This window comes from Chenopodium album, chromosome 2 (assembly GCF_948465745.1).
Source record: "Chenopodium album chromosome 2, dcCheAlbu1.1, whole genome shotgun sequence".
Lineage (NCBI taxonomy): Eukaryota > Viridiplantae > Streptophyta > Magnoliopsida > Caryophyllales > Amaranthaceae > Chenopodium > Chenopodium album.
The window spans coordinates 35,837,982-35,982,160 of record NC_137835.1 but is presented as its reverse complement, the minus strand read 5'-3'; the positions used below and the strand labels follow the sequence as shown (position 1 = coordinate 35,982,160).

At 36.7% G+C, this 144,179-nt stretch overlaps 4 protein-coding genes and 2 non-coding genes across 6 annotated transcripts; 1 reads left to right on the top strand and 5 right to left on the bottom strand.

The window, feature by feature from the left end:
- Positions 1-44,432: 44,432 nt before the first annotated feature.
- On the bottom strand, positions 44,433-44,539 carry LOC145607350 (small nucleolar RNA R71). Its single transcript, XR_014105548.1, has one exon. It is a non-coding gene; the product is annotated as a small nucleolar RNA R71 (small nucleolar RNA).
- A 9,882-nt stretch (positions 44,540-54,421) lies between these two features.
- On the bottom strand, positions 54,422-55,087 carry LOC145571508 (uncharacterized). The gene has a single exon (XM_081630545.1). It carries the CDS (start codon positions 55,085-55,087, stop codon positions 54,422-54,424), a length of 666 nt encoding a protein of 221 aa, XP_081486671.1.
- Positions 55,088-77,089: 22,002 nt separating this feature from the next.
- LOC145585191 (golgin candidate 2-like) lies at positions 77,090-113,816 on the bottom strand. Its single transcript, XM_081641924.1, has 10 exons — positions 113,664-113,816; positions 112,485-113,555; positions 110,353-110,463; positions 109,697-109,756; positions 84,112-84,169; positions 79,589-79,641; positions 79,396-79,488; positions 78,700-78,825; positions 77,651-77,698; positions 77,090-77,578 (listed from the first exon to the last, which is right to left on the bottom strand). Exons 1-10 carry the CDS (start codon positions 113,715-113,717, stop codon positions 77,207-77,209), a joined length of 2,046 nt encoding a protein of 681 aa, XP_081498050.1. The 5' UTR covers positions 113,718-113,816; the 3' UTR covers positions 77,090-77,206.
- On the bottom strand, positions 99,140-99,245 carry LOC145608183 (small nucleolar RNA R71). The gene has a single exon (XR_014105747.1). It is a non-coding gene; the product is annotated as a small nucleolar RNA R71 (small nucleolar RNA).
- Positions 113,817-121,376: 7,560 nt separating the features above from the next.
- LOC145571499 (uncharacterized) lies at positions 121,377-122,709 on the bottom strand. Its single transcript, XM_081630534.1, has 2 exons — positions 122,145-122,709; positions 121,377-122,017 (listed from the first exon to the last, which is right to left on the bottom strand). Exons 1-2 carry the CDS (start codon positions 122,707-122,709, stop codon positions 121,377-121,379), a joined length of 1,206 nt encoding a protein of 401 aa, XP_081486660.1.
- A 4,930-nt stretch (positions 122,710-127,639) lies between these two features.
- On the top strand, positions 127,640-133,189 carry LOC145571487 (protein FAR1-RELATED SEQUENCE 5-like). Its single transcript, XM_081630524.1, has 11 exons — positions 127,640-128,171; positions 128,286-128,518; positions 129,003-129,086; positions 129,163-129,231; positions 129,308-129,366; positions 129,490-129,505; positions 131,204-131,734; positions 131,846-132,246; positions 132,340-132,789; positions 132,999-133,013; positions 133,141-133,189. The coding sequence occupies exons 1-11, from the start codon at positions 127,640-127,642 to the stop codon at positions 133,187-133,189; spliced, it is 2,439 nt and encodes an 812-aa protein (XP_081486650.1).
- Positions 133,190-144,179: the final 10,990 nt, after the last annotated feature.

Here is a 144,179-nt window from a genome sequence, read left to right as displayed (position 1 = left end):
AGCTCGGGCACGGGAGCATTTTCTTCATCTTCCGCCCCGCCCAGTCGAGCGCACCTTAGGGCGAGGGCTGCCCGATTGGGCGGACTACTTAGGCATTGCTTTGGACTCTCATTTGGGCTTCAATTCATAGCCCAATCCAGATTTTCTCTATGTGGCTTGATAACTCGGTCAAATGCCTCGTTTCTTTCTAAGTTGAGCCTTTAATCACCAGTTTGATGACTCTAACCGACCTTAGGCTGAAAGATTGTCAATATCTTCTAGTGCTCGTATTGGCTCCAAATAAAATTGGGAAAATGCTCCTAATCATAGTTTTCTTACAAAATACTACCAAAACTACAAAAATACTAGAAACACATATTAGTAAAAAAAAAGTGGCTCTAAAGAGCCAAAAATGCTCCTAATTATGACAAAGGGATTAGGGTAAATTACTATATAAAATGACATAAAAATAGGTAAAATTACTGTACCAGGTGTGGATCCAAGGGTTCTGCTTGGTGAGCTAGGCCTCGTCAACAACCTACACAAGGCAACACACATAAACTTCCCTCGGGGGTGGCTTGAGGAACCCTCCTTCGATGCCTAAGTTAGAGATTGTTTAGAGAGAGAAAGTGTACTTATAGAGATGTAGAGAGTCTAATAACTTGTGTGTCTCACCTTTTTTTCCGTTGTACTTTATATTTATTGGTGTACGTTATCCTTTGTGGAGAGTTCGGCCTAGTCAGCTCTGCGGGCTGACTCTATTGGGCTGGTGAGCCCCTCACAGTTGTTCTCTCGGCAATTAGTGCGCACCCTGGGGAGCTGGGCGATAGTTCAGCGGGAGCTATCCTATACAACTAGCCCCTCAAGAGGTGGTATGAGGTAACTTATGTCGACTCTTCTTTAAATGGTGGAGCCTTCCTATCTGAGCCCAGTTAAAAGGTATAGATCAGCAGGAGCTATCCCTTACATCTAGCCCCTCAAGACATGGTATGAGGTCATTCATGCCAGCTATTCTGAGCGTTTAGCTTTATTGGTCATGACTCAATGGGTCGTCCGGCCAAATTACTGTACACACTCCTAGCCCCTCCAGTCTCGTGATTGGTGATGCGATCCAGAGACTTAAGTGGTCAAGTCGTAATCTTGGTGAGGAATCTATAGTATTATTGAGTGTTAAAGATGGCTCTATTTTTGCCTATTGGGCCGCAAACTTTGTCGTTGCTTGCTAAAATTGTAGGGAGAGATTTTGATCACTCCCGCTAAAGTCTCAGAAATGACGATTTTGCGGAGAGGAATTTCGATCACTCCCGCTGAAGTCTAAGAAATGACGATCTTGCTAAGAGGAATTTCAATCACTCACGCTGAAGTTTGAGAAATGACGATCTTGCGGAGAGGAATTTTGATCACTCTCGCTGAAGTCTGAGAAATGACGATCTTGCGGAGAGGAATTTTAATCACTCCCTCTAAAGTATGAGAAATGACGATCTTGCAGAGAGGAATTTCGATCACTCCCGCTGAAGTCTGAGAAATGACGATCTTGCGGAGTGGAATTTCGATCACTCCCGCTGAAGTTTAAGAAATGAAGATCTTGCGGAGAGGAATTTCGATCACTCTCGCTGAAGTCTTTCTTTGATAAACTATATTTTGTTATTTTTAATTTTTTTTTTTGGGCGAGAACATCATTTACATGAATGGGACACGTGTCGATCATCCAATCCTGCAGTTTTGATTTTACCGAAGTGACATGGCGGTTTGGTTTTACTTCATGCCCAACCGCCCATTAATTCTGTATTAAATTCATTGTCCCCCTTTTCTTTTTACCTTCCTCATTTTTCATCTTCCCCATCTTCTTTCTTTTATTTAAAATTCTCTTACTTTCTTATACCTATTCTCAAACGCACGTTTCCCTTCCATTGTCGTGTTAAGTTTTTGCTTCTTTCATCTTTTCTTTTGCTTCAATTTCCTGTCATATTTACTTTTCTCCTCTTTGTTCTTGCTTTCTTACTAATTTTTCCTTTCTTTTTCTCTTGGTTAAAGTTTTGAACTTCTCTTCTTTTCGAGTTCTTGTGTTCGCCATTGTTGTTGTACTCTGTTGCTTTCTGCAACTTTTGCTCTAAAGGTACTTGTTCAAGGTGCTGATCCAAGGGTTTTGATGGGTTAGCTGGGTCTCGTTGACAACCTACACAAGGAAACAAACATAAACTGCCCTCGGGGGTGGCTCGAGGAACCCCCCTCCGATGCTTAAGTTAGACAGTGTTTAGAGAGATAAAGTTTACTTAGAGAGATGTAGAAAGTATAATAACTTGAGTGTCTAACCTCTTTTCCATTGTACTTTTCCCTCTATTTATAGGTGTACAATCTCCTTCGTGGAGAGTTCAGCATGTTCAGCTCTACGAGGTGACTCCTTCGGGCTGGTGAGCCCTTCGCAGTTGGTCTTTCGGCAATGAGTGCGCACCCCGAGGAGCTGGGCAATAGTTTAGCAGGAGCTATCCTATACAACTAGCCCCTCAAGAGGTGGTATGAGGTCACTCATGCCGACTCTTCTTTTCATTGCGTAGCCTTCCAATCTTGAGCCCAGCTGGAGCCATCCCTTACAACTAGCCCCTCAAGAGGTGGTATGAGCTAATTCATGCCAGTTGTTCTGAGCGTTTAGCCTTATCGGCCATGGCTCAATGGATCGTCCAGCCAAATTACCCCACACACTCCTAGCCCCTCAAGTCTCTGGGTTGGGGACGCGATCTAGAGACTTGAGTGGTTAGGTTGGAATCTTAGACCCAAATCACATAATGCTTTCACTAGTAGAAAAATACAAATAGGTAACCCCTAAATGGCACCGATTCAGGCCAAACCAGTGGCCAAAACAAGCCAAAAAATGGCGGGATTTTAGACCAAGAGCAATGGCACCGGTTCAGCTCAAACCGGAACCAAAATGCAAAGGGCACCATTTTTGAATCGGTGCCAAAAAGGGGGGTAATTGGCACCCCCCCACATTGAAACCGGTGCCTTAGACTGGGTTTGAACCGTTGCATATTGATATTTTTCCACTAGTGTTTATCAACAAAGACATTACCAATATGACAAGGATAGAAAAACTATCAGGATCCTTTAATTTAGGAGGGGATTTATGATGAGGGCGGAACTAGGTCGTTCAAAATAATCCTCCCTCAGTCAAACAAAATTTATAAACACTTAAAAAACCTATATACTAGTATAAAGGAAAGTCAAGGGTCGAAGCCAAAGGAACGGTAATATTCAAGCACTCTCAATTATACGCCTAAGCTAGGTGGAAGTCTAAGGATAAAAGGTAAACACTATAACCAACTAACAAAATGAAGAATCAAACAAATAAAGCACTAGGAACGAAATTAACAAGCAATCATGACAATTGTAGCAACTCGAAAATACATACTAGTCAATGGTTGTGAAGATTAATGACAAGCTCAATAAAAAGAGTCAACAAGCTATCTCCTAGAGGTCAAACTAGCGCCAACTACGAGAGAATCTAACTAGGAGCTTCACTAATCAAGCTATATCAACAAATGTAAGCTACAAATCAATGGTCCGTATCAATGTAGACTCACAATGCAATCTAGCATAATTCTAAAAGCCTAATCGACTTACACACATGCAAACTTCCATTAATCACTTTAATCTCAACAATTAATCAACACAATCCCCAAATTAAGCACAATCAATCAATCATACAAGTTTCACCTAATTCCTAGCAAACAACTACTCTAACATCATCATCTAATCAACTAACAACTAAAGAAATCAAGAATCAACAATATGTGAAGAACAACTACACTAATCAACAATCAAACATGAAAATCAAACCAAACAAATATGAAATCAAACAAAACAATAAAATGAGATAGAGTTAAGAATGCACATTGATAATAGAGAAGATCTCCAACACAATTGTCACCATTGAATCTTCAATCTCTCAATCACCATTGAAATTCCTCCCTTTCTCTTTCTAAAATCTACTCCTAAACTAACCCTAGAACTAGAGAGAGAAGCTCTCAACTAAGCTAATTGAAAGGAATGGTGTCCTTCGAACAAGTGTACTATTCCGTTAGTGGGTTTAGAATTATTAGAAAGATAATATATTTAGTAAGGTCAAGTTATTAGAATGCCTGGGTGGAGGCCTCTTCCGATCAGTAATATTGATAAATAATTAATATTACAGCCAAATCTTGACTTAACCCTTCGGGTCACACCCAAGCAACTAACGAACCGAAAGGATGAATTAATTAGGAATTAATTAATAAGTCGACCGAGTAATTAATATTTAGACGTCGGGAATTCGAGCTTAGAGCGTCGAAACCGAACGTCGGAAGTCGAGTCGAAAAATAGTAAAAGACGAGACATGAAAATAATAATAAATCAACAAAGACCAAATTACCCCTAGCATCGGATTGCCCCAAGCAAACCGAGTGCTAGGGGCATACGACCTAGCATGGTGGCTAGCATGCGCACCAAGCCGAGCCTAGGATGGCTGGTGCGTGCTAGCACACCAAGGCTAGCCTCGCAAGGCTAGGCATTGCCTAGTGCATGCTAGCATGCTGGGCGCTGCCTTGTGCTCGCATTGGCTAGCAGCCATGCCGCAGCAAGCTGCAACAGCTAGCACGCTAGGCGCTCCAGCCGCAGCGTGGCTGGGCCAATGCGTATTGGCTAGCGCTGCTGGGCGTTGCAGCCACGGCAAGGCAGCCCTCCTTGGGTGCCTTGATGCCCAAGGGTGGGTGCAATGTGGCGGCATGGTAAGAGGTGTGTGAGGTGTTGTGTTGGCCGGTTTTGGGAGAGGGAGTGGGGAGCAAGTTTGGTCCCCCCCTCCTCCTCCAAATGGTCCTCACCTAACCTCTCACATGAGCTTGCCACTTGTTGATTTATTACTAGTTTGATTAATAATTTTATATTAGCTTGAAAATAAAATGGGAAAATCAAATTATCCCACATTGATGGGAGAGCTTTTCACTCTCTAGCTTTTCCCTATAAATACCCAAGTTGGGGTATTGGGAAAATCACTTGAGTAAGAGTTGAAAAATAAAGGCATCACCATTGTGAAAACCTTTGAACTCATCAATCACTCAGGTTTTGGTCGGGCCTTGCTAACCCCAAGGCAATGGACCGTTTTCGGTGGTCGAGTTGTGGGTAGACTATCGTTAGAGGTCGTCGTAATTTCGAGGCTTGCTTTCGAAGTAAGAGCCCCTTTCGTTTGGGCAAAGCACGCTTTAAAAAGGTAAATATCTTATCTTAATCTTGTGATTAATTTAATTATGTTTATGGTTTTATTTATTGCGAGTACGGTCATGTTTTTGGGTTTGTTTCCGCGATGATTCGGACTCACCAAACCCCAACAGCGGTATCGGAGCCTCGCTCGTTTAATTTTAAAATTATAATATTTTTCAAGGTGTTTTTATGGCTTAATTTTTATGGTACTAAGTAGCTAATTAGATTAGTAGCTCGTTTTATTTATTTTCACCTCGTATTAGAGCTGTCTTCAACCACGAACCCAGATTTCGACCCAAAAATAGTGAATTTTGAGTGGAAAAGGCGTTTTGGAAATTGTTTTACTCTTCTAGGGCTCTTTTTTAGCAAAAAAAAGGACAAGAAATTCACTTTTCGAGGGATTTTTTCGTTTTGACGAAAAATTTTAAGCCTTTCAAACCTTGAATATTAATTGCATATTTATGGTGGTTATGTAATTTGTTCAATACATATTTTATATGCAATTTTAAACCTCTTTAGGCATTATTACTTGGTGGTAATTTGTGTTTGAAAGGTTGGTTTTATTTTTCATATAATTGCAAAATAATTGCATTAAGTGTGAAATTGTTGTTCTTTGAGGCTTCCAAGTACTAAAGATTCAATCTTTAATTATGTTAAGTTATTGAAACTTTAAGTTACTAAATTCCATGAATTTTTGTTGAACTTTGTTGATTTAATCATTTTTTAGTTGATTAAACATTTTATTAATCAGTTCGATTATTTTGTTAATAACAATACCTTCGTTAAGTCCTTAATTGATTCTAGTCACATAGTCTAGCCACATGGTCTAACACAAGAGTCTTAACATGTCACCTACTGTAGACACCCATTTGTGTCTCCCCAAAACCAAATCCAGTGATGAGTACCTTTCACGTCGAATCATAATCGAATGAAGTGAAAGTGTGGAAAGTCTAGTGTTGCGGATAGTTTTAATTTCTTTTCTCTTCTCTTTGTTTTTGAAAACCTATTTTAAGAAAACAGCCGATCCAGTTTGGTTGGTCCATGATATGGGTCCAATAGTAGTGCAGATGGATGGGGCTTGAAAAGAGCTTTCCAACGATATATTATAAGCCCAATTCCGATGAATATTGAGGAAGTTATGGCCAAATTACTGAACTGGGCCTGGTTTGAGCCTTATAAGCGGCCCAATGATCTAGAGGAGGGCCTAATATGGATTTATCATTCCTAATGCAATTAGGAATGGTTTTAGTCTTCTAGATTCTTCTAGAAGGTTCTTTTCATTCCTAATTCGATTAGCATTGATAAACTGACTTTTGTTGACTTTTTTAGAGTTTTAATTAGAATAAAAGAACGTTTTTGAGGAAAATACGATTTTATCTTCCTGTACGGCAATTTCTATCTGATTTTAAGAAAACGCGTCGATTTCTTACTCAGCACAAAACGCCAGCTGTAGCGCCTGACGCTACTCTTGGCGCCTGGCGCTAAGGTCAGCGTTTGGCGCTAATATGGCTTTTTGCATCTGAACTATGTTTTTGATGTTTTATCTTTTTGGCTGATTTTCTCTATAAATAGTCTCCTAAAAACTCCGTTTTCATTCACCAATTTTCACTAACTCTCATCAAGATTTTCTTGATTACTCTCTCTCTCTCTCTCTCTCTCTCTCTCTTTTCTAAACTAGCTTTATCTCAAATACAAAATTCCGCATTCATTAGATTTAGAAACACCTAGCCATATTCGAAGTTGCCTTCGCCCTAGACGTGAAATGTTTAATTTCTGAGGGTTTGGTCCCAAATCTCTCTTTCAATTATTTAATTTAATTCTTTGATTTTAAATTTTCCTTGAAGTTACTAACGTGTGTTTTTTGTTATTAGAAAGAGGTACGAAGCATCCAAGTAAGTGCTTTAATGGTTTTTTATTAATGTTATGATACAGAGTTCATGCTTAGGTTGTTATTATGATATTCCTAGTATCATGTCTAGGGTAACTTTAATATTAAGTATGATTGTTAAGATGCCTTTTATGTTCTTCCTAATATTTATTCATGTTAGTATCATGTTAGGGCTATATATTTTATTTTTATTGCTTAGTGACATGCTAGGGTTTTTTATTAATCTTGTTAGTATCATGCCTAGGATCTTGCTATTATTATTATGCTTTAACATGATTATGTGAATTATGATTAATTTTATTATTTTAATTATGATTAGAATTGTTATAATTTATGATCATGTATTGTTATGATTATTAATTTATTATGATTTATTTTGTTGCTTGATATTATTATTGTTATTGCTTGATCACGCCTTTTATGCATGTTTAAAGGGAATTGGTACTTGTAATCACGCTTAATAAGATAATTAATAATCTTGTTTAGGGTTAATTTGATTATAATTCAAGTGATCGCCAATAATAGTTTATTTGTGCATTAATATTCAACCAACATAGATAATTTAGGGTTAATTCTAATGATTGCATGTTAGTCAGAAAGCGCACATGAATACAATCAGAATAAAGTAGAGGCCTATTATTAGGGCAGATTTAATCTCTTTTAGGTTGGATTTGTACCATCATCCCCGAACCCTATTTGGTTCAAGACCTATTGGAGTTAACGATCTCTTGGATCGTTAAGGGGTGTAACCTTCACCTCGTGAACGGTTTACAAGTTCCTAAAAAAAAACTTGTTGGCGACTCTTTTGCTCTGTCTTCTCTCCCTTTGGACGCCACCATGCTTAAGTGTATGATCACAGTGGGGTTAAAGCTAGGGGATTAACGCTTGAAATATTCCCTACAGTTTTTGGCGACTCCACTAGGGAGGATTTCTATTTTAATTCCTGAAATTTATTTCGGCAATGATTTAGAATGAGTGGATGAGACTCGAAACGTTCTAAGTATTTCATGTGCGTAATTTTGATTAACATTATTGTCATATGCATAAAAAAGATCTCATTGGAAAGACCATCCATAATGAGTTAAAACATAGTATTTTACACGTAGGAAATTTGAGAAATATCTTTCACAACTAGGACCAAAATAACACTGCGCGAAACTGGAAAATTTTATCGAGCACAGAAAGCTGCTAAGGCATGTAGGAATTAGCGTCAGCGAACAGAATATTAGCACCATAATTTTAACTGTAGTGCTAGACGACAGCTCTGTCGCCAGACGCTACAGCAAAACCTGGCGCCAATCTCTGTTTGCTCGCGCCAAATTCTTCCAATACCGAGCCAGAAATATGCGTACTAATTTTAACCAGTTTTTCGCATTGTTTGCTCGATCCTACTTCCTGATTGAGTTTTTCTCACTTTTCTGAAACCCATATGTGTTCTACATATGGACATAACCCTCTGGGAATTCATGCTCCATCTACCTGATTGAACGCTGTGAGACAACAAAGGGTACATCCGAGATAATTTGATTCACCAAACCATGGAAGCGAGTTTTTTCTAAAACTCGCTTTGTCCCATCCACTCGCGCCAACCCTTCACGGTTAGGCTTCCGCGTGGTGCATCCGGACAATTAACCATGGACCCTCTATTGACTAAACCATATCCCGAACTTTAGAGAACTAGAGCCATGGTTAGGTTGCAAACTCATTGCATCATATCGTGCCTACTTGACTAATTGTGCATTATTTGTTATGCATATACTATGTTTTCTTAACCGTTTGTTTGACTTGTGTTGAGAATAAATAAATTAATGACTTAAAGAAATTTGTCTAATTAATTAATTAATTAATTTGAGTTAATAATGTCTAATATCTTAACCAGAATTGACCTAGTACGACTTTAGGCATACCCCTGTTGATTAATAACGCCGAAAACAGTTTCAGATTGAAGCTCCAGTAATGGCGCCAAAGTTTGAACTGTAGCGCCACTCAGTGGAGTGTGGCGCCTGGCGACAGTTCTGTTTTCTGGCGCTACACTACAAAGAGAGGCGCCAGTCCCGTCGTTTTGACGACAGTTCGGATCATTGATCGAGTCATCACCTAGTGTCTAATTAACCAGTTTGCTAATTAATTCGGTTAAATTTCGCTGTCAATAATACCTTGTTAAGTCATTAATTGAGTATAGGCACTTAGTCCCATGGTCTTACACAAGAGTCCAAACATGACACTTTCACTCAACGCACACACCAACACACACACTTTGACCATGTCTAAGAGAGTCTTGTATGCGCGTTTTTTCCGTAATTTTTTTAGGGGGGTAAGTCGGATATTAATCCTCCAATTTAAAAACCATACTTAGTTCTAAAAAAATATATACATTATTTTTGCCAAAAATATGCACCTATTTTTTTATTTTCCCTCTTTAAAACCGTAAGGTCAAGTCGATTTGAGTCAAGTAATTAGAACGCAAAATGGTTTAAATTACAGCGCGTGGTCAATAAAGGAAGGACGGTTAATCAAAGACAACCTTTTCATACAAGTCCAACTTTTCGACAAACCCATAGCTCGTAAGAGGAAAGCTAGGACAGTAATGGCAACACAAGAAGAAGTTAATGAGTTTAGGAACCAACTGGTTACCGTGACTGAGGCACTGAAGCTCCTAACACTCAAGATCGATGATCCCGTGAAACAACAACAGATGGACCTCATGCAAGAGAGTCTAAGCAAGCTATCTAGCGACTACAAGTTTCAAGGGATTAGTTCACAAGGGGTCTCGGTGGACAAAGATCTTCTTCCGCAGAAGTTCAATGCCAACGTCATCCGGAAATTCAAAGCAACCGATAACCCTTATTTTCATTTAAGAGCCTTCGAGACAATAATGAGTATTAAGGGTATCGACAAGAAGGTGTTCCCCTCTCTGTTCTCACTATCTCTCGAGACCGTTTGCAAACAATGGTTCTTTTCTCTCGAGAAAGAAAAGTCCTCCACCTGGGAGTCCATAGCAAACGCTTTCGTTGAAAGATACAAATGCAACATTCAAGTTGAGACTGACCATAGGGAGCTTGAAATCCTCAAGCAGAAAGAGAACAAAGGCTTCACCTCTTTCTTTAACAAATGGAGAGAAACCTCTGCTAATATGATTGAGGTGCCAAGTGAAAAAGAGTTTGTAAGGTTGTTCATCAAAAACCTTCAAGAAAAATACTCCAAGCATCTCAAGTACCAAAATAATCTTCATACCTTCAAGGCCTTCTACGACATTAGAATCAATATTGAAGACGACCTGGCTAAGTTGAAATTTGCCAACAATAACTCCAACAGTGGCTGGAAAGGAAAGAAGAACGACAATCCTTCTTCTTCCAAAACCACCCACTCAAACAACGTTAGCACTTTTAACCTAGGGGAAGTCCTTGCTATGAATAATCAAGGACAAAAGAAACCATTTAGGAGGAACTTTACTCCTATTGGCATGAGTTATGACACCGCATTTGATCGATTAAATGCAAAAGGTCTTATAACTCCTATTGGACCATTTGGGGACCCACCAGTCGAAAAGAGGTCGGCTAATTGGAACCCCAATGCACACTGTAAGTATCACCAAGGTAGGGGCCATCTCACCGAAAACTGTTGGAAGCTTAAGGAAGCTATCCAAGACTTAATCGACAACAACAAGCTGCCATTGCCCCCTGCCAGTAAGAAGCCAAGTATTGATAATGCACCTCTCGCTCATGCCTTGGCTATCTCTGATGAGGAAAACGAGTTTAACCCCTCGTCTCTCATTAAACCTGTCAAAGAAATCCATGTAATCGAAGAAGAGGGGGAGATCTTCATCGACGCCATGGATAGCCTTCCAGAACCAGCAAGCAAAGAAGACATACAATCACTCACATTGTCTATGATGGAAGGATCGCATTTGCTACGTGAAACCCTCAAGGCCATAAAGGTTCCACTCCCGAAAGGTGAACCTAAGAGAGAATTCACACCCATGGGAACGACTTATGAGGCAAAGCGTTTTCCTCTACAAGTCACCAAAAAACCCGAGAAGAGTAATAGACTCTACACTCCAATTGGGATCCCATATGTACAAATGTTCGAAATGCTCTCCGAGAGTGGTGAGATCAAACCTTTCGAACCAAGGCCATTCGAATCATTGAAAAGGACAGGTAGATATTACTGTCAGTATCATCAATCAGGGGGTCACACTATCGAAAACTGTTTTAAATTCAAGGATTTAATTCAGAATATGATTGATGAAAAGAAACTAGTCCAAGTTCCACAAGAAGAGGATGCAAATATTAATGGAGTTTGGGACAATGATGAAGAAGACGTCTACTTAAGAGACATGGTAGGACCGCCACCTTTGGTGACATACGCCATGGATGACTTTTGGGCTGAAGAAGACTCATCGATAGACGTCCTCACAAGATCCGGGAGAATGTAACCTCCCGTTTCAACCCAACCCATGTCGACCACGCAACAAGTTCCCATACCTATCATTGAAGACAATGATATCGTCAAGCAGTTTAAGAAAACAAAAGTTGAAATGAACGTATGGAAACTTTTGGCGACATCCCGAGAACATAGGTTGGCTGTAATGAATGCCTTGGACAAAATAGGGATAGATTCTAACACCACTCTTGAGGGGTTGGCTAACTTCCTCACGAGTAATCTTCCTAGTCCAATCAATTTGATCACTTTTTCTGACAAGGATTTACCTCCAGAAGGTGACAAACATTACAAGGCATTAAACCTCATGGTAGTTTGCAAGAGAATGAACGTCCCTATGAATCTTGTAGACAATGGATCGGCCATCAACGTCTGTCCACTTAGAACTGCGAGGATGCTAGGCATAAGGGATGAAGATTTAACTCCGTCTACACAAGGAATAAGGGCCTACGACAACACTCGTCGTCAAGCTCTTGGTAAAATTACCATGAATGTAATGGCAGGAGCAATAGAACTTGCTACTACTTTCCAAGTAGTAGACATTAAAGCTTTATTCAATCTACTGTTGGGACGCCCTTGGCTTCATGACCTCAAGGCCGTCCCCTCATCTCTCCACCAACAAGTAAAAGCCATAGTTGGGGGAATTCCTATCACCATCGATGCTTCGCCTATGAGGATCAAGTCCATAGAAAACCCAATGATCAACGTGGAGCACGATCAGGATGATGAAGATTTATGGGGCTTTAACAAAGAGGTCTCCTTAATCCAGGAGGATGAAAGGACCCCTCTTTGCCATGACCCCCATTCCAACATGATTGTAAATGCTATTCTGAAGAAACAAGGACATTTTCCTGGGATGACCCTAGGAAAGAAGAAGGGAATAGCAAAACCGCTGGAATCACCTGGCCTCCCTAAGTTAGACACTTTCGGACTTGGCTTCGAACCGACTTGGAAAGATCTCAAATGAGCCCAGGAAAAATCAAAGGCACGTAGAGACGTTCGCACTCAAAAGAAGGCAATCCCAATGGATCAGTACCCTCTTACACTTAATGGTCAATTTATAAAAGAAGGAGAGGACAATCCATGCCATAAATTTCCCAAGCCATTTGTTGTAAACGGCGTAAGGCAACCGGGATTTGAGATTTTCTTGGATTGTTATTTCATAGATGAAATCCCAACTCCTGTCCATAAGAAGAAAGCACCCCCATTCTTTGACTTTAACGTCATGGGATTATTATTTGGGCGAGAAAAGAATGAGCCAACTTACAAAGAGGATAACTCCTTGCTCATTCAAACAGTCCTAAAAAGCGAAAGCTTCGATCCCTTGAAGCTAATCACTCCAGCGGAAGGATCACTACAAGGGTGGCGCAAGACCGTGAAGGTGACTACTCCAAGTGGAAGAAAGATATCTATCACGACAGGGCAAGGACCAATGTTTGAAGAGTTGTCCGAGTCAGAGTCAGAGTCAGAGTCAGAGTCTCTCCCTATAGAGTCATCTAGGTCTTTAGTAGTAGCACCTTCCCCCTCTATCTCTTCTCCTAGAATAGTTAGTGATCAAGTCCCTGAGGACATATCACTCTTTGATGTAATGATCTCAAAGTACAATAATATATCTTCTTCTCCTTATCTCTTGTGTTCTTCTCTGACCCAAGATGACGAGCATTACTTAACTAACAATGAAAAAGACAAAGAACTCATTAAAGCAATGGAAACACTCGAAAATAAAACACCGGTAATTGAAGAAACTGAGACGGTTGATATCTCAAATGATTCAGCCTATAAAAGAGAAGTTAAAATCGGACTAACACTTAATGAACAAGAAACAACCGATTTAATTAACTTACTTAAAGAATTTATCGATGTATTTTATTTGTCATACGAAGATATGCCAGGCATTAATAGAGAAATAGCTCAACACACTATACCACTAATTCCAGGAATGAAACCTGTAAAACAAAAGTTACGTCGAATGAAACCCGACGTAGCTCTTAAAATAAAAGAAGAGGTCCAAAAACAAATAACTGCAGGTTTCATCAAGGTATCTAAATACCCTGAATGGTTCGCCAACGTCGTCCCAATTCCGAAAAAAGATGGAAGGGTAAGAATGTGCGTCGACTATCGAGATCTAAATAAGGCAAGTCCAAAGGAGGACTTCCCTTTACCACACATCGACATTCTAATAGATAACACGGCAAATCACGCACTTCTCTCGTTCATGGACGGATACGCAGGTTACAATCAGATTCTCATGGCAGAAGAAGACATGGAGAAAACAACTTTCATAACACCATGGGGCACTTACTGCTACACGGTAATGCCATTCGGGTTGAAAAACGCGGGTGCCACTTACCAACGTGCATCAACTGCCTTACTCCATGACATGATGCATAAAGAAGTCGAAGTATATGTCGACGACATGATTGTAAAATCAAAAGACCGTCCAGGCCATCAAGTAGCCTTAAGGAAATTTTTCGAAAGGCTAAGAAAATACAATATAAGGTTGAACCCATCTAAGTGTGCTTTTGGAGTCACCTCAGGCAAGCTTTTGGGTTATGTCATAAGCTCTAGAGGAATAGAGATAGACCCAACCAAGATCAAAGCAATCATGTCAATGCCACCGCCCAAACCGAGAAACAGATTCGAGGATTCATTGGCCGGTTGCAATACATAAGTAGGTTCATATCAAAATTGACGACGATATGTGAACCAATCTTTAAGAAGCTTAAGAAGAATGTACCAGTAATATGGGACGACGAGTGTCAAAAATCCTTTGAAAAGATCAAAGCCTATCTCGCAAATCCTCCCGTATTAGCACCAGCACTTCCCGGAATACCTCTTAGGTTGTACTTAACAGTTACGAAAGACACAATGGGAGCTATGCTAGCACAAGAAGTAGAAGGCAAAGAAAACACAATCTACTATCTAAGCAAGAAAATGCTCGAATATGAAGCACGTTACACACCACTTGAGAAATTGTGCCTAGCCTTGGTGTGGGCCACGACCAAGCTAAGACATTACATGTTAGTGCATACCGTCTTTGTAGTCTCTCTATTAGATCCACTCAAGTATCTATTCGAGAAATCTACACTCAATGGACGCATATTGAGATGGATAGTCAATCTAGCCCAGTTTCATGTAAGGTTTATGCCGCAAAAAGCTATCAAAGGATCTGTGGTGTCAGACTTTCTAGCGGACTTTCCAATAGAAGACTCGACGCCAATACAAGACAATGAATTTCCAGATGAAGACTTAATGGTCACTGAAGATGATACTTGGACCTTGTACTTTAACGGAGCCTCAAACCAAAAGGGATGTGGCGTATCACCTAAAGAAGAGCATGTTCCAATCTCCATAAAGCTTGATTTCGACGTTACCTACAACGCTGCTGAATACGAAGCATGCGTGGTAGGCCTTGAAACAGCTTTGGCATTAGGAGTAAAAAAGTTACGGATATTCGGAGACTCTTCGTTAATCATTAATCAAGTATCCAAAAGGTGGAAAGTAAGGAGTGAAAGTCTAGCCCCTTACCAAACCTATCCGAAAACTCTTACTCATCAATTAGAGAAGGTAGAATACGCATATCTACCTAGAGAAGAAAATCAATTTGCTGATACCTTGGCAAGACTAGCCTCGATGGTTAGGATTCCCATGGAAATCGAGCAATTGCCTCTAACTATAGAAAAAAGGCATAAACCAACATACATCCAAGCTATAGAAGATGGCAAAGTAGTCCAAGAAGAAGAAGAAGAAGAAGAACCGTGGTACACGGATATACTCAATTATGTCACCAAAGGAGAATACCCTCCCCATGCTGACAAAAGAGCAAAACGAGCATTAAGACTCTTGGCTTCCCAATATGTACTCATAGACAACGAGCTACATAAAAGGGTACCTAAGGGTCGAGCTCTCTTATGTCTAGGAAAAAAGGATGCCCAAAGAGCAATGAGGATAGTCCACAAAGGAATTTGTGGCACTCACATAAATGGCAAAATGTTAGTTCAAAAGATAATGCGAGAAGGATATTATTGGACTACAATAAATAGGGATTGCCATCAATACGTAAAAAGATGTCTTAAGTGCCAAATCTATGCCAATTTACAACATGTTCCTCCGTCCTTGCTCTACACCTACACGTCGCCATGGCCATTCTCTACATGGGGAATCGAAATCATCGGTAAAATCACTCCCCCAGGAACAGGAGGCCACGAATATATCCTAGTAGCAATTGATTACTTCACAAAGTGGGTCGAAGCGCAATCATACACTAAACTCACTACAAAACATGTAGCACTCTTTATGGAGAGAAATATTATTTGTCGATACGGAGTCTCACATGTAATGATAAGTGACAATGGAACTCACTTTCAAGCCGAATGTGAAGAATTACTACAAAAATATGGCATTCAACACCATCATTCTTCCCCTTATAGGCCTTAAGCAAATGGAGCAGTCGAGGCAACTAATAAGAATCTAAAGACTATCATCGAGAAAATGACGGAAAATTATAAGGATTGGCCTGACAAACTTCACTTCGCATTGTGGGGTTACCGCACATCAATTCGCACATCAACAGGAAATACGTCATTTTCCTTGGTATATGGAATGGATGCCGTACAACCTGTCGAATTAGAGATTCCATCTCTACGCATTGCATTAGAGAGCAAACTCGATGAAGTTGAATGGACTAGGGCACTATATGAAGAGTTAATTCTACTCGTTGAAAAACGACTAGAAGCTCTACATCACACTGAGTGTTACCAAATTCGTATGGCTAGGCATTTTAATAAGAAGGTCAAGACAAGAAACATCAAAGTAGGAGACTTGGTGTTAAAAGCATTAAGGAAAAATGTTTTAGATCCAAGGGGAAAATTTAGACCTAATTGGTCTGGACCCTACATTGTCAAAACAATCCTGTCAGGAGGCGCAGCAAAATTAACTGATATGGATGGCAATGAGTTCTCAAACATGACAAATCTTGACCAACTTAAGAAATACTACCCATAATTACTTGAGTAGGATACTCAAGACAGCTACGTTTGGCCTGATTCCTTAAGAAAGGATAAGTAGGCAACCCTTTACGGGTGCGGCCACTTTATTTTTTAAAAAAAATCTCGCATCCCAGAAATAATTTAAAATTCGACAGCAGATCGACGGAACATCGGCGTCACATAAAACACTTTGGCGCCAGTCGACGGCATCCGTCGCCTGACGCTATACTGCCGCGGCTGGCGCCAGTCTCGAAATCGTGGCGCCAATTAACAGTTAAATTCTGGGAATATTTTGGTGTTTTTTTGGAAAATTTTCGACTTCCGTACTTGAAAAATTTTGGGAAAATTTATTTTTTTCGGTTTTCATTGCTTTAATAAAATAAATTTAAAGTAAATAATTTAATAAAAAGCTGGAATTTCATTAATAAAATAAATTACATTATTGATGGAATTTAAATAAAGCTTAAATAAATTAACTTTATAAAAAAAAATAAACTAGTCTAATAATTGGAAATTAAGCAATGCTCTTAATCTTCTTTCTCTTTCTTAGCCTTTTTCCAATTTTTGTCTGCTTCCTCCTCCTCATCCATAACTTTAGCTAGTAGGCATCCTTTAGAGGACCTACATTCAATCTTGGAGTAGATAGTTTCCCCTTCAGCTAGGACTCCATGCTTCTTTTCTACCCAAGATTTCTTTTCTATGGTGTCAGCTTTCCTTTTCCCCTTATCTTTTGTAGTGCTCTTCTTCCTAAGCATTGTAGGTGTTTTGAACTCAACTCTTTCACCTAACCGTTCCTTAACAGGAATCACCTTGTCACCTAGACGACTCTTCACATCAGTTTTGCTCTGATTTTTCTTCACGTCCTTTGAAGGTTTCTTCAGAAGCCACTTTTTTACATCATTGGGAAAGGAAAGAGGAACCTTTTGGGTAATTACCTCCCATAAAGGTCTGGCACTCCAATAAGCATCAAACTTGTCTACTTCCTGGGAGATAGGGAACTCGTAGGGAGGACGAAGATCTCCGGAAGGAATAGTCTGAAGTAGGCCGTATTGTCTTTGTACCCTGCAAGGATAATAAAAAGTCATACGGGACAAGCTTGGAAGACGGCAGAATGGTTGCTTGTTGACACCAACCATCCTTTCTATTTTCCAACAAGGGATAACCCACTTGATGGCAAAATTACGAGATTCAAAGACTTTCTTCCATTCGTGGCGCCCCATCTTAGAGAACCTTTTCTTCCTCCTCACGAAGCAATTTGGAGTGTACTTCTCAATGTTGTCTGGAGGGCTAATTAACTCCAGTCTTTCCATTAGCCACATCTATAAAAAAAATTGCAATGCAAATAAATTATTATTACAATACAAAAATATATTTTTGATTTCTGTAATTAAAAATATAATTTTTCTACAAGTAATAAAATTGGAGAGCCCCAAAAAGGTGCTTTTGGATTCCTCTTTAATTCATCGAGACTAATCATAGTCTCTCCAACTATTAAAGGCATTGGATTTCTCCCTGATTCAATTTGTTCTAATACAGTGGTTATAATTGATTTACCCTCATTATTTTTACCACTAGTAAGGAAAAATTGATTAAGCATACAAAATAAGAAAGCCCTTCTCCTATAAACATGAAAAGATTCGGAGAAAGGTTTATCAAAATAATGGCGAGCAAATTCTTTCAAATTAACTATATTACCATCTACTATTTTTGATAAATCTCTGTCTTTTAAATCCTTATAATAATATGCATCTATTCTAGGGATTACTACAAGACCTATTGCAGGGAAAGCTAAAATAGCACCAAATTCTTCCGGCAAAGGGCTAATTTCATCATACCCTATTCTAAAGCAATGAGTATCTACATCCCAATATTTTAGAGCGGTATGAATAAAATCTAAGTCAAGATCTACCCCTTTGATACCATAAATACCCCCCAAGTGAAACACATCTAATTCTTTTCTTTCTTTGGCATTAAGAGACCGACACCATTCATGGGTGTAATTGGTAAAAGTTTTGGTGACTAGAGACATGATATTATTTTTCTAAAAGCTAAGAAATATTTTATCTGCTGAAATTATGAAAAGAATCGGCTGGGAAGGGGGCTATTTATGCACGAAATCGGAGCAGTTTTAATCTGGGAAGGATTCAGAGTCAGCGCTATTTAGCGTCAGACGCTACCATTGGCGCCAGAGACTGGCGCCAAACGCTAAGTGTAGCACCTGGCGCTACAACAAAACGCGTGGCGCCAGCTAGCGCCAATTTGCCTCATTGTACGCACTTTCTAAACACCGTGTTTTTAACTTAATTTGAGTCTGCTAATGACTTTACGGTTTCCTTATCTTTTTCTAAATATTCTTTTTCTTATAATTAATATAACTATTATATTACTTATATTATTTTTTTGGATTTTATTTAGACTAATTTCCAAGTTTTTATAAATCCAATTTTTTATTTGACTTTTCCTTTTTTCATTTTTTTCTTTTGGGGGAGAAAGTCAGATACCCTCCATCAATAATAAAAATGACGGAATTTTTGCGCAAAATTATTTGTCACATTTCCTTGCACACACAAACATGCACATAATAATAATAAAAAAAATAAAAAAAACATGATAAATAAAATAAACTCATAATAGTATGTATATACAAAATATGTCTTAAAAATGAGTCTAAGGCAAAGTTCTATACAAGGTCAAATAAATAAATAAAAAGCACAGGAATAAGCTACGGCGCTGGAGGACGTAAACCCATCATCGCATAAAACTCCGCCGTACGAGGATTAACCTCTCCACCAACTCCAGCTCCAACACTAGCTTCAGTCTCCGCGGGAGGAGGAAAGCTCAACGTAGGACCTGTCCACCCGAGAACAACATGAGGCTGAGGCTGCGGAGGCTGCTACGATGACGAGCCGACCTCGTACATCCCACCACCTCTAAGAGCTGAGGTAGCCTCTCCCTGGCCTACCGGTGCATCATGTGCACCCTTAGAGGAAGAACCTGAGCCCTCTACCGCCTCAGTACGGGCAGCCTCAAAACGACCGCCCCTACCTCCCGAAGTAGTGCGGCGACGTCTCGAGCTAGACCTCGCTGGATCCCTCCGCACCTCAGGTCTCGTGCGGGTACGAAAAGGAATGGGCTGACCCTGCAAAAGAAATTAAAATCAGAAATAGGAAAAATAGAAGCGGTAATGCAAAACATATGAAGGCAAGACTACCTCCTGAACGGCGTCGTCCCGACGGCAGGTAGCCACGTTCCTCATCCGGACAAGCTGGCTCCGGAAGGCATCTATGCATCGTGCCATCGCCGAAACCACCTCGCGTGAGAACTGTCAAAGAAATATTTCAGTAAATATGCATAACGTATATGGACAATAGTTGCAAATAAAGAAGCTTACCCGAGTCTGGTGGCGAGGAATCGACCGCTCCACGAAGCGCTCGTCCTCAGGAGCCAAAGGAATCATCTCCTCAATCGGCCCATATGTCCCCTGATAATGGATAGACATACGGGGTGTCACGAACTCAACAGCATCGTCCTGACAAGGCAAAACAAAATCAGTGAAGCATCACTTGGGGGCTACTTAAGGTAAAAGCTGAAAAATCGTACCGCCACATCCTCGGCAGGTACAGGAACTGGAGCTAACAACGACAGTAGCTCCTGCGCATAGCATCGCCCAGGAATCGTGTAAGATCGCCAAGGGGTACCAGCTCCCTCTGACATGCTCAACAACCTCGTGGCGTTAAACATGTGATGTAGTGGAGGAGCAAGAACGACAAATGTATCGGAGGAATGCTGAATAACAACCCTCTCTCCAAGATACGCAACCGCTCCATAGGTCCCTAAGAAATAGCGACGCTCAACAGAATACTGCATGGCTAACCCAGGGACTGCCAGGTCGTCCCACGGTCGGTTCAACACCTCAGGCTCCTGCAAAGAACGTCAATCAGGCAAGAATCTATCTAAAGCATCTCAAAATGTCAATAAGAAAAGAATCATACCGAGATGATCCAATCTCGGACATATGCAGTGGACATCCCCACACGGCGGCTGCCCTAGGAAGCACTAACTGGAGACCTACGCGGCGACGGTATCGCCGGCGCAGCTGAGGGGAAGTACTCGTAGAACCAGATCTACAAGAAGCTAAAGTTATCAGTAAATGCTAACTAAAATGTAGAGTTAAACTTTATAGGGAATAAGGTTTACCTCTACGACCCTCCAAAAGCTGGACAAAGCAACATTCGACCCAAAGGACCGATGTCGACACGAGTCTCGCAGCACTCGAATGAAATCAGCATAGGCCAAGCTGGCCTAGTCATAAGTCCCGATCCGGTGTAGATCGCGAACGGCAGGAAGGTAGTAAAGTAGCGCCCTACTACCCTTGTCAGGGGAGAACGTCCATGACAGCAAAATAATTGCAAAGATGCGCACCCGCTGCTCTCGGGTGGTCGCACCATCATCAAGAGCCGCTGCTAGAGTCGAGCCGCGAATCCCACTAGCGCTGAACTGAGTCGACTCTACCTCAGCTCGATCCCGAATAGCAATCGGACCTAACAGCTCCTCGACCTCAGGGGAAAAGACATCGATCCCGCTGTCGAACGGCGGTGGCACGGAACTAAACTCCAGTCCTGTGATGAGACTGAAGTCGGTAGGAGTGACCATCATCTCACCCCAGGGAAAGTGGAAAGTGTTGGTGGTGTCCCAAAAGAACTCCACCAGAGCACGAACTACATGGTGACCCTCGCTGGAGGCAACCATTGTCTCGGAGGTCTCGTACAACGTAGTAAGACCGCAAGACTCCCATGGCAGTCTCGTCTGATCATCTCTAGCGATGTACATCTTGTACAGATCGCCCAAGCCGTCACAACCGGAACCATGACAGCGCGTCCTCCCAACAATGATGCCCCGTCTCACCCTCTTAGAAATGTGGTGGACGGGGGAAAAGTACAAGGTCCGCTCATCCCACTCGGGGAGTCGGCCAAGCGAAGTAGACGACTCGGCATCGTCCTCTACGGGCTCATGCTCCCGTCGAACGTCTCGGGACCGTGAACCGGAACCTCACTGTCTAGCCATGCTACATTGTGCAGAATTATCATAAATTAAGGTTCTATAGTATATAAGGTTCGCCTAGCCGCATGATACTATGTTCGCAAAAAACAGAGTACGTAGTACTAAACAGAGCACAAATTCAAATTGAGCATAACGGCATTTTTCAAGCAATCAAACAATTTCTTACAATACTATAGTAATTATTGTGACAAATTGGACAAGAATTGCTAGCAAAAACATCAAGAACTAGCCACATTGCATTCTCGACTTTAAAAGGTTCAACAATGGCAATTTGTTCATTTCTTCACCAAATTGAGTCAAACAAGTCTCAAATTACTCCCAAGGCAATATATAAACATAATCAAGCAATTTCATGGCATAAAATTTGATAAACAAAGAGAATTAAGCATTCTAAGTTTTGAATTTTCATGAAATTCAAGAATATACACATGCAAAATTCATTAAAACCGTTGTGAGTTTGAAGATAACTTACATAGATCGGGAAAATGGGTGAAATAAGCTTTGATTTGCAACAAATTTGAGCGAATTTGGTTGAGAAACGAGCAAGAACGAGTGAATTGAAGTTCTGAGATTTTTCGAAGCCGAAATGCGAAGAGCATCAGCGGAAATGAAGAAGAGAAGGGTATTTAAGGAAAACCCAACTCTAGCGCCAAACGCCAGACCTTGGCGTCAACAGATAGGCTTTAGCGCCTGGCGCTAACTCCAGCGTCTGGCGCTACAGCCAGTTAATTGGCGCTGATGTTATTTCAGTGGCGCCAGAACGTTTAGCCACTTAGTACGGTTGTTTTAACCTTTTGCAATATATTTTGGGTTCCTTGGTACGCCAGTTAGCCCCTCTAAGCAATTTGACACGATTTTTAGTAATCGGCTTGATTACACAAGTGATCGACCTGATGAAAGATTGTCTCACTTAGCTTAAAGCGCCTAAGCATTGGCTCATCGCAAAAAGCACCGACATACTGGTTCATTCGCAAAAGGCACCGACGTATTGGTTCATAATTCAGCAAAAGGCACCGACATACAGGTCAAAAGCAGCAAAGCGCCGACGTACAGGCGTAACGGAAACAAATTTCAAGCGAGCTCTTAAAGATTGACAAGTGGAGGTCTTCGGTAATTTCCTTTAGAAAATTATCGCAATAAATGAGGATAGCTTCAACCGAGGATATCTTCGACAGCGTTCCCTAGATTGTGGAGAGTTGTCAAAAACAACTGAAGGTGATTTCAAGCGAAGTTGTCTTCGATCATGTTCCCTTAGACGTGGAAGATGGTCACAAAGCGGAACAATATTGTTTCAAGCGAAGCAATCTTCGATAGTGTTCCCTGGTTTGTGGAATATTATCAAAGCGCAAGAAGGTCGTTTCAAGCGAAGCAATCTTCTATATTGGAAGCAGTTACAAGCGTAGCGGTTTTCAAGCGGGATGGCATTCTCTTGGCAGGAGGTCATCAAAACAGTAAAGCGGTAGCAAATTGGTTACTTTCAGAGACGTTTGCTCGACGGTGCAAGATACGCGTTTCTTAACTCTTTTATCTGTTTAACTAACTCTAGTTTGAAGGTATCGGCATTGCAAGAGTGATTTAGGATCGCAGAACGTTCTGAATCATTCTCCGTCCCTATCGATACTTTGACTTTTGTTTTCAAACTTGCGTTTCTCCAAACTCAGTCAAAGTGGGGGCTTCTGTAGACACCCATTTGTGTCTCCCCAAAACCAAATCCAGTGATGAGTACCTTTCATGTCGAATCATAATCGAATGAAGTGAAAGTGTGGAAAGTCTAGTGTTGCGGATAGTTTTAATTTCTTTTCTCTTCTCTGTTTTTGAAAACCTATTTTAAGAAAACAGCCAATCCAGTTTGGTTGGTCCATGATATGGGTCCAATAATAGTGTAGTTGGATGGGGCTTGAAAAGAGCTTTCCAACGATATATTATAAGCCCAATTCCGATGAATATTGAGGAAGTTATGGCCAAATTACTGAACTGGGCCTGGTTTGAGCCTTATATGCGGCCCAATGATCTAGAGGAGGGCTTAATATGGATTTATCATTCCTAATGCAATTAGGAATGGTTTTGTTCTTCTAGAAGGTTCTTTTCATTCCTAATTCGATTAGCATTGATAAATTAACTTTTGTTGACTTTTTTAGAGTTTTAATCAGAATAAAAGAACGTTTTTGAGGAAACTACATAGTATTTTTAATACATGATGTCCAACCGTCCTTCCGGACTTTGTTATAAAAGTAATTTATGAGAATTGTATTTTAGAAATGCTTTACTTTTCTATGAGAACCATTCTCAAAGATTTCCTTTACCAATCATGGAAAACAATACCATTTGATTTGGAATTCTACATATATAAGTGCAAAGTATAACCATTTATCAAGTAAATAACATAATAAGTTTGAAAATTAAAAGGTATTCATGAAAATTTTCAATCTTATTAAACGTCTTATCCACGTACGCATTAAAATTGTCCATATTTTACGAGAATAAGTCGATTCCAAGATCCAAAGAAACAAAGAGTGGTTAAGCATGCTTTGGCTCGTCTTAACACTCAATCTCCTAAGGTAAGAAACGATTTGATAATGGCTCCAAGCCACTCTTGGTTGAATAAATCGTCGCATCTAATGTTATCTCAACAATTTATTCACATTGCCACGACATGTTAGGACTCCATCACTCATATCGTTGAGTACAATCAAAACCAACTTGCATACCTGATATGCCTTACGCTCCTAGGAGAGTTAGTGATGCCTCACTTTGGCGTAGCCTACCACTACCCTCGTTTGGTTGGTAAGTTTTGTTTTGGAATGACAAGTTTTACTCAATATTTAGGGATCTAGGGTTTCTATGTTGGTTGATTTAAGTGAACTTAATTAATCATCACAACATTCAAAATCCTAAACATGCATCTAACATATAATTCATATATATAAACATATATATTTATCGAAAAACATAAATATAGATGCATTTGGCAACTAGCATGACCCCTTGAGATCTTCAAATCTTCAAAAGGTCTTGATTTGCAACTTCATGGCTACGTCTTCTAAGAACCTCCATCTTCAAGATTTGACCATAATTAAATGCAACTACTAGTATCTACGATTAGGAATAATCTAAATATTAAGGTACAAAAATACTCAACGGTTCGCAGACCGTATTTAGATTTACAAAAATACATCACGGATCGCAGTCCGTATTTTCTATCCTAATCGGGCCCCACTAGTTGCCATTTCATAAAACCTGTGAGAGAATATACATTCCATTCATCCATTCACTATATGTGAATGGCCCATGCATTTTACAACGATAAACAAGTGACAATGCATAAACCACCGGAACTAGTAACTAATCTAGGTGATTAATCAAATTAACACGCCTAATTAAAACTAGTCAAAGTTGTTTTAACCGGTTATGAAAATAAGCGCAATTAATATTTGAAGCTGCCACTAAATTCCGCATCCAACTCAATTAATCCAATTAGTTAAGTTGGTAAAACCCAAAATTTGTCAAAATAAATTTTGCCAATGCCGCTCAAAACCCGAGGCCCAGCCTCCAAAATTTTAATTAAAATAAATTAAAATAAACAAAACGACCAAAAAGCAAAATTAGACGAGAGGAAAAATGCATCGACTACCCTAGGCTAGCACCCTTGAGCACTCACACGCACGCAAGATCTGAGCGCTTTCCTAGTAGCCTCGGCTTTGCGTGTTGTGATGCTGCTGGGCACTGCTTGGCAGCGCGCCCTCGATGCGCGTCTAACTGCAGCTGCCTAGCACTGCTGCTACGCCTTGCATCTAACTCGCACGCCCCTCATGCACCAAGTTAGAACACATCTCCTTGCACACACCTATCACCACACGCACCAGGCGCAGCAGCCTCGTCCCTCGGCAGCTACATGCGGGCTGTGCGAGCAGCCCAGCTGGCCGAGGGATGCAGATGGCTATTGTGCCTTGGTTTGTGTGCTTGTGCCTCGAGATTAATTCTCGATTTTGTGTGACAGCCCTAATCAATTCTACATTAATTTTAGAATTAATTCACTAAGCAAAAATGAAAATTTAAACAAGTCTAACTTAAAATAAAATTTTCAAAGTGCATCTAACCAAAATAATTCCCAAGAATCATTATTTAATTAAATTGGTTTAACTTGGTGAAACAAAAAATAAGAGAGCAATTACTCACCATTAATTTAATTAATTTAAATTAATCTTGAGTTTTTTGACAAATTAAGAGGGAGTTGGAAAATTGAACATAAGTTCAATAAAGATTCCAACTTTAATACTTGTGAATCCTTGAAAAAGTATATCTTCCAAAGTGAAGATAAACAATTTTCTATCACAAAGTTTCAAACTTTATGATTCCAATCAACTAAAAAATTATAAAATCAACAAAGTTTAACAAAAATTCATGGAATTTAGTAGCATAAAGTTTCAATCACTTAACATAATTAAAGATTGAATCTTTAATACTTGGAAGCCTCAAAGAACAATAATTTCACACTTAATGCAATTAGTTTGCAATTATGTGAAAAATAAAACCAAGCTTTCAAGCACAAATTACCATCAAGTAATCATGCCTAAAGAGGTTTAAAATTGCATATAAAGTATGTATTGAACCAATTACATAACCACCACAAATATGCAATTAATTTTCAAGGTTAGAAAGACTTAAAAATTTTCGTAAATACAAAAAAAACCCTCAAAAAGTGCATTTCTGGTCGTTTTTTTGGGTAAAAACCCGTCTCCTAGAAGATTATAACCATTTCCTAAACACATTTTCCACCAAAAATTCACTAATTTGGGTCGAAATCTGGGTTCGGGGCTGATGATAGCTTTAATACGAGGTTAAAATGAATAAAACAAGATACTAATCTAATTAGCACTTCAAAACCAAAAAATTAAGCCATAAAACACCTTGAAAAAATATTGTGATTTTAAAAATAAACTAGGCGAGGTTCTATACCGATGTTGGGGTTTGGTAAGTCCAACTTACCGCGGAAACAACCCCGACCCAAAGAACCACTCGCAATTAATAAAACCATAAAGCATAACAAATAAACATAAAAGGATAAAATCGGAATTTCCCTTTGTAGCGTGCTTTGCCCTTAAAGACAGGCTCTTACTTGAAAACTTTATGCTCCGAAAATACGCGAGCCTCCAACGGACTTCCACCCGCAAAAACTACTAGCGACTTTAAGGTCCGTTACCTCGAGGCTAGCGAGGTCCGGCCAAAACCCTAGTATTATGTGAGTTTAAGAGTTTTTGCTAATGCAATGCTCTATTGAACTCCTACTCAAGCACTCTTCCCAAAAACCCAAGATTGGTATTTATAGGCAAGAGGGAGAGTGGGAATTTCTATCCCATCACTGTGGTATTCATGAAATTCCAAAATTTATTTTAATTCTAAATTAAAATAAATAAGAAAACTAATAATAAATCTGCAAGTGGCACTATCATATGTAAAGGATGGTGAGGACCACATGGAGAGTAGGGGACCAAACTTGCTCCCCACTCAATACTCTCCTTGTGCCACATTTCCCTCACCCAACTTGCTTTCCATATGCTCCCACTTGCTCCCCTAGTACACGGCCCTATGGCCCAGCCACAGCCCGGCCAAGAGCCCAGCCAGTGCATGCGCTGCTTGCGGCTGCTACCACTCATGCTTGCAGCTGCTAGCTGCTGCTAGCATGCGTTGCTTGCGGTTGCTAGCTATGGTGCGCTAGCACGCACCAGCCGACCATGCATGACTCGGCTTGGTGCGCTTGCTAGCCACCTATGCTAGGACATTTTTACCCCTAGCACTCGGATGCTCGGGGCACTCCGATGTTAGGGGTATTTTGGGAAATATTGGCGAATTATTATTATTTGCACGTATCGTCATTTAATATTTTTACTTGACTTCCGACGCTCGGTTTTGACGCTCTAAGCTGGATATTCCGACGTCTAAATATTTAATACTCGAGCGACGAATTAATTTCTTCCGAATTAATTCGTTGAGTCGGTTCGTTTACTACTAAGGGTGTGACCCGAAGGGTTCAGTCAAGATTAAGCTGTAATATTAATTATGCATTAATAATACTGATCGAAAGCGGCCTCCACATAGGCATTCCGATCACTTGACCTTACTGAATTTATTAGCTTTCTAATAATTAAGAACCCACTAACGGAATAGTACACTTGTTCGAAGGACACCATTCCTTTCATAAGAGACAACGGATTAAGCTCGTTCAACATGCACCTTCAAAAACTTTGCTTCTTCTTTTTGCGTCTTTCTTTTTCGGGAGAAAGTCCATACCCTCCACAAAAATGATGGAAATTTTTTTTCTGCATTTCGAGTTGTTTGGGGGTAAAAATACCCCCTATATGTGGACCAATGCCACCTCGACACGTGTCTGCAAGCTCAGCGCTCAATGGGCCAATTAGAGCATGACACGTGTCACTCAATGATACAAGGGTGGAAATGGGCTTTAATCCCACAACCCTAGAGACCGTAAAACGGTGGGAAGCCAATCTACTTAGGTTAAATAACCTAAGAGGCACATATCCCAATGCTCTATAAATACTGATCATTACCTCAGTTTTAAGGATTCCAATTCTCTCTCCAAGGGCAATGCCCCCCACATTTACTCTCTCTTCTCTCTATTTTCTCTCTCTAAAATACATTATTTCGGTCACTGACTTGATCGTCGGAGGAGGACCTCCGGCCCCCCCGGGGTCCGTTGTTTTGCAGGTGATCGGCCCGCTCGAGTGTTGCATTGCAGATCTGTCTCCCGAGGGACATACACACCCTCCATTCGGGTACGTACAAAAAACCCCAAAACATTTGGCGCTGTTTGTGAGGATCAAAATCTCTGTGGGCGGCATATGTCTAGTTCAATCATTATTATGATAATTGATGGTAGAAAGAAAATGAGGAAAGTCGCCCCACTATTCTACCCTGTTGTATATGTAAATACAATTTTGGTAAATGAAATGCATGCGGCAACATAGTGCACAGCTGCACACATTATGCATTTATACAAAATAATATTTAATATGTGCTAAGTGACAAAGCTTCAATTCGGCCTTCCACAAGCAGCTTATTATCCATTAATTTTGGGAGCAAGCTCTAGTAAGGTTGTCACTCTAAAGCAGTTCTACCATTGATTCCTTCAAGCCCAAGCTATTTGCTTGAGAATAAGTGAGGCGGTAGCCTTATGCTAAAGTGATCTAGGTGGCAATTGCCAAATGATCTTTTGAGCTTGTTAAAGAATACTCCCTCAATTCCTTGTTTAAAAGCGGTTGTTGAGTTATAAGCATCCGGCAATGGTGATTTGGTGTACCAACATGAAAATTGATATCCAGAAAGCCGACTGTGTGTACACGAGTCAAGCAATAAACTGACCGGATGGTAAGCACTATCGAGCTACTCCACTATTACATTGATATTACATACGACCATTCTCCATTTGAGGAAAGTTATGAGCTTCATGCGCACAATAACTCAAGTAAAATATCATGGTTGAGTTTTCTACTTAATGAAGCTTGCGGACATCAAGTGTTCATCAGCTCTTAACATAGCAAGATGGTAGAATTGCTGAGTATGTCTTTCAAATAAAAGCAACCAGCCGACCCAAGCTAACTCCATTACAAGCGGCGAATATGCCGACTCATATTATAGCCGGTTACTATTATCCATGGTGTTAGCCGGGTTGCGCATGATTATACTCTTGGATAAACGGCTGTGAGGAGATTTAGTAAGAGCTCGATTGTAAGCTAGTTCAAGTGGTTCTAATGCCGAGTCAATGAGTTGAATTGTGTGATCAAGGGCTGCTTAGTACGCATATCATTGTCTTCCAAAAGAGTTTATTGTAGCTTGTAAGCAATGGAAACAAGCGGCAACTATGCAGAATTAAAGCCCAGGTTCCGCAAATACAAGCGGCAAATATGTCGACTTATATAATGGAGTCAAGCGGCACTTAGAAGGTGGATGCCTGAGTGATACAGCCGGTCAGAGCTATCAATGGTGGCAGCCGGTGATCACTGTCAATGGTGTCGGCCGGCCCAACCGCCTGCTCTGTTCCACAATCAAGCACCTTGTTGCAGGGGCTGCTGTTGTTTTACTTTGTTCTCCAATTGAATCCGGCTGTGTGGCTGCCTTGTTCATAAAATAAGGAAGATTGTGGGCTGCTTTGTTCATCCTCAAAGCCGGCTGCATGGCTGCCTTTTTCACCAATTAAATTCGGTTGTGTTGTTCCTCATTATGGCAATATACATACGGCATGAAGAGCCGTCTGTATAGTCAGTGTTCAAACTCATTTTTCAAGGTCAGTTGCTTGACATCCCCAAGCCGACTAACCTTCAAGAACTTGTGTCCTAGCCCGTATGAGTAAGCATAAAGGATAACTAAATTAAAAGCAAGCGGCATAAATTGACAAATGCCGCATGGAGCTACAGCAAGGAGCTTGTAACACCTCCAGCTCCGATTATTAAGCTTTTAGAGCAGCCCAAAAGTCGATTGTGGGTGGTAAGGCATCCGGCCATGGTGTCGAGTGTCATGCCGAAAGCTCGTTTACCATGTAATCATGGCTGGAAAACTACTTGGTTGACAGGCCGCATTAGTGTTATGCAAATCAGTAATTATCATTATTATGATTCAAAAAAAAAATTATTAGTGAGCTTGAGTTCTTGGCCTCAAGCTGCTATGTCACCAGCCAGGCGACATCATATCAAAGCCTATGCTATCTTATGATTAAGCTTAAGCTCCTCCAAGTCGGAAAATGATGGTGTTGAAAGCAACAATGGAGACAGATCTTGTGTCGGGTGCCATCATCTTGTACATAAGTGCATACAGCCGGCTACTATCATCTTTTACATAAGTGCACTCAAGCTGCACGCATCCATAGTCCTACTCAACTGTAATGCAGGCAGCATGGGGCAGTTTTTCTCCAATAGTGTCAGCCGGTGGTGGTTATCAATGGTGGCAGTCGGTCGGAGCTTTGAACGGTGGCAGCAGGGGTTGTTTCCTGCCTCGGTTAACCGGTTGCTATGGCTTAAATGCTCATCAATTATATCCGGCTGTAGGGAGCTTTGCTCATCACAAAAGCCGGCTGTAGGAGTAGCTTTCCTCGCCAATTTATCCCAGTTTCCAAGGCTCAATTGCTCATCAAATATGCCCGGCTGTGGGATGCTTTGTTCTTCGTTAAGTCCAGTTGCAGTGATTGCTTTGTTCATCAATTAATTCCGGTTGAATAATGGAGGTAACAATATAATTTGATTTGATTCCTTCCAATGATATTAATGCATTAAGATAGTCATGATAGTCTTCATTATTATTGTTATTTTAATAATTGTTATTATTGATTCATTGATTGAATTTCAATATAATCTGACGAACCGTCCAAACTCCTATAATAAACTAAGTTTGAAACTTAGTAGATAAACAAACGTCCAAGTGACGTGAGGCCAATGGCCAGATAATAAACTAAGTTTGAAACTTAGTAGCTAAACTAACGTCCAAGTGACGTGAGGCCAATGGCCGGATAATAAACTAAGTTTGAAACTTAGTAGCAAATTCAACGTCCAAGTGACGTGAGGCCAATGGCCGGATAATAAACTAAGTTTGAAACTTAGTAGCTAAACTACGTCCAAGTGACGTGAGGCCAATGGCCGGATAATAAACTAAGTTTGAAACTTAGTAGCAAATTCAACGTCCGAGTGACATGCGGCCAATGGCAAGATAACTAAACTAGGTACAAAACCGCTTAGTGGCTATACAGTCGGTCTCAACCTAGACCAAAGGCCAATGGCCGGATGGTTGCTTTTTTCATAAATCGCATGTCCCAACATGGGCAATGGCGTCCAACGACACCCCTCTAGGTGCGATCATCGCAGAGAACAGCCTACTTGCTTGCTCTACGTACCTATGCAGATGGCAAAGATTGAACGACCGAATTGGTCAACTCATAGCCGTCTGACCAGAACAGTCTAAAGAACGACTAAGTTTTCGGAACACCGGATGTCCTAAGACATCAGTCGGTGACCGACCGAAGTTCTTACTCAGGCTTTTCATTCAAAAATTGCACAGACTCTCCCATTGGGGAAAAAAGAGTTGTGCAATGGCTATACAACCGTCTTGAAAAAGACATGAGGCCAATTGCCGGATGGTTACACATTTTGGTAAATTCGTCTGCTCCAATGTGAAATATGGCGTCCGGCGACACCCCTCCGGGTGCAATCGTCGCAGAAAGCACTCTATCGTTTGTTTTACGTACGCATGCAGGCGGCAAGAATTGAACGAACTCATTGGTCAACTCATAGCCGCCTGACCTGGGTAATCTAAAGAATGACCAAGTCTTTGGGAACCGGATGTCCAAAAGACATCAGTCGGTGATCGACCAAAGTTCTAACCTAGATTACCTTCCGAAATTATACAAGTCCTCCCAATGGGGTAGAAGGACATTGAAAGTATAATTGGATTATAAACACCCCAGGCGGTCATTTGCCTCCTGCCCTATGAAGAGTCAGGCGGCCATTTGCCTCCTGGCCTGTGAAGAGTCAGGCGACCATTTGCCTCCTGCCTTATCAGGCGGCCATTCGTCTCCTGCCTTATGGGATGTCAAACGTCTCAAAAATATTCTAAGTCACCCAAAGGTCATATGACCACAACAGTGGGGCTAAAAGAAATAAAAGTCGTCATTTGTCTAGTTCAGGCGGCAATCATTATTATGATTGATTAACTTAGAAAATATCATACCATTTAAGGTATCAAATTTTCCAAGTTAATAAAATCTCTCTTTTATTGAACTAGACATATGCCGCCCATAGAGCTTTTGAACAAGCGGAAAATAAAGCCTTGATTTCGAAAGGAGTAATTCCTCTTGAAAAAGAAATTACCCCTTCTGAGGGGCTAATGTTTGGGGGTAAAAATACCCCCTATATGTGGACCAATGCCACCTTGACACGTGTCTGCAAGATCAGCGCTCAATGAGCCAATTAGAGCATGACACGTGTCACTCAATGATAGAAGGGTGGAAATGGGCTTTAAGCCCACAACCCTAGAGACCGTAAAATGGTGGGAAGCCAATCTATTTAGGTTAAATAACCTAAGAGGCACATATCCCAATGCTCTATAAATACTGATCATTACCTCAGTTTTAAGGGTTCCAATTCCTTCTCCAAGGGCAATGCCCCCCACATTTACTCTCCCTTCTCTCTAATTTCTCTCTCTAAAATACATTATTTTAGTCACTGACTTGATCGTCGGAGGCGGACCTCCGGCCCCCCCGGGGTTCGTTGTTTTGCAGGTGATCGGGCCGCTCGAGTGTTGCATTGCAGATCTGTCTCCCGAGGGACGTACACACCCTCCATTCGGGTACGTACAAAAAACCCCAAAACATTACTCATCTGTTCTTTTATCTTGTCCATTGCAGCGGCAGAGACATTGTGGTGAGCGTTTGCATTATGTTAGACAACATCTCAATGGTCTTGTTAATGTTCTCAATATCCTCCTTAGTAGCCATTGGTTGAAAGTAGACTGGAGATGGACTTTGTGGCAAGATTGTGGTGGTTTCCTTGTACGCCTCTTTGGTATAAGAGGTTATTGAGGTATTGACTTGAACCATAACAATCTACCCCTGCTTCTTGACTAAGTGTTGTGACATCGAAACAAACACACCTTTAATGACTAGACTTAACCTTGACCCGTCAGGGAAAAAAAAAAAGGCAAATTTTTTTTCGAAATTTTCTTTATTTTCTACAAAAAAATATATGTATGGGAAGATACCATCCGACTTACTCCGAAAAGAAATGAAACAAAAAAAACGACACGAGACCATCCTAAGTACGGTCATAAAATGGTGCACGACTAAAGGAAAAGTGTGTGAATTTGACACGACATGTGAGTGACTAAGTGAGGTTATGGACATGTGTTATGACCGTACAGCTAGACATGACATCAAACAAGACATACGAACCACATAAGCATGCACAAAGACCAAAACATACTGACAGGACAAACCTCCTGACACTGTGTCACGGTGCTGACAGTCGTGACACGGTATAGTGCACTGTCAGACGGGACATTGCACCGTGTCACGGCATTGTACACCGTGGCGGCAGACCTGCCGTGACACGGTGCACAATTCCAGGCCTAAATTTTGCCTAATTTCCAGGTTTTAATCAATTTTAAATCCGTATTAATTACTATGTGGAAATAAAAACCCTCGGTCATAAATTAAACAAAATGAGAAAACACATGTGGGTTAGCACCAAATAAACCACGTAGCATTTAGTCACGATGATGTAAAAAGAGTTCGCAACCTAAGGTTAAGATCTATGTTCAACTATTGGTCAAGCTTTGGGTGTCAAAAGGGTACCATGGTTAAGAGTTTGGACGCGTTAGCAAGGTAGCCTCCCTTGAGGGTGTATACCAACGGGTGACTCCGGGAGTTCGTGATGAAATCGAACTCGACTCCATGGTTTGGGTGGATTTAATAATATGGATGAACCCTTATTTCCATGAGCGTTTTTGGGTTGATAGAGCTTAAATCCCCCGGGGCTAAGACGTATGTAGAACACACACGTTTTTTCAGAAAATCTGAAGGAAGTTGACTGTGAGAAGTGAAAATAAGCCACTAGACTAATTTAAGGACTGCCGTGACACGACAGAGTGTACCGTGTCACGGTGTACGGCACCGTGATACGGCAGTGTCTGCCGTGGCGCGACAGTCAGAAAATCTGATTGGTGCCCTGATTTCCTTCGTTCGCAATCAAGTTATTCAATTTTTCCTACGGGACAAACCTAAATGCGACGTTAAAACTCTTATACTTATGCAAATATGCCAAATTAATCACAGGAATATTTTTCAAGAATCTTTCAAGTCTCATCCACTCATCTTAATTAAATACCGATCACTCAAATCGATAAATAACCAAGAATCCTCCCCAGTGGAGTCCCCAAATTGTAGGCGTCGTTTGAAGTGCGCCTACGTTAAAGCATGTTGTGAATATGCTTGGCACTCATAGGAAGTGGGAATTGACATAATACGATTAGGGTCAAGGAAAGTAGGGAGCCGCCAACAAGTTTTTAAGGAACTTGTAAACCGTTCACGGATCATAAAAGGCAACCACAATAAGGGACAACAATAGGCAACAACGATTGACCTGTGAAGGTTACACCCAATTCATAATCCATGAGATTACTAACTCCATGTGGTTTGGAACTATGAAAGGAGGATCGGGGATGATGGTACAAAGTGAGTCATGGAGTCACGTTTTCCCGTATTGGCCTCTACTCGATTCTTATACTGAAAAGTGATTCCTGTGATCTTAAAGGAATGCAAACAAAGATTTGTGATAACTTGATTAAACAACAAGATTAAAGAGGAACCTAACAGTCGTCCAAATTATCTTATTAGGCGTGATTTTCAATTACATATTCCCTTTAACATGCAACATGGTGATCATAATAATAATAGAACACACATTAATATTGGAAGCAGTTTAACAATAAATCCAACAATATAAAATCGTTAGAAAAATAATAGAAATAAAAGGAACATAATTCTTACTTTGATTCTGTTTGCTTGCAACTATAAAATCATAAACGAGTTAGTAACTTCATGGATAAATAAAAAAGCAATAATTAATTTAAATTAAATTAAATAGAGTTGATTTAGGGGCCAAACCCTCAAACAGTTCTACCTTTCACGCCTTGGTTTAAGGACAGAACCTCGAGTAAAGTACGGACTCCTTGGAGTGCTTGAAGAGGCAATGTAGAAAGAAGAAGGTAGGCTAGTGTTTAGGCTAGAGCATAGAAGAGAGAAAAAGAGAGTTAATTGATGCCCCATACATCAGAAATGAGGGGGTATTTGTTGGGAAAATAAGTAGAGGGAACACACGGAACCCTAAAAAGATTATAAAAAAAACCCTAAAAAATAACACCGCGACACGGTGCCAGACACCGTCAGACGGGAAAAAACCCCGTGACACGGGGGAAAACTAAGTGACGCGGGAAATAATTAGGTTATGGGAGATAAAACGCATGAAGGGTTTACGCGGAGAGGACACGGAGCTACCCCGTGGCACAGAACTGGCACCGTGTCACGGGAATTCACACCGTGGCGCGGCATTGAGCCACGTGACGTAGTGATTTTTGCCGTGACGCAGGAATTCTACGTCCATTTTTCTGTCTAAATACATTTTTGCCCTAATTTCGTTCAGCCTTTTTAAGTGTTGATTGATAATTTCGGGCCATTTCTGATTTATTATTTATTAATTGGGCCAAAATAATAAATAAAATAAAAAAGATTTGGGCCAAAATAATAAATAAAAAAGGATTAGGCCAAAATTAAAAATAAACTATGCTTTGACTAAACATCAAGACTGATCCATGGACTATTTAATAAGTGAATTTAATTAATTACGATTTTTTAAGCACTCTCGGGATTAAATACTGAACCCGACCAATAATGGCGGTGAAAGATTGTTCATCATCGGGTTTGGTTTAGGGGAAACATTTTTAGGTGTCTACAAGCAGTTGTACCTACAAAACAAACGGAGCTCCGAATGGTCGGAGGTCCGCTTTTGAAGATTAAGTTAGTACAGATTCGAAGAAAAATGTGCGAAAAGTAGGTATCTTCTCGGATTCCGAGATCAGGTGTTCTCTATTTTCGAGAGCAATAAATGTCCTAATGTAGGGAATATTTCAAGCATTACCCCCAAACTTGAACCCCACTGTGATCATACACTTAAGCATGGGGGCGTCCAAAGGGAAAGAAGCTAGAGCAAAAGAATCGCCAATAAGTTTTAGGAACTTATAAACCGTTCACATGGTGAAGGTTACACCCCTTAACAATCCATGAGATCTTTAACTCCAGTAGGTCTGGAACTGTGACTAGTGTTCAGGGATGAAGGTACAAATCCAACCTAAAAGATATTGAACCTGCCATAATAATAGGTCTCTACTTTATTCTTCTCGTATTCATGTGCGCTTTCTGACTATCATGCAATCAATAGGTTTACCCTAAACCTGTTTAAGTATGTTGATTGAATATTAATGCACAAATAAAACTATTATTGGTGATCACTTGAATTATAATCAAATTAAACCCTAAACAAGATTATTAATTATCTTATTAAGCGTGATTACAAGTACCAATTCCCTTTAAACATGCATAAAAGGCGTGATCAAGCAATAACAATAATAAGCATCAAGCAACAATAATAAAATTATAAAAATAAAAATAATCATGTTAAAGCATAATAATAGCAAGATCCTAGGAATTAGTGGGAAACCTGTATATAACCTGTGAGAAACCTGTATATAACCTGAACAATTTCAAGAGAATTACTGGTGTGCTACCGCCACGTGTTCAAACGTTAAGGCTATCTCAGAAATTTGCAGCGGAAAACCAAAACAGTTTTAAATAAACCTCAAAACAAAGGAATTAAATCAAAATAAGTATTACAAGTTGGAACCATTAAGGCCCTTATTCAAAACCCAATAAAAGTAGTAAGTGATTAAATTTAGAGTTTAATAACTTCAAACTCAAAAGAATTAGTGTCAACTAAAAACGAATTAAAATAAATTCAAACTTTGCAAAATAAATAATATGGAAACAACCAACTCTCTACTCAAGATCCCACAACCCTGATGAATGTTGTATGTGTAAGAACCTGTGGTTATTCTGCTCCCCAATATTACAAGTGTAAAAATTGGATCGTCACAGGGTCATTGAAAGGCGAAGGCCATGACCAAAGAAAGACACACACAAAAGCACGCAGTCAGCAAAGCTGAGTACATACAAGCTGCGAAAACAAATTGAGAAAATACCTAACATGCTACTAATATTCAAGCACAAGCATCATTAAATATAGACTCAATTCACGACTCGATTATCAAATTTATTAAGACCTCACTAATTAATATTAACTGACTCGTTTATTTATTTCATTGGATTTAGCAATAGACAAGGTTGTCCAACCCATGTCCCATTTGTAACATCAATAAAGAAAAACCCCATGCCTCCTTTCGGAAACATCAATAAACATCCAACGACCACGGGCGCGACTCCGTGGCCGTAGTTAGTATGAGATCTCACCTAACTCCTAGTTTTAAAAAAATAATATTTGAAAGAAGAGACTCGTAGATCAGACGGCCTCGATAAAAGTACACGGCTAATACCCCATGTACCCCAACCCCTGATTGTCATTACTCCAGATGTGCACCATTCTAGAGTTTTATTGCTCTTCCATCTTGCACTTTACGTGATTCACAGGTTTAGACTTAGTGATGACTCTTATACATATCAATACAAACATCCCAAAAGCAATTCAATCAAACATGGCAAATTCTCAGTTTAGATTCTTAATTTATTTGTGACAAACAACATTTATGAATTATTCCATTACTACCTCGGTGTATAAACACCTTGAGTGCATAAGGCACCCCAAAACTTTAACCTCGTCTTACAAGACTTGAATTTCTCCTTTACTCATCCTGTTTACATAATCATGAACGAGTAATAATTTGATCTTTACACCAATCACATACCTTTGCCTTTAAGCGCACCTTGCATAAATAAAGCACAAATAATACTTGCATTATAAACTAGTGCACATCATTTGAAATTCACAATGTATAACCAGACAATTTAACCCAGTCAATCCTATACATGATACTAAGTTCTCGATCCGTGCTTAAACATGCACCTACAAGCAAGGTTTCGTATCTTGTACGTACCTTGTGTAAACAATCCGGTTGGCCACTTTAAAACTAGAAGTCGCCTTCTACAAAGTCCTCTCCTAAACCAAACAATTAGAATAAATCAATACCAAAGCAATTAAAATTACAGCAATACTAAACTACTTTAAAACCTCTTAAATCACCAAAATAAAGTCTTTAGGTTGTCCCCAAAAATCAAAGTTAGTAATATAACATCCCAACTTTAAGTTTACATGTTAGAATTATGAAAATATAGTGTTTTATATCAAATTACAGCAACTTTAAAGTGGGTAAATAAATCTGGAATTTTGTTTTAAATATGTAAAATAACCTCATAAGCATAATTACTTGAATTAGTCATTATATAGCAAGTTAGTGTGTTAAAAACCCAAGAATATATCAATTCAATGAAATTAGAGGCTTCAAAATAAAAGGTATGAAATCTGAAAATTATTTTTAAAGTTGGAATATAAAGTTCAAAGCTTTTTCAATCACAAAATACTCACAATGATTATTTTGTAGGTTTAGAAGCATAAAAACACAAAATTAACACTACTTGTTCATAAAAATTGAAACTTTAATAAATCTGAAAATTTATTTATGATTAAGATAATTATATTTTAATGTAATTTAAACATAGTATGATTAGATAGTTTGTTTAACACGTAATCAAGCCTTAAAACATGAAAAATCAATGTTTTAAACCCTAAAATATGCAAAATACATAATCTGAAATTTTATTTAATAATTTAGACATACAAAATCCATAAATTTATAATCTTTTGTAATTTATACATACTATTAAGGCCTAATAATAATACTTTTATAATTGAAAACAAATAAAAATTGAATCTTTAATCAAAATAACAAGAAATAAGAGGAAGAGAAATAGGGGGAAGGAGAAGGGAGGAAGGCGAACTGCAGGGAGGGAGGTCGGCTGCTGGGCGGCGCGGCGGTCAGAGGGGCGGCGACTGCTGGGCAGCGGTGCAAGGGTTTTTTTTTTTTCTTCTTGCTGAATGTCGTGAAGAGGGAGGAAGCAAGGAGTGAGTTTTCTTTTTTTTTTCTTACGTGAGAAGGAGGAGAAGTGTGGGGAAAATAAGGTGGGTATGATTAATAAGAATTGGGTTTGAGGGTATCCTAATCCAAATATAATTAGGATAACTTGTTTAGGCCCAAATATATACCAAAGCTTAAAAAAAACATGTGGTGTAAGGTTGGGCTTTGAGGTAACTTGGACTAGGCTCTTAGTTTGTATGGGTAAAAGGATTATTGTCAATAGTTAGTAGTGGCTAGATAGCTTAAAACTAATTTATTATTTTCGAAATATTTATAAAATTATACAATTATCGTAAAATAATCATATAATTAATAATAAAATATAATTATTATAATTACAAAATCATGGGGGATTACAATCTACCCCTCTTAAAAGAAGTTTCGCCCTCGAAACTTTACCCAAAATCCATAGTTCCTCAAAAGTATTCAAACCTATGCCTTTTGTATTGCTGTAAATTGCTTGCTTCTCAACAAACACACTTAACAAATAGAACTTTGTACTTAATGAACTCATATTTGGCCAGAGTTTACATACTTTTATTGTATGTAAACGCACTAATGATGCATAATGATAACCAAAACATGCAAAAACGTGCAAAATCAAGAAATAAATGGTATAATTGAGGTAAAAGCGTGCGAAATTACATCGCATTCTTCCCCCCTCAAAAGAAAAGAGTTACGCCCTCGTAACTCACCTCATCAAACAACTCGGGATATTTGTTTTTCATCTCTTCCTCGGCCTCCCAAGTAGCCTCTTCGTACTCCTAGTTTGACCAAAGGACTTTCACTATCTTCACATCTTTGTTTCTAGTACTACGCACCAAGTGGTCTAGTATCTTGACTGGTCTTTCTTCATAAGTTAGAGACTCATCTAGTTGAATAGTCTCCGGCTGAAAAACATGGGTTTCACTAGGCACATACTTTTTCAGTTGGGAAATGTGGAATACATCATGCATTTTCTCGAACTCCATTGGCAAAGCCAATTTGTAAGCCACTTTCCCCACACATTGGAGAATTTCATACGGAGCCACATATTTTGCACTAAGCTTCCCTTTCTTGCCGAATTGCATCACACCTTTTGTTGGAGAAACCTTTAGAAATACTTTGTCCCCAACATTAAACTCTTCATCTCTCCTCTTCAAGTCAGCATAACTCTTCTGTCTATCTTGTGCTGCCTTGATACGCGACTGGATTAGTCTCACCTTTCCCACCATATCCTCAATGAAATCTGTACCCAAAGTAACCCGTTCACTATAATCATTCCAGCAAACTGGGCTTCTGCACTTCCTTCCATACAATGCTTCAAAAGGTGTCATCTTGATGCTTGCATGGTAACTGTTATTTTAAGAGAATTCGATCAAGGGTAGGTGATCCTCCCAATTTCCTTGGAAATCTAAAGCACAAGCTCGCAAAATGTCCTCCATAGTTTGGTTTGTTCTCTCAGTCTGACCATCGGTTGCAGGGTGAAAGGCAGTACTCATCTTTAATGTTGTCCCAAGGTTCTCTTGCACTTTTTGCCAAAACTTTGATAGAAACCTCGAGTCTCTATCTGACACTATTTCCTTGGGAACTCCGTGCAACCGAACGACATTCTTCACATAGACGCTTGCCAGCTGCTTCTTTTTCCAGTTTTCTTTGATAGGAATGAACATCGCTGACTTAGTAAGTCTGTCTACAATCACCCAAATCGTGTCATTCCCAGTACGAGTCTTTGGTAAGCCCGTCACAAAGTCCATGGATATGGAATCCCACTTCCAACCTGGTATTTCTAATGGTTGTACCTTTCCCATGGGTCTTTTGTGGTCTATCCCCTTTCTGGCACGTCAGACATTTAGACACAAACTCAACCACTTCTCTCTTCATATTCGGCCACCAATAGAACTCCTTCAAATCCTTATACAACTTATCGCCTCCAGGGTGAACTGAATATGGTGTATTATGGCACTTCTTCATGATTTTCCTTTTGATATCCTCACACTTCTGTGGTATGCACCATCTCTCCTTGTATCTCAAGCTCCCATCCTCATGAATCTTGAATTCAGTCTCCACACCACTAGTCACACGATCTCTAATCTTCTGAAACGACTCCTCCTCCAGTTGCTTTTCTTTAATCTCCTCAAATATGGAAGGTTGGATGGTTAAAGCACCCAGTAATCCCTCTAACTCTTGTTGATAACCTCAAGGTTCAATCTTCTCATATCTTCACACAATTCATTGGCCACAATCAAAGCATTGACATTATGACTCGACTTTCTGCTAAGGGAATCTGCAACTACATTCGCCTTTCCCTCGTGATACTGGATGTGGACATGGTAGTCTGTAAGATATTCCAACCATCTACGTTGCCGCATGTTCAAGTGATCTTGGGTATAGATGTACTTTAGACTTTTATGGTCCGTGAAGATCTTACAAGAAACCCCGTAAAGGTAGTGCCTCCAAATCTTCAAAGCGAATACAACAGCTGCAAGTTCCAAGTCATGGGTAGGGTAGTTGACATCATGCTTCTTCAGTTGTCTCGATGCGTATGCAATCACCCTTCCATTCTGCTGTAGGACACATCCCAGACCATGCTTCGAGGCATCACTATACACTTCGAATCCTTCTATCCCATCAGGTAATACCAGCACTAGTGCAGTGGTAAATCGCTCTTTGAGGGTTTGAAAAGCTGACTCACAACTCTCGTTCCACTCTGATATGTCTATTTTATATAGTATTTTACCCCCGTCCCTTGGTCATAATTAGTAGTATTTTTGGCCCTTTTGGGCCACTTTTATTACTAATGTGTGTTTTCTAGTGTTTTCGTAGTTTTGGTTGAGTTTTGCAGGGAATTGCACCTTTGGAGCATTTTCCCGGGATTTTATGAAGCAACTACGAGCATTGGAAGAACACGACCACTTATGGAGCCCAAGGCCGGTTAGAGCCATCGAGCCGGTGATTAAGGGCTCGGTTATTTGGATCGCGAGGCAATTGGACCATGTATTCGAGACCCGAGAGGAAATATGGATTGGGCCGAGAAATCTAGCCCAATCGAAGTCCAAAGCCTTGAAGATAAAGACCGGGCCCGATCGGGCAAGCAATCGCCCGATCGGGCGGATGTGTGGGAGTGCCATCAAGGGAAGGCGCGCCCGATCGGGTGAGCTGCTAGCTCGATCGGGCGCGGCAACTTAGAAGGAGCACTGGCAAAAAGGCGCGCCTGATCGGGCGGCCTCTAGCCCGATCGGGCGCGTGTTTCTGGAGAGGTGTTTTTAGACGAGCAATTAGTTTCTAATTAGGAGTTGTTCTTAGTTTTGTTTAAATACGTTTTTGTACGGATTTTTAGGAATCGATCTTCTACCCCTTCTTCTTCTCTTAATCTTTTCTCTTAGACTTTCTCTCTCTACTTAGTTTTCTCTCTCTAAACTCTCTCCCTAAACCTTTGTTCTTATTTCTTTGATTAATTCCAGATTTATTTTGGTGACGATTTCTTTTCCCTTAATCTTAGTTATTTATTTTATTCCTTTGATCATGATTTATTTTATTGCTTTGCTTAGTTTATATTTAATTATGTGTGAGTAGTTTAATTTCTAGGGTTTATGGGGATCTAATAAATAATATGAAGGGGGTAAATTATTGTTGTTGATTATCAATGCTAGATTAATTTCCTATTGATTGATTTAATGCTCTGTGATTAGATTAGGCCTATCTTTTATGCATGAGTTTGACAATATTGATTCAAGAATCGAGAGATGAGAATTAATGTTTAGGTCTAGTTTTAATAGGCAAGTTAATTTATAAATGGTTAAGTCAAGATTCGAGAGATGAGATTTAATACCGGTAAATTAATTGTGTGATTGTAATAAGTAGCGAGAGCCCTTTACAATCTGGTTAATTGATGCATTGATGATTGACTATTATTGATTGTTGGTATTGCATGATGATTTCTTATTGGATTGTTTTAATGTTTTACAATTGCAGCTTGTAAAAGTATAGCAATATTAAATTGATGAATCGAGCAGATGTTAATTTGATATTAAAGGCTATTTTTAATAAGAACTTAGATCTAGTAAATTGCGAGAGCCTGTTAGGTCTATGTTGGTTAATAAATTGCGAGAGCCTGTTAATCATGTTATTTATGCAATGTCAATGATTGATTACCCTATTTTACCCCGGAGTATTATTTATTGGTGAACCTATGCCCTAGATCCTTTCATATATTATTTTCTCCCTATTCCTACTCTTTTTAGTTTAGCTTCTTATTCATTCATAAATATTGGTTACTTAAATAATTTAGATTATAATATTTAATTAGGAGTAAAAAGACTTGTTTCCCTGTGGAGTTCGACCCTACTTCCCTATCTACTGTAGTTAGTGATTTAAGTAATTATTTTTTATTAGGGGATACGACTTTACCTTGTCAAAATTTGGCGCCGTTGCCGGGGAAACGGTTTTAATTTTATTTCTGATTGTTTTTGTAGTCTAGATTATTTCCCTTTTTGTCTCAGAGAGCGTTAGTTCTCTGAGACAAATCTCATATTTGCTTCTAGTTTTTGTTTATGCCCAGGTGTTCCAAATCAGGTTATATCCCATTCGATCCTGAGATCGAACGTTCCTTCCATAGACAGAAAAACTTCTACAAGCAAATTCTGGCGGATTCTGGTGATACTAACAATAATCACCGCGATCCTCCAACTGATTCTAGCGATTTAGAGGTATCATCAGACACAGAATCAGAGATGGCGGTTCCAAAGAAGCTTAGTGATTATTCACAACCAAAGCTCACGGATTTTCCACATCTCACCCTTACTCCAGCTCTTGATGGGGTTCAATTCGAAATCAAACCCCAATTTATAACGATGATAGAGAGGAAGCAATTCAGTGGAGCCAAGGGTGAAGACCCGAATCTTCACATTGCCGACTATTGTCAATATTGCAACACCATAAGGCAAGCCGGGGTCACTCAAGACCAAATCAGGGAGATTCTCTTTCCCTTTTCTTTAACTGGAAAAGCTAAACTGTGGTTTAATGGCTTAAATAGAACTACACTTGGTATTACTGACTGGGAAACCCTTGTTTTGAATTTCTATAACAAGTATTATCCTGCAGAGAGAACAGCAGTACTACGAAGTGCGATTCAGAACTTTGCCCAGGAAGCCGATGAGCCTTTATATGAGGCTTGGGAAAGGTTCAAGGACTTACAAAGAGAATGCCCTCACCATAATTTAGCACAATGGCAGTTAATCCAAGCCTTTTATAACGGAATTGGAAATTCTTCTAGAATAATTTTAGACTCTGCAGCTAGTGGGAGATTTATGAATCTTAATGTTGATGATGCAGGTCAGGTTATTGAAGATATGGCGATACACAATTCCCAATATGGGAATCCTAGAGGATTTGCTAACAAGGGGAAACATAGTGTCGACTCTGTATCCTTTTTGCAAACTCAACTGACCTCTATTTGTCAAAAATTAGATAATCTGAGCACTGCTAGCGTAGCTAATGTTTCTGCAATTAATAATGATTCTAATGAGGCTTTCTGTGAAAATTGTGGTATTGTAGGTCATTAGGAGCAGGATTGCAGGAGTTCCGTGGAGCAAGTTAATGCCTTTCAAGCTTATAGGCAGAATAACCCATACTCCAACACTTACAATCCTGGGTATCGGAATCATCCATACCTTTCCTACCGGAGCACTAATGTTCAAAATCCACCACCACAAGAACCACAGGTGCCACAACAACAGCAGCAGAAATACTATCATCCCAACGCTAGCCAGAAGAATCAACCACAACAACCCCCCTCATCTTCAGACCCTTCTTTGGGGGAAATTAGAGCAATGTTGGTCAATATGCAAAAGCACATGGAGAGCAGAGATGCGACAATTGATCAAATTTTAGCGCATAATAAAATTGTAGATAATCAAATTGCGCAACTCTCCGCTACTCTACAAGCACGCCAACAGGGAGCCCTGCCGGCACAGCCGACTAGGCCTACGGATCAAGCATTTGCAATTACTCTAAGAAGTGGTTCAAACTATGAAGGGCCCTCTATGCCCAGAGTTGATGAACCTATTTTATTAAATAATGCTAATCTTTATTCCATTAAACCAAACAATGTAGTTGCTAGCCCTGCAGGGCTAGGGGATAATACTAACACATCCAATTCTACTTTGCAGGGTAAAACTCCAGAGAAGGTGGCTACCCCAGACAAAGATAAGAATGCTCAAAAGCCAATTATCAAACTTCCTTTCCCCAATCGTCAATTGATGACAAACTTGGATAAGCAGTTTGGTAAGTTTCTGGAGGTGGTAAAAGATTTGAAGGTAACAGTTCCTTTCACTGAATTGATCACACAAATCCCCTCATATGCAAAATTTATGAAGGAAATATTGACGAGAAAAAGGTCTATTAGTGAAGTAGAGACAGTAGCTTTCACTGCAGAGTGTAGTGTCGTACTTCAAAATAAGTCTCCACCTAAGTTAAAAGATCCGGGTAGTTTTTCTATCCCTTGTCATATTGGTAATCTTCTGATTGATAATGCATTATGTGATTTGGGTGCTAGTGTTAGCGTCATGCCATTATCTGTGTGTTCTAAGTTGAATATGGGTAAATTAAAAGCTACCAATATAACTCTACAAATGGCCGACCGTTCCTTCAAATACCCCCTAGGTGTTTTAGAGGATGTCCCCGTTAGAGTAGGTAAATTTTATATACCTGTAGATTTTGTTGTTCTTGATATGGCTGAGGATATGCAAACCCCAATTATTCTGGGTAGACCATTCCTTAACACTGCAGGAGCAATCATTGATGTTAGAAGTGATAAGTTAACGCTATCAGTAGGGGACGATAAAGTGGTTTTTAATCTGAATAATACCCCCAAAAGCTCCATGACTGAGGAGAAATGTTTCAGTGTTAACGCGGTTGTCAATTATTCTAACAAGCCCCAAGCTCTTGAAAAAGATCCCTTGGAGGCGGTATCTTGTGTTGCATCCTTTTCAGATGAGATAGACAAATGGCAGAAGGAAGTCGATGCAATAGAAGGAGCACTCTACAATGTTGGTCTTGGGTTCGAGGATGAACAAGTGGAACCGATCGAGCTAGTTGTGCGAATCGAGCCTACGGTAAGTGTTCCGCCAGATCGAGTTGCAAGTGTTGAACGCAATGACAAGTTGAAGCAACATTCGATCGAAGAAGGGTTTTTAGTGCGTAGCATTGAAGATCCCCCATCCCAAGTCAAGGAGGATCAACCAGATAAGGCAACTTGGCGTCCCACTGGTTATGTCAGGAAGCCGCATCGTAGCCTAAACATCACTAGACCGGGTGGGAAACCACCCGATCAAGCGTTAGGCAAAGGGTCCTAGGAATTGTACTTGGTAAGAAGGTCGTGCGGGACCTATATAAACCAGCGCTTTGCGGGAGGCAACCCGTATTTTATGCTTTCTAGATTAGTTCTTCTTTTCTCTCATTTTTTTATTTTTATTTTAGAGAGGTGAGGAGAGTGATATTTCACCAGTTTTAAGTGTCGTTGTACAGGTATGAATTTTACAGGTATAAAGACTTAGAAAAATTTTGAAGAAGAAAAAAATCGGAGAAACTCCAGTGCTTGGTACAGGCCCGATCAGGCTAGGCTCGCCCGATCGGGCGCGCAAGTGAGGAAAAAAAATCGGAGAAAAATTCGCCCGATCGGGCGCGCAAGCAACCCAGATTTCAACTTTTTATCCGCCCGATCGGGCGCGAGAAGATACCTGGAAACAAGGTCTATTTTCGCCCGATCGGGTGAGGTCGCCCGATTGGGCGCTCATCGAGTAAGAAGAAAAGAAATGTCGGGCGAAGCTCGCCTGATCGGGCGAGCAAAGGGCGAAAATTACGTTCGAGTTCGCGCCCGATCGGGCGGAGCACGCCCGATCGGGCGCGCATCTTACATTCTGGAATTTCGCAACTTAGCCCGATCGGGCGGAGCTCGCCCGATCGGGCGCGCTTTCAGGCCGTCCCCCTATATTTTCTTTTCTCCTCCTTCTTTCCTTATTTTCTCCTTATTTCATCTTCTTCATTCACTTTCTCTCTCTAAAAACCTCCATTTTCATACCTTCAACTCACATTTCAATCCAAGATCTCTTCCAATTCTTCCATCCAAACTTAAAAAATTCTTACATTTTCCAACTCCTCTCATCTTCCTCTACAATCTACACTAAATTTTCAACACTTTCTCTCAAATTCTTCTCAAACCCTAAGAGAGAGAAAGCTTCAATTCCTAATATTTTCACTCAAAAATGGCTTTCAAGAGGTCTAGGACTGTTCGGGGTGAAGGATCGAGGCAACAAGCACCTACCATTGACCCGGAGCTGCAAATTCCGGGGTGGGAGAGGGTGGTCATCACCACCCAAGAGCAAAGGCAAAGAATGATCAACCTCGTCACGCGGCAGGTAATTCCTACCCGTTTTATTCATCATCCTACGCTTTCTAGACTAGGAATTGATAAATATGTTGAAAAATTATTCAAGGGAATTGGCATGAGTGGGTTGTTCCAATTACATTATGACACATATGATTATTTGACTTTAGAATTCATTTCTAGTTTTAACGTCATAAAATCAAATGCTCTAATCTCTCATGTTCAATTTCGTTTGTTTAATAAAGATATTAGATTGTCTTTGAAGGATTTTGGTAAATTGTTTGAATTGAAAGCCGATAGACCAATTGAACCACCCCAAGACAACATTACTTTTGTCTACCGTGCTTTAACAGGGAATCCCAACTTGAACCTCCAACATGCCAAGGGCACGTGGATTCAACATCCCGTGCCAAAACTTTGGCAACGGTTTGTTGGCCTCACCATCTTTGGGAGGCACGAACCGGCTAATGTGAGGAGAGATGAACTAGAGTTATTAGGATCATACATGATTCCTAAGAGTGACAAGCTTAACATAGTTCATAGGATGGCCCAACACTTTCAGAGGGTGGCCAATGCGGCCGAATCGGGTAGGTCTAGGGTCCCAATTTACTTTGGTGGGTTAGTAACCCACATTGCGGTGAAATACCTTAGTTGGACCCCTAATGATGATGGTAAGGTAGTCGGACCAACCCTAATGGACGCACCCTACTTAGGAGGCCTTAACTGGATCAATGTGATAGGGGGTGAGACTTGGTGGGTAATTCATAGGGAGTCGGGTAGGAAAGACAACGCTTTCACCTTGCCTAACCCGGCCTTGACCAAATCCGAGAAGGGTCTTCCCTCCTATACCTTTGATTTAGGAGACCAAGGGGAGGCCCAAGCACACCACCAAGCACCTCCCTCACCACAACAACATTTCCACCAACCATCACCCCAGCACTACACACATAACATCCCCACTACACACATAACTTCCTCAACCAACTACAACATCGACCCTAACGCTCCAAATGACTTTTCGGCTTTTAGAAGCCAATTGGATCGGATAGAGAGTGGGCAAGGGAGGATGGAGGGTATGGTTAGGAATTTGGACTCTAGGGTAGGAGCCCTAGATGCTAGGGTTGGGGTTGTGGAGAGGAACCTAGGGCGGGGTTTATACCCCATGTATGATGATTATGCCCGTCGGGGGGCTATTCCCCCCGATTCACTTGCCCCTGATTGGTTCCAATACCCCCAAAGGGGTTACACGGACCCAAGTGCCTTCGGTACTTATGTGGACTATTCATCGGTCCATGGATATGGGACCGATGCTCCTTTTGGTGGGTTTGGGGGGAATGTAGACCCTAACTACTATGCTGGTGGTTCGGGGTATGGTGGTGGTGGCTCTAGCCATGGAGGAGCTGGCTCTAGCCGCGGTGGGGGGTACTCTAGGATGGATGAGGATGAGGAGTAGGCTACTCTCCCAAGTCAATGAGGGCATTGCTTGATTTGGCTTGGGGGGGTGTTCTTTCACTTGGAAATTCTCTTCCTTCTTTATTTCTATTTGCTTTCTAGCATAGTTTTTATTTGCTTTTCTAGTATAGTTTTTTTTATTGCTTTCTTATTTATGAAAAATACAAAAAAAAAATTTGAAAAAAATAAAAATCAAAAATACGTTCCAATGAATTGTAAATCATGCTTCCCTGTGCCCCATACTTGAGAAAATTGTTTTGATTCTTGGTATTTGATGATGAACATTGTGGATTTGTTGGTCATGATTTGAAGTCTAATTGTTTGGGTTCCTTAACTTGCGTCAATTTTGTCCAACTACTTGTGAATATAGTGCCTGACTAGTTGATTTGGTTAGGAAGTGTGTGATAGTTCCATAATTCCTGGTATGTCAATGAATTTGAGTATTGATTTGCAACTATGAGTAGTGTTTCATGACTTTACAATATGCACATGAGGAGGACGAAGGCGTTCATTCCTTAGGTAGCCTTCAGAGATATTTAGATACATTTGTTCCCTTCTTGTCACCCATGTTGTTGCTTATGCCCTTTTATTGTTCATAGCCGCATTGCAAGCCTAATTTGCCCCATTGGTTACTAGTCCCAAGCTTGGCTTGGGGGAGCTATTAGTGAGTGAGGTGAGGGAGTTTGTGGTGTGCACTTTATTTGCACAATTTGGGTGGGCTTTGAGAAGTAATTTGTTCTTGATCATTTTTTTTTTTTTTTTTTTTTTTTTGTTTTTATGAATTTGAAAGTTGTATATATTTGAAAAATAAAAATGTGATGGAAAAAAAAGAAGTTCAAGGAAAAAAAATGAGAAATATGAAAGAAAAGAAAGTGAACTTCTAAAAAAAAAAAAAAAAAAAAAAGGAGAAAAAGTGTTTGATGTTCAAATGTTCTAAGTGAAGGTTAATTCAAAGAAAAGAAAAAAAAAAGTTGAGTTTCAATGTAAATATTTCAAGTTATGAGTTCAAAGTTTGTTATTCACTCTTGTTCTACACTATCGTGTTTTTATGAGTGAATTTGTGAGTGTTGGGATTGTTTTATTGTTTGGATTATATTTGGTTGTTGTTGGAGTTGGTTATGTTGGAGATGTGTATGATCATTACTTTTGATCATGGTTCTATTAGGATTTGGCTCCCTTAATGCATAGCTTTTCCCTCACATAATCCCAAATTTATCCTACCTTTACCTTAGCCTTACATTACAAGCTTAAAAGACCTTCCGACCTTGTGCATAGAAGTTATGTGAATGTGAAAGTGTTGTTTTTCAATGCAAGTTATGACTTGACATATTTCGAGTCGACTAGTAGGATGAGCGTTCAATGTTTTTATACACACGAGAGTGTGAGTTGGGAGGGCATTGTTCACATTAAAGGGGTTGGGTGGAGAGCGATCGAGTACATTCTTTACTCGCCACATAAATGAGAGTCGAGTGTGTGAGCACTAGTCTTGTATTCTATATGCTCTTGTGGTTTGCTCTACTTGACAATTGTTGGGGAGGAAGGGTGATTAGATGAATAAGATTGATTGACGTCGAAGCATGTTTGTTTAATTTTACCTTGAATCGTTGGCTTTTGATTTGTTGATTGGGGTGAAGTATGTTTTATATGTTCATTGATGAGCTCTTTGCTTAGGGACAAGCAAAGGTTTGGCTTGGGGGAGTTTGATATGTCTATTTTATATAGTGTTTTACCCCCGTCCCTTGGTCATAATTAGTAGTGTTTTTGGCCCTTTTGGGCCACTTTTATTACTAATGTGTGTTTTCTAGTGTTTTCGTAGTTTTGGTTGAGTTTTGCAGGGAATTGCACCTTTGGAGCATTTTCCCGGGATTTTATGAAGCGACTACGAGCATTGGAAGAACACGACCACTTATGGAGCCCAAGGCCGGTTAGAGCCATCGAGCCGGTGATTAAGGGCTCGGTTATTTGGATCGCGAGGCAATTGGACCATGTATTCGAGACCCGAGAGGAAATATGGATTGGGCCGAGAAATCTAGCCCAATCGAAGTCCAAAGCCTTGAAGATAAAAACCGGGCCCGATCGGGCAAGCAATCGCCCGATCGGGCGGATGTGTGGGAGTGCCATCAAGGGAAGGCGCGCCCGATCGGGTGAGCTGCTAGCTCGATCGGGCGCGGCAACTTAGAAGGAGCACTGGCAAAAAGGCGCGCCCGATCGGGCGCGTGTTTCTGGAGAGGTGTTTTTAGACGAGCAATTAGTTTCTAATTAGGAGTTGTTCTTAGTTTTGTTTAAATACGTTTTTGTACGGATTTTTAGGAATCGATCTTCTACCCCTTCTTCTTCTCTTAATCTTTTCTCTTAGACTTTCTCTCTCTACTTAGTTTTCTCTCTCTAAACTCTCTCCCTAAACCTTTGTTCTTATTTCTTTGATTAATTCCAGATTTATTTTGGTGACGATTTCTTTTCCCTTAATCTTAGTTATTTATTTTATTCCTTTGATCATGATTTATTTTATTGCTTTGCTTAGTTTATATTTAATTATGTGTGAGTAGTTTAATTTCTAGGGTTTATGGGGATCTAATAAATAATATGAAGGGGGTAAATTATTGTTGTTGATTATCAATGCTAGATTAATTTCCTATTGATTGATTTAATGCTCTGTGATTAGATTAGGCCTATCTTTTATGCATGAGTTTGACAATATTGATTCAAGAATCGAGAGATGAGAATTAATGTTTAGGTCTAGTTTTAATAGGCAAGTTAATTTATAAATGGTTAAGTCAAGATTCGAGAGATGAGATTTAATACCGGTAAATTAATTGTGTGATTGTAATAAGTAGCGAGAGCCCTTTACAATCTGGTTAATTGATGCATTGATGATTGACTATTATTGATTGTTGGTATTGCATGATGATTTCTTATTGGATTGTTTTAATGTTTTACAATTGCAGCTTGTAAAAGTATAGCAATATTAAATTGATGAATCGAGCAGATGTTAATTTGATATTAAAGGCTATTTTTAATAAGAACTTAGATCTAGTAAATTGCGAGAGCCTGTTAGGTCTATGTTGGTTAATAAATTGCGAGAGCCTGTTAATCATGTTATTTATGCAATGTCAATGATTGATTACCCTATTTTACCCCGGAGTATTATTTATTGGTGAACCTATGCCCTAGATCCTTTCATATATTATTTTCTCCCTATTCCTACTCTTTTTAGTTTAGCTTCTTATTCATTCATAAATATTGGTTACTTAAATAATTTAGATTATAATATTTAATTAGGAGTAAAAAGACTTGTTTCCCTGTGGAGTTCGACCCTACTTCCCTATCTACTGTAGTTAGTGATTTAGGTAATTATTTTTGATTAGGGGATACGACTTTACCTTGTCACACTCAAACTTGCTCTGCTTCTTCATAAGAGTAGTCATGGGTCTGGCTATCCTCGAAAAATCCTTGACAAACCTTCTATAATATCCAGCTTATCCCAAGAAACTACGAACATCAGTCACATTCTTAGGTGTAGGCCACTCACTCACCGCCTTGATCTTCGCAGGATCTACGGATACACCCTCCTTCGAAATGTAATGCCCCAAAAATGCCACTTTCTCCAACCAGAACTCACACTTGGAAAACTTAGCATACAGTTTGTTCTTTCTAAGAGTTTCAAGGGTAGTTCTCAAGTGCTCAGCATGTTCTTCCTCTTTCTTTGAATACACCAAAATGTCATCAATAAACACAACTACAAACTTATCCAAATACTCATTAAATACTCGGTTCATCAAGTCCATAAATATGGCTGGTGCATTGGTTAACCCAAAAGGCATGACTGTAAACTCGTAATGTCCATACCGAGTTCTAAAGGCTGTTTTTGGAATGTCTTTATCTGCAACCTTCAACTGATGGTACCCCGACCTCAATTCAATCTTTGAAAACACGCTCGCCCCCTTCAGTTTGTCAAACAAGTCACCTATCCTAGGTAGAGGGTACTTATTCTTTACAGTCACATTATTCAACTCTCTATAATCAATACATAGCCTCAAACTTCCATCCTTCTTTTTCACAAATAGCACAGGTGCTCCCAAAGGTGATGCACTGGGCCTAATGAACCCCTTGTATAACAACTCCTGAAATTGAGCCTTTAGTTCACTCATCTCAGCCGGTGCCATTCTATACGGTGCTTTGGAGATAGGTGCAGCTCCTGGAACTAAGTCAATGGTAAACTCAACTTCCCTCTTAGGTGGCATTCCCGAAATCTCTTCTGGAAAGACATCTAAAAACTCATTCACAATGGGTACATCCTCCATCCGCCTATTGTCACTCATACTCAAATCTTGAACACAGCAAAAGTACAATGGACATCCCTTATTCACTAGCTTCTTCACCTTCATCGCAGAAATGATCCCAAAACCTTTAGGCTTCCCTAACCGTCTATAGGACACTTTCTTACCCAAAGGATCACTCATTTGTACCCTCTGCATCTCACAGTCTATCTTAGCCTTGTATAAACTCAGCCAATCCATCCCCAGAATTACATCTAAGTCCCCTAGGTTAAACTCAATAAGATCTGATGGAAAGATAGCTTCTCCTATTTTCAAAGGCAAGCCTTTGAATATTTTATTACAATGAACAAGTTTGCCCGTAGGCAGACTGACTGACACATCAACATGACTCGATTCAGTTAAGTTTAACTTGCGCACAATAGAAGTAGAAATGAAAGAATAAGCTGCTCCAGAGTCAAATAGAGTGTTGACAGAGATAGATTGGATAGAAAAAGTACCGGTAACTACATCCGAGGACCTCTCAGCTTCTCCCTTGCTCATCACAGACAAGCGGCCGGGAGTGTTGTTTCTTGCCTAATACAAATTGTTGTTGTTGCCTAAGTTGTTGTTGCCTGAGTTGTTGTTGTTGCCATTACCATTGCCAGACCTGTTGTTATTGTTGCTACCATTTCCAAACTTCCCATTTTGACCATTTCCCCTATTCCCCTGGTTATTGTAACTGTCAGGCCTCTGCTGGGTGTTCCCACCATTCCCACTATTTCCCTGTTGTCTCTGTTTGGTGTAACACTCATACTCCCTATGTCCCTTCTTGTTGCAGAACCTGCAGGTCACCAAATTCCCATCACAGTCTCTCCCAGGGTGGTTCCTTCTACACTTCTTACAGTGGTAGGTTCTCTCCCCATTGTTAGCATTGGAAGAACGGCTAACATTCTATTTACCCCTATCAAACGAGTTCCCATTCCTAGACCTCTTGAAATTACCCTGGTTCTCAGATTTCCCAAAATCCTTCCTTTTTTTCCCCAGCTTTAGCACTCGCACTAGCAGTCCTAGTATTCAGATGGTACAGATGGGCAGCTCTCTCATACACCTTGTCAAGGGTTTTGAAAACTTTTCCGGCTAGGTCCTTCTGTAACTCGTCAGTCAACCCCTGCTCAAACCTCTGAGCCTTCAGCTCTTCAGTTGGTACTACCTCAGGAGCAAACCTAGAAAGGGTCATAAACTTATTATAGTACTCAGAGATTGACATGTTTCCCATTGCCAGGCTTATGAACTCTTGAGCCTTCTGTTTCTTCAGGAATGGGGAGTAAAACTTGTCCCTCAAGGAGGTCTTAAACACTTCCCACCCAAAGTTAGGTTTGTCCCTAACGATCACAGCATTGTCTCTCCACCATATATTAGCCTCGTCCTTAAGGTACATAGCGGCCTGGTCCACTTTCATACCCTCAGGACAGCTGAGTGCCACGAACAACTTATCAAACTCCCGAATCCAGTTTTCTAGGAAAGTAGGGTCAGCACCCCCCCTAAAAACTGGTGGTCTAACCTGGGCCAGCTTTTTAAACATTTCAGCTTGGGGGTCGACTTGGTCTCCCCGGTTTTGGATCACAGTTTCAGCCAACAAACGAATAGCATCAGCTAAGGCAGCGTTCTCGGTCATTCTAGCTCTACGCCTGAAATAAAATAAATATGCACTCCATTTTAAACGAAATCCAAATTCTATTCACACATATTAATTGAATCACAATATTATATTTATCACATAAATTGGTTCAAAAGGGGACCTTGAGATTGCACCCCCTTGTCCCAAGCAAAACCACACAATATAAGCACGATTCATACGCAGGGTTATATGAATTTAAGAAAGAAAAGAAAAAAAATTCCCATCCCGCGACACTCTCATTAAGTTTGATTATAGACAAAGAGATTTCCCCAAAAAATATATGATTACAAAAATTAATCTTGCTCTTGCTCCCAAATAAAAGTGAAATGAAGCTCTTGAAAATAAAATATCAACTTCTTATTATAACTTATATAAAGGTCTCAATCCCAAATAAAAACTATGTAGCACTAGCTACTTATTAAAATTAATCATCCAAATCAGACTATAATGAGGTTCTAATAACTATTATCAATGGCAAATGTCTTATTCATGCTAACTCCATCCTAAAAAAAATAATCCTCAAGGTATCACATTACTGTTCTTATCTCTCTTCTCATTGTAATTATTAACATCAAAATCAAGGTCATTTTCGTCATCTGAGTCTTCAATAATAATTGACTTGTAGAGCGGATTTGGATTTCTAGTAGCTCTCTTCCCAGCATTTGGATCTTCAGGTGGTGGTTGTAACCATTCAAGCTCATCCTCATCTGGAAATTCAATAAGAGTATAATCATGGAACATTCTTTGGTAGGTTTTAATTTTATGCTTCTTATTCTTCGCTGTTTTAAACTCATGTAAGTACTGGTAGTCTTCCTCATCTAGATTGGTTGGCGTCATAATCTTTTCAAACCTTTCCGCAGTATAGTCATTTCGAGTATCACTCTCATCCTCAGACACAGCAATGGGGTTGTTCCTAATATCATTACTCACGCTTTTAGACGTGATTACTGAGTCGCTCATCCTTTTTCTACGATAACCCAACGCAACGAACATTCAAAAAGCATAACACAAGCACATCATAGAAGTAAATCAATTAGAACATAATTATAACATGTTAAATAAATAAGAAAATAACACTTCATGTGATAATTAAATGCAAGAGAGAAAAAAAAATATGTATGATGTATACATGCATTCCCTTCTTAAGTCTACCCAAAACTCACCAAGTAAAAAAAAAAATAAATTTCAAATTTGTTTAAAATAAAATGGTTTAAAACATACTTAGTTTCAAATGGATAAAAAAAAATTTGTCATTAAAATTAAAATTTTAAATCATTGAATAGGCGCCAAAGTCATACTAAGCTAATTGACTTTAGTGGTAATTAAATCTAACCTAAGCTCTGATACCATTTTGTAACACCCCCGATTTACTAGCTATTAATAACCAATAAATAAAGGGAATATAAGAAACCTTTAAAAAAAAATTGCGGAAGCATACACTTAAATCGGAGGTATTACCGCCACACTCAACAACATGTCGAGTGTTAAGGCTAACAAAATCCCAATAATTACAACCCAATAAACTAGGTGAGCTATTTATACAACTTTATAAACTCATGACGTCACATTAATCGTAACACTTGAGCTCCTTTAGCTACGACCACTTGATCAACCTACTTAGAAAATCTTGACTGCTCACCATTAAGGACAAATTCCAAAATAGATCGTCGCAGGGCCACCATAAGAAAAAGACATGGCCGCAAACACAAGTAGCACCACAAAATAACACACACACGTCAGCAAAAAGCTGAGTAATCACCACATATCAGAATACAGAGTATTATATAATAATTAACATTACTAGTTCAATTTAACAATGTAGCTCAAAACTACATTACACATTGTACTCTGAAAATAACCTTTGTCAAACTCAACCTCGAATAATAGTACGAACCTTTACTCAACTCATAACCAATAAGTGTGCCATGCTCGTTGTTCTATACCTAGCCTTGGACATGGGTAATTCGAATAAAACCAACAACTATAAAAACTTGAATACTCCCAATAACTAGAAAACACCTTGAACCAGACCACATACAGGTCAATTCCCACTGTAGGGGACCATAGAAAAATAAATATTAAAGATTGTACCTCATTCTTAACTCATGATCATTATCTCGTTACCAACATGCCAAGGACTAAGGTCTATAACGTCGAGCCTCAAACCAATAACAAAATAATAATCTCAACCTTTTGATCTCATACATCAATCAAATAACCATTCACAATTTAATTTATAATATCTCAATATTGGCACATGTTCCCAAATAATATAATAATTCGAACTCGATTCAATCGTAGTATATCTCAACTCTTATAGGGCAATGATACTAGTTACCCAAATGTAATCAAATCTCAACCCAAAAATAATACTCTGCACTAACAACCCTAAAACATCGATAAAACAATACTCCCTATAAAAATAACAACATTAAAAACCCTAGAAAAATAACACAATCAATCAATACCATAAAAATAATACGTCAATTAGAATCATATAATACCACACACTAATCATATACGTATAAATCATGATCATATATAATTCACAAATTATAAAATTTACACATAACCATACGGAGTACAATTAATACTAACAATTTATAAACAAACAAGTCAAAAAAAATTAATTAAGGTAGTGTGATTACATATGCTAGTAATACAAACATCTCCAAATAGGTTCGTGTGATTACCGATCTAATAGTAGGACGCAGTATTGCAATTGCACATGACATGATTACTCCAAACATTCTACTGCTCAATCACCAATTCACCAGTGCATGACTCAAAACTTTTGGAATAAAGGTAATTAGTTGACCAATTGATGATCATGAATCTAAAAAAATTAATAGCACATATGGCTGCTACTATAATCCCCATGAACAGAATGGAGTTAAGAGAAAGCTATGAATTTATATCAAAACGGCTGTAAAAGTTTATTTATCAAACACATGGGCTAAAATAGTTTATATATGCTTAATAATAGAGAGTCCTATTTAAAATAAAATAGGGTTTTAAACCTTTTCGAAATTTAAAATAAAAAATATGAGATTAGGAAAGTTATTTAATAAATAAAAATAAACTATTGTTTAATAAAATATATAATATAAAATCATAAAATATTCGGGTATTACAATATACCCTCCTTAAAACAAGTTTCGTCCTCGAAACTTAAAATAGAAAATTTTAGGGTATAACAATCTACCCTCCTTAAAACAAGTTTCGTCCTCGAAACTTAAAGTAGATAAATAATTTGTAAATTTTAATGAGAGTAAAAACTAAACCAAACTTTAAAACAAGTTTCGTCCTCGAAACTTAAAATAGAAAATTAGGGTATAACAATCTACCCTCCTTAAAACAAGTTTCGTCCTCGAAACTTAAAATAGATAAATAATTTGTAAATTTCAATGAGAGTAAAAACTAAACCAAACTTTTGCTTATAAAATATATAGATAGAGTACTAAAATATTAGGGGTATTACATACTATCCCCCTTAAAAAGGAGTTCGACCCCGAACTCAATCTAGTCACATAAAAAATAACACATAACAAGCACAAGCATATAAAGAGAAACACTCTTGAAACGGCTTAGCCTATGTTAATTTTAATCCTAACTCTTAATTAACAGGTTCATTCCTAAACAAACCACGCTGGGATATGAAGATCCCTGCGTAAATCCCACGAGCGTTTAGGCTCTGATACCATTTTGTAACACCCCCGATTTACTAGCTATTAATAACCAATAAATAAAGGGAATATAAACAACCTTTAAATAAAATTGCGGAAGCATACACTTAAATCGGAGGTATTACCGCCACACTCAACAACATGTCGAGTGTTAAGGCTAACAAAATCCCAATAATTACAACCCAATAAACTAGGTGAGCTATTTATACAACTTTATAAACTCATGACGTCACATTAATCGTAACACTTGAGCTCCTTTAGCTACGACCACTTGATCAACCTACTTAGAAAATCTTGACTGCTCACCATTAAGGACAAATTCCAAAATAGATCGTCGCAGGGCCACCATAAGAAAAAGACATGGCCGCAAACACAAGTAGCACCACAAAATAACACACACACGTCAGCAAAAAGCTGAGTAATCACCACATATCAGAATACAGAGTATTATATAATAATTAACATTACTAGTTCAATTAAACAATGTAGCTCAAAACTACATTACACATTGTACTCTGAAAATAACCTTTGTCAAACTCAACCTCGAATAATAGTACGAACCTTTACTCAACTCATAACCAATAAGTGTGCCATGCTCGTTGTTCTATACCTAGCCTTGGACATGGGTAATTCGAATAAAACCAACAACTATAAAAACTTGAATACTCCCAATAACTAGAAAACACCTTGAACCAGACCACATACAGGTCAATTCCCACTGTAGGGGACCATAGAAAAATAAATATTAAAGATTGTACCTCATTCTTAACTCATGATCATTATCTCGTTACCAACATGCCAAGGACTAAGGTCTATAACGTCGAGCCTCAAACCAATAACAAAATAATACTCTCAACCTTTTGATCTCATACATCAATCAAATAACCATTCACAATTTAATTTATAATATCTCAATATTGGCACATGTTCCCAAATAATATAATAATTCGAACTCGATTCAATCGTAGTATATCTCAACTCTTATAGGGCAATCATACTAGTTACCCAAATGTAATCAAATCTCAACCCAAAAATAATACTCTGCACTAACAACCCTAAAACATCGATAAAACAATACTCCCTATAAAAATAACAACATTAAAAACCCTAGAAAAATAACACAATCAATCAATACCATAAAAATAATACGTCAATTAGAATCATATAATACCACACACTAATCATATACGTATAAATCATGATCATATATAATTCACAAATTATAAAATTTACACATAACCTTACGGAGTACAATTAATACTAACAATTTATAAACAAACAAGTCAAAAAAAATTAATTAAGGTAGTGTGATTACATATGCTAGTAATACAAACATCTCCAAATAGGTTCGTGTGATTACCGATCTAATAGTAGGACGCAGTATTGCAATTGCACATGACATGATTACTCCAAACATTCTACTGCTCAATCACCAATTCACCAGTGCATGACTCAAAACTTTTGGAATAAAGGTAATTAGTTGACCAATTGATGATCATGAATCTAAAAAAATTAATAGCACATATGGCTGCTACTATAATCCCCATGAACAGAATGGAGTTAAGAGAAAGCTATGAATTTATATCAAAACGGCTGTAAAAGTTTATTTATCAAAAACTTGGGCTAAAATAGTTTATATATGCTTAATAATAGAGAGTCCTATTTAAAATAAAATAGGGTTTTAAACCTTTTCGAAATTTAAAATAAAAAATATGAGATTAGGAAAGTTATTTAATAAATAAAAATAAACTATTGTTTAATAAAATATATAATATAAAATCATAAAATATTCGGGTATTACAATATACCCTCCTTAAAACAAGTTTCGTCCTCGAAACTTAAAATAGAAAATTTTAGGGTATAACAATCTACCCTCCTTAAAACAAGTTTCGTCCTCGAAACTTAAAGTAGATAAATAATTTGTAAATTTTAATGAGAGTAAAAACTAAACCAAACTTTAAAACAAGTTTCGTCCTCGAAACTTAAAATAGAAAATTAGGGTATAACAATCTACCCTCCTTAAAACAAGTTTCGTCCTCGAAACTTAAAATAGATAAATAATTTGTAAATTTCAATGAGAGTAAAAACTAAACCAAACTTTTGCTTATAAAATATATAGATAGAGTACTAAAATATTAGGGGTATTACATACTATCCCCCTTAAAAAGGAGTTCGACCCCGAACTCAATCTAGTCACATAAAAAATAACACATAACAAGCACAAGCATATAAAGAGAAACACTCTTGAAACGGCTTAGCCTATGTTAATTTTAATCCTAACTCTTAATTAACAGGTTCATTCCTAAACAAACCACGCTGGGATATGAAGATCCCTGCGTAAATCCCACGAGCGTTTAGGCTCTGATACCATTTTGTAACACCCCCGATTTACTAGCTATTAATAACCAATAAATAAAGGGAATATAAATAACCTTTAAATAAAATTGCGGAAGCATACACTTAAATCGGAGGTATTACCGCCACACTCAACAACATGTCGAGTGTTAAGGCTAACAAAATCCCAATAATTACAACCCAATAAACTAGGCGAGCTATTTATACAACTTTATAAACTCATGACGTCACATTAATCGTAACACTTGAGCTCCTTTAGCTACGACCACTTGATCAACCTACTTAGAAAATTTTAACTGCTCACCATTAAGGACAAATTCCAAAATAGATCGTCGCAGGGCCACCATAAGAAAAAGACATGGCCGCAAACACAAGTAGCACCACAAAATAACACACACACGTCAGCAAAAAGCTGAGTAATCACCACATATCAGAATACAGAGTATTATATAATAATTAACATTACTAGTTCAATTAAACAATGTAGCTCAAAACTACATTACACATTGTACTCTGAAAATAACCTTTGTCAAACTCAACCTCGAATAATAGTACGAACCTTTACTCAACTCATAACCAATAAGTGTGCCATGCTCGTTGTTCTATACCTAGCCTTGGACATGGGTAATTCGAATAAAACCAACAACTATAAAAACTTGAATACTCCCAATAACTAGAAAACACCTTGAACCAGACCACATACAGGTCAATTCCCACTGTAGGGGACCATAGAAAAATAAATATTAAAGATTGTACCTCATTCTTAACTCATGATCATTATCTCGTTACCAACATGCCAAGGACTAAGGTCTATAACGTCGAGCCTCAAACCAATAACAAAATAATACTCTCAACCTTTTGATCTCATACATCAATCAAATAACCATTCACAATTTAATTTATAATATCTCAATATTGGCACATGTTCCCAAATAATATAATAATTCGAACTCGATTCAATCGTAGTATATCTCAACTCTTATAGGGCAATCATACTAGTTACCCAAATGTAATCAAATCTCAACCCAAAAATAATACTCTGCACTAACAACCCTAAAACATCGATAAAACAATACTCCCTATAAAAATAACAACATTAAAAACCCTAGAAAAATAACACAATCAATCAATACCATAAAAATAATACGTCAATTAGAATCATATAATACCACACACTAATCATATACGTATAAATCATGATCATATATAATTCACAAATTATAAAATTTACACATAACCATACGGAGTACAATTAATACTAACAATTTATAAACAAACAAGTCAAAAAAAATTAATTAAGGTAGTGTGATTACATATGCTAGTAATACAAACATCTCCAAATAGGTTCGTGTGATTACCGATCTAATAGTAGGACGCAGTATTGCAATTGCACATGACATGATTACTCCAAACATTCTACTGCTCAATCACCAATTCACCAGTGCATGACTCAAAACTTTTGGAATAAAGGTAATTAGTTGACCAATTGATGATCATGAATCTAAAAAAATTAATAGCACATATGGCTGCTACTATAATCCCCATGAACAGAATGGAGTTAAGAGAAAGCTATGAATTTATATCAAAACGGCTGTAAAAGTTTATTTATCAAAAACTTGGGCTAAAATAGTTTATATATGCTTAATAATAGAGAGTCCTATTTAAAATAAAATAGGGTTTTAAACCTTTTCGAAATTTAAAATAAAAAATATGAGATTAGGAAAGTTATTTAATAAATAAAAATAAACTATTGTTTAATAAAATATATAATATAAAATCATAAAATATTCGGGTATTACAATATACCCTCCTTAAAACAAGTTTCGTCCTCGAAACTTAAAATAGAAAATTTTAGGGTATAACAATCTACCCTCCTTAAAACAAGTTTCGTCCTCGAAACTTAAAGTAGATAAATAATTTGTAAATTTTAATGAGAGTAAAAACTAAACCAAACTTTAAAACAAGTTTCGTCCTCGAAACTTAAAATAGAAAATTAGGGTATAACAATCTACCCTCCTTAAAACAAGTTTCGTCCTCGAAACTTAAAATAGATAAATAATTTGTAAATTTCAATGAGAGTAAAAACTAAACCAAACTTTTGCTTATAAAATATATAGATAGAGTACTAAAATATTAGGGGTATTACATACTATCCCCCTTAAAAAGGAGTTCGACCCCGAACTCAATCTAGTCACATAAAAAATAACACATAACAAGCACAAGCATATAAAGAGAAACACTCTTGAAACGGCTTAGCCTATGTTAATTTTAATCCTAACTCTTAATTAACAGGTTCATTCCTAAACAAACCACGCTGGGATATGAAGATCCCTGCGTAAATCCCACGAGCGTTTAGGCTCTGATACCATTTTGTAACACCCCCGATTTACTAGCTATTAATAACCAATAAATAAAGGGAATATAAACAACCTTTAAATAAAATTGCGGAAGCATACACTTAAATCGGAGGTATTACCGCCACACTCAACAACATGTCGAGTGTTAAGGCTAACAAAATCCCAATAATTACAACCCAATAAACTAGGTGAGCTATTTATACAACTTTATAAACTCATGACGTCACATTAATCGTAACACTTGAGCTCCTTTAGCTACGACCACTTGATCAACCTACTTAGAAAATTTTAACTGCTCACCATTAAGGACAAATTCCAAAATAGATCGTCGCAGGGCCACCATAAGAAAAAGACATGGCCGCAAACACAAGTAGCACCACAAAATAACACACACACGTCAGCAAAAAGCTGAGTAATCACCACATATCAGAATACAGAGTATTATATAATAATTAACATTACTAGTTCAATTAAACAATGTAGCTCAAAACTACATTACACATTGTACTCTGAAAATAACCTTTGTCAAACTCAACCTCGAATAATAGTACGAACCTTTACTCAACTCATAACCAATAAGTGTGCCATGCTCGTTGTTCTATACCTAGCCTTGGACATGGGTAATTCGAATAAAACCAACAACTATAAAAACTTGAATACTCCCAATAACTAGAAAACACCTTGAACCAGACCACATACAGGTCAATTCCCACTGTAGGGGACCATAGAAAAATAAATATTAAAGATTGTACCTCATTCTTAACTCATGATCATTATCTCGTTACCAACATGCCAAGGACTAAGGTCTATAACGTCGAGCCTCAAACCAATAACAAAATAATACTCTCAACCTTTTGATCTCATACATCAATCAAATAACCATTCACAATTTAATTTATAATATCTCAATATTGGCACATGTTCCCAAATAATATAATAATTCGAACTCGATTCAATCGTAGTATATCTCAACTCTTATAGGGCAATCATACTAGTTACCCAAATGTAATCAAATCTCAACCCAAAAATAATACTCTGCACTAACAACCCTAAAACATCGATAAAACAATACTCCCTATAAAAATAACAACATTAAAAACCCTAGAAAAATAACACAATCAATCAATACCATAAAAATAATACGTCAATTAGAATCATATAATACCACACACTAATCATATACGTATAAATCATGATCATATATAATTCACAAATTATAAAATTTACACATAACCATACGGAGTACAATTAATACTAACAATTTATAAACAAACAAGTCAAAAAAAATTAATTAAGGTAGTGTGATTACATATGCTAGTAATACAAACATCTCCAAATAGGTTCGTGTGATTACCGATCTAATAGTAGGACGCAGTATTGCAATTGCACATGACATGATTACTCCAAACATTCTACTGCTCAATCACCAATTCACCAGTGCATGACTCAAAACTTTTGGAATAAAGGTAATTAGTTGACCAATTGATGATCATGAATCTAAAAAAATTAATAGCACATATGGCTGCTACTATAATCCCCATGAACAGAATGGAGTTAAGAGAAAGCTATGAATTTATATCAAAACGGCTGTAAAAGTTTATTTATCAAAAACTTGGGCTAAAATAGTTTATATATGCTTAATAATAGAGAGTCCTATTTAAAATAAAATAGGGTTTTAAACCTTTTCGAAATTTAAAATAAAAAATATGAGATTAGGAAAGTTATTTAATAAATAAAAATAAACTATTGTTTAATAAAATATATAATATAAAATCATAAAATATTCGGGTATTACAATATACCCTCCTTAAAACAAGTTTCGTCCTCGAAACTTAAAATAGAAAATTTTAGGGTATAACAATCTACCCTCCTTAAAACAAGTTTCGTCCTCGAAACTTAAAGTAGATAAATAATTTGTAAATTTTAATGAGAGTAAAAACTAAACCAAACTTTAAAACAAGTTTCGTCCTCGAAACTTAAAATAGAAAATTAGGGTATAACAATCTACCCTCCTTAAAACAAGTTTCGTCCTCGAAACTTAAAATAGATAAATAATTTGTAAATTTCAATGAGAGTAAAAACTAAACCAAACTTTTGCTTATAAAATATATAGATAGAGTACTAAAATATTAGGGGTATTACATACTATCCCCCTTAAAAAGGAGTTCGACCCCGAACTCAATCTAGTCACATAAAAAATAACACATAACAAGCACAAGCATATAAAGAGAAACACTCTTGAAACGGCTTAGCCTATGTTAATTTTAATCCTAACTCTTAATTAACAGGTTCATTCCTAAACAAACCACGCTGGGATATGAAGATCCCTGCGTAAATCCCACGAGCGTTTAGGCTCTGATACCATTTTGTAACACCCCCGATTTACTAGCTATTAATAACCAATAAATAAAGGGAATATAAACAACCTTTAAATAAAATTGCGGAAGCATACACTTAAATCGGAGGTATTACCGCCACACTCAACAACATGTCGAGTGTTAAGGCTAACAAAATCCCAATAATTACAACCCAATAAACTAGGCGAGCTATTTATACAACTTTATAAACTCATGACGTCACATTAATCGTAACACTTGAGCTCCTTTAGCTACGACCACTTGATCAACCTACTTAGAAAATTTTAACTGCTCACCATTAAGGACAAATTCCAAAATAGATCGTCGCAGGGCCACCATAAGAAAAAGACATGGCCGCAAACACAAGTAGCACCACAAAATAACACACACACGTCAGCAAAAAGCTGAGTAATCACCACATATCAGAATACAGAGTATTATATAATAATTAACATTACTAGTTCAATTAAACAATGTAGCTCAAAACTACATTACACATTGTACTCTGAAAATAACCTTTGTCAAACTCAACCTCGAATAATAGTACGAACCTTTACTCAACTCATAACCAATAAGTGTGCCATGCTCGTTGTTCTATACCTAGCCTTGGACATGGGTAATTCGAATAAAACCAACAACTATAAAAACTTGAATACTCCCAATAACTAGAAAACACCTTGAACCAGACCACATACAGGTCAATTCCCACTGTAGGGGACCATAGAAAAATAAATATTAAAGATTGTACCTCATTCTTAACTCATGATCATTATCTCGTTACCAACATGCCAAGGACTAAGGTCTATAACGTCGAGCCTCAAACCAATAACAAAATAATAATCTCAACCTTTTGATCTCATACATCAATCAAATAACCATTCACAATTTAATTTATAATATCTCAATATTGGCACATGTTCCCAAATAATATAATAATTCGAACTCGATTCAATCGTAGTATATCTCAACTCTTATAGGGCAATGATACTAGTTACCCAAATGTAATCAAATCTCAACCCAAAAATAATACTCTGCACTAACAACCCTAAAACATCGATAAAACAATACTCCCTATAAAAATAACAACATTAAAAACCCTAGAAAAATAACACAATCAATCAATACCATAAAAATAATACGTCAATTAGAATCATATAATACCACACACTAATCATATACGTATAAATCATGATCATATATAATTCACAAATTATAAAATTTACACATAACCATACGGAGTACAATTAATACTAACAATTTATAAACAAACAAGTCAAAAAAAATTAATTAAGGTAGTGTGATTACATATGCTAGTAATACAAACATCTCCAAATAGGTTCGTGTGATTACCGATCTAATAGTAGGACGCAGTATTGCAATTGCACATGACATGATTACTCCAAACATTCTACTGCTCAATCACCAATTCACCAGTGCATGACTCAAAACTTTTGGAATAAAGGTAATTAGTTGACCAATTGATGATCATGAATCTAAAAAAATTAATAGCACATATGGCTGCTACTATAATCCCCATGAACAGAATGGAGTTAAGAGAAAGCTATGAATTTATATCAAAACGGCTGTAAAAGTTTATTTATCAAAAACTTGGGCTAAAATAGTTTATATATGCTTAATAATAGAGAGTCCTATTTAAAATAAAATAGGGTTTTAAACCTTTTCGAAATTTAAAATAAAAAATATGAGATTAGGAAAGTTATTTAATAAATAAAAATAAACTATTGTTTAATAAAATATATAATATAAAATCATAAAATATTCGGGTATTACAATATACCCTCCTTAAAACAAGTTTCGTCCTCGAAACTTAAAATAGAAAATTTTAGGGTATAACAATCTACCCTCCTTAAAACAAGTTTCGTCCTCGAAACTTAAAGTAGATAAATAATTTGTAAATTTTAATGAGAGTAAAAACTAAACCAAACTTTAAAACAAGTTTCGTCCTCGAAACTTAAAATAGAAAATTAGGGTATAACAATCTACCCTCCTTAAAACAAGTTTCGTCCTCGAAACTTAAAATAGATAAATAATTTGTAAATTTCAATGAGAGTAAAAACTAAACCAAACTTTTGCTTATAAAATATATAGATAGAGTACTAAAATATTAGGGGTATTACATACTATCCCCCTTAAAAAGGAGTTCGACCCCGAACTCAATCTAGTCACATAAAAAATAACACATAACAAGCACAAGCATATAAAGAGAAACACTCTTGAAACGGCTTAGCCTATGTTAATTTTAATCCTAACTCTTAATTAACAGGTTCATTCCTAAACAAACCACGCTGGGATATGAAGATCCCTGCGTAAATCCCACGAGCGTTTAGGCTCTGATACCATTTTGTAACACCCCCGATTTACTAGCTATTAATAACCAATAAATAAAGGGAATATAAACAACCTTTAAATAAAATTGCGGAAGCATACACTTAAATCGGAGGTATTACCGCCACACTCAACAACATGTCGAGTGTTAAGGCTAACAAAATCCCAATAATTACAACCCAATAAACTAGGCGAGCTATTTATACAACTTTATAAACTCATGACGTCACATTAATCGTAACACTTGAGCTCCTTTAGCTACGACCACTTGATCAACCTACTTAGAAAATTTTAACTGCTCACCATTAAGGACAAATTCCAAAATAGATCGTCGCAGGGCCACCATAAGAAAAAGACATGGCCGCAAACACAAGTAGCACCACAAAATAACACACACACGTCAGCAAAAAGCTGAGTAATCACCACATATCAGAATACAGAGTATTATATAATAATTAACATTACTAGTTCAATTAAACAATGTAGCTCAAAACTACATTACACATTGTACTCTGAAAATAACCTTTGTCAAACTCAACCTCGAATAATAGTACGAACCTTTACTCAACTCATAACCAATAAGTGTGCCATGCTCGTTGTTCTATACCTAGCCTTGGACATGGGTAATTCGAATAAAACCAACAACTATAAAAACTTGAATACTCCCAATAACTAGAAAACACCTTGAACCAGACCACATACAGGTCAATTCCCACTGTAGGGGACCATAGAAAAATAAATATTAAAGATTGTACCTCATTCTTAACTCATGATCATTATCTCGTTACCAACATGCCAAGGACTAAGGTCTATAACGTCGAGCCTCAAACCAATAACAAAATAATACTCTCAACCTTTTGATCTCATACATCAATCAAATAACCATTCACAATTTAATTTATAATATCTCAATATTGGCACATGTTCCCAAATAATATAATAATTCGAACTCGATTCAATCGTAGTATATCTCAACTCTTATAGGGCAATCATACTAGTTACCCAAATGTAATCAAATCTCAACCCAAAAATAATACTCTGCACTAACAACCCTAAAACATCGATAAAACAATACTCCCTATAAAAATAACAACATTAAAAACCCTAGAAAAATAACACAATCAATCAATACCATAAAAATAATACGTCAATTAGAATCATATAATACCACACACTAATCATATACGTATAAATCATGATCATATATAATTCACAAATTATAAAATTTACACATAACCATACGGAGTACAATTAATACTAACAATTTATAAACAAACAAGTCAAAAAAAATTAATTAAGGTAGTGTGATTACATATGCTAGTAATACAAACATCTCCAAATAGGTTCGTGTGATTACCGATCTAATAGTAGGACGCAGTATTGCAATTGCACATGACATGATTACTCCAAACATTCTACTGCTCAATCACCAATTCACCAGTGCATGACTCAAAACTTTTGGAATAAAGGTAATTAGTTGACCAATTGATGATCATGAATCTAAAAAAATTAATAGCACATATGGCTGCTACTATAATCCCCATGAACAGAATGGAGTTAAGAGAAAGCTATGAATTTATATCAAAACGGCTGTAAAAGTTTATTTATCAAAAACTTGGGCTAAAATAGTTTATATATGCTTAATAATAGAGAGTCCTATTTAAAATAAAATAGGGTTTTAAACCTTTTCGAAATTTAAAATAAAAAATATGAGATTAGGAAAGTTATTTAATAAATAAAAATAAACTATTGTTTAATAAAATATATAATATAAAATCATAAAATATTCGGGTATTACAATATACCCTCCTTAAAACAAGTTTCGTCCTCGAAACTTAAAATAGAAAATTTTAGGGTATAACAATCTACCCTCCTTAAAACAAGTTTCGTCCTCGAAACTTAAAGTAGATAAATAATTTGTAAATTTCAATGAGAGTAAAAACTAAACCAAACTTTTGCTTATAAAATATATAGATAGAGTACTAAAATATTAGGGGTATTACATACTATCCCCCTTAAAAAGGAGTTCGACCCCGAACTCAATCTAGTCACATAAAAAATAACACATAACAAGCACAAGCATATAAAGAGAAACACTCTTGAAACGGCTTAGCCTATGTTAATTTTAATCCTAACTCTTAATTAACAGGTTCATTCCTAAACAAACCACGCTGGGATATGAAGATCCCTGCGTAAATCCCACGAGCGTTTAGGCTCTGATACCATTTTGTAACACCCCCGATTTACTAGCTATTAATAACCAATAAATAAAGGGAATATAAACAACCTTTAAATAAAATTGCGGAAGCATACACTTAAATCGGAGGTATTACCGCCACACTCAACAACATGTCGAGTGTTAAGGCTAACAAAATCCCAATAATTACAACCCAATAAACTAGGCGAGCTATTTATACAACTTTATAAACTCATGACGTCACATTAATCGTAACACTTGAGCTCCTTTAGCTACGACCACTTGATCAACCTACTTAGAAAATTTTAACTGCTCACCATTAAGGACAAATTCCAAAATAGATCGTCGCAGGGCCACCATAAGAAAAAGACATGGCCGCAAACACAAGTAGCACCACAAAATAACACACACACGTCAGCAAAAAGCTGAGTAATCACCACATATCAGAATACAGAGTATTATATAATAATTAACATTACTAGTTCAATTAAACAATGTAGCTCAAAACTACATTACACATTGTACTCTGAAAATAACCTTTGTCAAACTCAACCTCGAATAATAGTACGAACCTTTACTCAACTCATAACCAATAAGTGTGCCATGCTCGTTGTTCTATACCTAGCCTTGGACATGGGTAATTCGAATAAAACCAACAACTATAAAAACTTGAATACTCCCAATAACTAGAAAACACCTTGAACCAGACCACATACAGGTCAATTCCCACTGTAGGGGACCATAGAAAAATAAATATTAAAGATTGTACCTCATTCTTAACTCATGATCATTATCTCGTTACCAACATGCCAAGGACTAAGGTCTATAACGTCGAGCCTCAAACCAATAACAAAATAATACTCTCAACCTTTTGATCTCATACATCAATCAAATAACCATTCACAATTTAATTTATAATATCTCAATATTGGCACATGTTCCCAAATAATATAATAATTCGAACTCGATTCAATCGTAGTATATCTCAACTCTTATAGGGCAATCATACTAGTTACCCAAATGTAATCAAATCTCAACCCAAAAATAATACTCTGCACTAACAACCCTAAAACATCGATAAAACAATACTCCCTATAAAAATAACAACATTAAAAACCCTAGAAAAATAACACAATCAATCAATACCATAAAAATAATACGTCAATTAGAATCATATAATACCACACACTAATCATATACGTATAAATCATGATCATATATAATTCACAAATTATAAAATTTACACATAACCATACGGAGTACAATTAATACTAACAATTTATAAACAAACAAGTCAAAAAAAATTAATTAAGGTAGTGTGATTACATATGCTAGTAATACAAACATCTCCAAATAGGTTCGTGTGATTACCGATCTAATAGTAGGACGCAGTATTGCAATTGCACATGACATGATTACTCCAAACATTCTACTGCTCAATCACCAATTCACCAGTGCATGACTCAAAACTTTTGGAATAAAGGTAATTAGTTGACCAATTGATGATCATGAATCTAAAAAAATTAATAGCACATATGGCTGCTACTATAATCCCCATGAACAGAATGGAGTTAAGAGAAAGCTATGAATTTATATCAAAACGGCTGTAAAAGTTTATTTATCAAAAACTTGGGCTAAAATAGTTTATATATGCTTAATAATAGAGAGTCCTATTTAAAATAAAATAGGGTTTTAAACCTTTTCGAAATTTAAAATAAAAAATATGAGATTAGGAAAGTTATTTAATAAATAAAAATAAACTATTGTTTAATAAAATATATAATATAAAATCATAAAATATTCGGGTATTACAATATACCCTCCTTAAAACAAGTTTCGTCCTCGAAACTTAAAATAGAAAATTTTAGGGTATAACAATCTACCCTCCTTAAAACAAGTTTCGTCCTCGAAACTTAAAGTAGATAAATAATTTGTAAATTTTAATGAGAGTAAAAACTAAACCAAACTTTAAAACAAGTTTCGTCCTCGAAACTTAAAATAGAAAATTAGGGTATAACAATCTACCCTCCTTAAAACAAGTTTCGTCCTCGAAACTTAAAATAGATAAATAATTTGTAAATTTCAATGAGAGTAAAAACTAAACCAAACTTTTGCTTATAAAATATATAGATAGAGTACTAAAATATTAGGGGTATTACATACTATCCCCCTTAAAAAGGAGTTCGACCCCGAACTCAATCTAGTCACATAAAAAATAACACATAACAAGCACAAGCATATAAAGAGAAACACTCTTGAAACGGCTTAGCCTATGTTAATTTTAATCCTAACTCTTAATTAACAGGTTCATTCCTAAACAAACCACGCTGGGATATGAAGATCCCTGCGTAAATCCCACGAGCGTTTAGGCTCTGATACCATTTTGTAACACCCCCGATTTACTAGCTATTAATAACCAATAAATAAAGGGAATATAAACAACCTTTAAATAAAATTGCGGAAGCATACACTTAAATCGGAGGTATTACCGCCACACTCAACAACATGTCGAGTGTTAAGGCTAACAAAATCCCAATAATTACAACCCAATAAACTAGGTGAGCTATTTATACAACTTTATAAACTCATGACGTCACATTAATCGTAACACTTGAGCTCCTTTAGCTACGACCACTTGATCAACCTACTTAGAAAATTTTAACTGCTCACCATTAAGGACAAATTCCAAAATAGATCGTCGCAGGGCCACCATAAGAAAAAGACATGGCCGCAAACACAAGTAGCACCACAAAATAACACACACACGTCAGCAAAAAGCTGAGTAATCACCACATATCCGAATACAGAGTATTATATAATAATTAACATTACTAGTTCAATTAAACAATGTAGCTCAAAACTACATTACACATTGTACTCTGAAAATAACCTTTGTCAAACTCAACCTCGAATAATAGTACGAACCTTTACTCAACTCATAACCAATAAGTGTGCCATGCTCGTTGTTCTATACCTAGCCTTGGACATGGGTAATTCGAATAAAACCAACAACTATAAAAACTTGAATACTCCCAATAACTAGAAAACACCTTGAACCAAACCACATACAGGTCAATTCCCACTGTAGGGGACCATAGAAAAATAAATATTAAAGATTGTACCTCATTCTTAACTCATGATCATTATCTCGTTACCAACATGCCAAGGACTAAGGTCTATAACGTCGAGCCTCAAACCAATAACAAAATAATACTCTCAACCTTTTGATCTCATACATCAATCAAATAACCATTCACAATTTAATTTATAATATCTCAATATTGGCACATGTTCCCAAATAATATAATAATTCGAACTCGATTCAATCGTAGTATATCTCAACTCTTATAGGGAAATCATACTAGTTACCCAAATGTAATCAAATCTCAACCCAAAAATAATACTCTGCACTAACAATCCTAAAACATCGATAAAACAATACTCCCTATAAAAATAACAACATTAAAAACCCTAGAAAAATAACACAATCAATCAATACCATAAAAATAATACGTCAATTAGAATCATATAATACCACACACTAATCATATACGTATAAATCATGATCATATATAATTCACAAATTATAAAATTTACACATAACAATACGAAGTACAATTAATACTAACAATTTATAAACAAACAAGTCAAAAAAAAATTAATTAAGGTAGTGTGATTACATATGCTAGTAATACAAACATCTCCAAATAGGTTCGTGTGATTACCGATCTAATAGTAGGACGCAATATTGCAATTGCACATGACATGATTACTCCAAACATTCTACTGCTCAATCACCAATTTACCAGCGCATGACTCAAAATTTTTGGAATAAAGGTAATTAGTTGACCAATTGATGATCATGAATCTAAAAAAATTAATAGCACATATGGCTGCTACTATAATCCCCATGAACAGAATGGAGTTAAGAGAAAGCTATGAATTTATATCAAAACGGCTGTAAAAGTTTATTTATCAAAAACTTGGGCTAAAATAGTTTATATATGCTTAATAATAGAGAGTCCTATTTAAAATAAAATAGGGTTTTAAACCTTTTCGAACTTTAAAATAAAAAATATGAGATTAGGAAAGTTATTTAATAAATAAAAATAAACTATTGTTTAATAAAATATATTGTATAAAATCATAAAATATTCGAGTATTACACCCTAGCATGTCACTAAGCAACAAAAAACAAAGCTTTAGCCCTAACATGATACTAACATGAATATTAGGAAAGAAAATAGGAAGCATCATAAAAATCATATTTGATATAAGCAAATCTCCCTAAATATAATAATAGGAAGCAATAAAACATCCTAACATAATACTAGGAATCAAAGTAATAATCTAAGCATGATTTCAATATCATAATATCAATAAAACAATTAAAGCACTAACTTGGATGTCTCGTACCTCTTTCTAATAACAAAATACACACGTTAGTAACTTCAAGGAAAATAATAATTCAAGCAATGAAATAAATATTTAGCACCAAACCCTCAGAAATATCAAACCTTTCACGTGTAGAGCGAAGACAACTTCGAACTATGCTAAGTGTGTCTAGATCTTATGAATGCGGAATTTCGTTTGTGAAAGGGTGGGCTTAGAAAGAGGGAGAGAGAGAATCAGCTTTCGCTTAGAGATAGAGAAGAATTAGCGAATTCTTGATGAGAGTTGTTTTGGGTGTTTTTGTCTCTCGAGAGAGTTACGTCACAAAGATTGGTCCGGCTGAGCTGTACCTGCAAAACAACGGAGACTCCGGGTGGTTGGAGCTCCGCCTCCGAAGATCAAGTTAGTAACTTGAAAGGGAATAAAGAGTGCGGAAATTTAGGTGGGGATCTGCTTGGATTCCAAGCTCAGGTGTTTCTCTGATGAGAGAGAATGTAGGTGTAATAAATGATTGAATGTGTCCCCAAAGTGGGGAAATATCTCCCTATTTATAGGGTCATTGGAGAATGTGCCCCTATCTAGGTCACTTGACCTGTATTTTAGTGGGCTGCGTCGTTTTACGGCACTTCTTGGGATTTGGGCCCTTGAAGGCCGCCATTTCATAGATTTATCCAAGGGGGCCATGTGTCAAGGGGATATTAGGCCACGTGGGCCATCCTGAACTCGACATGTGGCCTCCTCTCATTTTTCCACGTGTCTAGGGTATTTTTACCCTAAACAAGAGTTTTTTAAAAAACGGAGGTCTAATGACACTATTTATAGTGAAAATAGTCCAGATTTGATAAAAAAAAAGAATCGGAGTTTGAAGAGGAATAAAACACGATTCTGTCGTTGTGTGACAGAGTCTGTCGCAGCGCGACATGCCTGTTGTCTGGCGTTGCAAGACAGTTTTTTGCGTATTTTGTTTTTATCATATCCTTTGATCCAAAAGTCCAAATAAGGCATATAATATGTCGTTGGAATGCTCTTGAAGTCTACTTTTCATCCCAATTAGAATCAGATTAAAATTTTTTGTATATAAAAAGATATGGCAGAAATAGTGAAAAGGTGTCAATTTTGGATAGAGTTTCATATTTCATTCATATCTTTTTCGTTATAGCTCGGAATTAATATTATAATATATTATTATAAAGATAATTCAAGATCTATCCAACCATATAAGATTTAGATAAAGATTATGAGGCACGAAAATAATATATGAACATATTCCATCTCGTACAAAACAAGAATTCTTTAAAGGAGTTGTTTTATTCAATTTCAAACTCTTTGAAACTTAATTTATCAATCCTAACTCCATTAGGATTTAAGAGAACCTTCTAGAGTATTCTAGAAGACTATAATCAATCTTAGGAATGATAATTAATAATAGGCCCTCCTCTAGATCATTGGGCCGCTTATAAGAACCAAACCGAGCCTAGTTTAGTATTTTGGCCATAACTTCCTCATTATTCATCAAAATTGGGCTTATAATATATTGTTGGAAAGGTCTTTTGCCCTATCCAACTACACTATTATTGGACCCTTATCATGGACCAAACTAAACTGAAATGCACGTTTTTCATAAATAGGGTAAGAAAAGAAATATTTTCAAAAATAGAAAGGGATATTTTAATAAAAACATCCTCATCACTAGACTTTTTTCACACTTTCACCTCGTTTGATAATCAAATGATATGGAAGATATTCATCACTGGGTTTGGTTTTGGGGAGTCACAAATAGGTGTCTACACCTAATGATTAAGAAGTAAAGTTCAAAAGTGCCCCAATTATTGGGGGAATCTCCCTATTTATAAGGTCTTAGGAAAACGTGCCTTGTCCTAGGGTTTGATGACCTAGGAATTAGGGCAGCGTTGTTTTGCGGCTCACCTTGGGATTTAGGCCTTGAAGGCCGCCATTCCCAGGGGGCATATCTGAGCGACACGTGTCGTCATCTTGGAGTCTATTTGGACACCTCTTCGAGCGACACGTGTCACCCTCTCATTGATCCATTTGGCGGGGTATAAATACCCAAATCAAGCCCTTAAGGGGAGAGTGATATACCCCTTATACATGTACCTAGATTATGTCACTTGAATTGAAATCACCGCCAAAATTAGTACATGTTAGGTACAGAATACGGCATAACATATTTATGAACAACCAAAGACGAGGTTCCTCCTCATCGTCAAATACCAAACACTAATCTAGCTAGATCGCATACAATCAAATGTTTTCTTCACACAATCTACTTTGCCTAAACATAATCACAATAAAAAAGAAAAAAATATATATTGGTTACCAGCAGCGGTTGAGATCTTGTTACCGTGATAATATACACAAGCTCATTGAACAATTAACAAAACAATGCCTATAACAATATGGATATTTTAGACACCAATACTATCGTTGATATTCTCCAAGGATACTACAGAACTGGATGTGGAATCTTCAGTTGATTGAGAATGAGAGAAAAAAATATACAAAACCCATAAATGTAGGGATATAAGATACACCAAGGACCAGAGCTTTGCTGCCGGGTTCCTTGCTAAAAATACTGCACCAGCTGAAAATATTGCATCCAACTGCCTAAGCAGTGAACCTAGGTGCTGCCTCCCTGACTGAATTTTATTTTCTAACATTGGCCGCAGCTTAGAACCAGTTGACTCCCATGTTCCTGCTTCCAAGTCTTCTCTTAAATTGCCCGAAATATCACTCGCACTGATTAGAGACTTATTTTCTTCAAGTAACCTTGAAACAGCCTGTAGCCAAATATGTTGAACGGTGTAACAGCCATTGTTAAAATGTTATGCAAATTCAACAAAAAGATCTACCTCAGTTCTGAAAAGAAGAGTTCCCTTGTTTGAAGAAAGTGATTCAACCTGAAATAACAAAAATAAATTAGTACTCCGTAACCAGTAGCATAGTGTAATTCAAGAAACTAAACGTCTGCAAAAGGTGAAAAAGTTAAAGAATGTACAATTCTTAAATAAAGGGTATGCTTGAAATAATGGAATATGAAACCTAAACAATTAGTATACAAACCAAGGTATAAGCAATGTGTGCATATTAATATGAATTAGATCGCTCTGAGCATCACCAACTATTATTTTTAATGAAGTTTCAGCATACCACTCAGTTCAAATCAAGGCAAATGATAGACAAGGCAGGTTGAAGACCGTGATGTCAGATAAACTCTTAAGAGCATCACTGCATACGTGCTTTTATAACTAAAATCATGAATATGACATTGCATGGTCAGCAGGCTAAGCATGAGATCCCACAGCAAATATATTCTATTGCGAAAGAATGGTAGTAAACTAGATACCCTGTATATCATCAAGTTAAGATTCCACAAATTCATTGGATAATTGTGTAAACAGTAGAGCAAAATGTAATACGTTGTCCATCTTGTTTAAGAACAAATCATTGACAGTTAGTGTCGATCGTAAACTCGAATTTGAAGGGTGCTTCAAGTATAAAGGGGGTGAGTCCAGGTAAGTATCACATTGAGCCTACTAGGAAGGGATAAGGTATTGTTTTTCCTAGTAACCTATAAACTAGATATATCTCAAGGGAGCTTCTTTGCTTTTTATCAAGAGAATTATCATCTAATTACCTCATAACCTGTAGGAAGAGGGAGGTCTAAACTACCTCATAACCTGAGCTTCCCTTAATATGTACTATCTTTATTACTACCTCACGAACTGTTTTCAATCCAACAATATCATAATGTAAAAGGTTAAGCACTCTAATAAACATTTTTCAAAGAAAGGTGATAGTTGGCATGATGAGTAACTGAAGCTGTCTCTTAAAAACAGGGCATCACTAAGACCCATCAACAAATGTCCCATTGAAGCAAGACAGAATACAAAAGATATACCTGGGCTTGTTTCTGAATCAAATGATCTGTCATCTGCCAAAGCCTTCGCTTAAGCTCAACTTCTACTTCAGTTGAATTTTCCATTTCCTTCAATGTCATGTTAATGTTTGCTTCCAGCTTCATTACCTATTATGTCAACAAGGTACATTGTACAATTCAAAGTCAACTTCAGTACTGAACAAATTTTGAAATTTGTTTAGTCAAAAGTATGGAAAGGTCACAAAGCTATCTAATCAAGAACTAGTCAGCTAAGCAGTTCACAATAAAAAAAAAAAAAAAATTAAAAAAAAAAAAAAAAAAAAAAAAAAAAAAAAAAAAAAGTGGCTTTCACAGTGAGAAAATTTTGGAATTCCCTAAAAGTTGCAAGGGAGAAATAAATCGAGTTCTTATGCATTTTGACAAGGTAAAATGTTAATACCGAGCCATTTGCAAGTCCTAAAGTACATATCCTAAAAAATCAGCAAATACTTATTTTTGTTAGGATAACTCCTTACAAATGAAAGTTTCTTTGCAGATGAGTTTTCCATTAAACTTTAATCACTAAAAGGTCTCATAACATTCTTAAAGCTCATGCAGTATGACAATCACACAAACAATATGACGTCTTTTATTCATCTCCGGACAACAGACAACGATCAAGATTCAAGACGAGAAAAAGAAAATTGGGGAAGAGGGAATAGATGTTATCTAACTCACCTTCTCTTGCAGTCTTGCATTCTTGTCAGTTGCAAAAGCACGTTCAGCTTCCAGCATCTCTTTCTGCAACTCAAAGCCTTTTGAAACCGCCAACTGCAAGAGTAGCATATTTCAGAAACAAAAGTCACCAAATAGAAGCACATATTTATCAGTTAACTAAGTTATAACATAAATGTTATGAAAAAAGCCTTACAATTGTCAAAGTGGCCCTAATTTGATGAACACTATAAATCTCTCTCTTCAACTCTGCAAAAAAATAAATAAATAAGTAAAAGAAATTAATATGAATAAATAAATAAATATATACTTGGATTATATAATAAGTTCAGATTTAACATAAAATATAAAGCCGCACAGTAAATGAGTACAAACTTCATGGCATAAAACATTAGGTAGTATCACTGCTTCATAATTTAAAGTTAAACCAACAAAATAACTATGAAGTCAAGTATTAGTAAAAACATTAACCAGTGCCGGAAGAGCAAAGAGGGACCAAGCCTTAGTTTATAATGACATTTGACAAGCCCAAATAAAAATTAGCTAGTGGTGGAATATTATTCTTGATAACATAGCCCATATTGCTCCACTACCATCTAACTTGAGCAAAGGAATATAACAAAGTATGACACACCTGGACATCACTTATCAACAAAGTACACGGACCAAAATGCTCTAACACCAAGCAAACAAGTAGTCACACCAAAACGGGTCCATTTTTGCCTATCTTCGGCCAATTAAATATGATACAACTGTTTCTTTGTTAGGAACAAAAGTGAAGATTTTTTTTAAGGAAAACCAAGGTAGGGAAGCCCAAAGCATAGATGCTTACATGTGAAATTCAAGGTTGACTATAAGAAAATAAAATATTTCACTACATATTTCAAAATTCAGGATGATAAATTCTTTAGAAATATTAAACATAATATAAAATTTTGAGCTTCAAATCTTCAGTAGTTCAACTTCATATTACACTTAAAAAACTTTAATTAGATATTAATCTGGACATACAAAATTATTCCAATGAATAGTAAAATAAGCATTCTTATCTATTCTAATAGATTTATTGGATTGTCATAGATTTTAAATTTAATTAAGATTTCATTACACCAAAAGAAAAACAAAAACTTGTGCATTTGATGATAAAAAAATATGCAAACACAACACAAATTGCATAGTCAATTACAAATTTGGGAGCAGCAAGAACTATGAATAAGATCCCTTCACAGTTTCTTGCAAGAAAATAACTTTCCAAATATATACACTAGTTCTTTGTTTACATGCCTCCCACCCGCCTTCCCCTCCTAGTATATACTTCCTCCATTCATTTTTAGTTAACACAGTTCTTTTTTTCCACGTTTGTCAACACACAAGTTTAACAATTTATATATCTTATTACCAATAAGGAAAATTTATAAAAAGTTAGTATTATGAATGCATTTAGACAGTTCTAACAAGATTCCCAATGACTGTTTTATCATAGTCATAAAACACAAAAACTAGTCAAGTTTATGAATAGTATCAAAAGTCAAAATGTGGCAAATAAAAAAAAAACGAAGGAAGTATTATTAATGCTATTACATGGATAATAATTCCCCCCCCCCCCCCCCCCGGTTCACTATTAGTTGCAACAATTTGATTTTAAAGCTTACTCGTGCATATTTCAACCTTCCATATCAAATACATCCTTTGTTATTTAACAATGCCAACAAATATTAAGAAAGAATTTAAATAACAAATACGTCCATGTGACTAAAAACAATAGAAAGAGAGTAAAGCTAGGTAACAAGGGTAAATATCCATGTGAGTAAAGGTAGGATGGGTATTTGGTGTGATCACCAACAAAAAGTGTATAAAAGAATGTTCAAAGTAGAAATAGTGAATTAATATGCAACTTCCTTATAAGGAAAATGATGCAATTAAAAAAAAAAAAAAAAAAAAACCGGAGAAAGTATTATAGATGAGTAAAATAATAATAATAAAAATAGTGTGAAAATATAAATTGAGCTTAATCTAATAAAATCCTACATGACTATATTGTGATTAACATATAAATCAACAAAGATGGTCAAAGGGAGGAATGTGATTGGTACAAAATTTTAAACGGAGTGAACCGAGGAAATACTTCACCTACACTTCTATAAAGCCTCCACTCGCAAGCATCAAATATTATTGTAACACTTATCATAAGTCGGGTTTTTAGGTCACTATTAATGCTGTTACATGGATAATAATATTCACCCCCCCCCCCCCCCCCCGGTTCACTATTAGTTGCAACAATTTGATTTTAAAGCTTACTCATGCATATTTCAACCTTCCATATCTAATACTTCCTTTGTTATTTAACAATGCCAACAAATATTAAGAAAGAATTTAAATAAAAAATGTCCATGTGACTACAAACAATAGAAAGAGAGTAAAGATAGGTAATAAAGTTAAATATCCATGTGAGTAAAGGTAGAATGGGTATTTGGTGTGATCACAAACAAAAAGTGTATGAAAGAATGTTCAAAGTAGAAATAGTGAATTAATATGCAACATCCTTAAAAGGAAAATGATGCAATTAAAAAAAAAAAAACGGAGAAAGTATTATAGATGAGTAAAATAATAATAAAAATAGTGTGAAAATATAAATTGAGCTTAATCTAATAAAATCATACATGACTATATTGTGATTAACATATAAATCAACCAGGATGGTCGAAGGGAAGAATGTGATTGGTACAAAATTTTAAACGGAGTGAACCGAGGAAGTACTTCACCTACACTTCTATAAAGCCTCCACTCACAAGTATCAAATATTATTGTAACACTTATCGTAAGTCGGGTTTTTAGGTCACACATCGAAGATTTCACTCATCCTTTATCATTTATACCTCTAGATAAATGAAGAATTTAAAAGCTATTGTAAATTAGTCTAATACAGGATAAAGAAAGAAAAGAAAAAAGAGAGAACTAGATAAAACATTCTTAAAAACAAAATGATCTTACATCCCTCTTTAATATGTCATATTTCACTTATAGTGTCCCTATATAATAAGAAATCTTTTCATACTCTGTTCAATTCACCTTAAAATATTCAGTTTTATTCAGTAAAAAATATTCAGTTTTGTTAAGTAAAAATAGTTTCATAGTAAAAATAAGTTTTATTTAGTAAAAATAGTTTTAGTTTAGTAAAAATCAATAACTTACAAGAACAAATATAACAGAGTGTCAGTAAAAAAATAATTTTAGTTCAACAAAAATAATTTTAGGTCAGTAAAATTAATTTCACTACAGTAAAAATAGTTTAAGTTCAACAAAAATATTTTCAATTCATTAAAAATAATTTCAGTTTAGCAAAAATAAGGTGAAGTGAACATGGCCCAAAGACTCCCTCCACCCCACATACCATTTATGGAATTTTAATCCGCTCCTCTTTCTTTGATCCCCAAAGATCCAAAACCCACCACTCCCTTTCTTTGTCTACCTTTTCACTTCGCTTAAAGTGAGTAATGGATTAATCGACATAAAAATAAACATGTAGAGAGAGAGAGAGAGAGAGAGAGAGAGAGAAGGGGGGGGGGAATTGACAGTAAGTTGTATTAGTGATGCAATTGAATCATCAAAAGGAGGATTACCACCCCAGATACTCCTAAAAGTGGAAACAGAATGCTAAAAAAAAAAAATCAGATACTTCCTTCTCATTTTATCTTAAAGTATCCTTTTTTAGGATGCTACAAATTAATTGTAGCATTACTTTATTTGGCTAATGGCACTTTCTATCTCTCTTGTCATCACACAAGTCATTCTTTTCATCTCTCTCCTCTCCTAAAATATCACGCATCTCCTCCATGTTACAATTCAAAGAGAACAAAAGGACATTAACTTCCTTAATTTCCTCTATTTAATCTATTATCATTCCCAAAGCTAAATAACTTCGTGAAAAATTACTGACGCACCCTCATTCTTCCTCTCCAAAGCAATATGATATTAGAACCATCTAACTATGATGATGTGTCCCTCCATTCCCCCTTTTGCGTCTTCCCTTGTACCTGATAGGTGGTGTAGGTGGGTGCACTTATGCATCATATTCTGTATAAAGATTGCGTATCAACATGTTTGGGTAAAGTAAATTAGATTATAAAACTTCCAATAATTTAGATTTCATGTATGTCAAGGACCCAAACCTTTGCTGATCACTTCCACCAAGTCTATAACTTAGTATTTCTATCATTTGGAAATTTGGAAAGCATAGAAAATTACAAAAGTCCCTTTCTTTTTTACTAACACAACGCAGCAGCATAGATGACATAACAGGTTGACTGACATAAAGCAAGTAGATACTCCCTCCGTTTCATAATGTTAGTCCTATATGGAATCAATCACATAAAAAAGAAATATATTTGGAATCTAACATTAAAGTACAACATAATTCATAATTAGTTTACCTTATTTAACTTTTTTGATTTTTTAATCAGGAAAGCACAAGTCATTATTGCATAATTTAAGGTAAATATTTCCTTACTTAGAGTCATGTCATCAATCCACAACCAATTAATTCCAAAAAAAATCAAGTTATAAATAAAATATATTCAATATGGGTAGATCTTTTTTAAACGCCCAAAATAGTATATAGGACTAACATTATGAAACGGAGGGAATATTAAATAGCAGATACCATTCATGAAACAGGTAAGTAAAAGGATAGGGCCAGAGCTGACTTTGGCACTTACATACCTTCGAGGACAGCTTCCTTTACCTCAATTTGGTGCCGTAATTCTGCTAAGCGATTTACCTAGTGCAAGAAAAATAAACCAAAGCAGCATAAAAAATTGTACAACTAAAATAAAACAAAAGAAAAACAACATATGTGTACTGGATTACTGTAATTCAATGCTCGGGCAACTGGACAATAAAGAAACAATAGGTTTAAGCCCTAACAACATAGTTTCATAGTTAACGAGATTTCATCTTCTAGACTTACCAACAATTTCATTTTCATTACTTAACGATTTTGTTGTTTATAATAACTTTATGGAGTCACTTATCAGAAATAGTATATCACTTGTTTGTCATATTTTAGTTTTGTATCAATTATTACTTATAATATTTAGGAAAAATTGCTATAAATAATACTACCTTTCAACGGTTGAATTTAAACAAGACAACCTTTCGATTATTTCTTCATATTATAAACTTTGGGGGTTATTAATTTCAAAACCGGATATAGCCCGGTAAATAGGTTAACCATGCCACACATTCTCATATGATTGGTTTAAAAAATTATGTTAATTATATTTAATTAAATAAAGGGAAAAAAAAAAAGACTCTTCTCCTTCCTCGTCCTTCCCCTCTACCATGGCCACCGCACCGCCACTGCAACCTCCTCCCTCACTACAACACCTCTGCCCGCCACCTTACCCCGCCCAAACCACTCAAAACACCCTCCTCATTCTCCCTGAAACCGTCCCACAACCACCCAGACCTACCCAAATTCATCCCCACCCCCCCCCCCCCCGCATTGCTCACCCATTTTGGTTTTCGACGGAGGGGTGGGTTTGTTTTGGGGTTTTTGAGAGGTGGGTGGGTTTATTTAGGGATTTTAAAGGGGTGGGGTGGGTTCATTTTGGGGTTTTCAGATAGACTGGGAGGGTTTTCAAGGGTGGGATAGTTTGTTTTGGGATTTTTGGGTGAGTGGGGTGTTCTGATGGCGGCATGGCTAATATGGGGCGGCTGCATTTGGGGCCTTTGGGCTGATGTGGGGGTTTCTTGGTGGTGTGGCGTGGCTGAAGGGAAGGGAGGTGGCAGCCATGGCTGAAGTAGGAGGAGGCGGTGGTGGTGCCATGGGAAGGGGATTTTTTTTTTTTCCTAAATAAATATATCGAAGTTTAATATATCTATAAATATAACTAAAGTAATTACCGCTGATGTCATTACTTTCACATGTCAACTTCTTGTAAAAAAATTTCCCTCCAAAACTAATAATGACATCATTAATTTTTTTTTTTTCAACATAAATAAAATTTTAAAATGCTAAATTAATTATATATTTTTCTAATAGATTTTATATTTGAATTGACTAATTATGCAATTTCAATTGGAGGATTAAAGGAAGGTCGGACTATTTCAATTTCTTATAAACATTACGAAGTATCTTTTTCTCCTACTCCATATATTTTATACAAATTATATGAATTGGGGTATTGTAGACACCTAAAAATGTCTCTCCAAAACCAAACCCGATGATGAACAACCTTTCACCGCCATTATTGGTCGGGTTGAGTATTTAATCTCGGAGTACTTAAATCCATATTTCCATTTCATAAACCAACCCAATTCCTAGCAAATTTCCCCAAACCATAACTTATTTTCCTCTTTTCATGCCTTTAAACCAAAAATAATTCATTTCGTGTCCTTTAAAATCATTCATTTCGTGTCTTTTTTATAAAAACGTTTATTCCGGTTTATTTTGGTCCATATTATGGGTCCAATGATTAAATAGTTGGATAGGGTTTGAAAAGAGCTTTCCAACGATATATTATAAGCCCAAATCCGAGTTATAATGAATAAGTTATGGCCAAAATATTAAACTGAGCCCAAACCGAACCTAAGCCCACCTTACCTACAACCCAATGATCATGTGGAGGGTCCAAAAGCATTAATCCCATCCCTAAACCAATTAGGATTAATTAGAAGCTTCTATAAGTTTCTAAAATATCTTAATTATCTTTTTTGAAAAGATAAAAGAGTTTGAAATTAATAAAACTTTTCTTTTTGAAAATTCTATTTTTATCCGAATTGAAAGACGTTCAAAGATAGACAGATATTATTTTTGTGCGTCATAGTTTTTATCCAAATTTTATATGGTTGGATAGCCCTTGAAATTATCATTCCAATGATATATTATAATATCAATTCCGAGCTATAACGGAAAAGATATGAATAAAATATCAAACTCTATCCAAAACTGACACCATCTCACTATTTCGGCCATATCTTTTATTCTATACAATATTTTAATCTGATTCCAATTGGGTTAGAAAGTAGACTTCAAGAAGTTTCCAACGATATCTTATTTATTTTATTCCGATTTCTAGATCAAAAGATATGATAAAAACAAAAACTGCAAAAACTGCTGTCTATCGCAAGAGTTTTATCCGATTCGAATTCTTATCTTTTCTTGATTCTTCGACCCCTCTTTTTTCCTTATAAATAGAGGTCATATCACCCCTTTTCCAATCATCAACAAGCTTGATCAAATAATTCTCTTCTCCCTCTTTAGCTTAAACACTAGCCTCCCTATTCTTCCATAATACTTCTCCTAAGCACTCCAAGGAGTCCATACAATACCCAAATTGATTCTATACTTAAACCAAGGCGTGAAAGGTATAATTGACTAATGGTTTGGACCAAATGAAATCTACCTTTATTTAATTTAATTTTCAATTTGATTTATATTTTTTATTGAAGTTATTAACAGTTTATTCATGATGTAGCAATTCAAGGAAACGCGGAAAGTGAGTAATTGATTCACTTAATTACTCTTATTTTAATATTGCTAATATCATGATTAGGTTTATTTATATTTGATTTGACTAACAGTTTATTGTTAAATTGCTTCCAATATTAATGTTTGTTCTATTATTTATTTATTGATCACAACATTGCATGTTTAAAGGGAATATGTAATTGAAAATCATGCCTAATAAGATAATTAGGACAACCGGTTTAAGATCCTTTTTAATCTTGTTATTAAAACTTGGTTTAAAAGGAAAAGATAGACTTCAGCAAACATGATGCAGTCATGAAGGCTATGATAGGATGAGTAGGGAATTTCTTGATGTTCTTGAAAGAAAGGGGTTTAGGTAGCGGTGAATGGATCGGACATAAGGCTTCTTATCCAATGCCTTCTTTTCGGTTCGGTGAACGGCCCATGTAATAGTCCTAGGCTAGGGGATTGTGTTGGGAGATCCCTTGTCACCATTTCCTTTTCACCCTGGTTGTTGAATGAAAGAATGCTTGAAAAGGGGTGTTTTGGGTGAGATTGATGCCTTTCAGCTTTGGTGGTTTTTTTGTTTTTTGGATGACTAAGTAATTAGTTTCAAGCAGATTTTCACTCTTTTTCAGATTGTGCTTCAGGCAGTATGATCCAAGAAAGTAAATAAAAACCCTGGCTTTGGTAGAATATCAAGGTCTATGGTTTTACCTTAAAAGTTGCTTGTTGCTGGGTTTTTGTGTTAATGTAATTTGTTGCGATGGAGTGAAATTGTACATACATTGGATATGTTAAAAAGATATGAAACCAATTCTAAGTATTCACTGTTTTGAAAAGATTTGGTTAGTAAGGGACAATTCAAGTTAATCTCTGAGATTGACATGAAAAGTTAATCTCCTCTCACAGTATATTGTTTTACTTTTATTTTTAAAATAATAAAGGTGAAATTATAAAATGGCACGAAAATATATGCATAAAGTTGTGAGAGGAGATTAACTTGGAATGTTAATCTCGGAGATTAACTGGGGCTCCCTCTATGTGGATATGAAAGGGGATAAAGGTTCACCTAATGTGAATGTGAATGTTGTGTATTAACTTTAAATCTTAAGAGTTGCCTAAATTGTTTAGAATGCCTAGTATGGGTGGGACTTGCATTTAGAGGAGGCAATCGGGTTAGTAGGCACGGGAACCCAAACGCATCATTTTGGGTCACATCTAATAGTTTTTTTTTTTTCAGAATTAAGGAAATTTTGTTAATTACTACCTTAAACAGAGGCTTTGTAAATTACTACCCCTACAAAAAAAGTTGTTAATTACTACCCCTAAAACTGATTAATTCAAGTGATTTCTACCCTTTTCCCTAATCAGCCCCTTATTAGGTGATTTAAGCTCTTAATGACATCATTGTCCAGCAAAATTGTAATTAGTTGTTTTTAAGCCATGATTAATTAAATAAACCCTAACACCACCTCTAAACCACCACTACACCACCTTCGACGGCCCCTTTACCCCATCCCCATCATCTCCGGCAGCCCCATACCCCATCATCCCCTTGTCGGCGAGGTGATGAGCAGCCTACCCCCTCCCGGCATCCACTCCACCTCTAAACCACCCATTGCACCACCTCTAAACCACCAACCATCCCTCCCACCCTCGAAAATCCCCCCCTCCCCACCCGCCGGCGGCCCTAATCCCCTCCCCCTCGTCGGAGAACCCTATTGGCCCTCCTTAAGTCTCCTCCACCCCCTTCCCCCCCTTAATCACTATCCTAAAATCACTAGGGTTTCAATTTTAGGGCTTTAGGGTGGTGATTAGTGGAATAGGGGGTGGAGGCAGACTAGCGAAGGCTCAGCAAGGTTTTCCGGCAAGGGGAAGGGGGTTAGGGCCGCCGTAGGTGAAGGGGATTTCGTGAAATTGAAAGAGGGGTGGTTTAAGGGTGAGAAGATGGTGGTTTTAGGGTGGGGACCAATAAAGGGGTGTTGTCATTGTAATACCCGAATATTTTATGATTTTATATAAAATATTTTATAAAAATATAGTTTATTTTTATTTATTATATAACTTTTCTAATCTCATATTTTTTATTTAGACTTCGTAAAGTTTTAAAACCCTATCTTGTTTAAATAGCACTGTACAATTCAAAACATATATAAACTATTTTAAACCCTAAAAATATTATATACCTCTCAAAACATATTTTATAAAAAATAAAAAAAGGGTTTGTCGTACGTATCTTGTGCGTGACCTCCATGAATTAACCCCAAACTTGATTATTCATAAAAGTTTTTCTTTCATTATTCTCCAAACTCCATTGGATTTGTACAATCAAAGCTCGCAAATTGCAACAGTGCTCCATATACCTTGCCTTGAATATTGTGATTTGATTGTTATTTGTTGAAAGGTAATCACACTCGTTGTTATTTGTTATTTGTTACACGTAATCACACGCATGTTGCCGAAGTTGTTTAATTATTAATTATTGTTGTATTGTATGTATGTTGTATTATCATGTGTAAAATTTATAATTTTGTTATTTATATGATCAAGATTAACATATATATAAGTGTGGTATTATATGATTTGATTTGATTTGAATATCATATTACTTTTGTTTTATATAATTAATTGTGCAATTATTTTTAGGGTTTTAATGCTGTTGCTATAGGAAGTATTGTTTTATTGAGGTTTTAGGATTGTTAATGCAGAGTATTATTTTTGGGTTGTGAGTTAATTATTTTTGTGTGCTAGTATTATTGCCGTAAGAGTTGAGATGCTTATGAATTGAGTTGATCTTGTTATATTATTTGGGAGCATGTGCCATTGTTGAGTTATTATTATTAGTTTGTGAATGATTATTTCATAGAGTATGAGATCAAAAGGTTGAGAATTATTATTTTGTTCTTGGTTTGAGGCTCGGCGTTATATGACTTAATCCTTGGCTTGTTGGTAAGAGGGTAATAATCATGAGTTAAGAATGAGGTACAATCTTTATTATTTATTTTTCTATGGTCCCTTGCAGTGGGAATTGGCCCGTATGTGGTCTGGTTCAAGGTGTTTTCTAGTTATTGAGAGTATTCAAGTTTTTATAATTGTTTATTTATTTATTTAAATTACTCATGTCCAAGGCTAGGTATAGAACAATGAGCATGGCACACGTATGGGATATATGAGTTAATTGAGTAAAGGTTTGTATTATTATTCGAGGTTGAGTTGATAAAAGTTATTTTCAGAGTACAATGTGTAATGTAGTTTCAAACTACATTATTTAATTGACCTAGTAATGTTAATTATTATATTATTCTTTGTATTCTGATATGTGGTGATTACTCCGCTTTTGCTGACGTGTGTGTGTTATTTTGTTGTGCTACTTGTGTTTGCGGCCATGTCTTTTTTTTATGGTGGTCCTGCGACGATCTATTTTGAAATTTGTTCTTAATGGTGAGCAGACAAGATTGTTTAAGGAGGTTGATCAAGTGATCGTAGCTAAAGGAGCATCAGGTGATCGATTAGTTTGTTACAACGAGTATGTAAAGTAATATAAATAGCTCACTTAGATTATTAGGTTGTATAGTTGGGATTTTAAAATCCTTAGCACTTAACAGGTTGTTGAGTGTGCCAGTAATACCTCCGATTTAGGTGTATGCTTCCGCAATTTTATTAAAGGTTGTCTAATTTTCCTTTATTTATTGTTTATTATTACTTAGTAAATCGGGGGTGTTACAATCATGGTGGGAGTTGGAGGAGGTAGGTTCCGTTGTGGGTGGAGGGTGGCCGGTGGTGGTGCAATGGTGGTGGGAAGGTTGTTCAAGGGTATAATTTGTTAATTAAGGTTTAAAAGTAACTAATTACAAAAAAACCAATTAATGATATCATTAAGATCTTAAATCGATTTATTAGGGAAAAGGGTAGCAATCACTTGAATTAATCAGTTTTAGGGTAGTAATCAACAACTCTTTTTTTAGGGGTAGTAAGTCACAAAGCCTCTGTTTTTTAAGTAGTAATTAACAAAATTTCCCTAAAATAAATGTCGGAAATTCGGATTTGTTCATATTAATTTATTTGAGTACAGCTCTGTACTTTTATGATATGCAGCACGAGGTGAGTATTAGGTATGGTCGTCAAATGAGAAGAGACTTAAGATGAAAAGGTGAGAAGGGTCCATGCACTTAATGTGCATCTTTTTTTAACTGCAATCTTAGCTAAAATTACATTAATATTACATGACAAGTCTATGAAGTGAATTTGGAACATTTTGGGCATTGAAGGCCTGCTTTGTATCACTGTCAATTTTTAGGTAATGGTTTTACGATTTTGAAATTCAAGTGACATAAGTTGTACAATCACTTTAAAAACTAATCATTTTAATACTCCCCAAGTCCTCAAATTATTGCCCCCTTAGGCTTGGGCACATATTTGAAGCCATTGTTCGGTTGCAATGGGAAATTACTTCCCATGATAATGATAAGGTTGAATCCTGCAGAACTTGAGTAATTTCCAGAAACGAAGAGTAGAGAAGAGAATGTGAGGGAGATGAGAGCGTAACAAGAGAGAAAGACGGAAAGTAAAGAGAGAAGGAGAATAGATTCAATGTAATTGATATTATGATTTTCAATTACAACTTAATTAGCTTAAATAAGCCAGCTCATTACACTAAGCGTCCTCTTTTCTAAGAGAAAAGATTCCCCTATATCATACCCTCCCCTATAAAAGACTTGACCTTAAAGGCTTAGGTTCACTAAATCCAGGAAAGAGAGCCTCAAATTCTTCAACAGACATCCAAGAAGTGTCATGGAAAGGTTTGTCCTACCACTGAACCAAATACTGCTCCACTTGACCTATGAGCCACTACTGAGAAGGCACCAGAGGAGTGCGGTCAGAAGGATCACTCAACTCGGGGCAAGGTGCCTCTGAAAACTTTCAGCTGAGAAACATGAAAAACACCATGAATTTTAGCTGCACTTAGGAGTTGCAACCTGTATGCAACCTTTTCAATGACTGCAGTCACTCAAAAAGGGACAAAATACTTTGGAGCCAACTTAGTGTTGCTCCTCTGAGTAATTGATTGCTGCCTGTAATGTAGTAACTTCAACGAGACCCAATCACCAATCTGGAACTCTTTCTTAGATCTCTTCTCATCAGCCTGTATTTTCATTCTATGCTGCTTAGATTTTCTCCAGCAGCTTGAGCATTTCTTCCCATTTCTGCATGATTCTATCAACCACAGCATTGCTAAATTCCCAGGTAAATAAGGAAGATGTAAGGGAGGTGCCTGATTGTACACCACCTCATATGGAGTAACATTAGCAGCACTATGATAGTGTGTATTATACCACCACTTAGCCATAGGTAGGTATTTAACCCAATATTTTGGTCTATCAGTGGAAAAACACCTCAAATAAGCTTCCAAACACCTATTCACTACTTCAGTCTGTCCATCTGTTTCTAAATGGATGGTAAGTTGAAGACAGCAAAAACATAGAACCATGCAGGGAGAACAACCCTTTCCAGAACTCCCTCCAAAAGATAGGGTTTTAGCACTGACTATGCTCTTAGGCCAACCATGTAACTTGAACACAAAGTCCAAGTACACTTGAGCAACCTCAACTGCAATGTTAGGATGCTTTAAGGCCATGAAATGGGCATATTTACTTAATCTATCCACCACCACAGATATCACATTCTTACCCAGAAAATCCAGATATGAAGTCCATTGAAATATCAGTCCACACATTCTCGGGAACAGGCAAAGGTTGTAAGGCCCCTGGTCTAGCTGAGGTATCATATTTTGATGCTTGACATATGACACACTTTATGACAAATTGACTGATATTTGTGTGGTTTAGATGGTTTGGGATTTGTTTTAGAGTAGGGTAATGGTTTAAGTGGTGGGGTAGGTAACAAAGGAGGTAAGGCATGTGAAACAGATGAGGTTTGGGTAAATTTTGTGGGGGCAATGTAAGGCTTAGAACGCTTCTGGGAGTTCGCATTGACGGATTCATCCTGTAATCTGGCATACTCAACAGCAGCAGCTATAGATTGAGGTTTAAAAGCTCTCACAAAGGGTCAAAGTCCAGGTTTCAAAAGCATTCCAAAGCATTATGCAGCATTATAGATCTAAGGTTCTCAAATTCATCAATATAAGATTTAATGCTACTAGTCTGCTGTAATTTATTAAATTCCTAAACAACAGTCAGGCCCTTATCATCCTTAAATTTGCTAGTCACATCTATAACAAAGTCATTCCAATCAACAACAGACCTGTTAGCCAGGTAACTTGATACCCAATTCTCAGCTTTGTCAACCATATTAAGAAAAGCTAAATCAACTTTTGGATTAGGAATTTTGCAAAGCACAAAATACTTACAATATTTTTTATCCAAATCCTAGGATTACTACCATCAAACTTAGGGAAATCAAGTTTAGGAGTATACCCAAGCTTAGGTAGCTTAAAACGATCATCTGGTGGTCTGTTTTCCTAAAAAGCCACCATGCTCTCCTTGAGTTGCTGCATCATCATGCTTGTGGGTTGAACTTGAAATATGAGATTCAAGCTTCTTCTCCCAGGCAGCTAGCTGAACTTCCAATCTAGTCACTCTGGTTGTTAGCCAGGAGGCTCAATGATAAGGTTGATACTGCAAGTGATGAGTGGCATTTATGCCACTCTTTTATCCTTTTTCTCTTAAGGATTCTCCCCTCATTTGCACTTGTTTGGCCCTTTTTCTAAGCATTTTTACTTAGTTTTGCTTCCTCTTTTCTTTCTCCTTTATCTTCCCTTTTCTTAGTCTTCTCGCTTTGTTCTTATTGTGATTTTCATGCTTATGCTTTGTAGGAACCATCGGGATTTTCAAGAGGAGGAAGCTAAGCTCAAGGGAAGCTGGAGGAAGCATGATTCAGAAGAGGTTCGGCCGAACCTCCTGAAGGTGTGGCCGAACCTGCTCAGTGGTTCGGCCGAACGTTGAGGCAGGGGCAAGATGAAATTTGGCAGTTTTGCAGGAGTGGCCGAACCACAGGAGTTCGACCAGACCAGGATCAGGGAGGTTCGACCGAACCTACCCATGGTTCGGCCGAACCTACCCTGTAGTCCGGCCGAACCTTCCCATTTGTTCGGTCGGACCTCTCCTTTTATCAGCTGGCTCTGTACGGACTATATAAGTCCCATCTTAGAACGTTTTGAAGATTAGATTAACTTAGTTTTAATTTTTCTACATTTTAGCTTAATCTAGAGAGAAAAACACTATTAGTCTTCATTGGTAGAGAGAGAAAGTGTGGTTTTCTTCATTGATGAACTTGGATTTTGAAGAAGGAGTTTTGTTCAATCCTTTGTAGACCTTCATCTTCAATTAATGAGCAATCTCTTACTCTTTCTCTTTACCTTTGTTTTTTATTTTGCTTATTTGCTTTGATTTTTCTTCTTTGCTTATTAATCATGTTGATGCTTATTGATTTGATGATTGATATTGTTTTCAATATGATTTGTGAGTAGTCACCTAGCCAAGGGTGTGGGGATGGTGTAGTTGCTAATTGTTCATGCTTATAATGTTGGGGTTATGTTAATGGTGATTAAAGTCTTTGCATGCTTGATATTCTTTAGTCTTTCTTGCAAGTGCACATTGTTAGTTGATCAAAGATGAGTCTTTACTAACAAGTAACGGAAGTTGACTTAGTTGAGATTCATTACTATCGATAATTCTTTGTTTGCACCTTCTAATATATGGTTCTAATGTGGAAACATAGAGGCTATGTTAGGAGAAACCAATTAACCCCGGAAGGCGGTTAGATTGGACCCCTTTACTTCGGTATTCATGCATGTTTAGTTTACCATTGATATGCTACTTTGTTATTGCATGATCAAGCGTCAACTTCACCTACCCATTTCCCTTGGTGCCTAGCTATATTAATTTTAATCCATTTCGTTCTTAGTTTAACCTTCTAGTTATTCACACTTCTTGTTCCGAGATAGCTTAGACCCTAGGTAATGAATGCAGTGCTTAAGCATTTCTCCCTGTGGTTCGACCCCTCTATTTACCCTATACACGTATTAGGTCAGTAGAGCGTTATAAATTCATTTGATTTAGGTGTAGTCGCTCAACGACACGATTATTGCCTTGTCAGCAAGGAATCAATATTTGGGAGAAGGGCATATTAGTCATAGTCTATAATTAGTGACTTGGGGAATAAGCTAGAGTTTGTTAGGAGAGTTTTTCTATACATAGACCTCATTAGGAGGAATAATCATCATGTTAAATATTGTTGAGGTTATGTTATTGGGAGAGAGTGAGCCTCTTGAAAGCTCATATTAGGAGAGAATCCACCTCTCAAAAGTGGAATTATGTAATTCACCTATTATCAACATAATCATCATTGCTCTTCCCTAATTTCTGCCATATTTAGAGCTGTAATCTGGTCAGAAACCATGCTAATCCTAGCAAATGGTATCAGAGCAGTCCGGTCCTCGGTGACCTTGACGGAAGTCAGGTGAAGGTGCCGGTGAACAGTGAGTTCACTGACATGTTCTCACAGACAGAATTTAAGGAGAAAATAGATGAAATTACAGAGAGACTGTGCAAAAACATAGAGAAGATAGTTGGTGACGCGATTTCTCGGTTCAAATCAGAGTGTAAACTGATTCGTGAGGAGCTCAAGAATGAAGAACCCTGAAGTCGATGATGCGAAACAGTCAGCCACCACTGACGTTCCAGCGGTGATGTAGAACTGACGTTCCCGCGGTGATGTAGAAATCACGTCACTAGAGGAAAAGTTGGTGGTGGAGAAAGCCGATTTGGAGTTAAGCTCTTTTGCCGAAGACCTTATGGGTGATTTTTTGGGTGGCTCTGAAATCAGATAGTGAGATTGGTTGTGGAGTGGAGGGCTTTGCAACGGAACTCAAATATGGGGGAAGGCTTGGCAATTTTGGGGATGGGTTTACAGGTGGAGGTCGAGGAGATCGCACCAGCGAAACTGGTGGCGCGCCTTTTGCGGGTGGTGTTATCAATAATTTTGGAAGTGGTGTCTTGAGAAATAAGACGGGTGGTTCTGTAGGTGGTCTGCCTGGTGGAATATTAGAGAAAGGTGGCGCCGGATGCAGTGGTTCAGGTGGTGGACCAGGAGGTTCCAGCGGTGGTGAAGATGGTTTCGCCACCGGCAGAGTTGGAGGCCGGAATGGCAGTGGTCAAGGAGATGTCACCGGCGTTAGATCGAGTGATGAATGTAATTATCTCAAAAGGAAAGTGCCAGGAGGAATGTTCGAGTGAGGTGGTGCCGGAGGAAGTGGATCCGGTGGTGGCCCCGGTGCATGCTGGTGGTTGTGATTTTTTTGGATGGCGAGGCACCTTGGTACTGGCTGCAGAATATTCCAGTAACAATGGAGTATGAGAGAAGCTTGGGGTCTCTTGTTGGCTTGGAGGAGAAGTCAGAAATGAAATATGCTGTAAGGGTAATTTTGTCAATTACCAAAATCATGTTATAATGGCTGAGGAACTGGGCTCAATCTTCTTAAATGGGACTAGGCCCATTAGTGAAACTTCTAGCTCACAGCCAAATCTCTTATGCCCAGCCCAATCCCACTCCTCTCATTTAGTTTTTCAGCCCACTTCTATCTCAGTCAACCCCACCCAACTCTTAAAAGAAACCCTTTCCTCATGTTCCTCCAACCCACGTAAGGCATATGATGGACGACTAGTATCCAGCTTTAACAGGCTTATAGCCACAAATTTATTGCCTGACCCCCAGTACTTAGTCCCTGTGCATATATATCAGATTGTACTACCTGATGACAGCTACAAGGCTTGAGGTTATGTTATTGGGAGAGTGTGAGCCTCTCAAAAGCTCATATTAGGAGAGAATCCACCTCTCGATAGTGGAATTATGTAATTCACCTATTATCAATATAAGCATCATTGTTCTACCCTAATTTCTGCCATATTTAGCATGCTAATTCCTAGCAGATACCGATGATAAGGTTGAATCCTTATTGATGAGTATCATTTATGGCACTTTTTTAGCATCTTTTAGGATGATTTTACATGGTTTTTGTATCTCTTTTACTTCCTTTTCTCTAGTTTTGCTTACATTTTCTTTACTTTGCTTTTTCCTTAGATGCTTTCTTATTTTCTTGCTTTCTAGTGTATTTTGCATTTTATTCTTCATTTGTTTGATCTTCTTTGTTTATAGGAAGTTGGCGATGTTAGAGAGCCTCAAGTGTGTCTTCCTCGGAGTTTTCAAGCCAAAAGAGATGTTCGTTTCTCCATTTGAAGCCCAAGAGCAAAGGAATTCAAGAACTTGTTCATCAAAGTTGCACCCTCATGCCGTGTAGGCATGAAGGAGTGGTGTCAAACCCACCTAGAGTGCTCAAACTTACTGCCTATAGCATCATGGCTCATTCGGAGCTCACGAGGACAAGCTCGGCCGCACAAGGGGTTCCCCTCCTCTAGCTGCGCGAGCGCGCGCGAGAGAGGAGCGGCGCGCCAAGCTGCTGCGCGGCCGCGCGCGACCATGGATCGGCCGCCTCCTTCCTCTCCCTAATCTGTACCTATGTTGCAGCGGCCACGCATTCAAGTGAGGGGCCGCGCTCTTTAAGGTCCTTTTTGGACGTCTAACTAACTTCCTTATAGTCAGTTTTACTATATATAGATTTTCCATCATTTTTCTAAGGAGGAGAATTAGAATTGAATTAGAATTAGATTTTGATTAGATTTTTATAGAGAGAAACTCTTGATTTTGTGGTATTGTTCTTAGATTCTACAGAGAGAAGCTTGGTATTTGATGATTGTGCTATTGAGATCTTAATTCCTCTTTGATATAGACCAAAGTTTTGTAAGAATTTTTTACTTTTCAATGCAATTTGATGTTTGATTTTGTTATATTGTTGAATTTCTATTGTTTGATTGTTAATGTTGAATTATTAGATTGATGATTTCTTTTGTTATGCATTTCAATTTCACCATGATTAGTGATAAGTTGATTTGCTACGGAATGTGGTGAAGCATGTTTTGGTGATAATCTAATGCTAATTTGGGGCTTTTAATTGAATTGTTGATGAGATTTGGTTAATGAAACCTGTACATGTGCTTGGTTTGAAAAGGAGTAGCTAACCTTTAAGATCATGCTAGATTGCTTAATAGCCTTCAATGACACGAACAATTGATTTGAGTGCTATTATTATCGTTTGATCTCGATTTGTGATTTTCCTATTGGAGTCATTTGTAGAGAAATCTAGCTTGACCCTAGGAAATAGCCTATTGAGTGACTTTGATTGCTTGTTCCATTTTCCCTCGCATCGCTTTGTTAATTGAATCCTCCCGAATTAGCAAGATTGTTAGCAATGCATGTGGATCCTAAGGTCCCTAGTATTTTGATATTGAATTCTATTTTATTTTGCTTGATTGATTTGATTTCCATTTGTGTCACCAACCCACTCTTTAGCCTTCGGAATAGCTTAGCATCGACCTTAACACTTCCTCCTTTCCTTGGGATTCGACCTAGACTTACCCTATACCCCGGGTTGGTTTAGCTTTATAAATTTTTTTTTTGCCGGGAAATCTAGCCCCCAACGACCTAGGTTTACCCCTCGTCAAAAATGGCACCGTTGCCGGGGAAGGCATGGTGATTGCTATTGTTGTTTGAATCTATTCTTTTTACTTGATAAAAATAAATATAAAAAATAAAAATAAAACACAAAAAGATTTTTCTTCCTTTTAGGCTACATTCGCAGTCGTGCTATTGATATTTGCTTTGAGTTTTTGTATGTGTAGGGCAGGAGATCGAACTTTAGTGCCATTTGATCCGGAAATTGAGAGAATCATAACAAGGATAAGGGTGGTTAATCGTTCTTCAAGTCCAAGTTCTCCAAGAGAGGAAATCCATCAAGAAGACGAAGAGGATCAAGGAAGCATGGGAGCTAATCCAAGAGTAGCATTGAAGGAGTTAGGAACTCCCGCAGCTTATAGATTTGAAAGTGGGATTGCTCCACCAACGACACCAGCAAATGACTTCAAGATAAGGCCACCAATGATCACTTTGATTGACGTCAATATAGTAGCGCAAAGCATGAAAGCCCTCTCAACGACCTTCAGGAATTCGAGAAATATTGTAACACAATCAAGGTGAACGGGGTTTCTCAAGAATTCATCCACCTTAAGCTTTTCCCCTTCTCTCTTATTGAGAGTGCTTTAGAATGGTTATACAAGGAGGTAAAGCCTAATTCTTTGAGAACGTGGGATGAGGTTACAAAGGAATTCCTATCCCACTTCTATCCCCAAAAGAAGACGGCCGAGGCCAGAGCCCTTATTCAAAGTTTCAAGCAAAAATCGAGCGAGATTCTTTATGAGGCATGGGAAAGGTACAAGGAATACCAAAGAGAACACCCTCACCATGGGATTCCAACAAACCAAATCATTCAAATATTCTATGGAGGTTGGAGTCCTCAAGGCAAGTCTTGTTTGGATGCCGATGCCGGAGGCCTTATCATGAATAAAACGGAGGATGAAGTTGTGGATCTAATTGAGGATGGGGTGAGATACCATATGGATTGGGCAAGAAGGTGAGAGAGAGTCGACCGACAAGAGTGGTTTAACGGTCTATTCAATCGACCATCTCAATGCCATCAACAACTTCCTCTCAAATCTCAAATTTGGGAAAGGTGATGAGTTCAATTAAAGCTTGAGAGTGCTTCTTCACAAGCACCTATTCTTCCCTCCCACGATAAGGGGAGAGGTACATCTTCTAACTCTACTCCTCTTTTAACTTCAAGTAATATGCCTAGATGTGTGTTTTGTGATGTTTGTGGGTCATATGACCATGATTCTTCTAGATGTCCACATGCATTTGAGAGTTGTGATGATGGTGAGAACAATGATTGTGAACAAGTGAATTTTGTTTCTAACAACAACAATGGAAAAAGGTTTGATAGTACAAGGAATTTTGGGAATAGGAATGCTCACCAACAAGGGAATTTTAAAAACTATAACAATGGCGGTTATAGGAACTAAAGAAACAAAAATTTCCAAGGTAACTATAATAATCAAGGTTATAATAATCAAAATCAAGGCCAATACCAAAACCGGGGTCATTGGAGTAATCAAAATCGGGGGATTTTTCAAAATAACAACCAAAGGGGACCCACCCGGATATGCTCCAAAGACCCAATAAAATAGTGAGAATCTCTTCCATGGAAATTCCAAGACTACCTTGGAAGAGATCATCGAGAGCCAAGCCAAAATTTTGAACACTTACATGTCGGTGAGTGATAAGAAGTTCAATGGGATGATGACGCACAATAAGATGCTTGAAACTCAAATCGCTCAATTGGCTAACACCTTGAAAGAGAGTGTAAATGCTAGCCCTTCTTCTTTACCCTCACAAGGAATTGAACCTAAGAAACCCGTGTATTCCATCACCACAAGAAGTGGGAAAGTGCTTGAAGAGAGAGTTTCTAGGGAGAGTGAGGAAGATAAGAAGGTGAGTGATTCAGGTGAGGAAAAAGAGAGTAATGTGTCAAAGAAGGTGAGTAAGGAAGCTCAAGTGGAAAAGAAGAGCGATGTAAAAGTGCGAGAGGAGGTGATCAAACCCGAACTTCCATATTTCCAAAAGTTTTTGAGAAACAAAATCGATGAACAATTTGGGAGATTTCTTGATATGCTTAAGGAAGTTCATCTTTCAATCCCTCTTACCGAAGCCATGACCAACCAGATACCTAGATATTCAATGTTTCTTAAGGAAATTTTAAGTGGCAAGAGAAAGTGCAATCAGATAGATTTGGTAAAGGTTGGGGAATGTTGTAGTGCTTTGATTCATAAGGACTTAACTAAGAAGATGAAATATCCGGGTAATTTTTCCATCCCTTGCAAAATCAATGGAATGTTGTTTCAAAATGCTCTTTGTGACCTTGGTGCTAGTGTGAGTACATGCCTATTCGGTCTTTAGGAAGCTTAAGCTAGGTGAGCTTCATCCAACCAATATGACTTTGCAATTGGCCGGTCAATCTATTAAGTTTCCAAAGGGAAGAGTTGAGGATGTTCCCCTCAAGATAAGAGAGTTCACCATTCCGGTTGATTTTATTGTGCTAGAAATAGCGGAAGATGATAACATACCTATCATTCTAGGGAGACCTTTCTTGGCTACCTCGGGAGCTTTGATAGAAGTGAAAGGAAGTCTTATCACTTTGAGAGTTGGTCGCGATAAAACTAGTTTTGAGCTTAAGCCGATGCTAAGTCGTTGTCTCTAGCAAATGGAATTATGTGTGTCAATTCCCCTCAATCTAATGATGATGTTTGCATGGATGGTTCTTCTACTAACAATGTTCTTGAGGTTTTTGACGATGTGTCTTTTAGTGTTGAATGCAAGAAGGTTAGTGAAGAAAACAAGGAGTCTTTGAAGCTTGAGGATGAGGAGGTGATTGATATTTCTCCATGGTTTGAGCTCTACTAGAAGGAGTACGAAGGTTGACTCCAAATGTGTTAATGGTGAGAAGCCGTCTACTAGAAGGAGTACGAAGGCAAGGAAGAGAAGAGCTTTTAGAAAAAAGAAAATGAAGTTGAAACAAAGTGTGCTTGTTCCAGAAGTTTTGTCAAGTGAGGATTCATCAAGCAACGGTGTGAAGTTGCTAAGAATTAAAGAAGATTTTGTTCCTTCTACCACTTTGAATAAGGTGGTGTTCTTTGACCCTCCATGATTTGGAGGAAGAGTCGAGCAAAGGATCTTAAGCAAGCGCTTCCCGGGAGGCAACCCGGTTTTCTAACTTTTTCTTTTGATTCTATTTTTCTTAAGTTTTGGTCATGTTTTTATTTCTTTCACTTGTTTTGTATTTGGATTAATAGGTTGAATTCATTGGAATCAGACTACCCCGAGCAAGCATGAGCATAATGGGAATATGTTTCGCTTGGTGAGAATATGCTCGATATTGTTGAATTTCGAGATGAATTGGTAAGATAATGTAGGAGGTAAGTTAGGAAAAGTTGTGCTCATATTTGAAGCAAGTATGAGCTTGGTGGGTTCATTATGGTGCTCTCATTAATGTAAAATGTTGTACCCATTGAAAATGAATTTAGTTACTGGTCGTTTTAGTGGGTTCAATAACCCGGAATGATAATGATCATTGAGGCCATGCATGAACGCACCAAGAGGAGCAACTAAACAAGAAAGGGGGCAAGGAGCCGGCGCGGACGCACGGCGCAGCTGGCTGTTGCGCGGCCATGCCAAAGCTACTTCCTTTCTTTTCTTCTTTCTTTCCCTCATTTCCCCTCATCCTCACCCTCGAACGCACCTCCTACTCACTCCAAACAGCAACCCACGAAAACCCTAACTCCCTTAATCAACCAAAAACCTTCTCAAATCATCCATACAATCAACAAAAACAAAAATATTCCTTCTCCAAATTCATTATACACATCAAAAATCATAATACTTTCCCCCATTTCTCAATCTCCAATCTCTCTCCTCCATTGAAGACCAATTTGGGGCTTTTCGACTTTATGGGAATTGGTGGCTTGTTCTTGATCAATCTTGCTTCAAGTGTGGTATAATCATCTTCTTTGACTCTTTTTTACATAATTATATCATATTGTTGCAAGATTTTGATTATTTATGATTATGAATAGTAGTAGTATGTATTTTGATGAACTTGGTGATTGAATGTGTAATTTGGATTGATTATTTGTGTTGTTGATTAATTTTGCTTAACATTGTGTTATTGATTGTTTGTGTAACCAAATTGTGCAAAATTGTTGTGAATTGTGGAAGGTGACTTTTGATAGTGTTGGTTGTGATTGAAATTGGTTGGTTGAGCCAAGTGTTTATTCAGTTGTGTTGGTGGTTGAAGTGTTTTGTGTTGAATTTGTGATTGCGATTGTGATAAATTGGTGAAGCAAGCATGTCGAGAATTGTGAAAGCTATCACCTCAAAAACCAAAAAGAGAAAAACCAACATGATGAACCATCACCTTCAAACACTATCTCCCCTCAAATACAACGCCTAGAGCCCCTTCCTCTTCCTAAAGTTGTTTTCAACAACATATCCAACAAGGGAAAACTTCAAAAAGAGAACCTACAAGCCCTCACGACACTATCACCAACATAGCATAATCAAATTAGAAATCGATGAGGATTTGTGGACTCCTTTTGATAATCTTGGGTTGAGTACTTTTGTCACTCAGAGCTACCGGACTGACCTCGAGCCTACTGAGAAGTTCTTGGCTTCCTTGAGTACTACTCTGGTGGGTGACAAAGACTATGAGATCAACTTCCAACTCTTCAATAAGGCTCATGTCATGTCCTTGCCGAGTTCAATGTGGCCTTAGATTTCAACCCGAATGCGAATTTACTCTTTTCCGACCAAGAGCATGAGCATTTGGAGGGATTCTCCCAAAATGCCTTTTAGAAAGCCATCCAGGGGAGAATGAGTTTGGCGCTTGATACTCTCTTGCAACCGAAATATTTCAACCTTGTTTGAGAGTGCTCCATAAATTATTAGGGTACTCGGTGTTCCCGAAGCAAGACTTGGGAAAGTTGTCGTTCCCGGAGTTGCGGGCTTTGTGGTTAGCAACTAAGGAGGAGTATCGAGGTCGGTTGAACTTGGGGCGGATATTTTTGAAAAGTTGCACGGATATGAAGGGCAGCCAGTCGGGTGATATACCTTGTGGTAGTATGATCACAAGGATAGCTACAAGGGTGTGAGAGGTTTCTTCTTTCTTGCACACCGGTGGGGGATCTTGACACCCTCTATCTCGAATCGATCAACTAAAGCAAGTGTATTTCTTGGCAAGAAATGATGATGATGAGGTGTTCGATTGGCTTCGTAAGAGCTCTCATTAGTGTTATCTTCCGAACCCCTATCTTACCTCTCTTCACCGGGTAGCCCCAAATGTTTGGTTTGTGCCCTCTAGTAACCACATCCCCAGGGAGGATGAAGACATGGAGGATGTTCTAAATGAAGAGTAGCAAATATAACAAAATCATCAACAACATCAATAACAGCAAGGTGCACAAGGAGCGCCTCAACAACCTCGACAACATCAATATGCTAACCCCGACATGGAGGCATTGAGTGCCCAATTGGCGGGCATGCAAATCCGCATGGACGGGATGTATGACCAAGACTTCGAGGCGATCTACTCCAAATGAGAGGCATATCCGAGATGCAACAAGGTATGCTTCTCCAACAACAACTTTACGATGCGAGTGTGAACCGGGTAGAGATCACTCCCCCGGTTAACTACCCGTATTTCCCTCCTCAACTCGGTCCCGTACCGTCACGAATAGGTGTTGGGTTACCTACTTACCCATATTAGCCGGGACCCTATACCGAGACTAGATCATTTCCGGATGAGCACAGTAACTATGATTACCATCTGCCGGTGGGAGGGACTATTGGGGTGATCCCAACTATCCCTATGTCGACCCCAACCATCCTCTACCACTAGCATTGCCCGAGCAATTCACTCCCTTGGTCCCTTGGCAACAAGATAACTTTAGGGGCTACACCGGGGGATGGGATCCTTATGGTCCCCCATCCGGCTTTTCATACGATAGGGACGATGGCAATGATGATGTCGGGCCTAGTGGTAGCTAGTTTCCCCTTTTCTTTGTGCTTTTACCTCCGAACCTTTATCTTATGTTATTTGTGTTGTATAGATGGGATGTTGAGATGTATTTTTGGCTAGCTTGGGGGGACACTAGTCTAATGGTTAGTCTCGGTGGCCATTTCTCTTTGTTGTTGTTGGATTTCATGATTTTGGTGCCTTATGGTGTATGTTTGTTTCCTTGGTCATTTTTTATGATGTTGAAAGATGTTGTTTGCATGATAATTTCATGTTTTATCTTATTGGATATCTTTTGTTGTTGATTTTGATAATGATGATGATCTTCCCATGATGAGATGGTGATTTTTGCTCCCGTTCATCCAAATCCCTAAATCCAAACACTTGAATCCAAATCCCTCTAATCCAAATGATTTTGTTTTCTTGTATAGTTGTTTTTGTTCTTTTAGGAAGAGTAGTTGATTTTGTTAAGTTTCCTTGATTTTGTAGGTTAGTCTGTTTTGATTCTTGTTCTTTTCATTTCTTTGATTTTCACTTTTGATTTTATTCTCTTTTTCTTTTGTTTTAAGGTTACTAACCGTTTTCTTTGTATATAGTTCTTTTTCTCTTTTATTTTCTCATCAAGTTTTACAAATTCATGCTATGCTTGTGGAGGTTCATTAAAATGTTTTTTTATTACCACGCTTTTCTTTGCTAGCGTTGGATCCCCGGTGAGATCGTTCTTATTTCCCTCTTTTCTTTATTTTCTTTTATTGGTTGCATAGAATAGGATTAGTTTAGAAAGAGTTGAATGGTTCGAGGATGTTTGCTTTGTAACACCAAGGGTGTTTGGGATCATTGGCGTTGTTGTCGAATGACCACTTGTTTAACGATTGGGATTTATATGATATGCATGCATCTTTGCACTTTCTTTCTCTTCTCCTTTCTTTCCTTTTCTACTTTTCATTCTCGTTTCTTTCTTCTCATAAAAAAATGATTTTGAGGCTTTCTTTTAGTTTTCTTTTCACGGTATGCTTTTGTTATGGACATAATATCATCCGAACTTTTGCTTTTGAATGAATGGTTTCCTATGTGGTATCGGTATGCACGGTTTGAGAGTATCTTAGTTGATTCTAGGATAGAGTATGCTAAGGTAGCGTCTTTAGAACTTTTTGGGCCTTGTAGCCGAATTTTATTTGTTTTTGAAAATTTGCAATTGCTCCCTTTTGGTGAATTTGAAACTTAAAGTGAGTTATTGCTACAACTATGTGAGGATTAATTCTTTTCAAGCCTTCTATATATCTTGCATGAGTGGCACATGGATCCTTGGCAATTGTATGCTTTATCTAGAATTTAACTTTCATCTCCCGACATCGCGATCGAGCCATTTAAGAAGGACAAAGGCATCTTTTCGGGGTGGTAATTTTTACTTCTAGGATAGTTTTCTTTTCTTTGTTTTGGGTTTTCATTTGCCTACTTACTAACCATTTGAGCCATATACCCTTCTTTTCAAGCCACATCTTTAGATCTTGAGCCTTTTGTTTCATTTTTGTTCCCATCATTGGTTTTTGTGAAACATTTGGTCTCTTATATTGGAGTTTTGGTGGATGAAATGGATTGTTTGGTTCTTATCTTGTAAGCAAGTTTGTGTTGAAAATATTTTGTGAATAAAAAGCAAATGCAAAAGTTGAAAAAACCGTCCATAGTTAAAAGAGGCGAGGACAATGAATAAAGTGAAAAACTAAAAAAAAAAAATAAAAAAAAAAAAAAAAAGCAAAGCACATTCAAAAGCTTTGGCAAAAATTGAAAAAAGTGAAAAATGAAAAATTCAAAATTATATATATATTATTTTAATGTAAGTTTCTTTCTCCCTATTTTAAACATTAAGGACAATGCTTTGTTCAAGCTTGGGGAGAAGCGTTCTTACGCTTTTTGTACATATATTTGTGATTCTTGGCTTTGAATAAGCTTGGGGGTGTGGTGATTTTGTTTGGTGATTACTTGATTTGGGTGTTGAGGATTGATCACCCTTGGCTTCACAATTTAGGGATACCACCAAATTTCAAATTTTAGCCTACCCTAACCCTTCTCGCCTTTACATTACAACCCCTTCCAAGACCTTTAGACCTTTATGGTTGAGTCACTAGTCGGTGGAGGGAGATGTAGGTCAAGCTTATAGAGCGGTATGCAATGGTTGAGACGTCGAGTAGCCTCAAATCCCTTTCTTTTTCCTTTTCCGTCGAGATGCGTGCTAAAAGTGGATTTGAGGCTAATTGGGAAAATGTGCTAAAATGTTTTAAGATGAAAGTGAATTGCGTTTCATTAGTTCTTTATGCTTAGCATATCCTATGCTTCAATCAACCCTAGATATCTTGGAACGTGCATACCATCATTGTGTAGAAAACTGTTTATTCACTTGCATTAGGTCATTTGTAAAAGTCCGTTTCATTAGATACTTGCTTAAATTCTTGGCTTTTTTATTTTTCTTTCTTCTAATGATTTTGCCTCATTTTACTTCTAAGAGTTATATTGGTTAATCTCTTAGGAAACCCTTACGAGAGCATCACTCGTCCTCTAGAGCAATCTAGAGGTTTAAATGGCTTGTCTTTACTTGCTAAAATTGACCGTGATTCCTACGAAAGTGAGTCTTAGTGTATATTCATGTCTCTTTCTTTCTTTTTCCTTGTTTGAATAGTCTTTCATCCTATTTCTTCGTGCTTGGTTTTTGCTCGAGGACGAGCAAAAGTTTAGCTTAGGGGAGTTTGATGAGTGTCATTTATGGCACTCATTTAGCATCTTTTAGGATGATTTGACATGGTTTTTGTATCTCTTTTACTTCCTTTTCTCTAGTTTTGCTTACATTTTCTTTACTTTGTTTTTTCCTCCGATGCTTTCTTATTTTCTTGCTTTTCTAGTGTATTTTTCATTTTCTCTTTATTTGTTTGATCTTCTTTGATTATAGGAAGTTGGCAATGTTGAGAGCCTCAAGTGTGTCTTCCTCGGATTTTTCAAGCCAAAAGAGATGTCTCGTTTCTCCATTTGAAGCCCAAGAGCAAAGGAGTTCATGTTCATCAAAGTTGCACCCTCATGCCATGTGGGCATGAAGGAGTGGTGTCGAACACACCTAGAGTGCTCAAACTTACGGCCTATAACATCATGGCTCATCCGGAGCTCACGAGGACAAGCTCGACCAGACAAGGGGAGTTCCCCTTCTCCAACAACGCGGGCGCGCGCGAGAGAGGAGCGGCCGCCCAAGCTGCTGCGCGGTCGCGCCTCCTTCCTCTCCCTGATTCGTACCCTTTTTGTAGCGGTCACGCATTCAAGTGAGGGGCCGCGCTCTTTGAGATCCTTTTTGGACGTCTAACTAACTTCCTTATAATTAGTTTTACTATATATAGATTTTCCTTTATTTTTCTAGGGAGGACAATTAGAATTGAATTAGAATTAGATTTTTATAGAGAGAAACTCTTGATTTTGTGGTATTGTTCTTAGATTCTAGAGAGGGTTGCTTGGTATTTGATGATGATGCTATTGAAATCTTCATTCCTCTTTGATATTAATCAAAGTTTTGTAAGAATTCTTTACTCTTCAATGCAATTTGATGTTTGATTTTGTTATATTGTTGAATTTCTGTTGTTTAGCTTGAATTTGATTGTTGAAGTTGAATTACAATGTTTGATGATTAGATTGATGATTTCTTTTGTTATGCATTTCAATTTCACCGTGATTAATGAGTAGTTGATTTGCTACGGAATGTGGTGAAGCATGTTTTGGTAATAATCTAATGCTAATTTGGGGTTTTTGATTGAATTGTTGATGAGATTTGGTTAATGAAACTTGTGCATGTTCTTGGTTTGAAAAGGAGTAGCTAACCTTTAGGATCATGCTAGATTGCATAATAGCCTTCAATGACACGAACAATTGATTTGAGTGCTATTATTATCGTTTGATCTTGATTTGTGATTTTCCTATTGGAGTCATTTGTAGAGAAATCTAGCTTGACCCTAGGAAATAGCCTATTGAGTGACTTTGATTGCTTGTTCCATTTTCCCTCGCATCGCTTTATTAATTAAATCCTCCCGAATTAGCAAGATTGTTAGCAATGCATGTGCATCCTAAGTTCCCTAGTGTTTCGATATTGAATTCTAATTTATTTTGCTTGATTGATTTGATTTCCAATAGTGTGACCAACCCACTCTTTAGCCTTCGGAATAGCTTAGCATCGACCTTAGCACTCCCTCCTTCCCTTGGGATTCGACCTAGACTTACCCTATACCCCGGGTTGGTTTAGCTTTATAAATATTATTGTTTTGACCGGGAATTCTAGCCCCCAATGACCTAGATTTACCCCTCGTCACTTATCTGAAGAGAATGTGAGGGAGAAGAGAGTGTAATAGAATAGAGAGAGAAGTAGAGAGGAAGTAGATTAGATTCAATGTAATTGATATTATGATCTTCAATTACGACTTGATTAGCTTAAATAAGCCAGATGATTACACTAAGCCTCCTCTTTTCTATCAAAGATTCCTTTCTAACAAATTCATCAAACGACAAAAAAAAGGAAACACAGCTTACCAAAGTTAATCAACTTAACCAAATTAACTAACTTCCCCTTTATTAGATAATTTACAATTTATGGGAAGTTAATTCCTAGGAAATAGGTTTAATTAGTTTGCTAAATATTAAGCAAATCAAAAAACCTGGGAATTTTGAATGACCTAAGATTATAGGAAGACCTACGTATCTTAATTCCTACATTATGTAGGACTTCCAAATTCCTTAGGAATTTCAACTTCCTCCATTTTAAACTGTTTGGGCACAACATAGCACAATTGTATTCCTAGGAATTTTGAGTGCCCATGGGAAGTTGGTCCAACCAAACAATACCTAAGAGTATTAAGTAATAGGGGTAAAATATAATCTTCATGTTTTTGGGTAATCTCTAAAATATTGTATGACAATTCTTTTAGGGTTCGACTCAGAAAATTAAAAATTGGAAATTACTTGTGGTTTCCATATTTTTGTTTATAATAATAAATAAATAAATAAATAAAAAAGAATTCATGCTAGAAAGATATTTACATAGAATTTGCTAGTTGCTATTAAAAGTCAGAAAAGATATAAACATAGAATTTGCTAGTTGCTACTCCCCTCTTATCCTTCTGTCACCCCACAAAAAATAGATGCATGAAACCACTAGGAACTCTACTAAAATAAAGATAATACAACCCACATATATAGGGAGTAACAAGAAATATAGCCGAGGTTAAAGGTGAGTTATAGGAAGAGACGACAACGCTTTTTATACAACTGCATACCTCAATTTCAAGATTCCATTGTGTGGAACCCAGCAATTTAGCAAGATTGGCATTTGCAGTCTGCAATTTTTATCAAAGTAGTCAGGACTAATGGTTCAGGCACATCAAAAGGAGGCATTAATGATATAAGATGTGAAATGCAAGAGAGAGAAAAAAAAAAAAAAAAAAACAAAACAAAAATTAACAAGGCAAATTATAGAAGACTACAGCTCACCAAATAGATCGCAATTTGGAGGAATTCTTTTACCATTTTTTATTAGAAGTTTAGCCAGTGTAAAATAACACAACCCCCCCCCCCCCCCCCCCCCCCCCGCGATCCTTCTGTCTCCCAGAACTTTTAATGCATCTTGAGGCAGGACTTCATGAAATCCTTAAAATCATGACTTTTGAGAAATTTATGTGTGCGTTTGTTCATTTTCAATTTACTCTAATCACAAAAAATAATTTTCGGATTTCTACATTAAAATCTAGACCATAAACTTGGGCTAATTGTATCATTAGTGAGTTACACCAATAGACAGCAGTAAGTTGTAGGTCCTCAAGCACAAATTCTCTTTTGACACAATTATTTCATAATAGAAAAACAAGAGAGAGAATGAGGAAGGGAGAAAAAGCACGAGAGGGACATAGGAAAAAGAAAAGGACATTTGTATCACCTCCAATTTGGCCAATTGAGCTAGGACCTCCATCCTTGTATGATTGTGCTTCTGCTTCTCCACTTCAGTAGCTTCCATCATTTCCATCGTCATTGCCTGAAGTTCTGAGGCCTGACATTATAAAAGGTTTAGAAATATCAGAGATGTTTAATCTTTATAAGTTTTTAACCAATAGTACAAACACAATATATAGAAGTAAACTACAAATTATTCTTAAACCAAATTTCTCCCTGTCTAGTACAAGCCTGCAGCAATCAACACACTAAAAAAGATGCATCAATATGGTCAATACTAGGATGCTCAGACTCGTAATATCCATAACCGAGGACCCAGGGATATGTTTTAGAGGTGTCCAAATTTTGGATTTGGACTCGTGAACAAGGGTTATTAATTAAAAAAACTACATATACCCATTTAGAGAGATTTAGGGTCAAATGAGAAGATTTATAAAATGAGAAAGATAAGAAGGATTATGTATGCATATTTTGTGAATTGAATGTGCTTATTTTCTAAACTAAATGTGCAAAATTTTTTTACTCAAGCACAATGTGCATATTATTTGAACATAATATGCACATTTTCCATAAAATTGCTGAAATAAAAAGGTGCACATTATATATATAAGATTCACTTTACAGCTAAATGCGCATATATCTTAAACAAAATGGGCAGCTTTTCCATCAAGAGTATATTATTGGAAAAGGTTTTGCATATATCAACATTAGAAAACTAACAATTTAGTTCGAAATTGAAATATGCACATTAAGCTCATAAAATATGCATATTTATACAATAAAGTTGCACATTCAACCTTTGAGTCCTTCTCATTTTAATAATCTTCAGCAATTACTTCTAAAAATGTGATTCTAGGTGAGGAAATAAAGTACTTTAACAAAACAAAATTAAAAACCAATAAAAAAAAAAAGTCAAATGAAAGGTTGAAAAAAGACTTCTTGGGAAATGCAAGCTTTATTGCCCAAAAAAAATCAAAAATCCTTAACAAATTAGGAAGTGCAGAAGACTAAGTAAAAGAACCCATTAGAGAGGTCGTCATCAGCAGAGGTGTCTGAAGGTATTAGATGCCCGAAAAGTGCCCCACCTGGTCGATCAAACGAATGTCAAAAAAGCCATAATGTCTTAATTTTAGTTTTAGAGTATCTCAACTCCAATTTCAGATCTAGGGTCGTATTCACGTGTTGACACAGGTAACGACTAGGGGTAATGGCAATTTTCAAGCATCACAAGGTCAAAATCCAAGAGCTTGAACTTCTAATATACAAGTTTTTCTGGAGAAATCTTCCAAGTGGAATCCGAAACAGATCTATACTTAAACACCACACCAAGAAGAAGAGAAAAAGTGAAAACTAAATAGATAAATAGAAAAACAGACAAATTGTCCAAGAGAAGGAAATGTTCCAAAGAATGGCAGTGTTCCCATGAGTAAAAACAGTGGTGCATGTCTGTATGATTTCAGAATGAGCTTACGTTAATAACTTCAGCCCATCATCCTATCTCTGTTACGCCATTCTGCATCATCAACACCAATTCCAATTATCTTCCGGATTGGGAAATAATTTCTGTAAATGTGGTAAATAGACTGGCAGAGCCCGAGTCATATGCATGTTTTCTGCTGGTTGGAAATAAAACAAATATTTTATATTGAAAAGACAAAGTGTTTTTCGCATGTAAACCATTCACATTCAGTGGCCATCATTTCTCTTATAATCTTAATGCTCATTGTCTAACATAAAGGTTCTAAAGTAGCAGAGAATTTTCCATCTATTCTATGTGTTAGTACCATGGACTCGAGTATGGGTCCCAAAGCTCACAATTGGTATTTGGTAAGTAAAGTTTAATTCAAGTAGTTGGCACTCTTTCACTCCATGTACATATCAAAACTCCCTGAGTGAATTTCCAAGGAACAAAAGATGTATAAACATCTACTTCTAATCAATTCAAAAGCCAATACTAATTAGAGAGCAATATGGTCCGCCATACAGCCCACACCAAAACTACAAGCAATAATTAAATTTGAGCATGAAACAACGCATTAAAACATCAAAATCTAGCCACAAAAAAAAATAATAAAAAAAATAAAATAAAAATATTGAGAAGTGATTCTAAGTTCTAACCTCTTGTGCTGCTTGATTTGCTTGCTCCTCGAGTATCTTCTCAAGGCTTTGCTTCTCTCCCTCCAATCGAGCCACTATATTTTCCTGTTCCTTAATGGCCTCTGAAGCTTTTGCAGCAGCTTTTGCAGCCAAAATTTGTCTTCGTCTCTCCATCCTTTCCTCCCGCTCTTGTTCAGCCCCTGAGTCAGACGTCGAACATGAATCTGAATCCGACTCATGATTGCCAGCAGACTGAGAGACACTTTTGAAACCCCTAATACCAGTTTTCAGAATGCCTTCATCACTGCAATTCATTTCCAAAGTAGTTCTACCAATTCTTTCATCATCACAAACAGCTATTTTCCCTTCATCAGACATCAGAACAGACACATTCTCGCTATTCCCAACAGTCGGGGAATCAACCTTAACCATGGACTTGTCATAGCCTAATGACCCACCCCCTTCCCCATACCCATACCCATTCCCATTCCCATTCCCATTCCCATCCCCAGTTATATTTCTTTCACGCTCTACTTCATCATAGCCTTCCACCTTTTTCAATCTCAAGCTCGGTTCCGATCCCTCAACAATCTTCCTAGATCCCATGCCCGAACCGCCTCCCACTCCAAGAACACCACTTCCTTTCTCACCATTCCCATCACCTTCTTTCCTCACTGTTTTCCCCACTACTTTACCATTACCCTTACCCTTCAATCCCATAATTCCAGCCTTTACCCCATCTTTCCGTGCCCCACTAGAGCGATTCGCCTTAGTGACAACGTGTTGTTTCGGGGTATTAAGAAGTTCAGTCCAATCACTATCATTAAGAGAAGAGTTGGGTTTTTTCCCAACATCCTTCTTCAAATTCAGCTTGCTTACCTTACTAATTTCATCACTACTTGATTTAACTTCACCATGATTAAAAGAATCATTGTATAATTTTTCCAAATTTTCATTATCCTCAGATGTTTTCTTCTTCAATTGATCTCGCAAAGGAACAATACCACTAGATTTTTGTGAGGTAATTGCATCTAAACCATCAGATTGCTTACTCTCCTCTTTACGAAGTGATTCAGCAGCTTGTTGGTCAATCTAGACCCAAGAACAAATAAAATTATAAAGGAAAAAATGAAATTAATTGCCATTGTTAACAATTTGACAGAAATTAAGTTGCGAAAGGGGAGGAGTGAGAGGGAGAACCTGTTGAAGGAGATTTTCAGCAACCTTGAGCTTGGAAGAGATCCAACCAGCCATGCTTCTTCGTAAACACCTAACACGGTTTACTGCAAAAATTGGAATCGGGAGAATTGATCATTTGATTCATTTCTCAAATCTGTTGGCTAACCGTGCCTATTTAGTTAAGGAGTATTCATTACGCATATTTTTCAGGTTCTTAATAACTGAATGTGTCCGTGCTAATGTACGGGTTATAATTAATAATAAGATTTTAAAAAAATAAAATGTACATAAATACAGTCATAAAGATAGTTTTTAATAAAACAAAAAAAAAAGTAACAACAAAAAAAAAAAAAAAAAAAAAAGGTCTTCAGATGTTGTGCTGAATGAATCTAAGTCTTCAATTTGATTGTCCGCGCATCTCTCGTTTTAAGTAGTTTTAAGTAGTAGAATTCTATCTCGGGAACATGTAGTATGAAAGTGAATGTATTCATCAGACGTTCACTCAGATACTCCTCTAAAAAGTAGGCTCCAAATTCCTGATCATAAGGAACATATTTAGTCATTATGCATGTGTGTATTTCCTTAATATATGATTAAACGGTATACTTACATTATTTGTCATTTGCTTGAATACTTGATATTGGACAACCGATAATCATCTCAGCATATTGGCCAAAGAGTACAACAGATAATGTATTTGTAGCGTCACCAACTTTTACATTGATTCTATATCTGTTATTATTGATATGATAAAATTAGGTATAATGGTGTGAAAAGCATGATATAATTATATAGTTATGAATATAAAGTATAAAGTGGGACTACCTTGGCCTACTATTGGAAGGGTCACACTTCACGCACATATCAGCTCTCCTTGAGTGTCGATGTAATCCCCCATATTTTCAATTTAATAATAATGTATTTATTTAGTATTTATTTTACAAATACTTTTATATTTTTCTTATTTTATAAGTACGAATTTTATTTGAGGTAAAGTATTAAGATTTTAATTATTTTCAAACTAAACTACTAAGTTGTGATTAGCCCAAACACTTAATTCCTCTTATTCAAGCCCAAATTGCAAGTTCCTACTCCTAATTCTACTTGGGTTAGGAATTTAGGCCCAACTTTTATAAAAAAAAAAAAAAAAAAAAAAAAAAAAAAAAAAAAAAAAAAAAACCCACCTTAACTCCTCTACTCCTCTTTCACGTGGGATTAAAGAAAAAAAAAAGGGAAAACCCTCACTCTCTTCATCCTCCTTCTTCACAACATTCAGCAAGAAAAGAAAAAAAAAAAAAACACACACACACAAACCTTGCACCGCTGCCCAGCACCGCCGCGCCGCCCAGCAGCAGACCTCCCTCCCTGCAGTTCGCCTTCCTCCTTTCTCCTTCCCCCTATTTCTCTTCCTTTATTCTTGTTATTTTGATTTAAAGATTCAATTTTTATTTGATTTCAATTATAAAATTATTGTTATTAGGCTTTAATAGTATGTATAAATTACAAAAGATTATAAATTTATGGGTTTTAACATGTTTAAAATATTATATTAATTTTCAGATTTGGGTATGTATGAATTTAGGGTTTAAAGTGTTGATTTTTCATGTTTTAAGGCTTAATAACGTACTAAACAAATTACTTAATTATTCTATGTTCAAAGTATGTCAAAGTATGATTATTTTGGTTGTATATTAATTTTCAGATTTATTAAAGTTTCAATTTTTATGAACAAGTAGTGTTAATTTCATGTTTTTATGCTTCTAAACCTATAAAATAATTATTGTGAGTATTTTGTGATTAAAAAAGCTTTGAACTTGATATTCTAACTTTAAAAATAATTTTCAGATTTTATACCTTTTATTTTGAAGCCTCTAGTTGCATTGAATTGATATATTCTTGGGTTTTTAACACACTAACTTGCTATATAATGACTATTTCAAGTAATTATGCTTATGGGGTTATTTTATATATTTAAAACAAAATTCCAGATTTAATTACCTATTTTAAAGTTGCTGTAATTTGATATAAAACACTATATTTTCATAATTCTAACATGTAAACTTAAAGTTGGGATGTTATATTACTAACTTTGATTTTTGGGGACAATATAAAGACTTTGTTTTGGTAATTTAAGAGGTTTTAAAGTAGTTTAGTATTGCTGTAATTTTAATTGCTTTGGTATTGATTTATTCCTAATTGTTTAGTTTAGGAGAGGACTTTGTAGAAGGCGACTTCTAGTTTTAAAGTGGCCAACCGGATTGTTTACACAAGGTACGTACAAGATACGAAACCTTGCTTGTAGGTGCATGTTTAAGGACGGTTCGAGAACTTAGTATCATGTATAGGATTGACTGGGTTAAATTGTCTGGTTATACATTGTGAATTTCAAATGATGTGCACTAGTTTATAATGCAAGTATTATTTGTGCTTTATTTATGCAAGGTGCGCTTAAAGGCAAAGGTATGTGATTGGTGTAAAGATCAAATTATTACTCGTTCAGGATTATGTAAACAGGATGAGTAAAGGAGAAATTCAAGTCTTGTAAGACGAGGTTAAGGTTTTGGGGTGCCTTATGCACTCAAGGTGTTTATACACCGAGGTAGTAATGGAATAATTAATAAATGTTGTTTGTCACTAATAAATTAAGAACCTAAATTGAGAATTTGCCATGTTTGATTGAATTGCTTTTGGGATGTTTGTATTGATATGTATAAGAGTCATCACTGAGTCTAAACCTGTAAATCACGTAAAGTGCAAGATGGATGAGCAATAAAACTCTGGAATGGTGCACATCTGGAGTAATGACAATCAAGGGTTGGGGTACATGGGGTATTAGTCGTGTACTTTTATCGAGGCCGTCTGATCTACGAGTCTCTTCTTTCAAATATTATTTTTCTAAAACTAGGAGTTAGGTGAGATCTCATACTAACTACGGTCACGGAGTCGCGCCCGTGGTCGTTGGATGTTTATTGATGTTTCCGAAAGGAGGCATGGGGTTTTCTTTATTGATGTTCCAAATGGGACATGGGTTGGACAACCTTGTCTATTGCTAAATCCAATGAAATAAATAAACGAGTCAGTTAATATTAATTAGTGAGGTCTTAATAAATTTGTTAATCGAGTCGTGAATTGAGTCTATATTTAATGATGCTTGTGCTTGAATATTAGTAGCATGTTAGGTATTTTCTCAATTTGTTTTCGCAGCTTGTATGTACTCAGCTTTGCTGACTGCGTGCTTTTGTGTGTGTCTTTCTTTGGTCATGGCCTTCGCCTTTCAATGACCCTGTGACGATCTAATTTTTACACTTGTAATATTGGGGAGCAGAATAACCACAGGTTCTTACACATGCAGCATTCATCAGGGTTGTGGGATCTTGAGTAGAGAGTTGGTTGTTTCCATATTATTTATTTTGCAAAGTTTGAATTTATTTTAATTCGTTTTTAGTTGACACTAATTTCTTTGAGGTTGAAATTATTAGAACTCTGAATTTAATCACTTACTACTTTTCTTGGGTTTTGAATAAGGGCCTTAATGGTTCCAACTTGTAATACTTATTTTGATTTAATTCCTTTGTTTTGAGGTTTATTTAAAACTGTTTTGGTTTTCCGCTGCTAATTTCTGAGATAGCCTTAACGTTTGAACACGTGGCGGTAGCACACCAGTAATTCTCTTGAAATTGTTCAGGTTATATGCAGGTTTCTCACAGTTTTTTAAGAGAGATTTATTGGGGTGTTACAGTCAAGCACATGACTCATACCAAATAGGCATAGAAGAATCAATGGATAACACTTTTGCTAGTACTCGAAAGTATATTACCTAAAAAAAAAAGCATCAAATATTAGATACATCATGTGTAAGAAAATGTCAAATAAATAATGGTTGGTATTAATACATTATGAGCAGCTGAAAACTGATTTAACTTGATTCTTTTAGCATTGAACACCATTTCCATTTGAGAGATATTGTTAGCTAAAATTTGACTCCAGCTGATATGTTTTTGGACATATCCATCATCTGCATACCTATATGAGTTATATAAATTTAAATTAGTATGCAACATAAGCTTACATTGTTGATTATGAAGTTTTTAGGCTTACCATCCATGTAGATCATCAGTTTCATCAATATCAGGATCAATAAAAAGCCTGGTACGTCCAACAGTCGAAAGACATGCACCTATTGGAATGTCAGTAAAAGTATTCAAAGCAAAGATAATAAAGTTAATGATACCATAGCCTTTTTATGGTTATCTTATTTAATAAAAAAATACTTTACCATAATAGGAGCCAACTGATACCATGGATGCACCCAACACATGATCCTGATTAAAGCTCATGGAATAAGAAACGACCTTGATTATGAGCAAACCCTTCCCATAAAGTTAGCCTCATTGTTTCCATGCTGTAAATTAAAATATGTGTTTTGATTTTATTTTTTTTTATTAAAAAAAACTTAACATTGCAAAAGTTGTTATAATTACATAAACATATTGTAAATTGTGTAATACGCTCTTACTTTGTGTTGTAGAGTAACACATCTCTTTTGAATTGTTGTCTCCCGCCTGAGACTCTATATGATTCAGACACATATATAACCAATCCAATAACATCTGTGTACATTCATCATCAAGAAAAAAATTATATGACCATTAGAACTCATAAATAATTTTGAAAATGCAATAAATATTCATATTATGGATTTTTATTACTATAAGACACATACCGATGAGAGGAGAATTGGGCATGTGAAGGTACTGTGGAATGTGGCAAAATTCTATAAACCTGAAATTGTACCTTGGGATATCATCACAATCATCAAGAACTTCTGTTATCATGGTAATGCTACCAAATTTCAATCTCATTTGGTTATTGGCATATTTGTAAGATGTATCCGGAGGCATAAGCTCTAGCTGAGCAATCGAATAAACCTTTCCTTGTTTTAAAATCTCTTTATATTTATCAATATCGGTATTGAATAATGTGATTTGAACTTCGTCCCCCTAGAAATTGAAAATTCATACATAAGTGTTAAATAAATGAAAATATCGGAAAAAGAAATCAAGAACTAAGTAAAAATATAGTTCAAATAAACCTCTGAGTCAATGAATACTATATTCCATGAACGATGGACGTAATTTGGACCTCTAACTCTAGCTTGTTCATTGACCATCCATAATAAACGCACACTCATATTCACTTTGAATGTAGTAGGGGTAATACAACAACATGGTGTGTATCTTGTATCCATTTCCTGCATTTTAACATCATTGAAGTGGGCATTAAAAATAATTTACATAATATATCATTATCGATCCAACCTCGTACGTGTATAAAGGTTATATAATAATTAGTATAGATAGTGAAATAAACCTTTAATAAAGTAAAAGAGAAGCATTAACATGACAAAGAGAATTAAAAAAAAAAAGTATAGCTCTGAAAATTAAACTAAAACAAACATTGCTAAGAGTTACTAAATAAATGTTATAACACAACTACATACATAGCTAATTTACACTGTTTAATACTTCCTTATACACAATATTTTTAGTTAAACTATTGGAAACATCCTTCTTATGTTGTAGTAAGATTTTTAGCTCGGAAGGAGATGTAACTCGTGACATTGCAACATATAATTGGCCATGACTAAACACGGGCCTAGGGAGAAAAATGCCAACTTTGCTCAACGTTTGTCCTTGGCTTTTATTTATTGTCATGGCAAAAGCTCATTTTAATGGAAATTGCCTTCTTTTAAGAGGAAGATCTATCTTCTTGTTAGAAGGCGTTAAATCAATTCGTGGAATAAGTACTGATTCTGTAGCTCTTGGACCAGTGATCACTTATGCTTTAATCACCCTATTACCCAACTTCTTGATAATAAGGCGTGTTCCATTGCACAACCCCATGGATTGGTTCATATTTCGCATCAATATTACCGAAGCACCAACCTTCAACTCTAAGCAATGATTAGGAAGACCCGACAAATTTAATGAGTTCAATAATTCCATAGGCTCCATGTTATCAAGGAACCCACCATCTCCTGTATGACCCAAATAATCCGAACTATAATATCTCTGCACATTTCCTGGTAGCATTGATAAAATTTTTGAATTTAACTCATCGACATCATTGTTTGTTGGTGCTAGAATCCCGCGATCCTTGAGGTACTCCCAATCCGTGTAATTTGAAGGCAAGTTGGGGTAGACAAAGTTAATGAGATTTTGCAAACCATGTTCATCATCGGTTATCAAAAAATCATGTGGAATTTTAATCCAATTTGGTTCCCCTTCCTCTATATTGGGCACTCCTGCTATATCTCCTTCTCCAACTTTTATTATCCAATCAGCAAATTCTCGAATTCGCTCAAGGGTATCGGAGAAACTTCACTTCGACATAAACGCATGTTTATCCTTAGGCACATAACTTGTAACTCTCTCCAAAAGGATGCTCGATGCAAGGTAGCCGCAACAATAGATTCTCGTCTTTCATCTGGCACCACAGGAAGTATCTGTCTAAAGTCTCCACCAAGAACAACCAATTTACCTCCGAAAACTCTATTGTCATTACAAATGTCCTTGAAATGTCGATCTCCCGCCTCGAATGCTAATCGATGGGTCATTAGAGCCTCATCCCATATAATTAATGATGCTTCACAGATCAAATCAGCACGGGTTGAGTCTTTTTTGAAGTTACAAACCGAATGTTGATTAGGATCGAAAGGAATCTTGAAAGTTGAATGTGCAATTTTACCCCCAGGCAATAATAAAGTAGCAATTCCCATGAAGCCACGGAGAGCACAATCTTTCTTTCTGATCTGAATTTTGCAATCAGAGTGTTCCAGAGGTATGTCTTTCCTGTCCCACAACTACCGTAGACAAAAAACAGCCCACCTACATCTCGAGAATGTGCATCGAGTATTGCAGCATATACTCTATATTAATCCATGTTTAACCCTCTAACTAAGGTATCAATTCTATTGGCCTCATCGTGTGTATCATAATCAAGTTCATCTCTTATCAACCGATTTAAGGCAGTGCGTGATATCTCTGAAGAAGGTTGTGGCATGTCAGGGAAATCTGTCAATGACTTTACAAGTTTATTCAAGATATGCTCAATCTCTTGTAATCCTTGATTCTGCATCTCTTCGGGTGTTAATCGTAAATTAGGGTTTCTAGTCTGATGTTGCATCATTCTCTCAAGGTCATCAGTAAGTTCACCCCAATGTTGTTCCCACGACTGTTTTGGATCACTTACTTCTGAAAACATCAATATGGCGCAAAACATATTTCTCAATTGTGAACCCAATGCCCAGGTAGATGCTTCTGACAAAGTTGCATGCCACTCATTATCGTCGTCAAGTAACCTTATGGCATGACAGGCGGATCTGAAGGTAGGGTGGATGAAACTATTAACAGTTCGTATATCTTCAAAATATTTTGCTCCACAGACCTTAGTTAAAAGCAACCGTAAGTAATAACGTCCCCCCGAATTTGGATGAACAAAAGGCAATCTACCAATGTAAGGTCTATTAATATGTTGTGTCCACCTTCTTAAAGAACGATCCCATTTGAATCCCGTTGGAAAATTTTGGTAAGTATATTGATTTGCTTCTGCAAAATCCTTGTTAGCTTGAAACCACATAGTTAACATGGTTTGTTGCAATCTCGGTTGTTCAAGGGTTGTATGCAGATCATCATTATCATTAAAAACCACAAATTGTTCACCAGGTAGATGAAACTAAAGTAGTTCCGTTGAAGGATATTGATGTTGCAAATCAAACTCAAATATTCTCCAGTATGCTTCAATGGAAGATACATACCGACAGTCTAAATATTGTTGTATCTCATCCACCCTACTTGCTTGTCGTACCTCTTGACCGCGTCGTGTGTTTGAATTGTTTTCAATGACAACTGTTGCTCGATCTTGACCTTTAGTAACATACTTGTATAAATACTTCACCACACTTCCCGCACCAACACGCTCAACATTTATGTGTGCATTGTACTTAACACATAAATCTCTGTTGTATGGTACCACCCAACGATTATCAACCTCCCTTCCATTAACAATGATAGGCTGTCTATTTTGCCTACGTCTATACTGCACAAAGCCATTTTCATCAAAGGTGGTTTCTGCACAAAATTTCTTTGGGAAATGCTTTAAACACTTTCCATCTATTAAACATGGCCCACATGGTCCATGGAGCATGTTCTTGGTAACTGTTTCATATGCCAAAGGATCTCTATCCTTGTCAGGGATTTTCGCAGAGATAATTACATCGATATCCTCTGGACACTTAGGCTTATCTTCTGGAGCCAATGTTATGAGAATATGCGCATGTGGTAGTCCTCGCTTTTGAAATTCAATGACATAAAAATCTATATCATGAAATATAACACATGTTAATTAATGTAATATGTCAAGAAATATAGTAAGATTGTATAATTAAACCACAAAACTCACCAGCAATGACTTTTCCAAACTTCCATTAATCCTTCAAATCACGAAGCATTTCTTTCAATTTGATCTTGAAAACACGCGCTACAATGTTTGGTCTATCTTCAGTGCGGCGATTTCCACGTATAAATATCTCATTTACAATTTGAGGCCAGTTTGGATTGCAAGTGAAAGTTATAAACAAATCAGGTGGACCTAAAACACGGACAACTGCTATAGCATCTTGATAATGATGGGCCATATAACGAGGGCTTCGTGTGAAGGACGATGGCAATATGAATTTTCGGCCTACATCAATAGCATTCACATCTCCAGCCGTGATTGCATCTTGGAGTCCACTGTATAAATCAGAGCGAAGCCTACCTTGATTTCTCCTTATAAAAAGCAATCGATATTGTTCCATTGCAGCGTATGCATCAACATTAAATTGTTGCAGTAACCGGCCAACATCTATCAAGGTGTCACCTTCTTCTTCCCTATTATGTATCCTAAATGCATAGAATTGCCTCATTGTCACGGTATTTCGACTGGTACTTGTACCGGACACCTTAGGTATCCCAGCTCTCCATCCATCAGTACCATAAGGGAACAACAGTGGGTATTGCAAAGGCATATAACTTGGATGAGTTTCATCAATCCTTTATAATCCACCATCTACTTTTTGTAATATGATATCCCGATTACCTATGTCATCAGTTCCATCACCTACCATCAATGCCGCCACTTCACTTGCGGTTGGTTGGATATATTGTCTGCCTTCTCTTGCGCAAATAAGCTTTATTCTCAAATCTTGATGCTCACCTTGATCGTGCAACATACTTCTGGCATTTCTGAATACTGCGACATAAGGATTGATATCATCAAGCATTATTTGTAGTCCTTGTAAAATTGTTGGATCTAGGGAAGAAGCCTCTGCACCCCCCATGTAACGTAGTCGGTTAGATGTTTCATTTTCAGTGTCATAAATGTACAACTGTGCAAACTTTGGCCCAGTTCCAGGCTCAGGAAGTAAAGTTCCAATTCGATGGTAATTGCTACCACTTATACGATAGACATAGGGGCCTCTACCATCATTCACGATGTTATCAATCCGACCGCCCATAGAGGTGAAAGCTAACATAGAGTTAAAAGCTCTAATATTGCTTCGAAATTGCTGACATGGCAAAATTGAATGTAGAAATGACGGTGTTAAAGGTAAAAGCGGCAATATAACGTGCCCACTTTGACAGCAGTGATTGAACCTTGGGTGTGTTTTATTGCTACTCTTTACCCTTTCTTCTATCCACATAAGGGCCTTGCAATTAGGACACACAACCGTTCTAGGTCCAAACTCCTAACGTCTATCAAACTCATCTTTACGACATCGATGAGTCACTTCTACATACAAATAATTTATTTTAGTGAATATAAATTAACAATGTTGATATCAATAATGTGTGTGGTTAAGTAGCTTGGCAAGGTGGTTACCTATCCTTCCGACAATTTGCTCAACAGGTCTAGCATCATTGTCTATCCCCTTATTAGGTGAGCTTTCTGGAATGAAAGTTTTTAAGAATTTAATAGAATCCTTCATGCAAGGTATTAGTACTATTAAAGTAAATATTAATGGTTCTTATAATTAAGTACCATTCATATTGATCTCATTAGCAAATTGCTCCACTTCACGTGTCACATCGTGATATTGATGTGTAGATCGACGTAATTGCAACCCATCATTAAGTGAGCTTTCTGGAATGAAAGTTTTTAAAAATTTAATAGAATCCTTTTTGCAAGGTATTAGTACTATAAAGTAAATATTAATAGTTCTTATAATTAAGTACCATTCATATTGATCTCATTAGGAAATTGATCCACTAATTCACGTGTCACATCGTGATATTGATGTGTAGATCGACGTAATTGCATCATTAATAGTCGCAAGGATCGTGCTTCTTTCTCCAATAAGTAACGACGATGCTTGAAAATAGGATCTTCATGGTTTGTAGTGCGTTTGAATAGTAACCTTCGCCTAACAGCTAATCTAGCATGTTTGTGTTGCAAATTCTCTCTGAATCGATAAATACTTGTACGTATGTCCATTCTAATCTAGTAATTATACAATAATCAAGAGATAAATATATAAGAACCGATATTATAATTTGAAAGAACATTAATTAATATAAGTAAGTTGTAACAATTTACAATGTTATAATCCTAGTAGTGGCAAATTAATATATGTATGTAATGTACAATAGTGGCAAATTAATAGCATGTCCCTCTAGCATGGGATAAATTCCTCATTTTACCTAAATATACATGATAATTCACATTACCAAAATTAAAGTACAATAAATTGTTCATACCTGTAGAGGGTAGAAATCTATACCTAGTATTTAAAAACTCTAACCACAAATTCATACTAAGCCACATGTCACCAATCACTCATATGCCACATGTCACCTCCCTTAATCTTTCAATAGAGTAAAATAAATAATGTTTTAAGTCTTTATGCATTCCAAGACTTGCAAATTTAAGTAATAAGAAAATGAAGAGTTTCATTTCTACCATGATAAACTAAAGTTAAACTAATTACATAGACAATAAAATAATATTTTCATCTCCTAAACTTAAAATATAACTTAAATCAATAAGTCATTTCATACCACGCAATATCTATGTATATATATACCTAACTAAAATCCAAAACAACATCGACACATATAACACAAATATATATATGCAACACATTTCAACAAAAATAACCAGCCCGTGCATCGAACGGGCTAAAATACTAGTTTAAGATAAAGGGGGAACACAGTCAACGGAGTGTTTTATAAACTGTTAAAAAATGGAACAATAAAAAAAAAAAATTAATGAACGATCTCCAACACCAACTCAATTTCATTTAAAAAAATTGTCAAACCTATTATTGAATTCTACGTTACATGTATGAAATAGTAGTAGAATCGTGGTCAAGGGATCAACATTATTATTGCTAATTTTTTTTTTTTTTTTTTGTGTTTTTTTTTTTGAGGGAATTATTGCTAATCCTCAATTAAGGAAAAATGTTGTTGTAGACTTGTATAAGAAGGTTGTTCATATAACTGTCTGTATTGTTTGATTTTTTAGAGTGTGTTTCTGCAAAATTAGTAAACTTCGGAGTAGTAAATTAGGTGGCAAAAATGAGGAAATTATATATATATATATATATATATATATATATATATATATATATATATTAAAAAAAAGATAAATTAAGCCACCTTATTTGTACGGGAGAAGTTTAATATTTACATACGTAGAAAAAAAAAACCATGAATATTAAAAATTACTATACCACCTTGTTTTTAGGGGAGAAGTTTGATATTTACATACGTAAAAAAAAAAAACTATTAAAGAGATAATTAAATTAAAACCAACCACCTAGTTACAAGTGGTGTAGCAATTTCTTGTATCAATTCTCTTTCGTAGTGAGTAGGGGATTAGATAACATAATAGATTTTTTTTTTGGTTGAAAGAGATAAATTAAACCTTTATACAATATAAGAAATTTATTCTCGTGCTATAATAAGTATTAGATAGGAAGTCAGTTTCCAATAAAGTTTAATTTGTAATGCATTCGTAAAATTTATATGGTAATAAAAAAATACAATCAAATAAACAGTATTAGATTTACAATAATTATCCTACTGTATAATAAACTTGAGCAAATAATCCAATATCTAGGTACTACAAACCTTCTGTTCTTTCTCTCAAGCTTTTCGGCCGAAAGAGGTACACTCGAATCCTGCAAATTACCAATTCAATAAATCAATAATTCAAATCTCAGTAAGTACTTTGCAACTAAAACAAAGATTGCCATTCACTAATTGCTTCCAACATCCAAGAGTACTATAAATGACATTCTAAAGACCTTAAAACTAAAATACCCAAACCACTTCATCTGTTTACTTCTTTATGGTGGAGTTCTAATTTAATCAAATAATCTCTCCACAAACCAATCAAAAAACCCCATGTTGACCAAATTTCCCAACAAACTCACATCCATTTGCGTTAAATTAAGCACAAAAGATAATCTTTTAATCAAAAACTCTAATATCTATACAAAAGAAATTCACAAAAATAAAGGGTTTAATCTTTACCTCAATTTAATCTTCCAATAATATACAGAACCTCAAAGTAAGCAATTTTATAAATCACAACCAATGTATTAAAGAAGTAAAATAGGAGTGAAAAAGTATTCAAAAAATATCCTAATTCCTTAATGACGGTGTAACCTTAATGATCAAATTTCCTTAATGATCAAATTTCCTTAATGATTATAATTCCTCAATGATAAAATTTCGTTCGTTAATCTTTTATATAATTCCTTAATGATATTTACGTACAAAAAAAAAAAACAATCAACAAAGAGAGAATAGAATTATGAATAAAGAGTTTAATCTTTACCTCAATTCAATCTGTCGTAGTGAGTAGGATTATCTATCTCTGATTGAAACCCCAAACAATAATGTACTCTCTATCAGATTTGTGCTGCTCTCTTTTTTTTTTTTTTTTTTTTTTTTTTTTTTTTTTGTACTGTGTGTGTGAAATGAGTATTGCAAAGTATAGTAGTAATACAAATAATCCATACTCTGTTGTAGTGTGTGCAAATATGGAGTAGTGTGGTGGAGTGTAGGTAACTGCCTACCACGATTTATGTGTTTTATTTTTTATTATTTTTTTTTGAAATTCAATTATGTATATTTAGAGTAGGCAGTTTAGAGGAAATAAGGAAAATAAGGCGGGAGTGAATGAGAGTGTAGGATTGGGGATTTGGGGCACTCTCGTAAAAAACGTCTTTTAAATTATATAAAAGATTACAATAACTAAAGTGTACCACGGGATATATGTAGTATATATATTATGAGAAAAAAAAATAGTAGAAGTGATAGTTATTAAAGCGTCTGGATCCTCTAGAGTTGGAGGAAAACTCTACCATGTAGAGTTGGGATTATCACAACCCTTCATATATATCAACGGTTGATAGCCTTCAATCTTCCACTAACTTTATAAAAACTTTTTTTTAAAAAAAAGGCAATTTGCAGTTACCGAAGTAGGCGCCTAAATTGCTTAGCTGCTTCAATACTTTTCCCACAAAATATTCATCTTATTTTCCCACCAAAATATTTAATTTACTACTATGATTCGTAATCTTCACTCTTATGAGTCTATATGATCTCCACCATTGTTAAGTAATTTTTTTTTATTTGCTTCCCCATATTTTAAACCTATATATATACACATTAAAAAAATTAATGCAACAATCATCTACCATTAACAATAATTCAAGGCGCAACATTTGATCAAGAAGTCTACAATTTGTGATTTCGTATTTTCATTCAACGAATACAAGTAAGATAAAATTGCTCCAATATATGCCCTATTTTAATTTATATTTCCATTCAAAAACTTCAGTTTTTTTTTATAATTTTTTTATTTTTACACTTTAAATTATTTATAATTTGAATGATCATCTTTAATGATTCATACTAATAGCTATAATAAAATTTATTTGTCTTAAAATGGAAGATCGTAACGACGAAGTAGAAAAAAATTGGGTTCCTCGGGTAGGCATGGAATTTGATTCGGTGGAGGATGCTTCGAATTTTTGGCTACAATATGGAGGGAAGATGGGATTTAATGTTCGTAAGCACTATGAGAACAGGAGCAAGGATCGACAGGTAACTTCTAGGAGATTTGTTTGTTCAAAAGAGGGTTTTCGTCAACCTGACAAACGAGACCACTTGACAACCAATTCTCGAGCTGAAAGAAGAACCGGATGCAAGGTCCGCATCGGTATTATATTAATTAGATCTATAGGTAAATACCAAGTTCATGATTTTGTATCCGAACACAATCATGTACTTCATCCACCGGAAACCAACCACTTGTTGTCGTCGCAGAGAAAAATTTCTGAAATACAAGCCATTGAAATTGAACTTGCGGATGATTCTGGAATTCGTCCTAGAGCAGCTCATGAGTTCATCGGTGCTCATGTGGGTGGTTATTCCAATCTTGGCTACACTCATCGAGACCATAAAAATTATCTACGAAGTAAGCGCTAAAGAGATATGATGTATGGAGAAGCAGGAATTTTATTAAAATACTTTCATTTACAAACAGTGGAGAACCCTTCATTACAATACTCAATTCAATTGGATTGTGAAGAGCAAATAACAAACATATTTTGGGCTGATGCAAAAATGCTTATTGATTATGCTTTATTTGGAGATGTAGTTGCCTTTGATACTACCTTTGGTACAAATAAAGAACATAGACCACTTGGTGTATTTGTTGGTTTTAACCATTTCAGGGAGATAACAGTTTTTGGTGCAGCTCTTTTATACGATGAAACAACTGAATCTTTTAAATGGTTGTCCGAAACATTTCTAGGACCCTCAGTTGGATGCTACTCGTTGATATAAATTCATTGTGTCCAAAATTTGTGAAAGTTGCTTCGAGAGCCTCTAATTTTGAAGAATCATCATCACTTTTAGAGGATGGGTTAAACAATTTGATTTCTAAGGTTGAAAAGTTATTTATGAGCCTTGCTATCGCAAAGGGTAGAGCTTCTACTGATGTGAATTCAAGTGAACAACTACAAGCATGTGTTCCTAACAATATTACTTTGAAACCAAAAGAAGGGAAAAAAGGAGGAAAGTGAAGAAAAAGTTGGACTGAAAAATTTCATGATGTAAGTACTCAAGCCGATCGGTCAAAGCAGAAAAAACATAACAAGAAGAAAGTGCCAGATCATCCAAATTCAGAAAATATACCACCACAGGTAAAGCCATAATCATAACTTCATAAAATAGTTTACATTAAATTGAACTTTTTTTAATTTTCTTGTGTTTGTTTTTTTGTTTCTTTTTTGTAATTTTACAGCAAGGAGAAATTTATAATATGCCACATGAGATTAATTATGATAATCTTGAAGTCCCCTGGAGCAATTATACACAAGTGTTGTTGGTAAGCATCATTACACAACTAAATTTTTCTTATTTATGTTGTACTCTGTCACTGAGCTTTTTGTTTTGTAACATAGGGTGAATGTTATGGAAGTGAAGCTTCATCTTATTATAACACATGGAAAGAGGTCCCATTTCAAACTCAGGTGTATGTTGTAAATAATATAATCTGCATTTAGAAGTAATACCTTATATTAATACATCTTCAATGACTTTTTGTAGGCTATGAATGTACCAAATTCTATTCTTGAGCTCAATCCCCAGACCTATTTTAGCAACATGTAAAATGTAAACCAACGAGGTATATTAAATGTTATATAATTCCTATAAATTGTGTGATACTTAGGTAGTACAAGCTATGTGTGAGTTCACATAGTGACATTTTGTTCTTTACATGGATGTAGGTATGTGATGCTTGAGGTCCCTCTAGGTTGCTTTGCAAGTTGAAGCTCATGGTGCAAGCTAAGTTTGATGAAGAAAGAGTCATGTTTTTTTATTCTATGTAATCATACATCATTATGAATTTATCCAAATGCTCATTTTATAAAATGTTATTATCTCAATTAGTTTTATCACAACTCAAACATTTATTCATAATTGTGTAGCCTATGTAGGATTTGAACCTACTTCATTGTGTGCTTTAGCACAAGGCTCTACCATATTGAGCTAATAGGCTAGACATTAGTGGCATACCAAATTCAAGTAGCCGAAGTAGCTAGGTAAGCTCTAGTAGGAGAGGTAGCTTGTCATACTACTATAAATGAATGTAGTTGTCATATACTTTAATATAAGTTCCACTAATTACAACACTATGTGTAGTAGAAATTAGGAACAAAATTCAATAGTTTGAAAAGTAAATTAAAATGGGTGAAAAGCAACAAAAGCCTTTTTAACTACTACACATTCATGTCTGATCAAAATCTGTCTAAATCCAGAGCCAAGTTTAAACTAATTAACCATGATATAATCAAGATTATATTTCCCCAAATATTGAAACTAATTAAAAAATAATAGCAACAAAATTAAACCCATCAAGCTCCAATAAACGAAAAACCAATTACGAAGTATTATTTTAGCACACAATATATCAACAACAATTACGCAATTGCAGCTCACAAAGATCATAGAGATCGATAATCAAAACCCCCAAAATTTATCTAATTCAACCAAAACAAATCCAAAATTAAAATTCAAGAAATACAAACCTGATTTAATTAGATGTCAAGTGATACTTTGATGGATTTCACTGACGATCGAAAGCTAAAAATTGCCGTAGGTATGAGAATTTTGGACAATAATGGAGAATGAAGACCCATGAGGCATGAGAGAGAATGTAGTGAGGGAGGTGAAAAAAAATAAGTACAGAATGTAATTGGGGTGATTGCCTTTTCTTTTCTTTTTTTTATTTTTATTTTAATTTTTTATAAAGTTAGTGGAAGATTGAAGGCAATCAACCGTTGATATATATGAAGGGCTATGATAAGACCAACTCTACATGGTAGAGTTTTCCTCCAACTCTAGAGGATCCGGACGCGTTATTAAAGGGTGATTATTATTTTGTTTTGGTTTTTTTTTTAATAGAGGGATAGATTTTAATTGAGTGATATGGGTAGTTATGAGTAACAACGATGGTTATTGGTTATTTTTTTCAAAAAAATAAATAAATAAATAAATAAAATAAATAAATAAAAAATAGGATGGCTAGAATTTCAGGGATGGGAATTTGGAGTACTGTGAATGAAAGTTGGAAAAAAAACTCTTAAATTATATATTAGATTTCATTTTACATTCATTTTATTATAATAAAATGATTTTTAAAAATGATTATATTTCTTTTTTGTAAAAAAAGAAAAAAAATATGAAAATATTACTTTCGGAAAATATTGCTTGTTTAAAGAGAAAGACTGTGAAGAGAGTTGGTTGTCCTGCTAAAATAAAATTTAGGTTTTGTACTAGTGGGAAGTATATGTTGTATTGTTTTTATTAATCTCATTCTCACCCTTTTTCTACACCTATTACTAGGCAGGTTACTAAAAATGAAGTTGGTTTAAATTTTGCTCATAAGAAGTTTATTTTTGACAACTCAAAGTTAAATATAGGGGCTGTTATGTCTTATAGGATCATGAACTTTGTGGTGGGTTTCAAAATGTCAGGGGCAGTAAAAATGGTTTCAAAAATTTTTCTAGGGACTTGAAAGTTTATATCTCTAATGCTGATGGTGCAATGTTTGTTCAGAACCTTGAACAAAAAGGGAAAACTAGTAAAGGGGGTTATTATTTTTATTACTGTGTTGATGAAAGTAGGCATTTGACCCGTGTCTTTCGGGCTGATGCTATTGGTAGAAGAGATTATCAATTATTTGGGGACTCTCTATCTTTTGATTCTACCTATGATACAAATAAATATTCATTGGTTTTCTGTCCTCTTACTGGTGTTGATAATCACAAGAGATGTGTTACATTTTGTGTTGCTCTATTATCTAAAGAAGACATAGATTCTTTTGTGTGTCTATTTCAAAATTTTTTGAAGTGTATGGGAAGAGAACCCTCTTGTATTATCACTGATCAAGATCCTGCAATGGGTATTGCCATAGAAAAGGTTTTTACCAAGACTAAACATAGGCTATGTATGTGGCACATAATGAGGAAGGTACCTGAAAAGGTTGGAACTGCTTTTTGTAATGAAACTAATTTCCTGAAAAAGCTACGTGTAGTAGTTTGGGATAGAGAGATTGATCCTAATGTATTTGTTGATGGCTAGAATAGTGTTATGGAGGAGTTTAACCTTGTTGATCATGAGTGGTTTGCATACATGTTTAAGATTAAACATCTTTGGATTCCTGCATATTTTAGGGACTTATTTATGGGTGGGTTACTGCGTTCTACATCTAGGTCTGAAGGTGAAAATAGTTTCTTTTGTAATTTTACAAACCCTCATGTGACCTGTGTTGAATTCTTTGTCCGTTATGAAACTGCTCTTGATGCTCAAAGGCATGAACAGGATGAGTTGTACAGGCTTAATAAACTTGAGCCTCAATTGGTTACTAATTTACATTTGGAAAAGCATGCCGCTGTTGTTTATACTCGTTTCATATTTTATGATTTTCATGAAGAATGCCAGGGATCCTGTTTTTCATGTGGTGTTGAAAGTTGTAGTTCTCTGTATGGAGATGGTGTGGAGTTTTCTGTTATTGTTGATCATGAGAAAAGGAAAAATTTTGATGTAAATTTTGACTTGGCAACATATGAGTAAAGTTGTACTTGTAGAATGTTTGAGAGTCAAGGTGTTTTATGTAGACACATTTTGTTTGTTATGAAAGGCAAATGTATACGTGAAATTCCTGATGCTTATATCTTGAATCGTTGGAGAAAAGATGTTATGAAGAAAGCTTCTGTCATAGATGTTGCTCTAGATGATGCTTCTAAGTATGATAAGAATAAGCAATTGGTTAGTGATGTATGGTCCAAGATTTTCAGTTGTGTGAGTTTAACTGACCAATCTGAGGATGATTTATCTGAGCTGATTAGGACATTATCTTCATTTGAGGAGCAGATGATATCAAAGAATAATCCTGAAAATGCACCTAGTTCAAAAGAGGTGAAAGATGCTGATATTCAAATTTTGGTTGGGTCAAATGAAGTTGATGTAAATGTCTTGCCTCCAAATCAGTGTCTTAATAAAGGTTCTGCCAGAAGTTCAAAGAGGTTGAAGAGTGCAAAAGAAATAGCTAGTGAATAAAAATCTAAAAAAGGTAGAACTTGTAGAGCTTGTGGGCAATCTAGTGTTTCCCATGACAGTAGAAACTGTCCAAACAAGTAGTCTTTCAGGTATTTTACTTTTAAGTGTGTTCCATTTACTTTAAACTTCTATTTATTTACTTTAACAGTAACTTCATTTACTTTTTATTTTGCAGGTGTTATTATACTTGGTATTTTTTTATTTGGTATTTTACCTCTTTACGTTTTCTATTTACTTTAAGTTGTAATTTATTTACTTTACATTCTAATTTATTTACTTTAATTTGTGACAAATAACTGATGTTTATTTTTGTGCAGTTATTTTAATACTTGGAAATTAGAAGATGTTTTGGAAGATCAAGATTAAGATTTAATGAACAAATATTTTTTATTATTGTAATATTTTTACATTTACTATAAGTAATTGTACTACAGAACTTAAGTTTAGTTTGTTTACTTTTAGTTATTATACTTTAACTTTATGAAATATTTCATTTACGTTTATCATATTTTATATCATATGAATTATTTGATTTATATAATGTTCTTACTTACAAAATTAAAGATAATTTCTTGTATTATTCCCTTTGTCCTAGAATACTTGTTACCATATCCATTTTTTGTTCTAAAATACTTGTCATATTTTCATGGAACCCGAGTTGACAAGAGTATTTGATACCGATTTTGAACATGAATTGACGTGTAAATGACCCGACCCAAATGTAACCCATATATTATTGACTTGGTGATTTCAACTTGATTATAACCCGTAAAATTATTGACTTGAACCAAATTTGACTAAAATTCTAGAATGAGTTAATTTTCTAACCGTTAATTATTGACTTTATTTGAATGTAATTTGACCGGTTATTAAACTCACCTAAACTTGTACCAAATCTAATAAGATGTAAGGCCGGTTGTAATTCGATCAACATAGGCCAAATGTTAGTGAGGCAAATGAAGTAGGAGACTTGACCCATCCCCAGTTTGGTGTATGATCACATTCGAGTTGGTAGAACACTTCAGGTCAAACACTTCGGATCATGTTCGGGTTGGTTAAACACTTCGGGTCAAACTCTTTGGGTCAAATTCGAGTTGGTCAACTTCAGGTCAGGTGACTTCGGGTGTTTGGTCAACATTAGGTCAACTCCATTTTCGAGTTGGGTATGGGTTGGGTTAAGTTAACTTCGAGTTTTGGGTCATTTTTTGTGTTAATGATTTTGGGTCAATTTTGGGTCATGCGTCGGGTCATTCGGGTTGGGTCAACGATTTTGACTTGAATACTTTTTCCCATTTCTCCCTTTACTTTATATCCATTTTCTATTAATTTAACAATATTTTTTTGTACTTTAAAATTGAACACCTTATTTCATAAATTTTTTTTAAAACTTTTTTCCTTTTACTTTAAACATAGTATTATTTACTTTAACATTATTTTCATTTACTTATAATCGAATAACATTTTTTTGACTTTAATACTTTTTCCCATCTCCACCTCTACTTTTGATTCATTTTTTATTTCTTTAAAAGTATTTTTCTCTACTTTAAAATCGAACACCACATTTCAGAAAGATTTTTTTTAAAACTTTTTTCATTTACTTTAAACACATTGTTATTTACTTTAACACTATTTACATATACTTTTATATCTACCATCATTTTTGAGAAAGAACAATCCTAATAATTTAACTTAGATATATAATATGTATTCTTTTTTTAACACAAACTGGAAATATTATATTAAGTGGCTAAAGCCATAGTTTTAATTACAAATAGCATCACATAATTTTTACATTTATAATTGATGCTAACCAAAATAAGGCCTAATATTATACTAGAACTACCAAATTGCTATACAACAGTCCCTGAATTTCATTTCCCTAAACCTGCACCAACCCAAAAGCTCTTTTCATCCATCACAAAAAATCACATATAACTACAGAGACATAACATTAGCTACTATAGCATTAGTAGCACTGTTTGAAGCTGCAACCGCAGAAGTAGAAGCTACAGCAGCAGAACTACAAGTTGCAGAACTTGAAGCTGCACCAATAACTTATCTTCAACCACTACTTAACAAAAGTTTTGCATTAATGCTACACAAGTTCAAGTACTCTAAATATCTATGATATATTCAAGTCTACTGATATCATTTACAATTGTTCTGATTCTTTCTTTTCTTCCCAATCCTCAACATTTGTTAGCAATTTGTTTCATTTGATTTCTTTCATTGAGAAGTAGGTCAAGCACTAATCTTATATGATGGTGATTCAGTCTTGCAAATTCCTGTAAAAAAAATTATAAATAAATTATACTCTAAGTATAGATTAGTTCTAGAGTGTAACAACTTTAAAAATAAGTATGGTAACTTACCTCTATTATTGTTCCTAATCCTATGCCATTGCAAAAACACCACAATCAAGAGTATATCTTGGTGTCTTCCACTTGAAGTTAACTTCATCAAACTCATATTCAAGAATTTCATCAGCTTTTTCATGATTAATTCTCTTCAGAAAGTTTGACATTTCCTCCACCTTTAACATTTGTAAAGCAATATATAAGTAAAACAAATTTATAGTATAAATTAATTAAATAAACATATGATTTACTTCAATTAGAACATCTTTTACTTTATATTTTATATTATATTTTTATAGGTAATAAAATATGTACTTTTAATAGATATTCTTTTACTTTAATAAAAATATTATTTACTTTAATCAGATCATCTTTTACTTTATATTTTATTTTATTTTTTAATTGTCATTATAATCTATACTTTTAATACATTTTCATTTACTTTAATAGTAATTTTATTTACTTTAATAATTTACTTTTTATAAACAAAAAAAAATCTTACCACAATAGATCCAAGAATTCTGTAGAAAGGCTTGTGCCTGTCATCATACTCCTTGTTATCCAAGTACTGAATGGTCTGATTCATAAAGTTAACCACTATTAAACTATAGTGGTTACTCATACAGATTGGAACAAAAATCTGTCATTAAAATTACAATTATTAGTTTACAAATTCAAAATCATAATTTCATACAATGTAGTTTAATAAACATGAATAATAAGACATACCAAATGAGCTGTCTTAATTTTCTCCTTTGCATCATTAATTGAAGATGAAGGTCTACAAAGGATTGAACAAGCTCCTTCTTCAAAATCCAAGTTCATTAATGAAGAAAACCTCACTTTCTCTCTCTACCAAAGAAGACTAATCCTAACCTAACCTAAAACTAATTAGAGAGAGGAATAGATAGTTATTCAATTCTCCCTCTAATTACCCCAAAATTGGGTATTTATACTAAGCTAATAAAAATAGAAAAAGAAAACAAAAGAGAAAAGAAAATAAGAAAAGGAAAAGGAAAAGAAAGTAAAAATAAAAGAAAAAGAAAAAGGAAACCAAAACCATCCAAACATCAGCTCCCCGATTTCCATTCATCACCATCACCACGCATCAAAATAATAAATCATCACCGCTTATCATCATCATCTTCATCAAGCATCCAAGATCGTGGCCGTCCAATTTTCATTAAAACTCGCGTGCATAGCTCGTGAAGCGGTTCGGTCGAACCATGGGTTGGTGCGGCCGAACTACGGGGTTGGTTCGGTCGAACCATGGGTATTCGACCACTCCTCTTCGATTAACGAAACCCACAAAGTCTCTGACTCGAACTTCGACCGAACCACAAACGGTATGCTCAAACTTGATTAAAATCAAAATTTAATCTGATTTTTGCTTAATTGAGGGGCCGAAATGCTTGTGTGAATTGGTGGATTGATGTTGCTGGTTTAGGTGCGGCAGATTGCGTTGGTGTTGGTGGTGTTGGGGATTGCGTTGGTGTTGTTGCGGATTGCGTTGGTGTTGTTGCGGGGTGAAGCAGGGGATGTGCGGTGCTAGGTGGCTGGTGCAGTGGGCGCGTGAATTGGTGGGTGATTGTGGTTGCTGTGGCGGTCAGGTGGTTGTTGGCTGGTGGTTGGAAGTTGGACTGGTGGTGAGTGGTGTGAGGGGTTGCAGCGGGTGAGTGAATTGGTGGTTGAAGGTTGGACTGGTGGCGTTGCGGGGTGATGCGGGCTGTTGTGAGGCTGGGTTGCAGTTTGTTTGTGTTGGTGCTGCTGCGGCTCGTGTGTGTTGGTTGTGATGTGGTCAGGTGGTTTGGTGGTGGCTGGTGCTGCGGGGTAAAGTACGTGGTGGCTGTTGGTGATGGTAAATGGGTTGGTGGTAATTGTTGTTGGCTGATTGGATGGGAAAGAGGAGCAGGGGAATTGTTGTTGTTGCTGATGGTGTGGTGTAGGATAATGAAGGGTGGTGTAGTTTAAGCTGGCAGCAACAGGGCAGCAGCTTTAGAACAAATTTGCACCTCGAATCCCGGACTTTGAACTCGAACACGACTTTAAAACCCAAAACACCAAACTCGACCTACAACAAAAACACGAGGGCATTATCAAAAGACAAAATAAAAATAAAATAAATAAAATAGAGATAAATAAAATAAAATAGAAAATAAGGGACATAAAACTAAACTAATAAAAATAAAACAAAAACTATACAAGCAAACAAAGTAAAATAAAATACGAAAATAAACTAAAGCTAATAAAATAAAGAAAATAAACTAAAACGCTCCAAAATTACCGAATAAACAAGAAACTTTATTAAAAAGAAAACAAGAGAAAGAAAGGGAAAATAAGATAAAATAAACACGAAAATGACTCTAAAACTACTCCCTAAGAGTGACATAAATGTCACTCATCAAATTCCCCCAAGCTAAACCTTTGCTCGTCCTCGAGCAAAGCTAAGGCAAAAGAGAACGAGATGGAATTATTAAAGGCAAAAGAAACAAAATAGAAACAAAGAGAAAGAATGTACACTAACTCACTGTCGTAGGAATCACGGTTGTTTTTAGCTACAACAAGCCCTTAAAACCCCAAAGTCGCCTATGAGGACGAGTGAGGTCTCGTGAGGGTTTCCTAAGAGGTTTATCCCACAACTCTCGACAAAACATAACATTCAAGGCAAAGGTGAAATCAAGAAAACTCGAGTTTTGATATTTCAAACCAAACACAAACAATGGGCTAAATGCACAAGAATACAATCCTTTATAGATATTAAAGGTAGCCAAGCAAAAGAATAGCTAAGGTTGATGCACACATAAAGCATGCAAAGGGTAGAGAACTTAGAGGGACTTACACTCCTCCTTATCTCCAACCAAACTTCCGCATCCTCACTAGTTTTGCATCCACTTTTAAGGTGATATCTCGAGATTCCTCGAAGGAATCGGAAGAAATAATCAATGAAAAACATTTAGGCTACCCGACATCTTGGCATTGATAGCTCGCTCAATAGGCTTGGCTTGATTACCCTCCATCGGTAGTAACTAAACCTCACTAAGGTCAAAAGGTCTTAAAAGGGTTGAAACGTTTAGGCTAGGGTAAAGGGTGTGGAAATAAATTTGGAAATTGGTGGTAAACTTAGAAGTGAAGCAAGGTTGATCATTCCTCAATTCAAATTCAATAAACTACCAACTTTCAAATCAAAAATTCTAGCAACACCTCCCCCAAGCTTACTCTTTTTTCAACCAAACAACAAATATTTTTGTATTTTCTCAATATTTTCTTCTTTTTTTTTTCATTTCTTTTTATTCTTTGCTCTCGCCTCTTTTAACTTTGAGCGGCTTTTTCTTTCATTTCCTTTATTTTCTTCTCATTTACTCAACCCATTTAACATAACAAATATAAACACAAGTACCAAAATTTGAGTTTTTCACTTCTTTTTCATTCTTTTTCTCACTTTCATTAACCAAAAATACAAATCAAGTCCCAAGAATGCTTCACAAAAACTAATAAAGGTGAAAATAAAGCAAAGGTCCATTGGTTTGTAATGTGGTTATGCCAAAGAAGGGTAAATGGCTCAAATTGGGTTACTAAATGAGCAAATGCAAAAGAAAAATAAAAGAATAGAAAATAATAAAACAAAACAAAAATCCTAATTGCCTTTGTCTTCCCCTAGGTTGGTTCGGTCTCGATCTTGGGTAGATTAAGCCAAATTCTCGATATAAGCTAGCAATGCCAAGGATCCAAACGCCACACATGCAAGAAATGTAGAAGGCTAGAACAAAATAGACACATCCTCACAAAAATGACGGTAGTGGAGTAGCAAAAATCACCTTTAAAGCTTCAACTAGCTAGAGAGCGACAACCGTCTTACCACAAACCAAGTGAGCTAAGGTCTCATAGCCCTTAAGTTCTACTACCTTGGCAATGTTATATGTGTGAACCAACCTCGACATTCAAGTGCACAAAAACCTCTAACAACTAGCAAAGAGGGTATTCTAGGTGCTAAGCCCAATTATGTCCAAGTTTAAAACAAAACATTTTGAAACTTGCCTTGAATGCCATGGAAAGACACTATACACACAAATATTCACTAAACCAACAATACTCAAGAATGCATATACAATAGTGCAATATGAAAGCATGATCAATCAAAACTACATATACCAAAAGTCAACTCAATAAGGCGCTCATGGCCATCCAAACATAGAAAACCAATCTCAATAATAGACTTTGGCAAGTATGAGAGAAATAAATCAAGCAATCATGAGACTATGGATTAAGAAACCACCAAGAGATATAGATAACCCCCCCAAGCTAGCGAATAGCTACTCCCCCAAGCTAGAATGGAGCATTGTCCTCAATGCTCAAAATAAAGGCACAAAGGGTGGGTGGGAGGGGAAGGAAGAAAACTCATTCACACAACAATTCATAATCATTCAATCCAAATGCAATTAAGAAAGCGAATCCAAGATGAGGGAAGAAGGAAAGAGTAAACCAAATGTGAGGTGGGTGTTGAAACCCGCAATTGAGCACATTGTCCACAATTTCTTCTAATTCCTCGTCTTTGTTGCTTTTCCAAATGCAAGCAATCATTGGTGTGCTTCTTCTCAAGGAGCTCAATCCAAAATCTTTGCACATGATTATATGCATTGAGTACCTATACACATAGATAAGAGAGTAAACAAAAATGAGAAACAAAAAAGAAAGAAAAAGAAAGCAATAAAACACGGGTTACTTCCCGCAAAGGCTTGCTTAACGTCCAAGCATGACCAATCTAGTAAATAACCCGACAAAGAACGCAATAGCTTGTCATATGCACCGGCAAACATATCAAGAAATAGAGCATACGCGATGCTCATATGACAAGCAAACATAAAGTACAAGGAGACTTTATGCTTGAGAGAAGGGAGAAAACTGGGTGGCATTTGGTGAATTCTGAAAAGTCCGATGGCATTTGGTGAATTTTTTAAAAACTGGGTGGCATTTGGTGAATTCTGAAAAGTCCGATGGCATTTGGTGAATTTTTAAATTGCTCAGTGGCATTTGGTGAAATGGCCGTAGATTTTATCATTTGAGCAGGGGCTGTTGGAGCTAGGGATGTTGTGTCATCTCTTGTTATCATGAGAAGACTTTCAAATTTCCCAATCTCTTCACTGTGCAAAATTAAATATTTATAGTAAATAAAATATTATTTAAAGTAAACTAAATATAATTTAAAGTAGATATAATATGTTTGAAATTAAATAATATATTACTTACTGTTTGAATGGGCTGTACTTCACAAAGTAGTATTCAGCCACTACTTGAAAAAGCTCTTGCATTTCATTCATTCTTGATTTGTTTCCTTTCATTGTCTTAGAAACAAAATCAATGTCAACATCTTTCTCTCCACAATCTAAATTGATTTTAACTTTTGAAACTATCTCATTGTGAATGTCCTTAAACTCAATTGTGGATGTTTCCGCCTGAAGTTGTTTTTCAGCAACAACTGTAATAAAATAGCAGATATAGTTTCAATATAATGATACACTATTGACTATGGATTGATTTATATTTACTAAAGTTAACAACTTACCTTCAATTATTTTTTTTGTTGCTTCCTTTATAAGTGTTGGCTGATTTAGGATACTCTCAGTAACTGAGTGTACAACCTTACTAATATCAGCATCAACACCTTGGTTTTCAGCATCTTTTTCTCCCTGATTATCAGCATCAACCTCGTGATTATCAGCATCAACCTCCTGATTATCAGCATCTTCCTCTCCTTTCTCTTCATTCTTTTCTCCTTTCTCTCCCTGGTTTTCTTCCTCCTCTTTTTCATTTTTGTCATCATCTTCTTTTTGTTCATTTTCTTTTTGTTCCTCCTTTTCCTCGTCTTCTTCCTCCTGCTCCTTCTTTTCATCCTTTTCTTCCTCCTCCTCCTCGTCTTCTTCCTCCTCAACCTTTTTATCCATTTCTTCCTCCTCCTTCTTTTTCTCCTTTTCTTCCTCCTCCTCCTCCTTGTCTTCTTCCTCCTCATCCTGTTCTTCCTCCTCCTGCCTTTTGTTTTCATTCTCTTCTTTTTTGTCATCATTCTCTTTTTTTCCATCATCCAGATCCTCTATTTCAAAATCTTCATCATCAACATCCAAATGGACAGTTTTAGGATCAACTGCATCTTCTTCAAAAGTTGTAGGATTTGTTTCAGTTTTATGTTGCTCCTCCCATGTTGACAGAATCACACTAGGTACATTTCTTAGATCATCATAAAGCTTGACTATTTCATCCATAACCCTTTGTACTCTAGGATCTTCCATCAGCCATTATGTTTCAGAAACCTATTGAGAATTAGATGTAGACACATTCATTTGTTGCCTTTTGATCTTTTCTCCTAAGGTAGCTATACACTTAGCATGTATCATTGCAAAGAGTTGTGAATCTCTAGTCAACAAATGCAGTTCTTCTTCAATTTCCTTCAAAATAAATAACAACAATTTATTAGTACATTATTTTTTAACACAAATAATATTTACTTTTAAAGTTAATTTTTTTACTTTTAAGTCAAGATTATTTACTTTATGTTTATCATTTACTATATATTATTACTACTAGGAGCAGAGCAATTCAATATAATAAAAGTAAACAAATATGAGATAAAAGTAACTGTTTAGGGTAATTTTACCCCGCCACGTGGTCTAATCAGAGGATGACACGTGTCAGCCTCAGGATGCCAAAAGTGGACCAATCCCTGCTTGACACGTGTCACTCCAGAAATTAGGGAAAAAATGGTGGCCTTCAGGCCCAAATCCCGAGAAAGCCGCAATGTGGCGCAACCCACCAATGATTAGGGATCAATGACCTAATCAGGGGCACAAATCCCGAGGACCCTATAAATGGTGAGATTTCCCTCTTTTAGAGGACACGTTTTACCATTTATTACACTTAGTCCCTGTGATAGAGACATATGAGCTTGGAATCCGAGCAGATACCCACCTAAATTTCCGCACCTTTTTCTCTCCCTTCAAGTTACTAACTTGCTCGTCGGAGGCAGAGCAACAACCAACCGGTGTCTCCGTTTGTTTTGCAGGTACAGCTCACGCCGGATCAGTCTTCGTGTTGTAACTCTCCCGAGGGACAAAAACACCCAAAACATTTGGCGCCGTCTGTGGGGAGAGTACCTCGAAGATGGTTCAAGAGTCTGTACCACCCCCTAACCGTCTGGGCGATGACCCAGAAGTCTTTACAGACCATGAGGATGAAGATCCTAAGGTCGAAACCTTTACAGCCGATGACGGCTCTCTTAGAACCAAGCGCATCCAGCCCAGAGACACTCTGGAGCGGGGTGCCTCCCAGGCGGGTACAAGCCGACCCCCTGGGCAGCTGGAAGGGGAAACCCATACGGCCGCTGGATCAGCCCCTGTCACCCGAGACAAACTCATGAGATTCATGACAAGTTTCAAGGGTGAAATTACAGAGCTGATCACCCAGAGCCGGGCTGGCCCAAGTAAAGGTCAGTCGGCCAAGAAGACTCCTCTGGAAAAGGGGAAGTCAGTTAGAGAACGGCAACCCACTCCTCATCCAAAGGAGAAGGCAGCCGGGACCATTGATTGGTAAAAAATTCTTCTTCCTAAGAGGAACAACAACACCCGCCGGACTCAGCAGCCGGTGGGAAGTAAAAAATCAACTCCTGATGCCCGGGAAATAATCAATTGGAAGAGGAATCAGCAGCTGTCTGAGTCGGCTTCAACGTCGAACTTTCCAGACAGCTTCAACAACACTTCTGCAGGGAATGCACTCTCCCTGCATGAGAGCCAAACAGGCGGTAATACCGTCCATTCTAGCCCTCAGATGATTGGGGCTGTACCGTATGTGCCTACTCAGGTTTACGGTCAATATCCCCCTCACTTCATGCAGCCGGCTCTCTTCGAAGGTCAGGCTGCATATCAAAATGTCCAGCCATTGGACTGGCAGCTCCGTCTGCTACGCTTGGGTGAACAACCTTCTGCGTTCACCTAGGAGATAACTGAGGCGGCACAACCGGCCAAGGTTAAGAATGTGTTGGTGGGTACCTATGATGGTACTACCAACCCGGAAGATCACCTTATGGCATACACCAACCTCATGTACTTACAGGGGTTGGATGATGCCACTTGGTGTCGATGCTTCCCGGCTACATTGAAGGGCATTGCCCAACAATGGTTTGGCAACTTGCCAGCCGGGTCCATCGACAATTTCAGGAAGCTCGCCTTCTTGTTTACTTCCAACTTCTCAATGAACATCCCTGCTAAGAAAACAAGCCTTGATTAGAGCACTGTTAAGCAGGGAGAGAGAGAAGGGCTACGCTCATATGTCAGGCGGTTCAATCTGATCAGAATTCAGATTCAAGGACTGTCTGATGAGGTAGCTTTTACAAACTTTTTCAAGGGTATGAGAGACGGGTCGACCTTTAAGTTCGACCTAGTCAGAAAAGGGGCTTTCACCTTACAGGCGGCCCTGAGGGAGGCGGAAAGCTACATTCAAGATACCGACCTCTGCTCGCCTGGTAGCCAGTCGGACTCCAAGAAGTCCGACAAGCAGAAAGACAGCCGGCCTGCTCAGTCGGCCAAAAATAAAGAAGAGAGCAAGAAAAGAAAAGAAATCTGGGTGGTTAATGACTCTGACCAGCCGTCCCAGAAGAAAAAGAAAGAGTTTAAACCGTACGTCCCCAAGTACGAGTTTAATAAAGACTGCAACTCCATCCTCATGGAGGTAAAGGACCGACTGTCCATTGAAAAGCCGAATCCAATGAAGAGTTCTGTTCAGTCACGGATCAAAAATAAATTCTGTCAATTCCATGAGGAGGTTGGCCATGACACCAACGACTGCTTCAGTCTTCAGCGGGCGTTTCTAAGTCCCTAGCCGGGGCAAAAAATAAAAACAAGGGTCAGTCCTCCAAGACTACCCCCCAGCCTGCTAGTAGCTCGGATACTGACAAGGAGCCGGTCTACACAATAGCAGGCGGGTTATCATGTGGTGGCCCTACCATCCGGGGCACC

Bases quoted from the DNA above. Each gene is read 5' to 3' on its own strand.
- LOC145571508 (XM_081630545.1), bottom strand. From the start codon at position 55,087: ATGACCGAGAACGCTGCCTTAGCTGATGCTATTCGTTTGTTGGCTGAA.
- LOC145571499 (XM_081630534.1), bottom strand. From the start codon at position 122,709: ATGCCTTTGCAATACCCACTGTTGTTCCCTTATGGTACTGATGGATGG. The intron at 122,018-122,144 runs GTGATTTGAAGG...TTCATGATATAG, and splicing joins CAAATTGAAAGAAATGCTTC to ATTTTTATGTCATTGAATTT.
- LOC145585191 (XM_081641924.1), bottom strand. From the start codon at position 113,717: ATGGCTGGTTGGATCTCTTCCAAGCTCAAGGTTGCTGAAAATCTCCTT. The intron at 113,556-113,663 runs GTTCTCCCTCTC...TCTTGGGTCTAG, and splicing joins CTGAAAATCTCCTTCAACAG to ATTGACCAACAAGCTGCTGA. The intron at 79,642-84,111 runs GTATGTAAGTGC...ATTTTTTTGCAG, and splicing joins AAAGGAAGCTGTCCTCGAAG to AGTTGAAGAGAGAGATTTAT.
- LOC145571487 (XM_081630524.1), top strand. From the start codon at position 127,640: ATGGAAGATCGTAACGACGAAGTAGAAAAAAATTGGGTTCCTCGGGTA. The intron at 128,172-128,285 runs GTAAGCGCTAAA...TGGATTGTGAAG, and splicing joins CCATAAAAATTATCTACGAA to AGCAAATAACAAACATATTT. The intron at 132,247-132,339 runs GTATGGAGATGG...ATATGAGTAAAG, and splicing joins GTTGAAAGTTGTAGTTCTCT to TTGTACTTGTAGAATGTTTG.